Source organism: Zeus faber, assembly GCF_960531495.2.
Source record: "Zeus faber genome assembly, chromosome: 14".
Lineage (NCBI taxonomy): Eukaryota > Metazoa > Chordata > Actinopteri > Zeiformes > Zeidae > Zeus > Zeus faber.
The window spans coordinates 26312662-26432661 of record NC_137200.1 but is presented as its reverse complement, the minus strand read 5'-3'; the positions used below and the strand labels follow the sequence as shown (position 1 = coordinate 26432661).

General features: G+C 45.5%; 8 protein-coding genes across 11 annotated transcripts; 7 read left to right on the top strand and 1 right to left on the bottom strand.

Annotated features, from left to right (window-relative positions):
- Positions 1-2425: 2425 nt before the first annotated feature.
- On the top strand, positions 2426-4483 carry flrt1a (fibronectin leucine rich transmembrane protein 1a; the record flags this gene model as incomplete). Its single annotated transcript, XM_080013372.1, has 1 exon — positions 2426-4483. One exon carries the CDS (start codon positions 2426-2428, stop codon positions 4481-4483), a length of 2058 nt encoding a protein of 685 aa, XP_079869498.1.
- A 12832-nt stretch (positions 4484-17315) lies between these two features.
- zfpl1 (zinc finger protein-like 1) lies at positions 17316-22226 on the top strand. 2 transcript variants are annotated; one of them, XM_080014301.1, is made up of 8 exons: positions 17316-17375; positions 18439-18551; positions 19013-19124; positions 19259-19452; positions 19890-19965; positions 20278-20469; positions 21034-21157; positions 21266-22226. In XM_080014301.1, exons 2-8 carry the CDS (start codon positions 18450-18452, stop codon positions 21450-21452), a joined length of 987 nt encoding a protein of 328 aa, XP_079870427.1. In that variant the 5' UTR covers positions 17316-17375; positions 18439-18449; the 3' UTR covers positions 21453-22226. The 2 variants fall into 2 exon arrangements, with proteins under 2 accessions (XP_079870427.1, XP_079870426.1); XM_080014300.1 differs by having other exon boundaries at positions 17334-17509.
- Positions 22227-34500: 12274 nt separating this feature from the next.
- Positions 34501-38353, top strand: rom1a (retinal outer segment membrane protein 1a; the record flags this gene model as incomplete). Its single annotated transcript, XM_080013572.1, has 4 exons — positions 34501-34650; positions 37135-37565; positions 37773-38019; positions 38138-38353. 4 exons carry the CDS (start codon positions 34501-34503, stop codon positions 38351-38353), a joined length of 1044 nt encoding a protein of 347 aa, XP_079869698.1.
- A 2281-nt stretch (positions 38354-40634) lies between these two features.
- On the top strand, positions 40635-51194 carry frmd8 (FERM domain containing 8). Of its 2 annotated transcripts, none has more exons than XM_080014348.1 (11): positions 40635-40717; positions 42333-42430; positions 43182-43349; positions 43794-43895; positions 44566-44624; positions 45345-45511; positions 46108-46323; positions 46430-46553; positions 47088-47237; positions 49474-49729; positions 50121-51194. In XM_080014348.1, exons 2-11 carry the CDS (start codon positions 42340-42342, stop codon positions 50231-50233), a joined length of 1446 nt encoding a protein of 481 aa, XP_079870474.1. In that variant the 5' UTR covers positions 40635-40717; positions 42333-42339; the 3' UTR covers positions 50234-51194. The 2 variants fall into 2 exon arrangements, with proteins under 2 accessions (XP_079870474.1, XP_079870473.1); XM_080014347.1 differs by lacking the exon at positions 40635-40717 and adding an exon at positions 41027-41101.
- Positions 51195-54787: 3593 nt separating this feature from the next.
- On the top strand, positions 54788-60331 carry vps51 (VPS51 subunit of GARP complex). 2 transcript variants are annotated; one of them, XM_080014239.1, is made up of 11 exons: positions 54788-55042; positions 55517-55646; positions 55757-55903; positions 56097-56316; positions 56531-57431; positions 57535-57750; positions 58382-58465; positions 58597-58731; positions 58919-59040; positions 59325-59412; positions 59508-60331. In XM_080014239.1, the coding sequence occupies exons 1-11, from the start codon at positions 54860-54862 to the stop codon at positions 59766-59768; spliced, it is 2487 nt and encodes an 828-aa protein (XP_079870365.1). In that variant the 5' UTR covers positions 54788-54859; the 3' UTR covers positions 59769-60331. The 2 variants fall into 2 exon arrangements, with proteins under 2 accessions (XP_079870365.1, XP_079870366.1); XM_080014240.1 differs by lacking the exons at positions 58382-58465; positions 58597-58731.
- Positions 60332-60819: 488 nt separating this feature from the next.
- Positions 60820-70804, top strand: tm7sf2 (transmembrane 7 superfamily member 2). Its single transcript, XM_080014418.1, has 11 exons — positions 60820-60941; positions 62927-63015; positions 63599-63795; positions 64217-64271; positions 64514-64708; positions 65351-65454; positions 66764-66883; positions 67410-67578; positions 67671-67751; positions 68655-68777; positions 70119-70804. Exons 2-11 carry the CDS (start codon positions 62931-62933, stop codon positions 70277-70279), a joined length of 1290 nt encoding a protein of 429 aa, XP_079870544.1. The 5' UTR covers positions 60820-60941; positions 62927-62930; the 3' UTR covers positions 70280-70804.
- Positions 70805-76840: 6036 nt separating this feature from the next.
- cnih2 (cornichon family AMPA receptor auxiliary protein 2) lies at positions 76841-86852 on the bottom strand (the record flags this gene model as incomplete). The annotated part of the gene is made up of 6 exons (XM_080013649.1): positions 76841-76868; positions 77713-77856; positions 77957-78069; positions 80107-80154; positions 82255-82323; positions 86772-86852. The coding sequence occupies 6 exons, from the start codon at positions 86850-86852 to the stop codon at positions 76841-76843; spliced, it is 483 nt and encodes a 160-aa protein (XP_079869775.1).
- Positions 86853-98269: 11417 nt separating this feature from the next.
- Positions 98270-115829, top strand: slc8a4a (solute carrier family 8 member 4a; the record flags this gene model as incomplete). The annotated part of the gene is made up of 7 exons (XM_080014136.1): positions 98270-99472; positions 99645-100168; positions 107915-108021; positions 108381-108499; positions 109087-109186; positions 110449-110721; positions 115450-115829. The coding sequence occupies exons 1-7, from the start codon at positions 98393-98395 to the stop codon at positions 115827-115829; spliced, it is 2583 nt and encodes an 860-aa protein (XP_079870262.1). The 5' UTR covers positions 98270-98392.
- Between the last annotated feature and the right edge of the window lie 4171 nt (positions 115830-120000).

The following is a 120000-nucleotide window of genomic DNA, read 5'->3' as shown; positions in this document are numbered from 1 at the left end:
CTCCTATTCACCGCATCAATCTCTCATCGCCTCTGTCTGGCTTTTAAAAAGGCCTGACCCAAATACTCACACACTCTCTGAAACTGATTGGCAGAGCTCTGTGATTCACAAACTCGTTCATTTTGAAGCTCTAATCATCCTCGCATGTGGGCGTTTGATGTGCTAGCACGCATGAACACGCACGCAAACACGCACGCAAACACGCACGCACACATGCAGGCACGCATGCACGCACGCATAGTTACTTCCATAAACACAAGCCTTCCTCTTATTAACATTCATTGACATTTAAAAAAATATCGATGTTCTGCTTAAAAAACATTGCATTATGTCAGACTGCATAGTATGTAAACAATGTGACCTTTTGGGTAGATCTAATTATTTTCTTTATTCGAAAGATATTTCCCGTTTTCCTCACCATCCCCTTAAAATACACTGACACTTTGTTAATAGGGTGAAGTTGACACGGACACTGAACATTGTTTAGTATAGTAGTTTTAACCATAAATGTTATATATGTATATTTTTTTGCGCCTGATGCAGCATTTACCGTGATGAGAGCTGTGATCCGGGGTCTGTTCCACAAAGCAAGATTCAACTTTGCATTTAGCGGGCTATTTTGGGTTCTATGTGCTTGGCAGGGAGAGCAGACCGGGTGCTAACATCTGCAGAAACAGCAGGAGTGGATGACCTTTAGGATGAATCAAACCGAGCGCACCTGACGAGTCACCTGATGCTGCCGAGAAGAGCCACCGGTTTTTATCACTTCCACACACATTCATTCACTTTATTGCCTTTTTTTATTCATTTTTATAATGTGCTGTTGGATAAAATAAATATTGTCAACTATCGCGCATTTCCTCTGTATGAATCAAAGAGAGCGAAGCCGGCTTAGTATCTAACTATCCCCGGATAACTAACCCACAGGGGTGTCGCGATTCGATTCGACTTTAAATTTTAAGGTCGAGATTCGATTTTTTTTTTTTATTTTTTTTTTTTTCGACGCTGACGACGGCTTCGCCATTGTTAGGCTTTCGAGTCTTGATTTCCGAAGAAAACACTTATTTCTCAAAAAGGAGCTTTTATTTGAACAATAACAGTTGTAAATAATAACAAAAATATGAGACTATTTGGAAAACAGTTTAAACCGCGGCTCTCGCCCAATTTCCAACCAAACTTCCCGAAAGTCGGTTTCGGAGCCGGGAGGGCCGCCGTCCACTCCGGGGAGGGGCCCGTGCCACCGGCGCGCGGTGGGTTTGTTTACCGGTGGATCTTGACCTCCCCGATATGGCGACCACGTCGGGCAATATTACCCACAAAAATACGGGGAGAATCGCGAGCCTGCTTGCGATTTCGTGGTTTGAAATCGAGGTTTTTTCGATTTGGAATCGCAATCCTGACAAACCCTACTAATCCAACTCATCACCAGTCAGAGCTTGTGCTAACGCTGCAGTTTCTTTAAAGGATTGGTGGTGTACCTTTTGTGTGGGCAGGTGAGGACGCCACCATTTTAATCAAGTATAGAAACCAGTATGGAGTACCCCATGCCTTTTAAGGCAGGCAGCCGTATAGGTCTGAAGTAAGACATTGTTTTATTAAATGACTAGTAAAACTGAGTGTAGAACAATCTGGGCCGGGGGGTTGGACTTCAGTTGAAGACTAATTGTGCATTTTCAATGTGGATTTGAACGAATTGGAAGCAGATGTGAACCTCGGTAAAAGATGGATTAACATTGATGTTTCTACAATTTATGCACAGACCCTAGCCAGCAGTATCTGGTGTCACTTAACTATTGATGAGATTTTGGACCTGCCATTAGATGTAGGCCTTGAAAACGTGGGAGATACACAGGTATACAGCGTTGTTCACTTTTTCGATAAGTACTACAAGTAGTGAAATAGTCGAATTTGGGACCAGCAACAAACAGACGACACATTTTATATTTGATTTGTTCGGGAGTGTCTCACCGGGACCTCTGGGACAGACTTTGTAATCAGCATTAATGCAGCCCAGTCTAATTGATCACTTAAAGATTTGCCGAGAAATCAATATATTCCCTTACTGTGTTTGGCGTTGTGTGGTCTTTAATAGTTTTACTAATGGCCTTGGTTAATGCAGACTGCAGTTCTTGAGACTCTATTGGCTCCAATATTTTCACACCATTTTATCAGTTGCCAGAACATTAGCTCTTTACAACCCTCGTTGATGTAATGAGAATTCAATTCCAAATTCCGTATAGTAGAATGCCACCTCCCGCTTATTTGGTAATGAATAAAATATTATCCCGATTAAATCATATTGTCACAAATAAAACAATTTGACTCTGTCCTGTTTTTGTTTTTCAGCTCTAGGATTTGAGAATTCAAGACGGACGTGGAAGACCGAAAAAACCCCCAAAAAACCAAAACGTTCATGTTCAACATCATGGCGACCGTAGGGGGGGCAGAGCTGTGGACCTGGCTGTTCCTGCTTCCTCTCTACTTGGCACTATGGGCTGACACGCTGCATTTTGCTGCGGCCACAGTACAAGGGTACATGGGAGATAGGGAAGTAATATGCCCCTCTGTTTGCCGATGCGATGAGGACTTTATCTACTGTAATGACCGGGGCCTACACTCTATCCCACCTCTGCCCTCCTATGCGTCCGTCCTCTATCTTCAGAACAACAACATAAACAACCCGGGCTTACCCACCTCCTTGGAGCATCACCTCACCGTCCGAGTGGTCTACCTCTATGACAACGAACTGGATGAGTTCCCCGTGCACTTGCCACCCTCCCTGCGCGAACTGCATTTGCAGGACAACAACATCCGCACCGTCCCCCGCAGCGCTCTGGCCCGCATGCCGCTGCTGGAGAAACTCCACCTGGACGACAACTCCATCTCCACCGTCAGCATTGAGGACAAGGCTTTCGCTGATAATCCCCGGCTTCGCCTGCTCTTCCTGTCCCGTAACCACCTGTCGAGTATTCCCTCAGGACTACCCTCCTCCCTGGAGGAGCTGCGTCTGGATGACAACCGTATCTCCACGATCCCTACCCACGCCTTCCGAGGCTTGTCCTCACTTAGATGTCTTGTCCTGGACGGGAACCTTCTGGCCAACCAGCGCATTGCTGATGACACCTTTTCCCGTCTCTCCAACCTGACCGAGCTATCGCTCGTCCGAAACTCGCTCCAGACCCCACCCCTCAACCTGCCCAGCTCCCACCTCCAGCGTCTCTCTCTGCAGGACAACACACTGACCCACATGCCCCGTGGGTCCTTGGATGGCATGCGCAGGTTGCAGAGGCTGGACCTGTCAGGCAACAACCTAACCACCCTGCCTCGAGGACTATTCAGACACCTGGACAACCTGGGGCAGCTGCTGGTGAGAGGTAATCCCTGGCACTGTGGCTGTAATCTGCGATGGCTACATGACTGGCTGCACGCTCGTGGTAACTCCATCACTGTGAGGGGTCTCGTCTGCCATGGGCCTGAGAGAGTGCGAGACATGGCTTTAAAAGACCTGAGCAGCCAGATGGAGGAATGTGAGGTTGTTCGGACAGTAGGGAACAGAGACAGAGGCGATGGCACTGGAGTAATTGACACTTCTACAACCCTCTCCCCACCACAGGGCTCTCTCTTCACACTCCGGTCCAAGCGACCTGGCCTGGGGCTTCCAGACTCTGGCTTGGACTACACCCTGGGTAGCAGTGGTGTGGGCAAGAGCCTGGCACTCAATGTGAAGCCTCTCTCTCATAATAGCATCCGTGTTACCTGGAGCGTTGCCCAGCCCAGCTCCTCCTTCAGACTGAGCTGGCTCCGACTGGGTACCAGCAATGCCATGGGCTCTATCACTGAGACGCTGGTAAGGGGGGATCGGCGGGAGTACCTGCTCAACTCCTTGCAGCCCAGGTCGAGCTACATCATCTGCATGGTGCCTCTGACCGCTAGTTCAGGAAGCAAAGGGGCAGGTTTGTCTGGAGACACTGACTCCGATGAGGCACTGGTTTGTGCTAAAGCTGAGACATCGGACCTCGTCCCCATGGATGGGAGCCAGAAGGACCAAGAAGGTTCACAGCAAATGACTGCACTGCCCCTAGCAGGGATCATAGGTGGGGCAACTGCCATTGTCTTTTTGGCTCTTATATTTGCCATTTTCTGTTGGTACAAGCATAAAACAGGACGCTTGTCTTCCCGTGATCACTACACGCGTAACAGTTCCAGAAAAAGCAAAAACTATGATGACTATATTGAGTCAGGCACTAAGAAAGACAATACCATCTTGGAGATCCGTGGCCCTGGGTTTCAGATGACACCTATGGCAGCCTGTTCGCCAGCGCAGCCTAAACCACTCCGGGAGGATTACATTGTTCATACTATATTCCCCTCCAATGGCACTGGCTTGTACAAAAGTGCCAATCACGTGTCTAATGCTCGATATGGCACTAACCGTGGCTATAGAGAAGGAGGAATCCCAGATATAGACTACTGTTACACATGATATACTACATCCTCTCCTCGCTGTTAAAGGTTACTGTATAGATGCACAACTTTCCTTCGCATGGACTCTTCTGAAGCACCCCTTCGTGCCTTCTCTTCTTCTGGTCTCCCATTCCAAATAACCTGCTGCTCACTGCACTGGAACGGTTTGATTAATTGGCTGTGATGCGGGCAGGAAACAACCCGCTGTATGAAGTAGCGGGATCCAATGCCCAAGGTGTTGATACACGTGTGACTGGTTCTCTAACCCGCTTGGTATTGATCTGTGTACATTTTCTTAATGATCTTTCTCTGTGACGTGTAAGCAAAGAATGTATACACTGCAGAAAGTTCAAACTGCAGAAAAAGGCTCACCTACTGTACTGTTCTTCCTTTACACACTGGACATATACTAAAGCAGTAAGTTCAAAAGCGGATGAGGAATGATATGATATGACTCATTTCCTTCTCACTGGCCATATATGTAGTCCCGTCGACGTACTCCTCCAAATGCCTTCCAGCAGCCTGTGGAAGTGTTTTTTTGTAAAGCTGGGAGACGTTCTATTTTAAATGGGGGAATTAACCACTTGTCTTAAAGTAGACTTGTTATTGTCCTATATAGCAGTTAGGTTGAGGCTCTTATCAAGGCCAGCCTTGATTATACCTCCAGCGAAGGGGACTGGACTGTGCTCGATGGACTCTTTACGATTTTCAGCAGTGCTTTGATAAGTAATCCTGTACTGCACTGCTTTGCTGATTTATAATTTTTTCCTCTTGCTTTTGTGATTTTTTTTTTTACGTTATTTTTTTTTTTGCTTTGCTGTTATTTTCACATCTGCGGTTCAGTCACATTTTCGATAAAGGGTTTGGGTTATCAAAACTGTTCAACAAGAAAGAGAAGGTATCATTTTTATATTTGCCATTATTTTGAATGAATGACACCTAAAGTATTTATTGATGGCCAGCTCTTGAAAAATGAGAGCAGACAGTATGGAATTGGTAATTATAAAAGTGGCTTGCATTAGGGTGGTTCAGTCTAAACTCCAACACTCCTACAAGCCATTACTGTTTATTTTCTTTTTTCTTTACCTGTGTCATCATTTATCTTCAATTATTTTGGATTTCTGGACAAAAACAAAAAAAAAAGTTTCGCCTCAAACGTAAAGAGAATGGTGAACGGACGAGAGACTTTTTTCGCGGAGCCTCCTGAGAGAAGCCGTCCAGAACAAGTGAACCTCTGCGTGAAGGAGCGAACTGTGAAAGGGACCGATGAGACTGTCAAACCGCAACACTGTTGACCTGCACTGTGGGGGAGCGAGGGGGAGAAGGGCGGAACGAAGGTGGAGCAAATGTGACGCCCCTGAGAGGGCAGTGATCCGTCGTTTGTTTTAGCTTTGGTAAAAGGCCCCCATTTATTCCACTTATTACAGTATACTAAGCAGCACTAAAAATGTAAACGTCATAGCACTTAACAGAAACCAGGGATGAATGCGGCGGCAGATGCGGGCTGACAGATCCCCAGTGAAGCACTGAGAACTGGGGCAAGAGAGCGGAAACGATGGCTCTGGAACAATAGAGTTATCCCCTGCATAAATCTGTTTGTCATACAAATCTCTCCTCTGCATTAATGTTGTTCATCAGTTTCTTCCGAGAGATAACAAATCGTGCTTCCTTGACTGTCCTGTCAGCCAGGAATTCGCAGTGCTGTGAGATGATTTGTCGGTGGGGTCTGTGTTTTATTTGGCTCTGTAAAGCCACAGGGATACAAGGGATGCGTGGCGCTCACCTCCTCATAGTGACGGCTGCCCCCGCCCCCCCCCCCGTATTTTCTCTGGCGAAATCAAAGAAAGTAATGGTGCCATAACTTTGCTTCACAATGAAAATGTAAACTTGAAATGTGTCAAATTTGCTTTCGAAATTCATCATCGAGGGGAATCAATAAAAGTTTTATTATCTTTTTATAACCGCAACCTGTCACTTCACTGCGTGCGCGAGAGACCAGGAAGAATGTCAAACTCAGTCTAAGTTCCGTGTATTAAACATGAACATCCACAGAACATCCACAGCCCACCAAGTCCTATCCCAAGAAATGAGCCTTTGTGCAGAAATTAAACCTGCACCCACATCTAACACTTTTCGGTCTTTATGAATGGGCCATGGGGCATCGCGGTGGACACCTCATACAGTCCTGCAATGTGTCTCCAACAATTGCTGACCGGATGAAATAGTGACGGTTCCAGTCCAGCCTAGGACTACAGCCGACCTTATTAAAACCATGATAGAAATGTGTCAAGTGCCGGGCCAGGCAGACAGCGCCACGCCGGCGCTTTTGCTCACGGAACTCTGGGCAACAATGCGCACGGTGTATTATGTGGACTGCTGTAGCTGTCTGTAATAACCCTCTACAGGTTGGTGTGATCTGATCGGAGACCGAGGCAAAGGAATGAAGGAATTATCTGGGCCCAGGTTTGGTTGGAGTCCACAATGCCTGCATGTGGGAGCTTCTTTGCTTTCTGTCGCCTCAGGAATTAACCAATTTACCTGGGTACGCTTGTATTGGCCCGTGTGCCAGTGCAGGATATCAACTTTTGTAGATCTTCACCTTTACTAAAATTCTCCCGACGTCTTTTAAAAAAAAAAAAAAAATTCCCGTTTAACTGTTCATCATGAATTGCCTTGTGATGCACGTCACTCCCAAGTGTTTCACCTCAGGGAGGGAGTCTGGCTTGCCCCCTTTGAAGAGGGGACTGTTTTGTTATCCCAGTGAATTGTGCCAGCGCACAGTGCTGAAATTTTCACTGCACATATTGCATACATGCTCATATTCCACAGTATGATAAATACATAAGAAAGAAAAGACCTTGGTCCGCCGGAAGAAATTTCTGGCTCTCTGCAGGACACGCTTAACAACTTTCCCAAAGAAGCACAAGCTCGTTTTGGCTGGACACTGAAAGCCGCCGGGGCTTTACCATTAGATAAGGAAGTTGGAGGAAAAAAAACCTGCAGACGCCGTCCACTGTAGATCCACGCGTTCCGGGCGGCACCGCGGAACGGGAGTCGGCTGACGACGTTCCCGGATTTGGTTTGGACGATCGCGGCTGCCTCGTGCGGGCGGCCGCTCCCCTCGAGCCTCCGCCGCGTCCCTCCACATCCCCCTCGTGATGAGGTAGTGACGGGTGGGCAGATGAGAAGCGAGGGTGCGTCAGGTCCATGTTTTTTGCAGGGTTTGGGCTGTTTCTCACTCGAGGGACTGAACCCGGCAAGCTACAGCGGCACAGGAGTCCAAGGAAACGATGCTGGTTTAAGAAATACTCCTACCTACCAGATTACTTCTACCGTCTGTCCGTGAAGCGTCGCTCGCGTCCATGTAGAAATAATGTGGCTTGAAGGGAAACAAGGAGAGCGATGCTGAAACTGTATTTTTGCAAATTCAGTAAAGACTGAATTTATGAGCATCTGAGTATTATAAGAACAAGACTCCATATTCCTTATGTTCGAAGATAATCACCGAAGCACTTCTCTTGTACTCCGAGCCATCAAATATCACTTTGAGGGGAGTTGGTTTTGGAGGGGCATGTTTCGAAAGAATCGGGGCCCCATCAGGAAAAGGAAGCGCGAAGTCTTCAGAGCTTCTCCTGTTTGGGGTTTTTAGTTTAGAAAGGAGAGAATACCCACAAGGCCACCGTAGATGGCCGACACCTTTTCGGAGCACAGCCTTCTCATTTAAATTTAACACCTGATTTCATTTCATCTTAAAGGAAAATATCTTCACAATACGAGGTTTTAGTGTCATCATGTCATTACCCGGTGTTTTCCCCTCAGATTATGCATTAGAGCCATTCCAACATGCCTCTAAATTCATTGCGTTCCCGACGCTCTGTTTTAAGTGGGAGGGGCCTCCCCTCCCGAGGCCGCAAGGTCCGTGAGCCAATGGGGTTTGAGCACAGCCTCCGGGTTCCGTTGTAATAGTCCGTCAGCCTTCGCTGGTTTCACCTCACCGGTCCACCAAATTCAATTTCTCAACCAATTTGTGGTGAGAAATAAACAATCCAGTTGCTGAACCTTCACTCATATTAGATCTAAAAGGCCTGGTTTTAAATGTTTGCTCTGACTTTGCTGCCGGTCGCACGGCACAGGACGGCAGGTGGGTATTTTCTTTTTTTGTTTTTCGCGTAAACGTCGGAAAATTAAATCAAATAAATACATCTGGAATAAACACGCTCTGTCTACACACAGCCCATCGACCACATTGGGGGTTTTTGTTGTTTTTGTTAAGATAGAAACTCACAGGGTAAGGAATATTTTTTTGGAATACTTACATTTCCATCGTCCGCAGCTTCTTTACTGACAGTTGGTGTTAAGTCCTCTTACTTTTAAAAGATGGTGTTATTTCTCCAGCCGCGGGTGGAGCTACGGTGCTAATTTTACCGAGGCCCCGAGTGACGTATGAAGGGACCGAGCATCTGATTGGTTCAAAATCCGGTTGTTTTTTCCGGACAAGCCGCCCGAGAGAACTGCCTGGGAGACCTCCGCCTCCCAAACTTAACTTCCGGTTCAGCCCTGCGCTGACTTGAGGGGGAGGAGAATAATCGGATCGTGCAGCTCTCCCAGACTCTCCGGACGTTAACGAACAGAATTGATCAAATTCTGATAGCGAAACGATTCATTCCTGGATCCGCCCTTTTACGGGCCGCCCCTCTCCCCGTGACCGGGTGCGGGCAGGCCGCTTTTTGGGCACCCCCCTCTGCCGGACCCGGTTGTAATCACACCGTTTGACAACCAAGTCTGACGCCCCTCAGGAGAAGCGCTCAGCCGATCGGAGCCCCTCTCGCCGACTCGCGAGCTGCCCGGCCGGCGTCGACGGCTGATCCCCCGGGCGTCCGGTCACTCACCCGCACCCCCCCTCGACCCGGCGAGCTCCGCTTCGCTGCAGGGAAGTCGTCCATAGCGACGTGATGGGAGACCGAAGGGAACGCGAGGTTCTCAGAGGCGAGACGTTCATATTTTCAGTTCGTTTTCGTTTTGATTGAAAGGTCGTTTGAGTGTTGTAGTCGTAAAACTACCGAAGAAGGGGGACGATTAAAAATTCCCGCATTAAGGTTCCCGACCGACCGCGGGGGAGCTATTTTTTGTGCAGCCCGAGTCAGACCGGGCGGGCTCCGGGGCTGGAAGAGCGAGCGCTAAGTGAGTGAGTGACTCGCAATTGCGAATCACTCACTCACTCACTCAGAGCCGGCGTCAGGCCTCGCCTTCAGCTCTGGGCGGGCTGGGAGAGCGAGTGAGTGGGTCGGCGGCTGTAAGGTGTATGTGCACGAGCGCGGAAGAGGCGAGTTGTTTGTTTTTTCCCCCCCCGTCGCGGGTCCCCTCTAAGAGAACGGTCACTCCCCTTTTTTTTTCTTCTGTGTTTGACAGAAGCATTCATTGAGAAGAAACGTGGGCTTGATTGGCATGTTTGTTTCTTTATTCGCGGTCATTTGGAGTTCAGCGGCAGGCAAACTGACATTTCACTTCCATTGTAATGGCGGAACAATGACGATTGATTCCTACCTGTGGCCCCGAAAAGAGCGTCTTAATAGGCCGTGCGCGGTCATAAGCGCTCTGGCTGCTCCGTCCTTCATCGACAACAGTTGTCCTGCCCCTAAATGGGCGGAACCGTGCAAGGTGTTTTGAGCAGTTCTGAGATGTCAGCAGCCAGCGAGACGCAGCCCACACCGCCGCGGCGTTGCCGGCGCAGATTGCGACTGTGTTCAGTGGAAGACGCGGCGCCTTCGCCCTCCGCCGGTCTTTGTTCCAGACCGTCGTAAATAAACTGCTTTGGCGTCATAAAAAATAGCCACCGAACACAAAGCGGGCCTGGATTCAAAAAGATGACAACGTGCCGGGAGACGGTTTGTGTTCACAGATTTAAGTTTTGGGGTTTTTTTTATCCACAGGTAACACTCAAGGCTCAGTCAGGCTCGTATGTCTGCGGTGATCATCTGGCAAAGCAGGCGGTGCGTGTGTGTGTGTGTGTGTGTGTGTGTGTGTGTGTATGTGTCTGCCGGTGTGTGTGTGTCTGCCGGTGTGCCTATACGTGTGTGAGTGTGTGTGTGTGTGTGTCTGCCGGTGTGTGTGTGTCTGCCGGTGTGCCTATACGTGTGTGTGTGTGTGTGTGTGTGTGTGTGTGCGTGTGTGTGTGCGTGCGTGCGTGCGTGCGTGCGTGCGTGCGTGTGTGTGTGTGTGTGTGTCTGCCGGTGTGCCTATACGTGTGTGTATTTGTGTGTGTGTGTGCATGTATGTTTGTGTGTGTGTGTATGTGTGTGTGTGCGTGTATGTTTGTGTGTGTGTGTGCGCGTGCGTGCGGGTGTGTGTGTGTGTGTGTGTGTGTGTGTGTGTGTGTGTGTGTGCGTGTATGACTGTGTATGTGTGTGTGCGTGTGTGTGTGTGTGTGTGTTTGTATGTATGTGTGTGTGCATGTGTGCGTGTTTGTTTGTGTGCGTGCGCGTGTGCGCGCGTGTGCGTGTGTGGCATGTTTCTACGTGTGCCTCTATTTGGATTTATTGCTCTTGACGTGCCTAAACCTGCCGTTTTTCCACCTGGCTGCCGTTACCACCAATGTCTAATGCTTTCTGACTCCCCAGAAAAGGGAATGTTTACCTTGGCTGCATTTTGGTAAAAACAACAGCCTTCCTGTGCTCCGTCCCGGCCTGACCAGACTGTTAAGTGGAGCGCATATCTGCTGTTGGAGCTGTAATCTCTGTGTCAGGCCTTCCAGATAAAACTCTGCTCGCCTCTATAATCATCATATGATGAATACGTCACACGCACCTTTGTGACATTTGAACGCGCCGGAGGAGAATTTCGGACTCAAGATCGTGGCGGAGGACGAGGCAGGAATACGTTTTTCAAACTAGCGTTCTCTCCCGCCTGGTGCCGAGGGCGTCGCTTGTCCAGGTGGTCAAATAACGGACACGGGCGCGGCCTCCGAGGGATTTGGCGTCGTCGGACGGAGGCCGTTGTTCCAAACACATTCGCCGTCGTTTTTGCGAGAATTTGCCGCCGATAGTTCACCGCGTCCCGTCGCCAAACACGTAGGGAGCAGTGGTCGGTCGGTGTTGACGCTGCGTAAATATTTCACGTCGCGACTGGGAAAGAAAGTAGCTCAGCCCCCCCCCCCGCTGCGTCGTGCCCCAAAATATATTCACCGCGCCGACGTTTTCGCTCAGAAGGCGTCGGGGCCGCGCGCTCCACACAAACGCGCCGCCGCATGCGGGGAGGCTTCTTCTGCCTTTTCAAACCGGTTCAGGTTCCGTTTGTCAACACTGTATGTGTGTGTGTGCGTGTGTGTTTGTGTGTTTGTGTGCGTGTGCATGCCTGCGTGTGTGTGCATGTGCATGCATGCGTGTGTGTGTGTTTGTGTGTGCATGCGCATCAACCCCCCGTCCCTCTCTTAAAATGGCTGACAATTCATTTCCGCAAAATAAATCCCCGTTGTGTTTAAATAACGGACGTGAAAAATGCATGTGAAACTTTTTAAAAAGCTGTATATCAAACTCTGGCACGACCGCTATTCCTTTTTTTTTTTCCCATGGCTTTTTACCTTTTGTTGTGTCCTTGAACATACTAATTCCTGTAATGGAAAGCCCGGCAGCCCTGAGGGCCCGTGTAAAATATTGATTTTCATTGCCAGAACCTCACGAGTAATTCTGTCTTTCCCTCGCCTGACACAGTCGTACACCTCCACGCGGCCGTTAGAATCCTGATTGCTCCCATAAACTCTCTGCCTTCTACCTCAATATGTATTTAATCGCAACTATTTAATGTCCCGCCACTCCATACTTGCTAGCCGGTGCATTCGTAGCATATTCTATTAAACTTTACGCCCTGACGCATAATTCACGGCGGACTGGTTTATTTGGGCAGTAAATCCAAATGAGTCAGATATGATAAGACGGCGTGCGGGGAGGACGGATACTGACCGCTTTTGGAAAACATTGGCGGGAGCTATTTGTCCGTCGCGGGAGCGCTGAGTTACAGCCCCCCCGGAATGAACGGAGATGCCGGGCGCGTCCGTTCCGTTCTGATACGTCGACCCGTGACTCACGTCCTGGCGGCCCCGGCTCGCCGACATATTTGTGGACGTCTTCACTCGCTTCATCGGCGACGGCGGCCCCGCCCGGCGGTTTTCCGGGCGGGATTGCCAATTTTATCGGCGTCCCTTTCAGGGGATATGCTTATTGCCGACTAATCGAAAAATGCGCGGCAGACGAATCCAATTCTTCAAAATCGTGTTTTCCTGGAGCGCTACGGTCACATGATTGCAGCCCGCGGCGAAAAATCAGGAGGCATCCTTACGGCTTGGCCGCCGCCCGCTGTGAGGCTCTCACCGGCGGAGCAGCGGCAAGATTCCCTATTGTTCCACCGCGGGTGTCTCGGCGTCAACGCTGGCAGGTTCCGAGCTGATTTCCATGCGCTGACATTATTAACGGCGCGTTGACCCCGTCTGCACGGCGCTTTGAACCGCCTCCAAAGAGATGCAGGTCAAGTTACCCACGTCCCAGGCTCCGACCCCCCTCCCCCCGTCCCCCCCATCCCCCCGCGACCCCGGCTGTGACAAGCGGATAATAGGAAAAATGGATGGATGTCGGGCCCACTACCAGCAGCTATTGGCTTAAAAATTGGATGGGATTTTTGTTTTGCGGACTGTAAAACTGTGAAAGCACACAATGCCCGTTTGAAATACGGCTCTTGCGGGCCGCGCCTTCTGTCTGATTAATATGATCCACACAAACAGAATGGGTTGTGTTCGCGGGACGAATTCACCGACTCGACTGTTATGTTTTCCGAGAAATTAAGAGCCTGCGAGAGCGAGCCAGCGAGCGAGCGAGAGGGAGGGAGAGGGAGGGAGGGAGAGAGAAAGAGAGAGAAGGCGAGGGACAGATAGAGTGTGTGCAGGCTTGGTAGGCTAGGCAGCACGTACCAACAGGCAAATTATATTTATTGTTATTTATTGTGTTGTGAAAACAATAACAAATGTAGTCATCCCAAATACTGAGGCAAATTAATAATTTGGGAAACACGGAGGAGCCATTTGCGCGGCAGTGACGCTTTGTCTTCATTTTCTCCACCACTTATTAAATAGAATCCTGTGCAAAAGGTTAAAGGGCTGGCGGGGAGTCGGACGGGGCGGAGACAATGTCACTGTGTTTCTGATTTTTATTGTCCGCGACGCGAACAGGCCTACCTCGCACAACACGCATGCACGCGCACACACGCACGCACGCACGCGGGCACGCACACACAAAGGGACATTTCCCCACATTGATTAGTTGAGAAAAGGGGTGAGGTCAGCAGGCATATGTCTGAATTTCTTTCTCTCTGTCTCTTACACTCCATTTGTCTCTGTCTGATTCAATACCCGGCATCCCCCATCAGGAGCTGTGCTTTATCCATATATCTGGGCGCCCTCACTCCCCCACCAACCCCCCGCCCCGTCCCCCGTCCCGTCCCTCTCTCACTCTGGTTTCTGTCGCCCCCTTTGCCCTTGATTTGACATACATAAATCAATCAGTCAATTCAATTTCATTCGGAACAAAGCCCAAAGGATTTTCCTCCGAGCAGCTGCCCCGGCAAAGTAACAGAATCCAAAGTGTAATTACTTTGCAAATGATCTGATACGATTACGACTATGGATTGACGCGTCGAAGAAATGGGTTTTAAAAAAAGGGGCGGGGAGAAAAAGACAAAAAAATTGCGGGTTATTCTCTCTTAACTGGAGTGAGAGGGATTCTCCGGCCACGGTTTGAGCCAGGTCAAGTGATGTGGTTAAGTGCTTATTCTGGGATGGCCGTGTTCATGTGTGCAATGAGGTCACATTTGAGATCCCTCCAACAGGATACACAGGGTTAACTTTGTGAGTCATTGGAGTTCGCAGCACTTTTAAGCTCCAAGGGTGTTCAAGCAAAGTACTATCTCTATCCAAACCTTGATAAAAAAAATAAAATAAAAAAAGAAATATAAAAAAAAATAACATTTTAGTATTTGCCTTATATATTTGGAAGGCACTTCCTTGTTTGAGAGCCAGAATCAGAATCATTATTATTCGCCAGGTGCATTTACATATACTAGGAATTTGTTCTGGTGAGGTTTGGAGCATTTCTCCACAGCAATTGCTGTGGAGAAATGCACCAAAACTCACCAGAGCAAATGGTGTTAAAATAAAAAAAAGCTTAACAGCCTGAATATAAATTGAGAATATAAACAATAATAAAATAAAATCTAATAAAAAGGGAAGTCAAAATAGAAATAGAATAAAGAATAAAAATTGTCAATTATATACAAATAGCAAAAAAAATACAAATAGTAGAGAATATAAATTAGATATATTAAAATATACAGAATATAAAAAATGCAACAGTATGCACAGGATAAATTATTGTTTTGGGTATATAGGGTATAAATTATAAATTTGAATTATTCAATGTTATTTTATTCTATATTCCATGCATTCTATATCCTATGATCATTACTCTACTATGAAAAACTGCACAAAAACACACACACATTCTCCCTCTCTCTCTCCCTCTCCCTTTCTCTCCTGCTCTCTCTCTTGCTCTCTGTTTCTCTGTCTCTCTTGCTCTCTGTCTCTCTCTCTCTCTCTCTCTCAGGGCCATCATACGCAGACATCACACATTGTAGCTCGTCCACGCTTTTTACAGTACCAGCCCGAGTCGGTCGGTTAAACGTAACCATTCATTAGACAGTCCTCTGCCTTAATCCTAATGCTGTTCCTTACAGATAGGGCTGATGGCTGATCAATACTGCCACACTCCATCAATCAATGTCGTCCTTACCTCGACCAGCCTTGTTGCTTGCTGTTTAGTTCCCAACATCTTTAGCTCCAGGCCTCACCTGCCCTGCCTCCATCATTCGTCTTTAGATTCGCTCTCCGTCCGACAGCCCCGGGTACTCGGAAGATGCAATTTTCACAACTCCCGTTTGTTATTTTAAGGTGGTAATTCGTTTTTTTCCATTTTCATTATCGAGCATCTCATAAGCAGAACAAATTCAGGGGCGACTGTATTCAAATGTGAAAACGCCCCGTGAATGCCCTGTTTCACACCTCCATTGTCGATGGTCTTCCTTTGCTTCCCTTTTTCCTTATCATTTGCCTGTTCTCCCTCACTTCCTGTGCAACAAAGCCACAACCATTCTCACACACGAATAGAAATGATCGTCATATGAATTTTACTTCTCTCCCTTTCTTCATTTAATCGTTGCCTTTCCTCCCTCTGTGTTAGAATCCATTGGAATAAAAGCCTCTAATTGACCCATGAAGCCATGGAAGAATAAACTGCGTGTTTTCTGTCCACGTGAATTTATGTGAATTTATTGTGCCGACATACGACTCTTTTGGGCGCCATCATTCCAGCTCTACTCAGACGAGCATTTAAACCTTCTTTTCTTAAAAATCAGAGGACCCAGAGGTCACTTTTTCAAAATTGGTGAACCGGCCCGTTGGTTACTTAGCAACAGTCACAAGGAAAGATTCTAGTCCACATTTTTTAACAGAAGTGGTTCTGGATTATTAGAGCCATTCTTGTCTTCTCGTATGAAGAAATGTAAATGGTCCAAGACCCTTAAATTAGTGAACAAAAAGTCACCTAGTGGTGCTTAAATAGAGAACAGCCTAGCGACGTTTCCTCATATAAAAGCTATAATCGATGCCTTCTTCGTGACATTTTGTCTCTAACCCAACACCCTACAAGAATAAACACAGCGGTACCACTGACCACCATGCAATGCATCACTGGTCATAAGATTGATGTTGAATGGTGTAGCGACTGCTGCTCAAAAATATAACGTTAAAATTGTATTCTCAATTTATGTCAGAAAAGCACAGTGTTATTTGTATTCTTTTTATTTTAAATTTTCCTTTAAAAATTGTCATTATTTTGAGCTGCTGCTGGTAGAGTGAGTCTCCACCGGCGGCATCAGAGTTTCAGCACCACGGAGAGTTCCTCGCCTGGTCCAACTGTTTTAACCGAGATTCCACAAGAAGAACGTTTGAATAATTTCTGAATAAAAAACTGACAAACAGAAAAAAAGGTTGCATTTGACCCACTTTACAAGTCCCTTTAAACAGAATAAATAACAAACCCCTGTATATGAGGCCTATCGCTTCTTTTTTTAAGGGACAAAAGAACTACAAGACATACTTAGAGAGTCGTGCATTTTCTAAAGAGGGTTCAGCGTTGGATTAATACAATTTATGATGGTGAAATGATAATGGATAGGACTCAAGAATGGAGTCACAGAAAGTCATTGAAAAAGGATAGAAACAAAATCCTCCATCAACATGTTACAACTCAAAGGAAAACAGACAGTTCTACAGTGAACGTGTAACTAATAAGGGGATACACTTTGCATATGCTTTTACAAATAAAGCTTTGCAGAAATGAATTATTTACGGTACCTCACATCGCAGGTGGTGCCGGTGTGCCCATATTCCCTAAGAAAATATATCCAGAATAAACGGCGTTCATGCCTCCTCCAGTAGGCCATAAAATCTATCCTAAAATCACAAAGGCGCAATTGAACACTGAAAAAAAAATGTTGATGATGACGGTGACTTGACACTTATTTGTGATGAAAGTTTAAAAATTACATATTTTAAAATATAAATGATCGTAAATTATTAATTCATAAAAAGTAATATTATAAATGCACATCAGTGCATATTATTCGACCACATCACAAATGTAAACAAACGAGCGTCCCGTCACACGCACAGAGAGCGATTCCTCTCCGTGTCGGTCGGCGGCGACATACTCCCGCACTTCCCAGTTAACGAACCCGGAAGCGCCACAGAAGAAGAAGAAGCCGCGGTGGAAGGCGGAAGAGACGTGGCACATAAACATAATGCAGCCGCTCAGGTAGCTGCGCACGAACTGCACCGACGTTTTACCGGATAAGGCTTTGATAGCGTTTTGGCAGCGGCGGGGCTTCGATGACCGGTGTACGACGGCGACCTCAAGGGACCGGCCTTCTGTGACCGCCGCTGTGAGAGGTAGCCATGTAATTAAGCTAACGTCAGGGGGGCTCAGGTCGCTACCTATGGCTCGGTAGGCGCGGCTAACGTCCGTTGGAGCGCAGTGTCGCGGCACCGCGGGCGGTGTCGGGGAAACAAACGGCGGGTTCACGTTCGGGGTTATGACGGCGAGGCCCGTCCGCGATGACACGAAGGGGCCTCGATCGGCCGATCTGACCCGCGACGCTCAACTCTTGTGTCGCCCAAGGAAACACTTCCGGGATGGCGCCCCGCGTCACGTATTCGCCCGGTGGACGTCAGAGAGGCTCGTGTCGCCGTCATCTCCGCGGCGAGATAATGGACCGAATCAAACAGGCGTCTCATCCGGAGTTTAGGCTCCGGGTGCCATGTCAGCCCTTGCTGGAGTCAGAGTCGTGGTAATATGATGACGATGATGATGATAAATGAAATAACAAGGGTTGTTAGTAAATGAATCGTCGTCGCCAGTACTGTCACTGAGTAATAGTTGAGTTGACTGCCCCGGCCACGGGGATTTTGATGAAGCGGCGCAGCTAGTTGTGGTCTGTAAATCGAAAAGGGAAGAAGGCGCACTTTTAACAAAGGGAGGTAGAACGTAAATGCAGATGTTGGGGAAACAAAAGTCCTGCAGAGACTTTCAAATGAATACAGTTACGGCAACTTGATTCATAAATGAAGCCTTTAATCAAGAACGTACGTTGGAAGTGTTCAAATCTGGCATCTGAGTGGAGCCTCGTGTATAGATTTAAGAATATACTTTATATAAATACAATGTAATTTACCCAATAGTATTGGCCTATCAGTTTATTGTAATTACTACTGGCTAAGTTTGTGCTTCAAGAAAAATAGTGCAGAAAACCCCCTGTTGGTCTTTGTTGAGCAGAACCTAAACAAACTCCTGTTATTCCTGTGTGTTGTCCCATCAACAGTGCTGTAGGCTATGGGGTTGTGCAAGTGTCCCAAGAGGAAGGTCACCAATTTGTTCTGTTTTGAACACCGTGTGAACGTATGTGAGCACTGCCTTGTCTCCAACCATAACAAGGTTAGTTGATGTATAACTTACTAACTCGGGTTGTGATAATGTGATACCGGACATGGGCATTGCTATCTGTGTACACTTTATTCAAGCTATATTGTTATTGTCATTTTGTAATTTTACAATATCATTATCTCTATTATGTTTCTACCTCAGTTATGATATTTTATTATTTTATTTTTTATTAAGTCAATCCAGTTATTGTATATGGCAGTCCATATACCATAAATTAGTGAGAATTAAAATGAAGTGTAAATGATGTAGACTACTCTACAAAAACTGAAAACGAAGGAATTGTAGACTAGAGTATGTTGTCTTTGAAAGTTTAAGTGCCGTCTATGAAATTTTACAATTGTCATATTTTGATCGTGATATGATATGGCCAAGCCCTAATGCAAAGTAGGTTAAAATGAAAAAAAAAATACTTAATTAAAAATAACAAATGAACCTTTTTTCTCACTTTGTAGTGCATTGTGCAGTCGTATTTGCAATGGCTTCAGGACAGCGATTACAACCCAAACTGCAGTCTCTGTAATCATCCGCTGGCTGCTCAAGATACCGTCAGATTAGTTTGCTATGGTGAGACAATCAACCTTTCGACGTCTAAAACCATTGATCATTTTTGTTCTCTCTTGGGTCCAACGAAAAGAACCACCCGGAGGACTTGTCACTCACCGCCGCACCTTAAAACCTCCTCTCTCCGTCCTCGACAGATGTGTTCCACTGGGCCTGTCTCAACAACCTGGCGGCGCGTCTGCCACTCCACACCGCTCCGGCCGGGTACCAGTGTCCCACCTGCCAGGGCCCCGTGTTCCCTCCCTCCAACCTGGCGAGCCCGGTGGGCGACATGCTGAAGGAGCAGCTGTCCTCTGTCAACTGGGCGAGGGCTGGTTTAGGGCTGCCGCTGGTGAGGACCGCTCCGGCGTCACGTCCGCCGCAGCCGGCCTCTGGCTGCCATGGTCGCCTTCCGTCTCGACAATACTCTTTGTGTATTATCTGTTCGATTCTGTCATTGTTATGAAAACTATATTGGCCGTTAAACATTAGGCTCCTCATTTGTAGAAAAATAGTGGTATTTAGTACGACTGAATGGGGTCGGAGGAAAGTACAGTATTCAAATGTGAAGTATTGCCTTTAATTTATTTCATAGCTTTGATTGTTAATACTGGTAATTGCAATATTGCTTGCATCGCAGCCAAAATCAGCTATATACACCTGCTTTTATCTGAAGAGATATAAACATGTTTGCAGATCTATCTCTATACTGTTATTTGCAAGTCTTTAGGTATTAAAACAGCCAATATTATCCAAAGCTGTAATGCATTTGAACTTCTATGTTGACAGATTGAAGAGCCAAGTGTTCTCGAAGAGACCTCGCCCAGTGATGTCACTAATTATGCCGATTGGTCCACATTTGATTGTGAGTCACCTTTGTGCTATTCTCGCTATGTCTAGTTCTACGGAGGACCCTACCGGGTTTCTCAATCCCTCATTTCCTTGCGAAAAGGCTGAAGCACCGCGGGTTCAACGAAAATCCAATACAGCAAAATGACATCCCTTTGACGAGAAAAAATAAATAAATCACAAATATAATGTGAGGTAGCGTGAGGGGTCATTTAGATTGCGTAGGCTCAAACTACCTGACGGCGGTGTGGTTCTTTAAGCTGTTGGAGACTGTGGAATGATCACCGCCCAGGTGCTGAGCGTCTCTCTCTGTCTCCCGATCTTCAAGCCCGGGAACCAAGCGAGGTCTACCCGAGCCACTCGTACGGCTCCAACGCCGGCCCGATGTCCGGGTCCGTCCCGGTTCCTGAACAGGAGGACCGCGGTGGTCTCCATAACAGTGTGGATCCCATCATGCATGAGCACACCGTGGTCAACTTCACCGCTGCCCCCACCTCTGACACAGTCACAATACACACAGGTACACACTCCTGCTTTACTTTTACTGAAACTAACTATTACATGGCCCGGCGACGGTGTTCTTCTAACTACTCATACCACAACGTAGCTGAACGCTTTACTACTGTAGAAACTTTAACAAACCTTTGAAATAAAATGCTGAATCTCGAAAAACCGGGGACGCTCACAATATTGTCATGCATAAACAGGGAATTTTATCAGGTTTTTCAGCATTTTACTGCCTCTCGCATTCCGCAAGTCAGCTGTTTTGACTACGGCCACGCTAACGCCAGAGTCTAAAAACACGAAGTTGCACCGCTTCAAGGCTGAAGGCGTTACAGGCACTCTCAAACTGTAGCTCTAAATGAAATGCGATGTTGCTGTTATTCGAAACGTCCTTAGGAAATACGCCAAGACACGTGTGACGACAATTTGTTCCCGTTTTTGGAACGAATTGGAATTTTTATATCAGATTTCTGATTTAATGTTTTGTTTTGTTTTAAGTTTAAACGTAACCTTAGGCCTGTTCTATCTTTTAATGCGCTCACATTTCTTTTCCCATCCCTCTCTGCTGCTGCTCTCCCAGCGTCATCGCCAAGAAAGATCTACGACACGCGAGACAGCGGCCACAGCTCCGTCACGCAGGTCGACTTTGACGACGACAAGTACAGGCGGCGGCCGGCGCTGAGCTGGTTCGCTCAAATTCTCAAGTCAGTGTTCATCATCACCTGTTCAAGATTTTCAAAAATCAACGTTATTATCATTCAAACCATTTTTTATATAAACGAATATGCTGTATTCATCTGTTTTATCGATAGAAACCGGACAGGTGCAAAGAAGTCCTTCCTGACCTGGAAGCAGCGGGTCTTCTTGCTGCTGCTGATCGGAGTTCTCGGTTTCTTCACGCTGATCATCATCATGGCCAAACTGGGACGTGCCTCCGCCGGCTCAGACCCAAACCTGGATCCTCTCCTGAACCCCAACATCCGTGTGGGGAAAAACTAAACGGCCGTTCCGTCACGCGCTTTCTCTCCCGTGCGTGGTGCCCGATTGATGCCCGCGTGGAAGCTGCCTCGGGGGGAGACCTTTTCTAGTTGATGGTGGGACCAGCAGAGGGTGCTGTCACCCAGTTGGACGGTGGAAGAGCTTTGGCGTCGCTCCCTCGGAGGGAAGGAAACGCTGCTCGGTTGACACGACGGGGCGATACGTGCTCGCACAAGGCCCTTCGAGGCCTTTGAGAGGGTCCATCTGTTATCCCACGTAAAAGCTACTCTTTATCTGGACACTACAGAAGCGTCTATGCCTGGTATTTGTATAGAAAAGGAGTTTCTGCGACGTTTGCTCTCAAACGTTTATAGAAAACAGAAAATTTCTTTGGGGGATGTGCATTTTCAGTTACTAGGTTTGGAAGTGAATATATATTTATCTTATGAGTGAATGCAACATTACTGACGTTTGATTTTGATTTTTTTTCCCCAGTAAACATAAATCGAGCAATAAATTCAGCTTGATGAGTAATTTCAGATTAATTTTTTAGTTTTCAGTGAGCTGTTTGGTGGCCCTGTGCAGATTCACCTCACAAGGCCCCACGGCGAGAAGTAGGATGTAGAGCTGACACTTTTATCTGCTGCACATTGTTGAAACATTACTGGTATATAAAAAAAAAATCAAATGCCTTCACTGCAATGCTTTTAGCGTTACCGCATATTGTACATATTTCATCATGATTCTCTGCCTCTTCATTAAATGGGATTGCTAAAAAAGTTGGCATCATGTTTTATTTTAAGCAAAGGCACGTGACTAGTTTTGATTTCTAGAAAAATGAAATATGAATGAGAAACGTAACATTCCACCCGCTATTTGATGTCAACCAACCATGTCAATGTCAGTTGTCAGTTAAGGAGTTTTTAACACAAGCATTTGTTTCATCGTCCTAAATATACAAATGAATCTTAAAATTTGAGGGTTTTTTTAGACCTTTAAACTACTTTTCTGTTCATATCTGGATGTTGCACAATGCAGACAAGGAGGATCAATTGCTGGTTCAATTGCAGGCTCCTCCTGGTAGCGTGCTGATGTGTCCTTGAGCAAGACGCTCTCTGGGCGCCTCTACATGGCAGCCTACTGCTCCTAGATACAGTATGTCAGATACTAGGATGGTAAATGCAGAGAAATTGTGAATTTCTTTTCTGGGACTGATAAGTGTTATAAATAAATAAATTTACCTTAAAATCAATAATTTATTTAATTGTTCTTCTTATTATTATTATACTTGTGTTATAAAAAAGCGATTAAAGCTTGAAAGTACCTGTACCAGACAGCTTGAAAGTACTGTAGTTGCCACGTCAGCAGGCTGTAAGAAAACCCATTTTTATGTTTTAGATTAGTTTGTTGAAAAAAAATGTAATTGCAATTACTGGGTCAATTTAAAAAATGTCTTTCATTCATTTAGCCAATCCTTTAAAGGTTTTTCACCTTAAATAGTGCATCTTAATTTATCAACATCAAGTTGAGAACACCTAAGAAATATATAATATAGAATGTAAGTGGATTTCTCTTTAGTGTTGACATTGATGATAAATCATTTTTGAATTATGATTTTATTTAATTTTGTTCATGCAGATTATAGTAAATATTGCTTCAAAATGAAATGCATCCTAAGTTTCACCAGTAAAAATACTAAATACCACTTGGAACACTGTCTCTTTATGACCCGACAGTTGCCATACTGTATCTACTGGTAGCATGCAGAATATTTTATTTATTTTTATTTTGTATTAATTTAACCTTTATTTAAACTGGGTGGCTGATTGAGACTGAATACACTTTTGCAAAGAAAGGCAGCGCACAAATTCAAAACCTAAAGACCTTGTAACATCAAAAGATCCAGAGCATAAAAAGAATGAGATTTAAAAAAATGAATAATTTTCAGAATTGTTTAAATTTGGTGAGAAAATATGGTTAGAAAAAGCTGTTTTTTTTCATTTCATTTTAATTTATTTCATCACACCTTCAACCATAACGAAACCATTTCAAAATGTATTTAGGGTTAGGGTGTGTGAGGCTGGTTTTGACTCCCATGGGAGATCATTTTGTGGAAATATAAAATAGTGTAAATACCGCTAATGATGTCGTTTAAAATAATCCACAATCTTAGTGAGTGTGTGTGTGTGTGTGTGTGTGTGTGTGTGTTCACGGCCTCTACGCACTTCACGCGCTGCGTGCTGAGCAGTAACATCTGTAGGGTCGACATTGAGTGTGAGCGGTCTGAGTCGGTGGCATTGACTCGGGGAAAGGTGCTGGGGGCGATGACACTGGGTGCAGGCCTCACATCACATGCAGATCGTGAAAAAGCGCTCATCTGATTCGGAGCAGGTTAAGCCCGTGTCCGCGTACGTGTCAGATCCACACCCGCTCGGGCGAGACAGAAATCACGTCGGCCTTGTGACGTGAGGCTGCCGCTGTCATTTCATTGAAATTCAATGTGATTCCCGATGACGTGACGTCTGCTGTGAGTTATTGGAGTGCCCATCGCATTGACATAATAGGGACAGCCTCGTCGATCGCCAGCTGCAGTGTAGTTAACATGGCGCAACCTGTTTGCATGGAGTAAAGAGGTAGAAAGGTTACCTTTGGTTGGAATTGGGCCTTTGCTTTTTATTGGGTATTCCTGAGCTGTGTCCATTCTATCCAGATATTAGGAGGTACACGGGGTGAGCTGTGCACCTCAAACACTCATGTCTGTTAAGGTTAAGGTTCGGGGTAAAGAATGTTTAACGTTTGTCAACCCATTGTTAATTGTTATGGAAATTTAAGAAAAATGTAGGATATAGGAAAAGAGATGGATGTATAGATGTTACTGTAATACTGAGTAAATAGAGTGCATCTTATATAGTGCTTTTCCAGTCTTGCGACCACTCAAAGCGCTTCACAATACACGCCTCACATTCACAAACACATCGATGACAGTGACAACCATGCAAGGTGCACACCAGCTCATCGAGAGCACTTCAGGGTTCAGTGTCTTGCTCAAGGACACTGACCCGACATGCTGCCAGGAGGAACGGGGAATCGAACCAGGAATCCTCTGATTACTGCACAACCCGCTCTCCCTCCTGCGCCACCGTAGCCCAGGATGGTGTAACAACTGGCCTCTGATTATTGGGTGGGGAAAAATAGTTATTGATTGGTGAGCGTGAGATTCACACGCGCTTACAAGTTTGAGAGAGAGAGAGAGAGAGAGAGAGAGAGAGGGAGGGAGAGGGAGAGAGAGAGAGATATTTGAGTACAAAACATCCGTGAACACCTCTTCCTGTACCATTCCTACCCTGCCTCTGTGTGGAGGTAAGTGCACCTGCTCGCTGTGTAATTGTATTGTTAAACACATTCATTTCTAGAATCTGGATAAAATTCTTCGTTCATCAGGATAAATGCTTTTTTAACTGTTCATAGGACGTACCTTGTTGAAGTTGAACTATTGGAAGAGCTAAAAACAACATTTATTGTATATCAACAAGTAGTCATATTGCTACTGATTTTATATCTGTGTGCCTTAGAAGATGGCCTGCAGGATTATATATTTCACGGCAGAATGTTTTTGTCTCAATTAATTATTTTTGTTTCATATATCAACGAAATATGTCAGCTTGTAAAAAAGCATGCAAATAATTACTATTCTTCTAACCAGTACTAACCAGTAAACAAATATTAATACGACTTAGTGGTAGTATCATTAGTATTATTGTACAGTAGTAATACATTTTAGTTGGAATGGTATTTTTGTCTTCTTTATAGTTGTGATGTAAATGTTTTTTAAATTCCAGCCATGTTGAAATGTTGCCAGTGGATGTGTGACGTCAATGTCTGGGTCAGTTATTAAGACAGGAAAATTAATGTAACAATCATCTTTGGTTCAAGGAAGACCCTTAAACTGACGGTCTGGTTGGAAGGCGCCAGATGATGGAGAAATATTTTAGACCTGTGCAGCCTCCCAAAGAACCCAGGAGACACAAGCTTGACCTGGCAAACCACCTCAACAAGGACCACGACCGCAGGAAAATCGTTAGCCCAAAATCTCATCATAAGAAAAACCACCACCAAAAACATGGTCACCACCTTCAACAGCCACTTCAGTCAGATGATCATGATGGCCATGGGTGAGTTGGGCAAGACTCTTGTTTCCATTACACCATATGAGCAAAAATTTTATTTTCACAATTTCAATGGCTGATATGCATTATCTATGTACAATTATAAAATGGACTGGATATTTTGAGTGAAAATATGTTGACTGCCTGAAGCAGCAGACAACCGCGTGCATCATTTTGCACTTGGTGTGCGCCTCGCAGTCAGTTTATCTGATCTTGGTTTTCGTATAATGCGTGTCTTCTAATGAGCTATTCCTACTCTTTTGCAATAGCATCCATTCAACAGCAGAGGACCGTCACTGTGACAACCACCATCACCATCAGCATTCTGGTGGGAAGACCGATCACCCGCGTCCTGACCATTACCACCACAGACATAAGCATCGCCACGTTGCAGAAGAGGCGTCCCATTCATCGGTTTCAGGCACCTCCTCCTCTTCAACCAGCTCAACTTCATCCACCCTTTCTTCCTCATCAGCTTCCTCCTCCACCTCTTCCTTTTCCTCTTCCAGCACCCCCTCTTCCTCTTCTTCTTCCTCTGCACTGTCCTCTGAGACCAGCACTGAGTCTTTAAACAATACTTCCCATGGGAAACCCCGGCATTCACAGTCCTGGACAGACATCTCCAGGGACCAGAGGGCCTCTGAAGAGGAAGACGATAGGCAACGTCTGATAGACAATGAAGGCTATCCGAGCAAGTTGCCTGCCCAAGAGAAGCGGGGCAGAGGTGTTAGCTGTCATCACAGCCTTCCAAGGTGTATGCTGAAAAAGAAACAGCAGATTACCGGAGGCTCTGGAAAAGATGGGGGTGTCCGCAAAGCCAGATCAATGGAGGCCCTATCCAGCCAAAGAGATGGGGAGGAAAATGAGGATGAAGATGAATTGGAAAGAAAAAAAACTGAGGCCAGGAAGAACTTGGTGAAGGAGAAACTGAAGTTCTCTGCTTTTTTGAATGAGATCACTCGGCAGGTGCTAAGCCCACTGAGACTCACCTCTCTTGGGGTAACGGATGCTCATAGGTCCAGCAGTGCAAGCCAAGTCTCTGGAAGATCATTAAGCGCAGGCAGTAGAAAGAGGAGGGACAGACAGCAGAGCATGTTGGCTGTTTGTGCAGACTCTTGTTCTCATACCACTACTCATTCCCAAATTGGTAAGCGTTCCCAGTCTTGTAGGCATTCATCTCATTCTAATACTGGCAAAACCACTCACCATAGTCGCCATCATTCTACAGGAGACCCACCCCATTGCATGCATCACAGTCATAGAAGCTATACTGACATTACAACAAGCCCAAAAACTAGCTCTTCACAAAGGCGTCACTCATGGTCTTCATTGCATCGCTCCCATTCACCTACTCATCAGCAATGTGGAGGACATCATTATAGTTCAACTCATGAACATAGAGGTCACCATAGCCCATCCTATCACAGAGGTGACCATGGAGATCACCTTAGCACAAGGCATCAACATCACCATGGCGGCAAACACGACAAACCCACAAAACACCATGGAGATCACCACAAGAAAACCCTCCATCATCATGGAGATCACCGCATCTCGATTCATCACCGTGGAGATCACCACAGCTCAGCTCATCATCACCATGGAGACCATCACAGCCCAAATGATCCCCCTTGTTCAGATTTAACGCACCATTGCCATGGAAACAATCCCAGCTCAACTCACCATCATGGACACGACTACAGCCTTGCAAATCACAGTGACGTCAGCAATGTCCTCAGCTCAAGTCATACATCAAATCTCCCTGCACACCAAAGCCCAAACCACGGTCATGAAGACCACTATAAAAAACAACTCCATCGCCACGGAGACCACCATGATACGACTCATCATAGCCCAGCTCATCACCATCACCATGGTGACCAAAACAACCCAACACATCACCATGGAGACCACCTCAGTCCCACTCACCACCATGGAGTCCTCCACAGCCCAACTCATCACCATCACCATGGTGACCACCACAGCCCAACTAATATCCATCTTCATGGTGACCAACCCAGCCCCACTCATCACTATGGTGACCACAAAAGTGCAACTCATCACCATCACCATGGTGACCACCACAGTCACACTCATCGCCATGCTGATCATCACAGTCCAACTCATCACCATGGAGATGACCACAGTCCTGTTCACCACCATGAACATGGAGACCACTACAGCCATTCTCATCACCATCACCATGAAGATCAACAGAGCCCAAGTCACCAGCATCACCATGGTGACCAGCACAGCCCAACGCATCACCATCACCATGAAGGCCACCATGGCCCAATCAATCACCATCGCCTTGGAGACCATCCACATGGAGACCATCACAGTCTAAGTCATCACCATCGCCATGGTGACCAGCACAGCCCAACACATCACCATCACCATAAAAACCATCATAGACCCACCAATCACCATAGCCATGAAGACCATCACCATGGAGACCATCACAGTCTAAGTCATCACCATCACCATGGAGACCACCACAGTCACACTCATCACCATGCTGACCATCACAGTCCAACTCATCACCATGGAGATGACCACAGTCCAACTCACCACCATGAACATGGAGACCACTACAGCCCTTCTCATCACCATCACCATGAAGATCACCATAGCCCAAGTCACCAGCATCACCATGGGGACGACCCCAGCCCCACTCATCACTATGGTGACCACCACAGCTCAGCTCATCACCATCACCATGGCGACCACCACAGCCCAATACATCACCATGGAGACCACCACGGCCCAACTCATCACCACGCAATTCATTCCAAAAATAATGACCCTAAGTCTAAACATAGAGGTCATTCAGATGTTTATCACCAGTCTGGTCAGTCAGACTTCCACCTGCAGCAGCACCAGCAGGAGTCTCACCATCACCACCACACATCTCCTAAAGACGCTCACCACCCGTCCTCATGCGCAGACACTGAACACATCTGCGCTCCCTCAGAATTACACCATGGGCATCATTCCTCTCACCAGAAATCAGACCATGAACAGCCCAATACCCATCACCATTCCATAAATATGGAGACAGAGCATTTCCCGCACAGTGACCGCCACAGCCATTTACCTGTTAGATTGCTATTAGCCGAGAAACCTAAGTCTGACCTGAACAAATCAGATTCTTCCAGAAATACTACGAGCCTGTCCAGTCAGGATGACGAACAGACCAGCTGCAGAAGCTCAACTTCATCAATACATAAAGTACAGTACAGCTGTGGGGTTGTATAAGTTATAACTTTTCATGAGGTTGCCTAATTACACCATGTGCATTGTAACATTATTGACAAGTAGGAGGTCGACCCATGTTTTGTATTTTAATTAAGGGGTTATGCAATAGTGTTCCACTCATTTGATTCCCTATTGATTTTGGCGTCAAACATGCATCTCATTATGGGAGAACGATAGACTTGTTATCGCATGCAAACTCTCATCGTAATCAGAACTTTTTATTCAACGCTATTATCTCAAATTCATTTTTTGTTGGAGGTATACAGTAAAATCAACTTATGTTTTGTATACTTTGGTATTACAGGATAGAGCACAGGACCAGACAAAGATAACGTAAGTTTTACTTTACTCTTTGCTATGTTGACGTACAGTGTCTAAGTTGTGTATTCGTTACGTACTCGGAAAAGCATTGATAGTTTGGTTCCCTAATCAATTGTGACCAGTCACAAAAAATTTTTATGACCTTAGCACCAAAGCATGAACCAAGCATTGATATTTTCACTTATTGTAAATTGTCAAATTGTCTTTAAAGTATGTTGCAGGGGCAAAACGAGGATCTTCACCACAGTTTGCTGCAGACGGCTGTGAGGATGGAATGCTTGGGAGAGGAATTTATGAGCAACCATCAGCTCTTGGAGAAAGAGCTTCACAGGACGCGGGTGGAGCTCGGCAACATCACTGACAAGTTTGAAAGGTCGACAACGCACATTTTGTGATTGGACACTGAATCATTTCATTCTCACAATTTGAGATTACTAACCCTACCTTGCTATTACACCTTGCCCTGCACTCACACACCCAACTGTCGTCAGTTGTATATGACAAGTGACATTGATTCCAATTAAATAATTATTTTTCTATGCCATTAATACTTATGTCATCCTTCTCTAGGTTACAGGATAACTATTCCTCAACACAAGTAACCAATAACCTTCTTGAGCAAAGGCTTTATTCAGTGGTGAGCTCCATGCAAAGTACCTGAACTTACCTGTACATTTACACTAATCTCAAAGGGGTATCAAGAGTTTTAAAGAGGCATCATTTGATAAATATATTCTACATTAAAGGCAAAGTTAACTGACAAGGTCAATGGGAGTGGGGAATGGGGGTGAATGGTTTGACATCCTTCATGGGGTAGACTCCAAGTCATCGGTGCATTTGTCTTGTTTTTGCCGAAGCACAAAGAAAAGGAAAACCCTTTCTTGCCATTAATTCTCAAATGTGGTTTCTGTACTCTGCCAGGCTCAAAACATGGAAGACGAACGTGAAAGACTGAATCAGCGTATTACAACACTGACAAAGCAACTGGCCAGTTCAAAAGCTGACGCCAGTATGGAGACGCTTAATGTGAGAACAATACGTGCATTTTAAAAGGACCCCGAAAAATATTATTAGAAATAGGAATGTGAAACTATGAATACTAATGATGACGATTACTGCTATGTCTCATGTATTCTGGATTACTGTATTAAAAATGTTTTGAGCATTTAAACATCAATGAAATTTGATGAATGCATTGATTAATCTCTCCCCTCTCACCTCTACTTAGGTAACATCATTACACAACGAAAGCCTTGAGCACCATTTCCACTCAGATGATTCCATCAATCAATTTGTCCTCCCCATCACTCCCCCACCAACTCAATTCATGGATAGCCATAACTATGCAAAGGCCAAGGGCCAGAATCAATCACTGGGTTCAGTCCCAGAGGAGGAAGAATCTGACTGGTCCGAAATGGGCGATGAAATACCACGGTTTATCATGATCGGCTCAAACAGAGTACGCGCAGAAAACAGAATGACACAGAATGCTGGCTTCCTGCCTTTCAGACATGAGGGCAGACACTGGGTAGGGCAGGGGGAAGGGGACATAGACAGCGAGTCAGGCGGGGAGGAAAATGTCCGGCAGCGCCCTCCGCCTGCACTACAGACACCTCACCTCCAGTTCGCCGCCCATCGGCAGGTCTTGCCAGCGCCTCTTACCGACAACTCCCATGCCGCCTTCAAGAACCTGCCCGATGGTATGACTGGAGAAGGTGGCTACAGGGTCGCCGGCGGCCACAGGCTCGGCTCTCCCATCCTCACTCGCTCAGCCAGCCTGGAGGAGATTCCCGTGGCACATCATCACATGCACGAGGAGCTCCGAGGCACCGAGGCCATGATGGACCTCCACCATCCGGACGGAGAGTCCATCGAGGACTCTGACAATGAGATCATCCATCACTGGAGGACAAGGAACGAGAGCGACGGAGCCGCGGGGAGACTGCCCGACACCATAGAGTCCAAGGCGGACAGCAGCCTGGCCAGCCTGCAGTCTGCTCAGAGGATGCTTAATCACTTCATCTGTGAATTACAGCCCAGTGAGGGAAATAGACAAGACAGGGCCGACATGAAGGACTGGACGGGGCTTCCAGATGATGTGTTGAAAAGGGACCGAACACAGCTGTAGCACCAATATGTGGTAATAGTTTATTGTCAGTTGATATTTAGCGTAACCAATATTCACCCAAGGAACGTCAGCCAGACATACAGTACTTTCTCTTTTTCAGCTACGCCTTGCATCCCATTAGTAGGCACCTCAATAATGGTTTGTGAAGTAGGGGTGCTTGTAATTGACTTTCCCTCCCTAGTTAGGGATTCAAGCCTGTAGGACTGAAACCTTATTGTTTTTGTACATGCTTTAGAGATAATTATTACTCAAAATATTCAGTTTGGTTGTTATCGGTACATACTAGCGTGGTCTAGGGATATTTACGCATATTGGCCCAATTGCGCAGTACATTTGGACCGGTGAAAGGGAGGCGTTCTCTGATTGCCAGAGCACAACCGGCAGGGGTTGGCAGTCACTCTGTTTCACAGCTATTTAGGATGGTAAAGCACTGTGTTGAGGATTCATTATTTTCTACTACCACTACCAACGATCCAGTTGGCAAATCACGTTTGGCCATCACATAATTTATCATCAAGTCACCAGTGTGTAAAATGAAACCTGTCGTGTTTCAAAGTTTATTATTACATTTTTTGGTTAAAATGCATTGCATTTCACAAGGACTAAACGTCTCTGTGTAGATTGCACCGTAGGATCTAAATGGCCTTCATGGGCTTGAATTCAGTTAACGGCTATTTGCGGCTATATTTCTTGATGTTCTTCCCAAACATCTAGGACATTAAACTATCCCATGACTAAATAGCCAAAGGATCTGCATGAACAAACATAACCAGTTTGCTACCGACAATTTGCTTTAAGATGATTGCCCACCAGTTATGATACGAGGGTACTCTTGATACACTACTGGACATTTTGAGAAGAAGAAACATATGCGTATGAGTGCATATGTAGCTATATTGACACCAGTTATATATTATATTTGTTTTATTAGTTGGGAATTATATAACAAATACTTACTGGGAGTTGTAACAGAACAAATCTTTTGTCTGAATCTCACTTGCTTACTCAGAAGTTGGGTGTTAATCATTTATGAATAACTTATTATATATGTTATCTAAACCTTAATGTGAAACAAATGTTAAGCGTTGTATTTATAACATGTTTTATGGAAGGGTGCTTTCACTGGAGTGTGTGAATGGTCTTCAAACAGCCATTACTCAAACATATATGCTGTATATACAAGTAGGAAATGTAATAATACATACAAATGTGTAGATGTAAATGTTCACCTTAGATCACAAGAATCTTCTTCATAAACTCGCAAAAATGATAAAGTACTTCTAATAGTTTAGGAATACCAGCTATTTATATCCCATGGAAATATGAAATTGAAATTAGTATATTTATTTTTTGCAATATTAATTCATATTAGATATTGTTAGATAGTATCTTTTTTCATCTTTCCCCTTGTAACAAACCATCATAACATTAGGATGTATTCATTTGTACATATATTTATGTAAAAAAATAAAAATAAAATAATATATATATATATATATATATATATATATATAAAATTATATTATATATTTTGTGAAGGTCTTGTGCTTGAATAGTTTCACCTTCCTCTATTGATGACGATATATTTTCGGATGTATAATTCCCCATGTAAAAACAGTATTAAAATATTTGCAACAATTGAATTTGTGCTCTCAAATTAATTTTTAATTCATTTATTTGTTTTCATCTGTTTTTCTCTTTTTTTCCCCACTGGTTTCCTGAACGTTTGACATCATTGTCGTTGTCATGGTACAAACTCCTTATCTCCTTATCGGAATTGAGCTCTGCCTGCAGTGGAATAACAGGCGCTCTCAATTTTCCATGAATTATCTCAATTAAACCGTAATTTCCTCGAGTGTTTTCTCATATTTGAAACATAAACACCGTATCAACTGCATTAAAAGGCACGTACTGTAGAGATGTGAAGTATTACTAAAAGGTATTGTTCCATTTAAAAATCTGTTGTGATTGGTTGTTTTTGACTGGCTGCAGGCCATTCTGTTAACTTTTACCAACAACAAAGCTCTTTAAAAGCACAATTATATATAAATAACCAAACAAATAGATACAACAAAGTTGTTGTATATATATATATATATATCTCATATTTGATTATTCATCATGCAGTACTATAGTGTCGTTAATAGTCAAGTCCCAGTGCTTCTACAATCATATGAATAATGAAAGGTGTTCTATTCCGTTCATGGAAAATACGCTGTTAAATGATTTCAGAAATCCAGTGGTAGCTTGTAAATGGTCCCGCAGAGAGACGTTACCTTGCCCTGCTGAGCCTCTGAGAGGTTTTAAAAAGGGATAATCATCCCACAGTCTCCTCGTCTGACACTCGTCCCTCTCCCCGTCGCCTGGAAAGTGCGGGGCCAACACATTCATTTCCTCATTTTGTTTCAGTCAGCTCAAAAATGTCCTTCCAACCCTGCTGCATCTCTCTTTATTTTTTATTTTATGATCATATCGCTTATCATACATCATATCGCGAGTGTGTGTGTGTTTGTGTTCCTGTGTGTGTGTGTGTGGGGGGGGGGGGTGCACTATGTAGACCTACGGTAGTTGAAGTTGCAGTGTTCAAACAGTTAATGCCTAATATCCATCCATCCTCCTAATATCCATCCATCCTCCTGTCAGGTTCAATTTGATTCGTCACTCATGTCCCTCCTCAGGTGAGAGGGACGGGGTTTGCTGAGCAGACAATGGCCTGGATTCACAGACTAAATTAATAGGATAGCTGGGCATTAGTGATAAGATGTTCCAGTCATTTCGTTTTGCCAAATCCAGTGTGCCAAATCCACTGTGTGGCACACTGGATAGTACATAGTGGTCTGAGGAGAGCTTTGGACTTTTTTCTACTTTTTGGGGTCATAAAAAAGGTGAATTTTGACGCACCAACCACCTGACCTTGTATTTTCTTCCCCTCCATGTTTTACTTTTTTTTTTCAACTATTTCCTCTGTACTTACACCCCTTACTTTATTTTTTATTTTTTGTACTTTTTCGTCTGTTGGACTTAAAATTGACTTCATTCACAATTCCTTGTTGTCGTCTTTTTTGAATATCTCATCCATCTTCATCTTCACCGTGCCTGCATCCTCTATCCCACAGATCCAGCGGAGCATCACCCTCCACCTGCCGCTCTCCTCCCCCTCCTCCCCCGGTGAAACTCACACTCCTCGGCTGCAACCATGGTGGTGATGAAGATGAAGTTCCCCTTCCAGAAGAGGGTGAAACTCGCCCAGGGACTATGGCTCCTGTCCTGGCTGGCCACAGTGGCCGGGGCTCTCACCTTTACCCTGGGCTGCATCCTAAAGACCGAGCTCCGCAGGAGGGCAGAGGTATTTCTGTCTTTTGTTTCATCGGCCGACGCTGCAAAGCCCTAAAATTATGATAGCAAAGGAAATCCACTTCAATCAGCAACAAAATTAAATATTTGGAGGACAACTTTTTGGAGTACAACTTTCTGCCAATTATTTACAAAGAGGACACAGACAGGACATGTTAAGGTAAACTTGTGAAATAATAACGATAATAATAATAATGATGGTGATGATTAAGTTGGTAATAATGATAATGATTATTATAATAATAATAACGTTATAACAATTGTAATAATATATTAATATAGTACTAATAGTATCATTATAGTAGTAATAATATCATTTGCATTATCAGTGCTGTTGTGGCTGATATTATCATTATTATTATTATTATTATTACTACTATTATTGTCATCGTTGTTATCTTAAAATTGAGTACAAATAGGAAACGAAAGCATTGTCAAACAAGGAACCGAGGCTAAAATCATAAACAAACAACGAAATAAGTATTTACACAAACATTAAAAAACATTCTAAACCATTCTTTACACCAGCCATTTAAGCCAATCTGGGGAAGTGTTGCGAGAAGAGACTTAAAACAATGGCCGATGAATTGACTAGTTCATGTTCCTCTGCTGGACGGGCCTCACTTGCCCTGAGCTTTCAGTCTCTGCTTCACAAGGGCACAAACTAGTTTGGGACCAGATCTGTATGTAAGAAGTGTAATGTCTGAATTGGAAACCCAGTTAGACTGCCAGTGTAAGAAACCCACACTGGGAGTGGTCTTGTTCATCGACACCTGCTCAAGCAAAGCCATTTTACATCTAAGGCGGCGTAGAGAGGATTTTGCGAACAGCACAACGTTATCAATGACGTTAACGTTCCTTCATGTGACTGAGAATATCATTCAGACATACAAATCAGTCATTTGCCTCCTCTGACAGACAATCCAGTTAATACAAAAAACACTATGAAGCCTACTTACATACAGCTTGATATTGTATAATAACATTGTGATTATCATTGATTGACAGTCATCTGCGTTTTAAAGGCCCATACATTTGTAGGTTGTCGTGGATAGAGTGTATATGATTAAAAAAAAATTAAAATTACTACTTGTCGGCCAAATAGAAATCCGATTTCTCACTCTGTAAATTAAACACACGGTGACCCCCTGTGGTAGGCTTAACCTGTCTGTGACCTCTTGACCTTACACCTTTCAGTAGACCAGGCTGTCTTCGGTCTTCTTCCTTAATCCATACTACATCATTAATAAAAGATGTGCATACAGTATTTGATCAATTGTGCCCTACTTGTTTGCCGCGAGGATTTTGCATCTTCTTTTAACACAATAGTCATTCTGGGTATGTGAAATAATTACCATGTACCAAAAACAACTGAGTCACTACTGTCTTCCGTTTTATAATCTTGAAGAACAATTAGCCCCTGGTGGGGAATAAATGATCAAAAACTGTGTTTCAGAGCTGTTTTTCACCTTTCTACCACATCAGAGAAGCAAGCCATTATGTCGATTGTTTTTAAACCCTGCCTGGCAAATTAAGACTTGCTTACCACTCTGCATTTTAGACATTACATTACATTGAGACATTACACACCCATATCCAGTACTGCCTAGGTGCCCTAGAGCAGTGATACTCCAGGGGCAACTGCCCCCTGGTGGGCTGCAAGAGGGCACATACATGAATAAATACATCTAATATAATCCCACTGTAAATCTAGGAAGGTCCTTAGGTTATCTCAACAACCGTTCATCCGATCTACTTTGCGCCCGGGCGGATGTATTGCTGTGGGCCCGAGGATGCACGGTGTTGAATTTTGGCGCAATTTGGACATGCAAAACGTGCAATGTTAATAAACTTTTAATAAACTTTTAATGGGCAGCGAACACCGCACCAGAGAGGGACTGGGGCTTCAGGGCTTCGACAGTTTTATCTTCCATCGTGTAACACAAAAATGAATCATTGACATCTTGTTGTGCCATTAAAATGTCTTAGAAAGTCTGAGATTTTGAATGGGCGTGTACTAGTTGTTTTTGATTTAAGCATAAACACAATGTAATAGCTTGTGTTTACCCATTACAATCAGATCTACATAGCCATTATTTTTTCAAATGAGCCCAATCACCTTTGATTTGGTCTATGTTTAACACCGATATGTTACGATAGCCATCACATTGTTATTGGGGTGGGGGCTGCCAGGTGATTTAGCACATTTTGGGCTTTCTTGGTATGTTGGTATGTTTTGGGGTCACTACCCTTGAACAAGGCACCTAAAACCCAATTGTCCAGTTGAGCTGCATCTCCACAGTATGAATGTGAGCGGGGCAATGCCGAAAAGAAAAACCCCATTCAAGCGCAGTGATTCATTACTGGCGGGGAAAAAAAAAAAACCATAAAAAAAAGGCCCTCCAGGTTACGGATGTGGTTGTGATTCCAAACAATATAAATTGACAAAAACTGACAAATCCGGATCGATTTACAGGTTATGGACAACACGGAGATACACGCCGTCCCCAACACCCTCATGATAGTCGGCTTGGCCTCCCTCGGTATTAATTACTTTGCTGGAAGGATATGTCAGGATGCCCTGGATGCCGGGAAATTCCCGCGATGGAAGAACTTCATCAAGCCCTTTTTCGCAGTCTCCTGTTTCTTCACGGTCCTGATGCTTCTGGCCGTGATCATGAGTTATGCCATGAAGGGCAACCTGGAAGCCTCTCTGAAGATTGGCCTGAAGAACGGAATCCGCTTCTACAAGGACACAGACACCCCGGGGCGCTGCTTCCAGAAGCAGACCATTGATCGCCTGCAGATGGAGTTCCAGTGCTGTGGAAACACCGACTACAGGGACTGGTTTGAGGTCCAGTGGATCAGCAACCGCTACCTCGACTTCAGCTCCAAGGAAGTTAAAGAGTGAGTGATGAAAGGGGTGGCAGAAAAATATTTATATTCGACCAGTTCCACCAGTTATTTAGTTATATGTGAAAACGACGCAGGAGCCTTGCCTACAATAAAAGGAGTGATATTATCATGAATAAAATTAATAACAAATACAAATGCAGATTCACTTTTTGACAAACCCTTCCCTTTTACCTTTGATACTTTTTTTTTTTTTTCCAGTCGGATAAAGAGCAACGTTGACGGCCGCTATCTGGTCGACGGAGTCCCCTTCAGCTGCTGCAACCCCAGCTCCCCCAGGCCATGCATTCAGTATCAACTCACTAACAACTCAGCTCACTACAACTACGAGCATCAAACCGAGGAGCTCAACATCTACATCCGTGGCTGCAGGGAGGCCCTGGTTACCTACTACATGGGACTGATGAACACCATCGGCGCTGGCGTGCTCTCAGTTTTCATGATACAGGTACCGTCAGAGACTCTGCTGACCTGAATTAAAGTAGCCCATGTTGCCAACCCAATAATATTCTCGTGATATTCTATGATAACCTGTTCCCCAATCCCTTACCATCTCCTCTCTCCAGGGCTCTGTGCTGGTGAGCTTGCGGTTCCTGCAGACAGCCATGGAGGCGGTGGTGGGGCAGGAAAACACCGAGATTGAGACAGAGGGGTATCTGCTGGAAAAGGGGGTAAAGGAGACCATCATGGAATACATGGACCCTGTGATGAAGTTCCTGTTGCTAAACCAAGTGGCCGAGGGCGGTGCCGCCGCGGCTGGGACCGCCCCAGCAACAGCTTAAAGTACACATCACGAGCACTGAAGCGCGTGTTTTTCCCAAAATGGTGGATATTTAAATTGAATCATGTACATTTCCAAACAACTTTCTGAAAAAAAAAAAAATAATAAATCCACACAAATATAGTGTGTTTCATCTCCAAAGGGGTGGCATGGATCATGCCATTCAGTTACATGATCATATGTGACATAAATAACATTCAGACTCATAACAGTAATCTGAAAGTCACAGCTGGACCCCTATGCCACACACACACACACACACACACACACACACACACAATAAAGAATATGTCTAACGTTTCATCAAGATTAATAACCTCCATTGATTTCTGATTTATTTTATATTGCATATTGTTATATTTCCAAATTGCACCTGATTAAAACTGGTTTTACTACATTTAATACATGTATTACTGAAATTGACAATTAATGCAATCGTTTCTGAAAAGATTGTTCAAAGCTGAACAATATCCGGATAAGGAATTATGCACATTCTCTATCTTTGATACGATTTACATGAATGAAAACAACGTGGTTAAAATTACCAAATCAGTATATGACGACGGAATGTCCTTCTATTGTAAGTGCACTGCAAATTGCATGAAGATTTTTTTCCTAGGTTAAAAGTACTTAAGATATGATGACTGGACAAACAATAATTGATGACAGAAAATATAATTAAATGTGTTTTTGCAAAATACCGTGATGTACTGTAAAGCTGACCGTAGAGACATATTACAGGAATATTATAAAGGATAACTCATTAAAAGTTTACATTTCTAATTGCCTTGTTGGTTTAACTCTTTTGCTTCTTTGACCGATGTCAAGTTGTATTGTAAATAACACCTCCCCCTCCATAATATACAGATCTGACCGGTTACTGTCCCCTTGGCCTTCACTCGTCTTCACGTCAAGCAAGGGAATAGGATTATGATGCATAAACATAATGCAGTGAAAGCCCTGTAGTGTGTCCTCTACCTGACACCTTCTCAAAGCTGCTTATCCCCTTGACTAATACTCTACCTGCTGCCCTAGCACTCACAACCCTACACCAGGTAAGAAGAAGAAGAAACCTCTTGAATCTTGGAGGAGAAGAAGAAGGAGGAGAATAAGGAGGAGGAGGAGGAGGCGGATAAGGAGGAGGAGGAGAAGAAGAAGAAGAAGAAGAAGAAGGAGGAGAATAAGAATAAGAATAAGAATAATAAGAAGGAGAAGAAGAAGGAGAAGAAGAAGGAGGAGAATAATAATAAGAAGAAGAATAATAAGAAGAAGAAGAATAAGAAGAAGAATAAGAAGAAGAAGAAGAAGAAGAAGAAGGAGAAGAAGAGTTAAACCAAACGCAGGGTTGCCAGGTCTGTGGGAGAACGTCCGCCCATTACGCGCGGTTTCGTTCCATACCGTTACATACATCATCCCCAGCCCCGTTATTATTTTCATGTTTATCTATACATATTATTCATGACATTTGCATGCAAAGTGGGTACACCCTACATTGACATATGACATAATATTGACAACAAATTCAACCCGCGGCAACGCTTCCAAAGGAGCCCCCTGGCAACACGGGCCAAACGACTTGAAAAGCAGCCCATTTGGATTTCATTAACTATTGAAAGTCAACTATAGATCTTCACATTCATCAACAGGTAATGCAAATAAATTAAAAGGTGGACAAAATGTGTCATTTCTTTTCATTACGAATGAAAGTAACAACCCCGAAGCTCGTATCCCACGGGGAGCGTGAAGGTGACGTCACATCGCGGGAGACAGCCGCCATTATTTGTCGTCTTGTTTGACGTCACGTCGCGTGAATAATCGGCATTTTTGAGTTAAACGGCGACAGGGAGGTCTGCTTGGGTGAACAACAACGGCCACGGGAAACCTCGACCCCTTCCCCTCCCTCTCTCCGCGTCCGAACGTTCGGCACGTTCGAGCTATTTCTCTGCGCAGCTGAGTGGGAGTGGTCCTCCAACCGGGCCCCGTAGCAACCGTCAAAGGTCGCGTTCCCTGTTCGAGTTGGAGACGTGAAACACGCGTACTCCGCGGCGTCGTACGGGTCGTGTCAACCCAGTGGCTGCTCACGTCGGGACGTTCTTCGTGCAGGTCGGGGGTCGGGGTGGGGGGGAAAGGCGCCGTCACGTCGCGGTTCCGCGTCAGGCCGCGCACACGCCTCGCCGCGGCGGTTCGAAACGGCCGCGCCGCCCCGTGGGGGGGCTCCGGCGCTGCCTCCGCGGCCCGTGGGAATAGCGGCGAGCGCGCTTGTGCTCGGCCGGACCCGCGAGATTTTGACGGAAACTTTCGTCCATGATGTGATTAATTATCGTGGAACAACGTGTAGACTCTACTGCAATACTTCAAATACGCAGTAAGCTATATGCACTTTAAATAAACAATGTATAATAACAATGAATAACAGAATAGAATAAATAATAATAACGAATAAATAAGTGACGCATAAACCGTAGGCCAATGTACACATTGTTTTCGTTTGTGGTGTACTACTCAGGAACAAACACACTTGAAAACTAATTGTTACTGTATTTCCAAGTTGTATTTCCAAGTTGTATTTCCAAGTTGTATTTCCTTGGGACTTGAACGCAGCGTAGGCTGCCGTTGCCCGGAAGGCTAGTTTTAGCTAGCTGTCTGGCTAGGTAGCAGCTAGCAAAACACCAGTCACCAGTTGTGTTCGTTTTAGTATTTCTCAATAAAGACACCGAGTGGGTAGAGGAAATTTCACCCGAATTCGAAGGTAGGTAGATGTTTAACATATTCGGTCATTTTTGCTTGGTTCACACTACATTTCACCTAGCTAGCTCGCTAGTTAACTCTATGGAAACTATTCTGAGCAGTAGCTTTGCTTTGGTTAACGGTGTGAGTAAAGGTTATTTGCACCGCTGACAGTCAGCCACCGGTGGAATTTCACCACATCTCTCGCACAATTTATAATTTAAACAAACAAAAAAAAACAACCAAAAACAATAATGAGTAATTGAAATTAACATTGTATTTGTTTTGCCAATTTGGGTTTTCACAAGCCTAACGTTTGCAGCCGGCAAACATATATTCATCAAGCGATGACTTGCTGTTATATTGACGTATTGTTAAAATATTACGTAATATTCTGGTTTATACTACTAAAGATGATCGCAAAGCATTTTAGCTGCATCTAACTATATTTCTTTACTAGCATCAATTTATTTTCCTGGTGCTGGTTTAATATTGTCGAAATAAATCCATATATTGCTATGAAACAACTTTAATACAACATTTATTACACCGTATACTACTACTACTACTACTACTACTAAAAGTAGTATATTAGTATAGTATTGTAATAACGAGGTTCTGCTGCCATATTACCGTAACTATTTCGTTTAACCTAAATTGTGATAACGTTGAGACAGTTCTACAATCTTTTTAAACAGTTTGATGAATGCTGATCTTGTTGACAGGGCTGTCACTAAATACTGATATTGTAGTTGGTGATTATTTCTCACACAAATTATTGCGATTAACAATTCAATTGTGTTTTTGTCGATTCAGTGCCAATACCTTAGTGTAAGTTATAGTGTAATAAAACACACACCTTATGACGAGACCACATGTAATTGCATTGACATTGGAACGTGCACATTTGTGTAGAGATTTTCCTAACCCAACTGGATGGAACCTAATTCACATTGTCTTTATTTTGCCGGTTTCAATATGGGCTCAAAATTCCTCTGAAATTGGGACGGAAACATGTGATTGTAGAATAATGATTTTACGAAATGGTCCAGGTGTTGATCTAAAATCTTTGAATATTTGAATAGCTGGAACATGTAACTTGTGTGTGTTTCCTATAACAATGACATCAGCTTGTTACTGTGGCTGATACTGATTTGGTTTCAGCAGTAAGAAAGCAGTGTTATTGTGCATCCCAATTTTGAAGTACAACAAACTTTTAACTACTTTTTTTGTTTGTGACCATTGCATTTCAGGTTAGACATGGAAGGAGATGAGTGTGGCTATCGTTCAGAACCATCGGATGGTCTCTCTCAGAGAGGAAGTGTTGCTTCATCCGCAACCCTGAGCCGTGGTACGATTCTTACTGGTTATTAGAGCTCAATAATTTAGGGAAGGACATGTTTTGTAATATTCTGACCAATATTGCCCTGCCACTTTAATTTTCTTTTTTTTTATAAAGCTCAGCTTTAGATGTCTATTCTGTATAAATTAAACTAATGGAATACATTAGGCTGGGGCAGATATACAATTAAATTGTCAAACGGCTAATGACTCCATTGATTGACTATGACATTGACATTGGTGACGGGCTATTTAAAAAAATAATAATAATAAATAATCTATCTGCCAGGAAAAACCTGAACATTGAAACAGTGTAAGTGTAGTTTACCGTGTTCTGAAACTGGAGCTGAGAAGGAGGGATAGAGTGAGGGGAAGAGGGAGAGAGGGTGGAGACCCTCGCCTGCTACACGCAGAGCTGTCGAGTAACCATTTGTGATTGGATCTCACCTCCCCGCTATATATGCAAATCTTGCGATTATAATATAGCAATATGTAATACAACATCATCAAGAAATATTTATTTTATTTCCTGAACTTCTTACTTGTATGGGAAATAAAAAATGTAAACCTAACTCAGGAGAATTGGAGTGGATTCTTCTTTTAAATTATTATTTCTCCTCCAGACAGTGGTGCATGGTAGTTTTAGATCTATTTTCATTTGTTTCTTTTGGAATTAATTTGGTTAACGTGGGACGTGGGACGTGCGTGCGTGCGTGCGTGCGTGTGTGTGCGTGTTTTATTTTTTTTTTTTTTTCTCACAGCTCAAGATGTCCTGATCTACCTGGTGGGCGACAGCGCCGTGCACCTGTGTGTGGAAGGGGTTGGAGGTGTGAGTGTGCAGGAGTTGGGCCGAAGCGTTCGGGAGGCGCTCCACATCCCGGACTCTGCCCAGGATGCCTTTGCCTTCTGGCTCTGCTCCCCGCTGCTCGGTAATAATATTTCCTCGACAAATCAAACCCTGCGCAACATTTCCTGCCGTTTGATTTGATTTGCACTTGGCACGCAATGCAGAGGTTTCCAGCTAATGGATCCAGTCGTTTGGTTGCCCCAGTACAGTGGTACTGGCTGGTTACATCATTCAGAATTGCAGTGCCATTAGAAACGATAATCTCCCTTTCCCTAACGACTTCTCTTTCTTTCGTTTCCTTCTTTTTACGAGTCACGAAAAGGAAAAGGTCACTTACTTTTGGACTATTTTTAGTTTTGCTTTGTCCTTCTAGTGAAAAGTTCCACTGTGGCCAGCCACACACATTCAATGTCTCTAAAACTCACCCCTACCTACATGTATTTATAGTCAACCCTTTTGGTGTGAACCGACTGCAGTGTCACGTTGTCAAACATTGTCTCATCTTCGCGTTCGCGTAACTCCTCAGAACTGCAGTTAAAGCCAAGACACCAGCCGTACAAACTGTGTCGGCAGTGGCAAGACCTGCTGTATCGCTTCACTGAGGCCTCGGAGGAGGACATATCGCAAGGTGAGTCTTTTACAAGAGTCTGGAAACGAGCGAAAACATAACCGACTGTGATATTCACTGGCTGGTAGTTTTTCCAGATTTTCTCCAAGCAACACACAGTATAAGACAGTATAAGACACTATAGGGGTGTGAGTAAAGGTCCTGGAATATATATATATATATATATATATATATATATATATATATATATATATATATATATATATATATACATATATATATACATATTATCCCCCCCCCCCATTTAATACACTGATTCCACTGTCACCACCTTACAGCACACAGTTTCGAGTTGTTGTTAAAACTGTATTTGTTTAATAAGTGACACGTCGTTATTCAAACTGGCGCACCCGCTCACTGTGAAATAAAACCAAGTCAAGTCTATTCAGTGGGTCAGCTATCGATCATCATTTTCAGGTGAGGGTGGAGAAGAAAAATCCACCTCAAAACTTTAGTTTGAAGGGTGGCTCTGTCGATCTATGTTATTGACGCTACTGTAGCTCGTAGTGTTTTTGAGAATCGGCGTTGTTCGACGCCGGCTGCTTAGGTGCTGAGAATGCATGGCGTTCAGTTACCCACCACCTACTGAACATAGTCAAACAAAAGAATCTGTCTTCACAAACTACACCTGTACTGTTACCGTTACTGATGATCTTTTCTCTTTTCCAAGATGAACCGTGTCTCCAGTACAGGAGGAATGTGTTCTTTCCTAAGTCTAAAGAGCTACAGGTACACACTTCCCCCTCCTTAAAGTAATCTAATTAGAAGAAAGGTAACCTTCTCTGGATAATATAATAATACATATGATAATTAGTATATTGTAACAAAAACCTTGATCATATTTAGAAAGAGATTGAAGTATTTCCTGTTTAAAGTTGACCAAGATTACAATGCAATAGCTAAGTTATTAGATGATGGTATTTTTAATGTGGAAAAAAAAATCAATCAATTAAGCAGACTTGATCATTGATTGATACAAATTCTTAAAAAAAGGGTTAAAAATGTGATGGAAACTATCATATAGCCACAGCAGGCCACAAAACATTGTATGCTTAATTTAAGGACAGATGTTTTGATGTCGTCTTTGAGAGTGGGGACAATTAAGTCTGATGTTCTCTTAAAAAAGTTGCTTGTTATCACTCAGGGATTCATAACACATATAGTCTTCAAGTATAATCATTGAAGATATCTTTTTTCAAAGCCAGCTGAATAATCTTGCACTATCAATTCAAGGCCTATTCATCCCAATTACATTTTTGGTTTGTTAAGATTTAATTTTTGCAGTGAATGACCGTTTTAATAATTGGAGAATTGACTTAATTAGGGATATGATTGAAATCGAAATGCATGCATTCACACGAAAATGAATAAAAATTATTTTGTTGAAATGCTTTGCTACCATGAAAATCAACCAAGTGTTGACGACGTTGTTTTGTCACCACTGAGCAGCTGGATGATGACGGGGTGCTGAGACTTCTGTACGAAGAGGCCAAGAGCAACATCCTCTTAGGCCGCTACCCATGTGACCCCGAGCACTGGACGGGACTCGGCGCGTTGTCACTCGCTCTTGATGAGGGAACCAGTCTGGACAGACAGAAACTTACCTCTGTTATAAGGTAAATCATCCAGACTGAAGCGTTATTAAAGACAAAGCCTTAAATACCGGCTCAGAATGTCAACTATTGGTGATAAAATATAAGATGTCCACTAATATTACTATCTGAAATTCAAATTTTAAAGGTGCTCTGTTCTGACAGGGTCATCCTGAGAATAGACAGTCTGACCGATCTCTTTGACAAATGCTGTCCCAGTCGAGAAGCACCTCTCCTGCTACTTTATTCTATTTTCTTTTAGTCCAGGTAGCAATACATCTCATCCCCATGTAGGCTAAAGGTATAGGGAACTGAGGATGAGTTTGGGATTTTGAGAGGATAAATGTAGGATCTGATGTCAGAAAACCAATAAATTGTATTTAATATTTGTTGTAATACAGACAACCAAATATAGAGTTAAAGGCATAGTTAATTTTTTTTCTTTACTTAAAAAAAAAAGACTTAAAGCAGAAACCAATTATCCACCAACTACAGAAACACAAGCAACCTCGTCATATCATATATGAGCGTGAATACGAGGGAAATAAGGAAAAGCACTCCAACACAAGTAGTTTTAAGGGTTTTTCCCCCCATGTTTTTGTTTGTCCGCCTGCCTGCAGAGAGAAGAAGTTATCGTCTTTTCTGCCCGCCCATGTGGTGCTGGGCAGCGGCGGGTTGTTTTCCACACTGCGAGGGAGAGGAAGCCGCCAGGCGGGTCTGGAGCAGAACCTATTCGATGAGCACAGAAAGATCAGCCCCTCAGCTGGCAGCGCCCCCGAGCCGTCACACCTCCTACACCAGTACCTCAAAACCTGCCACTCCCTGCCTTACTACGGGTTAGAACTCCTTTAAGTTAAATCAACAACAGCGTTCAACGATCCACGCCAACTCCCGCGGCGTTTTGCAATTTGAAATGGTTCACTTGTTCATTTGCGTAAACAGGTGCGCTTTCTTCTCCGCGGAGATCGACAAGCCAGTGCAAGGAATCCTGCACAGGGGAGGACGCAAAGCCGTCAACGTGGGGATCAGCCTTGAAGGAGTTTATGTGATGGATATCAAGGAGAAGGTGAGCACCGTGTCGTAGGGCCGCGTGATATGTCGTTATAATGTCGATATTGTGACGTGAGATCAGATATCGCCTGGGATTGTGGTTATCATGATATTGTGTTTTAGGTAAATTTTTGTGTTTAAAGGTGGTATTACAGTAAAGAAGTGCAATTTTCTGAACTTCACAGACCATACCAGCTGTTCTAATCAATGCCTCTACCTACTTGTGGGTCTCGTAAAAGCACTAATGGTCATCCCCAAATATCGTCAAATTATCGATATTGAGGTATTCATCAATATCGCCCAGCCCTTCTGTGTTTTGCGTACGGTTGGCAGCTATTTAAACTTGTTGTGTGCTTAAGATTTTATGTATGATTTTACGCCCAAAAATCCTTCTTTATACTAAGAAATCTCTTTATCGCTTTTTTTTTTTTCTCGGTATCGCAGGGCTTCACAATGTAGAACAATAGAAGTAATGGAGAATGAGTGGCATGCATTCTTTTCACAAAAGGCTGGTCTGAATTTATTCTTTTTTTTTTTTTTTTTCTTGCAGCATGTGCTGCTTGGCCTGCGTTTCAGCGAATTGTCATGGGACCACAGCTACCCCGAGGAGGAGGGAGATTCTCATATTCTTTGGCTGGAATTTGATGGAGAAGAAGCTGGCACTCCGGTCAACAAGTTACTGAAAATCTTCTCAAAACAAGTAATGAAAACCCATTCAATTCAAGGATTGTCAGTGTCACATACAACATGGAGAAGGAACGTTTATATATTCTGAGACGTCACATTAATGCAATGAGATGTGTTTGAATAGGACGGCAGTGGTGTAACGTACAGTATCTGCACCGGCCGTGATCCTAGACCGGCAGCCAGTCACTGTGCTGTAGCCAGGACTCCATGGCCTTCTTTTTACTGGAAATAAATTGAATTTGAAATCACAATACGCATGCACTAATAATGTATTAACTTTTATTAAAAAATAATTCATTTTACAAATAAACTTCACAGACGGAGGCGTTATCGGATGAACAATAGAATGCTGCAGAGATAAAGTATTTTCGTCGGCCAACTCCGGAAGTTAGCGTCCAGACCTCGACCAAAAACCAATGGGATTATTCCATTGGATTTTGGATTATTGCAGAAAATAAGCTCTTTGGCAAACAAAAAATTGTGATACTTCCATGTTTTGTTCAGCAAGATGGCGTTCACAAATGAACATGGCAAGCGTACATGTAAATGCAATCGCCAGAAGTAAAAAGCGAATGTGAGACTATAAATGAACTACACCACATGCATGACGCATGACTTCAACGTCACCACCACTTATTCACAGTGACCAGACGTCCTGGTTTGTCCAGGATTGTCCCGGTTTCTAGCTGTGTGTCCTGAGTCTCGACAAATATCTGTCGGGACTATCTAACACTAAAATGTCCTGGTTTTCAACATTCACAACCAAATTGTCCTGGTTTTCACCACAATTTAAATAATTATAATATTATCCTTGAAAATGCTGCATTCTGCACACACTGAGTTTTCTGAGTTTCCATGAGGCAGGGATCAGACGACACAAATTCGGCCTATTTTTATCCGATTTTGTCGTTGCCGACACATTTCCAGCGTCGGGCCCAAATATGAACGTCGGGAAAGACGAATGGGCGCCTTTACCCCGTGTAATGTAAACTTTAATTCACCTCACGTTATGTTGCCACTGCGCAGTAGCAGACGGGCGCCTGCAAGTAACGTGAAGCATCGTGCCGTATAGTATTGATGTAAGCAGTTCTGGCGGAACGCGGTGTTTGGCGAAATTACTCATTGGATGGATTATTACAACATTTGGCCACCTGCTACTGTGCAGTGGCAACATAAAGTGAGGTGAATTAAAGTTTACTTCTTCAATTTAGCAACATAAATTTATACTGTGGGCACTGTGCCCACGGCATAAGTTACAGGGAAAGGCTTACGGTTCAGAACCGTGGTTGCGTGGTACCGTGGTATACCTTTAAAACGGTATACCGTTACATCCCTTATAGTTTTCGGAGTTTTGTAAAACGCAGCACGAGTTACCCTTTTCAGACTTTCCTTCAAACGCAGCATCGGCTCAAGTTGTCTGTCCACGTGTCGCAAGTGGTTGGATCTGAATGGTTTCCGAGAGAAGAAGCTTGGACTTGGACTTATATAGATTTGGTGATGATGTCACAAAGAGGCTCGCTCCTGAAACAAATCAAACGGCCTCAACGTTCTCCTACTTCCGGTAAAATTAAGACCGTTTTTTGTTTTTTTACTCATTTGTGCTCCAATTGTACATCGATATTGATCAAACTCGAAGGACAAGATTTCGGAAACGCCCCGACCTCTGAGACCTCTGTGCATACTGATATTGTCATGTTTCAGATACTCAGAAAATAGAAAAACGCAGAGAAGATTTCAAATAGAAAAATCCCAGCAATAACAGTAGCAGGCTGGACCAATAATAATAATAATAATAATAATAATAATAATAATAATCATTTTGAATAAGAATAATTGTCCCCCATCCTGATGACGTATTTTATGTCGTAGAACAAAATGTGAAAATCTTTTAAGCTTGTATTAAACACAGACCTTATTTCAGGCATTTAAACAAAAGAAAGCATTGACCAACCATTGACTTTCAGATGTGGAAACAGGAAGTGCAAAAATGCTAACTCATTTCCGGATTCTAGGACCCCCCCCGCTTTCCAAAAAAATAGAAATAAAAAATGTTTTGCATGTAAACTATCGTAGTTTATAAGAAACCATGTGGAGGACTCACGTTATTTTGTGCCTTTTATAGTGTGTTCACACAGGCTAACGGGGGAAGGAAATTTAAATACCCCCCGGTACGGCTGAGCAAACACCATATTTTCTACTTTGAGAGTTTTAATTTTTGAACTTTTTTTTTTATTTGTAACGCTCACCAGGCAGAGCTGATGAGCGGCTTGATCGAGTTCTGCGTGGAGCTGATGGCGGCGTCGGAAGGCGGAGCCGCCGCCGGAACGGACGGCGAGGCCAGCCCGTCGCAGCAGCCAGCAGGACAAGATGGCGGCGGCGGCGACGGCGGCGACGGCGGCGACGGCAAGGAGGGACGAGGAGGCCGGCGGGGGAAGCTACGCCGGCAGAACAGCGTCGTCTGCAGCCGGGTCCATTCGCTCAACACCATCAGCTATGTGGATAATGGTGAGCGGTGGGTGAAATGTCACGAACCACGGGTTTACACTTCAACCTCATACATGTCTGTGATTGACTGCATCCGACTGATGATTATTATGAATTATTATTTTAAGTATTCCTCAGCCAAAGCGAGGGCTTTGCTTTTCGAGTTCTCTATAATCTTTATCTTACCCCGTAAGATATCTTATAACATTTATTTTTCTTTCGCCTTCAGTTAAAAAATGATCCGTCGGATTCAGTCACACGGCTCTTATTTGAGCTAATATTATGGTAAACTAAAAATCCACGTGATGACGTTGGTCCAAGTGAATTTGTCTCCTGTCGTTCCTCATGCTAAACGGCTCGTGAAGAGTCCAGAGAGGAAGGTGTTTGAGACGGCGCTGTTGTTTCCCTACAGGGAAAGAAATCAAACGTTTGAAGCCGAAACGAGCCGCTTCATTCTTCACCCGGCAGGCGCCTGCACCCATGTACTCGGCCGTGCAGGTGGTGGAGAGCCTGGAGCAAGGCTAAACTCCGGCTCCGGCTCGTGCTCCTCAAAGACCAAACACTATAAACATTGAGACGTAAGGAATAAACCTTTTTGGGGTGTCGGGTGTTTTAACTGTTAAGATATGAAAAAATGGACCAAGATGGGTATCCGAGTGAATGAGAATATTATTTATCTGTGGAAGTTGTGCGTATTCAGAATTCAGAAAGCGCGGAGATGTGTGGGGGGCGGGGGCGACAATCTGCAGAGCGGGGGTCAGGCTGACGTAGCTGCCTGTCGGTCGCTCGAGGAGACGACGGTGAACAAAATCCGGCGTTTGTCGGTGCGCTGCGGCGATGCCGTCTACGCTGCCGAAATGACCCTTTTAGCCGTTCTCTTTTAGGCAAACCCATGCCGAAATCTAAGATGAGTTCGGCTCGGACTTTAAAGAAATATTTTCCAAAAAAATGTTTTAATCGAATAGTCTCCGGGCAGCGTCTCTCGGTAGAGAGACGTTGCCCAGCCCTCGTCAAAAAGTTGGGCTGAGTCGGCAACGGGAACCAGGAGGGGCTGGGGCTCGGCGGGCGGCCCTTGGCCAGAACTGGTTTAGAAGATTTGGAATCTGCATTTGCAGATTGAACATTTTTAGTCAGAAGAGTTTTTTTTGTCTATTCAATCCCAATTGCCGCTTCATTCTTCAAAATTAACTGCCGGTGAAAGTTTCGCAAATTCAGTCGGTCGGTTGCTACTGAAACACCTCTTTGCTGAAAAATGGACACGATTGGAATTGAATATCCTTAATATGCTTTCCTAATAAGTGGAAAGAATTCTCAGAAGACCCCATCGGGGCGTTCTAAATGAATACCGACGACGCTGATGATGTGGAGCGATAATTGATTCCAGGAAACAGTAAGCAAACTCAACTGAAAGCTGGGCAGGGAACAGGTAGATGTCAAACTGAATCAACTCCCTCAAGGAATGTACGCTTAATAACACCTAGTTCTCTTGCCTTCAAAGCAACAAGTTTAAACAGTGTTGACTATACCTTGTGTTATACTATGCATACACATCTACTATATATATATATATATATATATATATATATATATATATATATATATATATATATATACACATATATATAGATATATATATATAGATATATATTGTTTTTTTTTCTCCTAAAGAAAGGCTTGAATTTGGCTTTCCCGCAGCAGTTTACACCAACCACCTGAGAATACGGCTCTTGGCATGAGAAGCAACGCTCCGACGACTAAGAAAACGTGACGTCCGTCATTACTTCTAATTACCTCTCGGTTTCGCTTGAGCAGTTTCGTCCATTTTCAAGGTAGAAACGCACGCGGGGAATTAAGCCGTGGAATTGTCGCGGCACGGGGGAGTGGGGAAGAGGAAAAGTATGAGATAAATAACACGTTAGAAAAAACAGCCGGGAACATTTTTGATATGGTTCTTTACATTAGAGCTCATTTTGCGCAAAAAAAAAAAAAAAAAAAAAAAAGTCTTACCACGCTAACTGTCGAAACAAAATGAAATGCCCCTCACTCCTGCTGTCGGTTTTGTTTTTCAGAAATGAGAAATTCACACTGAAATAGCTTTTGGGTTTTTGATTAGTGACTAACGCACAGAATGGCTTTGAGGTACGTCAGTGATCCAGAGCTGTACTTGTTGATTTGTTAATGTGCCTCCTGTGTGTGGGTTAGACCACTGATATCTTCCTTTCGACCGTCAGCCAGGGAGCCGTCTTCACGCCGCCGGTTGTTCTGCATGTGAGACTCTGTGATGCAAAAAGGGCGTCACGTCAAACTGCAGAGTTTTGTGGCATAACACTCGCCCGTGTGTCACGTGTCTGAGCGCAAACCGATGCCGAAGCAGCGATCTGATTCACGTTGCTGTTACACTATGCATGTTACACTTTAGAATAGGCATTCCGACAAACTGCACATCACCCGATATTATACTGCACTATGAATACATACTGTATCACACTGTATACGATTGTTTTAAATGAACTCTGTTTATTGTTTTTCCTTTTTATGCTTTTCAAAAGATTTTTTTTTTTTTTAACTTTCCTATTGCTTTACTTACCCTGATTTATCACAGAAATGAAGGTGTGTGTGTGTGTGTGTGTGTGTGTGTGTGTGTGTGTGTGTGTGTGTGTGTGTGTGTGTGTGTGTGTGTGTGTGTGTGTGTGTGTGTGTGTGTGTGTGTGTGTTCCTTTTCTAAAGTGCTCACTTTAAAGACTCATTAAGTGCCTTTTTTTGTACTAACAAGGCTTTAGAGGGACTGTACTTGTAAGGCGACATAATTGGTGCTTAGAGCTAAAAGAAATGAGATGGGGTGCAACAACGTGTCTCCCACTGAATCTTTTCATCCTTAGATTGATAAATCATGTACTTTTGTGCTCCCTTGACAGCAACCCTATTAAGGCCAACACTTAATGCATTTCCTCCCAATTTGTAGACAGCTAATCGGTGTGTTAGATTGCTCATGTATAACATGTCAAGTGTAAACAATTGAACTTCAGACAACCAGGCTTTGGTGGAATATTTTAAGAATTGTATATTTCATCAATTGTATACATTGATGAAATTGCTCTTATTCCCGACACATCACGTGTTGTGTGATTTTCTGACTTTCATCCTCTCGACTAAAAGAAGTCTAGCTAAGTGTGATTAGAATGGAGAAGCTCAAATATCATTTAAATGCACAAAATGAGGTGTTTAATATCAACATTAATCTGTGGACATGGAAGATGGTTGGACACTCTTAGGTCCAAGTTTACTTTGTGAAAACCTGAGAAACGGGTACATTACTTTTTTAATATGATTCTTTCTTCTTTAGGTAGGCATGCCTGCGCCGTAACACATGCATGTACATGCTGCATTGAGGTCAACTACATTCTACCAATGCGCTGCTGTTAGCTCTGGTGGTAATGTTAAAAATGATCTGAGCTCTGTGTGGAATATAGAGAAAAATGATAAAAGAACCTCCAGAGGGATGCCAGTAGCCTTCGTAAAAGGCCTGAATGTAACCGCCAAGTGGACCTTCAATGTTTTCAGGCTAGAATGATATTATGTTTTGGAGTCTTCTCTGCTGTGATTAATAAATACCAGAGTTTATCACCTTCGTCAAGTTAAACACCTATTCTTCCAGATGCAAGCCAGTTGTGCGTCACTATTGTACAGTTTGTTTACATGCAGTACTTTAGTCACATCGGTCATAGATGACAAAAATCCAAGCAATTTGTGTTACTTGCGACCTCATTTGGGATATATCCAAACCAGGCTGATATTTGGTTGTTTTTATTTGCAATTTAATATTCCGATTTTTGCAGCTTAGAGATTTGTGTCATTTTTTCATTTTTGAAATAAATGGGTCATTTATGAAATTTTGATTTGCTCTCGATTTACTTGTGGGGATTCCATTCACAGTCAAGTATTGTCATTTATATATGAGTTATATAGGGTCGTTATGATCATGGGGGTCATACCATTCCTCAGTGGTTTAAATCTAAACGCCTCTGCTGGGCTAATGGGTAAACTGGCTTGAAGATTAACATTGAGACATCTCACCTCAATACAGTTACTCTTAAATTAGAAATTGGTTATTAAAGAATCTCTCCAACCTAGTTAAGTAAAGTCATAGGACCCGTAGTAATCAAAAGCTAGACGCTCATGTTCCGTTGTCCTGGTCTCGCTGAATTAATTGCTTGCAAGAGGTTACCTGTAATCACCACCAATTATGTACAAAAATGATGTATGATGTACAAATTGTGTTCAAAGGACAAAAAAAGGTTACAGTCCTACGTATATATGTTACTGTTAAATTAGAAAAATTACAGTTGAAAGGGACGGTGGAAATAGCTCAAGAAATATTTTATTGTTATTACTGATACCCATTGCAAACGGTGCGCATAGACGCAATATGAAACCACGGGATTTTAAGGGCTCATAGTTGGGTTTTCATGTTGCTGACTTCTGTTTTTGGACATTGCACACATGCCATCATCTATAGCCTCAAAGGTATCAGGAGCATTAAAAAGAAAAAGATCAGAGTGACGCATTTCTCTATTCAAACAGCCGGACAGCATTCCATCCCAGCAGCCGTCAAACGCGACCTTTCGTTGGGGGAGCGAGTCCGGCTTTGGTTCGCCACCCTTGGTGTCTCGCGAGAGTTTGCCACGAGAGCGGCGTGTGCCCGAGCCCGACCCCGGAAGGGAGGTCGTGGGAGCGCGACGCGCGCCGATGTGTGCGTTTAATGGACGTGCACGTCCAAAACACAAGCCATGTATCGTTTACTTCAAAATGTGATGGGCTTTACTTTTTTTAAATTGTAATGCATGCTTTACATCAGTTTGTGTATTTCGCGGGTGGGGACAGTCGTATCACGTATAATAATAACAATCATAATCATAATCATAATAATATTCATAATAATAATAATAAGATTACAGAAGGTAGAACTACAATGCTCAAAAACTCGCCATCGCTCCGTGCCGCTGGTGAACACGCCCCTTCTGATTTGTCAACAACAGGCGAACCCGGAAGTAGCACGATGCCCATTCAATAAGATTTTAATTCCGTGTTGCGCGCAGGCTGCATCGCCGCAACGCCGCAACGCCGGCGTCAACGCAAATAACGTGGAGCGGAATGGACAACGAGGCCGACGCCGCGGGCGAGGTCGGTGCGGACTCGCGGAAGCGCAGGGTCCACGGCATGCTGAAGCTCTACTACGGGCTGAACGAGGAGGGAAAAGCGCCGGATCAGCCCGAGTCCCTGGATCCGTGCGACATCAACGGGCCGCACTTCGACCCCGAAGTCTATCTGAACAAGGTAAAGGTGGCGCCGTGTCCGACCAGGCGTGCGGGTCGGCCGCCTTCGACCCGTTCAACCTTGGGACGAACCACCTGCCGACCGCCACTGTCCTGGTGGTAATAATATGCATGTGTCCGATTTCCAGCTGGGGCGGAAGATGCACCCAAAGCCTTCACTTCAGTACGAAAAATAAAAATAAAATAGATACCCGGACACAACATAACCGTCGTTGTAAAAGTGGAGGTACACATTGACAGTGTTTAAAAGTAGGCGTCATATCCGCTTCATACTACGGGATAAAGTTTGTTTTGCTGCAGATGAGAGCCCATGAAGATTTGGAAATACTCATACTTTGTCTCTTTCCACCTCTGGATTTAAATATATTTCTAGCTGGCAAACGAAGCAAAGTTGTGGTTGTCTTTGATTGTATTTTGATTGATCGTCTTCCCTTGTTGATGCGATGCGTGCGTGCCCCGTCGATTTTGACTGCAGCTGAGAAGAGAATGTTCCTTGGGAGAGCTGATGGATCAGGAGACCTGCATGGTCAAGCAGATCCGCTCGCTCGACAGCGACATGCAGACGCTGGTGTACGAGAACTACAACAAGTTCATCTCCGCCACAGGTGAGAGGTTTTTTCGTCCAACGTGCTCGAGGGGAAAGTAGGCCTCGCGGACACCTACGCATCCCTGGCCGTGACAATCAAAATCGCCGTTCTGCCTCTTGTCTCTTTAGACACTATAAGAAAGATGAAGAACGACTTCAAAAAAATGGAAGACGAAATGGATTGCCTGTCCACCAACATGGCGGCGATCACAGAGTTCAGCGCCTCCATCAGCGGCACTCTTCAAGACCAACACACGCAGATTACGAAACTCTCTGGTGAGGCTTATATCGCCGGGGGGGGAGACATTTAATGTGTGATGTTCGAATGTCTGCGCTTTTTGTTTCCTATGAAGAATCTTTAATTGTCACACAGCACACGACAACGCATGCACGCGCACACACACGCTTTTGATGGTGGCCGGTGAAATTCACCGTTTTCACCGTCCCCCTTCTGGCGTTCGCCCCCCAGGGGTCCACACTCTCCTCCGAAAGCTGCAGTTCCTGTTTGAGCTGCCGGCGAGACTCAACAAGTGTCTGGAGCTGCAGGCCTACGCCCAGGCAGTGAGCTCCCATCGCCGCGCCCGCTGCGTGCTGCAGCAGTACAGCCACCTGCCCTCCTTCAAGGGCATTCAGGACGACTGCCACGCCATCATGGACGAGCTGGCGCAGGAGCTCCGGCAGAAGTTCAGGTGGGGATTTTCCCAGTTTATATTCGGATAAGAAATGTCGGAGGGGCGGTCGGCGAGAGCACGACGGGGTGTTAGAGTCGTCGGGATTATTGTCATCATATAATACGTAATACTCTTTCAGTACATATCAGCCTTTTAAGAATCATTGTCGTGGGCTGTTTTTACCGTCGCGCCGTTATTCAACCCTTCCCGCCGTTTTGAATTTGCCACTCAGGGACGGCGGCTCGAGCGCCAAAGATCTCTCGGAGTGTGTGGAGCTGCTGCTGCAGCTGGATGAGCCAGCGGAGGAGCTCTGCGACAAGTTCCTGAACCATGCGCGAGCCCGACTGGAGGAAGACCTGCTGGGCCTGGAGGCGGAGATAAGGCCCTACCCGTCGGCGGTGGGCGAGGCCTCCGTCGGCTCCGTCCGCTCGCTGTCTTCCGCCGCCGACGGCTCCCCTAGAACCGGCACTCTGCCATCTCCCACCCCGAAGACGGATATCCTGGAGTTCATCGACAGGGGCTGCAATGAGTTTGTGAGCAGCCTGTGCTTGGTGATCACCTCTTATCAGGAACTGTTCATCAATCACGCGCAGACGGGGGAGCTGGCTTCCAAAAATATCCCCCAGATGGCAAACGGCAAGCTACAAGTCTTTGTGGACGATCTGGCGACGCGGTACTTCTCCCTGGTGGAGAGGAGGATACAGGAGGAGAAAGGGGTCGGGGATAACTCTCTCCTGGTCCGGGCCCTGGACCGCTTCCATCGCCGGCTCCAGGCCGTGGCCAAGTTGCTGCCGGGTTCTTCCGTGCCGAACCAGGGGACCGAAATAGTGGTCCGCGCTGCCACGGAGAGGGTGAAGCATTACCTATCGGCCCTCCAGAGCTTCTACCTGGACAGCCTGACGGATGTGAGGCAAGCGCTGGCCGCCCCCCGGCTCGCGGTGGCCAGCGCTCCGGTGGGCTTGGGCGGGACCCTCTTGCCGGGGCTGGCCTCCGGGAGGGACGCCCCGACCAGTTTGCCAGAGCTCCTCGCCTCCCTGTCCGCCTCCATCCTCAACCAGATCAAGTCGGTGCTGGCCTCGGTGCACCTCTTCACGGCGAAAGACATTACGTTCTCCAACAAGCCCTACTTCAAGGTGAGCGGGGAGGTATTTGCCGAGGGGTTCTCAGTGTGAAAACGTGCATCAGAGTTGTGACGGGCGTGGGGGGGGCCTGGATTTCTCCCTCCGCTCCTCTCAGGGGGAGTTCTGCAGCCAAGGCGTCCGCGAGAGTCTCGTGGTGAGCTTCATCAAGTTCATCTGCCAGTCCTCTCGCCAGTTCTGCGAGAGCGCGGGAGACAAGGGGGGCTCGACTCCGCCGGCTCTCCTGCTGCTGCTCTCGCGGCTCTGCCTGGACTACGAGACCTCCACCATCTCCTACATCCTCACCCTCACCGACGAACAGTTCCTGGTGCAGGTGAGCGTGTGAAATGCCCTATTCACAATATTAAGATATAATTGACAGTATTATTAACAGAATAAATGTTGGAAACGGGCGTTCTAACATACCTTTTGAAGCGAGGCATCACAACCCAAACTCATATTGAAGCAGTTTTCTCTCCGCCAACCTTTTTTGGAGTCGTGCGTCACCCGTGAACTTTGCAGATTTACAAGATCTGGTACGTTTGTGGGGGGGGTAGAGCGGATCGTCTCGTGATTAGAAGATTGCCGGTTCGATCGCCGCCTCCTCGTGTCAGCATGCCGAAGTGTCCTCGACACTTGACCCCGAGTAGCCCCCCGCTGCTCCGCTACGTGGCAGCCCACCGCTCCCGGATACGTCAGGCACTAAGATGGGTAAACGCAGAGGACTCATTCCCCCCAGAGGGATTAATGAAGGTGTACAAAAAATGAAACGCTAAGCATAATACGTCCCAAGTTATTGTACACATGCGCCGCTTGTGGCGCAGCCCCACAAAAAAATCCCGTTAGATTCCCGCAACAGAATTTCACCCATAGAGCAGAGGGGACGACCGCAAGGACTCGACGCGACTCCCGTGTTTGCGAGTGCGGCCGCGGAGAATGATCCCGTGTGTGCGATCCTTTGCCAGCATCATAGTCCAGTGACGGCGGTCACAGCCCTGTGCGCGGAGGCCAGAGAAGCGGCGCAGAAACTCCTCAACCATTATGTCAAGGTGGGTCCTCGCCGACCGCGCTCCCCACGCCCAATTTATTCATCCCCGGCGCCCTTTTAAGCAGCCGGAGGGGGCCCCATTCCATATTCTTCGTCACGCTATATTTCGTCCGTGTCTTTTCTCTTCTTCAGGTCCAGGGGCTGATCATCTCCCAGATGCTGAGGAAGAGTGTGGAGACCCGGGACTGGGTCAACACCATCGAGCCCAGGAACGTTCGCGCTGTGATGAAGAGAGTGGTGGAGGACACCACCTCCATCGACGTGCAGGTGCCGCGCTGCTTTTTCCCTCGCGGTTGGGGCGCGGCGTCGCGATTCATTTCGTCACGCAGGGATGTCTTTCATTCAATGAGGCCGTAACGAAACTGTCTCCTTAAGCCTGAACTTAAGGCCGCTATAACCTCGGTTGTTTTGTAATCATCGCCCTTTTCCTCAACGGTTGTGTATTTACCCGCAGGTGGGTCTTTTATATGAGGAGGGTGTGAGGAAGGCACACAGCAGTGACTCCAGCAAAAGGACCTTCTCCGTGTACAGCAACTCCAGGCAACAAGCCCGATACGCCGCCAGCTACACTCCAAGGTGGTTTTATGCAGTTTTCTTACCAAAGAAAACCCGACTATACTGCTCCTGGTCTCATAAAAGAGAATATGTTTTGTGCAGGCAACAGTATTGGTCCTTAAGTTTTGTGCCTTGAGAAAGACTTGTTTATGTTGAAACGAAATGATCATTATTTTAATGGATCTTACTTGAACAGATCATTAGAATAATTGGCATTCATAACCATATGGATTTTTAGTTTAGTGATTTTATTTTTTTGCTTGCTATGGGGTTAATTTGACACTGTCACTTACATCTGGTTGCAGTGCACCGATGGATACCAATCTACTGAGCAACATACACAAGCTCTTTTCCGAGAGGATTGACATCTTCAGCTCGGTCGAGTTCAACAAGGTGAGTCCACGCACAGGGAATGTTGTGTAATTAGTGATTTGTTTGTGAATTCAGCCTTATCTAAATCTACCCCCACCCTCCCACCCTCCTGCCAGGTGTCGGTAATGACAGGAATTATAAAAATCAGCTTGAAAACGTTCCTGGAGTGCGTTCGCCTCCGCACTTTCGGCCGCTACGGCCTGCAGCAGATCCAGGTGGACTGCCACTATCTGCAGATGTACCTGTGGCGCTTCGTCTCCGACGAGAACCTGGTGCACTTCCTCCTGGACGAGATCGTGGGAAGCACGGCCCACCGCTGCCTGGACCCCGCGCCCATGGAGCAGAGCGTGATCGAGGTCATCTGTGAGCGGGGCTGAGCCATGGGCGCGCTCCTCCGACCGAGTCGCCATATTTCCGATGAAGTATCAAAGAATAGGTGTCTAATCCCAAAGACCGCCACGATCTCAATGTTTTTCCACCTGCGAGAGCTAAATCATATTTCCCGATCCAGTCGCTGTAGGTCGGAAGATTTGAGGGTTTTATTTGATCCATTTTTATTTAGCGTCATTGTTTGTATAAAGGGATGAAGTAGTAAGTCCCATCATTTTGTCAAATTGTTGATAGTCATCCTTTATCTGTAAACTTGGTAATAAAACAATTGTTATTTGCTCGAACGATGATTTTCAATGGAAAATGTTAAAACGCTACACTAAATGGAGTTGAACAGAAATTGTAAAATACAGTGTATTCAGCGCTTTCAAAATCTCGTTGTGGGGCGTATAGGAGGAGTGTATTTGATGGGACTGTAGCTGCTTAATGGCCGGTAGACTGACATTAAATACTCTTTTTTTTTTTTTTCCTGGCATGAACTGTTACCGTTCAGAGTGCTGCATATTAGAGCCGGCATTTTACCACTCGACTCATAACCTTCCAAATGTGTAATGTGAACAATAAAGCATTTGAATTGCGATGCACCTGGCGTTTGTTTCTCCCCCACCACCCTGCCTCGATTGCTGCGCGGTCCCCCATAAAAGTCAGGCGCTGGAATCAGCTGAAAGAGAAGCACATCACTTCGCCGCACGCTGTTCGCTCAATGGCGCCTCCAACGATCCCACGCACCGCCCGAGCCCCAGAGCCCACGCACGCCACGCATTCCACGTCGCGTTCGTCGCGGGGCTCGTCGCCCGCACCGAGCCACGGTCAGGCCGCCGCCACTCGCCACCTCATGCGCGGATCGGATTGGCTGAGGCCTCTACGCCCCACCCTCTTGTGATGACCAGGGAGACGTTTGATTGGCTCTCGGGGCAATTCATGCAGGTTGCGTGCGCTCGGAGGGGCCGGGGGCGGGGCCGGGGGCGGGGGCGGGGGCGCGTCCGCTCCGGGCTCGCAGGCTCCGGCGCCGCGCCGCCCCAGCACACCTCCGAGCGGCGCCAAGGTAAGGGAGCCACCGAACTGCCTCACGACGCGGGGCATTACGCCGCCTCAATTCAACCGTGGTGCCGACGTCGCGGCGGTCGCCACGCCGTTGCTGCGGTCGTCTGATATTCCCGGTGGGTTTAAAAAATGGCTCCTGACGTTATCGGACGGATCGAAGTTTCCGTGTTTACGGCCGCTCGCGTCAGAACAACAGCAATAATAATAATAATAATAATAATAATAATAATAATATCCTCGCCACTACAGAGTACTCCTGTATGAAAATGTACCTGGCCGACTAAACAAGATTCTGACACTTGATAATAACAACAATATATACACAATATCAAAATGGCAATTATAACTGTTGTAAGAATATGATCCAGATTTTAAGCAGTTAAGTAGGCCTATATCAGTTCAATGACATGTTTACTTTTGACATTGTTTTAAAAGTGCAAAAGACAGTGGATGTGAAGTCTTTCTATCGCCTCCATTAAAAAGTTTGACTTGACTTTAACGGTGCAGCTGGTGTGCATTACATTACAGTTAACGTTTTGCGTTTTAAAATGTGATTCTCATCTCGCTGAGAAATATTGATATGGAATATATTTTAGATAATATACTGTACATATTGTTTTGCAGGCAGTTTGTGATAATGGGCCAGTTGCCTTTACTTTTCAATATATACAGTATACAGCATATATACATAAACACACACACACACAGATCAGCCACAACATTAAAACCACTGACAGGTTGCTCATTTAGTTCCAATAGCACCTGTTCAAGTGGTGGGATGTATGAGGCAGCAGGTGAACAGTCAGTTGTTGAAGTTGATGTGTTGGAAGCAGCGTAAGGAGCTGAGCCACTTTGACCAGGAGCACATAGTGATGCTGGACGACTGGGTCAGAGCATCTCCACAACCACAGGTCTTGTGGGCTGTTCCTGCCATGCAGTGGTTACTACCGACCAAAAGTGCTCCAAGGAAGGACGACCGGTGAACCGGTGACAGGGTCATGGACGCCCAAGGCTCAGTGATGCTGTTAATGCTGCTATGATAGAAAGGTGTCAGAACACACAGTGCATCACAGCTTGCTGCGTATGGGGCTGTGTAGCCAAAGACCGGTCCATGCTGACCCCTGTCCACCTCCGTAAGGGCCTACAATGGGCACGTGAGCGTCAGAACTGGACCATGGGGCAATGGAAGAAGGTGGCCTGGTCTGATGAATCACGTTTTCTTTTACATTATGTAGATGGCCGGGTTTGTGTGCGTTGTTTACCTGGGGAAGAGATGGCACCAGGATGCACTATGGGAAGAAGGCAAGCCGGCTGAGGCAGTGTGATGCTCTGGACAATGTTCTGCTGGGAAACCTTGGATCCTGGCATTCATGTAGATGTTACTTTGACATGTACCACCTACCTGAACATTGTTGCAGACCAAGTCCACCCCTTCATGGCAACAGTATTCCCTGATGGCAGTGGCCTCTTTCAGCAGGATAATGTGCTCTGCCACACTTTTGTTCAGGAATGGTTTGAGGAACATGACAAAGAGTTCAAGGCGTTGACTTGGCCTAAGAATTCCCCAGATCTCAATCCGATGGAGCATCTGTGGGATGTGATGGAACAACAAGCCTGATCCATGGGGGCCCCACCCCGCAACTTCCAGGACTTAGAGGATCTGCTGCTAACGCCCTGGTGCCAGATACCACAGGACACCTTCAGAGGACTTGTGGCGTCCATGCCTCCACGGGTCACAGCTGATTTGGTGGCACGAGGGGGACCTTCACAATATTTGGCAGACGGTTTTAATGTTGTGGCATCTGTGTATATATATTTTTTTCCCTTTTTTGTTTTTTATATTTGTTTGATACATTTTAGGATGCAATGTATTACTGGAGGGGATGCAATGTATTACTGGAGGGGATTCATTGCCATAAGTATACTTTCCGCTTGATGTACACAGAGAGCCATTTAGCATTTCTAGGCCTAAACAAACCTCATGGTAACCTATTTTGAAAACTAGATCAACCTGTTCATGTGGAGACACCTGTCATATCTATTCTCAAATTTCCACTTTCACTTAACCTTTTGTTAATGTGTTGGTTGTTAATTGTAACAGGTTGATGAAACCAACAATGGGGTCGAAGAATCAGTCAGTCAAACAAAGATCTTCAAGTACCACAGAGAGGGAATTTGGAGGAACTCTGGGTAAGTCACTAACCGACCTTGTATATAAAACACACTGAGGGAATCTTGGCACTGAAATTCTGGCCAAATGTCAAATATATATTATTATCGCTTTATATTAAATAGAGCTGTTTTGAACAAAAGGTCCAGCATAGGGGTGCAAATTACACACCAACGATTGTTCACTTCTTATCGATAAGACAAAATCTTAATAGATTAAATTCTTATGAGCAATTCATTAAATTAAATTAATTAATAGTCGATGAATTGGTAACGTCCCTAGTCAAGCCGTCTACAATAATGAACATCATAAATTAATCCAAGATGTACATTATATTGTTATGTTTGCTCCATGTCTAAACTTCTAAGTTAAAATGCCTTGCAGTTTCTGTGTCTTCAAGATTCAAGATTCAAGATTCTTTTCCCTTTCCTGTTAAAAACGGAAAAGGGAAAATGTTTCAGTGTTGCGTTATTATATAATACTGTTATAAGAATCCATATAGTTTTCTATTCCTACAAATGACACTACATTGGATATTTGGAAGAGCTGTACTTTGAAATTCACTTACTTTCTCATATACTTACATATACTTTTGTCTTCCAGGTGCAACATGCATCCCCATCTTCCTTCCCCTGACGGTGCTTTACCTGATCAGTGTGGTTCGATCCCCTGCGGCCAGTGTGCTCCAGTGGCCCCCGCCTCTGCCCCCAACTGGGCACCTATGGGCACCTGTGGCCCCTGCACTCCTGCTGGGCTGGATCACTCTGCACGTCTTCCTCTACCTGCTGCCGTGTGGAAAGGTGGATACAAAGTCCATCTATCTGTCTATCTGTCTGTCTGTCTGTCTATCTATCTATCTATCTATCTATCAATCTATCTATCTATCTATATCTTTCTATCTATCTGGGGGTAATAGTAGTATCATTATTACTACTTTGATTAGGGTGCATATATTTAATTTAATTTTGATTTTATCTCTTTTGTTCAGTTAACTTCTTTAACACCAGAATTTACCCCCAGGGATCAACAAAGTCTACCCTAGCCCTATCTCACTGTGTCGTGTATGATCTCATTTTATGATCTGACATGTAAAAAATAGGCCACTTGATTGAAGTTAAAAAAAAAAGTTTATTATCTGTTATCTATTTCCATTTTATAACCGTACCCCTTTAAAAAGATTATAATGCATTGTATATTTAATTATGAACGTTTCACTTGCAGGTTTCCGAGGGTTTATTGCTGAAAAACGGAACACGACTGAAGTATCCCATAAATGGTACGGCGTAGATAAATCTTAATCTCACAGTCCATAATAAAATCCTGTGCGACCACGCCTCCCGGCTCGCTTTGCTCACAGTACGGATCCAGCTGTACAGGGTAACTTACCTAATATAACAAAATTCAATACAAGGTGTTCAGGGTCCCTTCCTCTTTTTCCGGCACGTCTTACATAACCGTTTCCTTGTCTCTTTACACCTCTGCCACGATATTCATTCTTTTGTTATCTTTCTATTTCAGGTTTCCATGCGCTGTGCATCAGCGTTGCGCTGCTGATGCTCCTGCTGTGGACGGACGCCCCCCTGGGGTCTCTGTTTGAGCTCCTCCTGCCCCTGGCGGTGTGTGCGATGGGGTTGTCCTTTGTCCTCTCCGTCTACCTTTACGTCCGTTCCTTTTGGGCCCCGCATCACGCGCTCGCTCCGGGGGGAAACACAGGTGAGCCGGGGCGGATCATTTCCCGACTCCACCGCCGAAGGAGACCATATCGCTGCGAAGCCCGCTCTTCCATATTTGTTATCTTTCGAATGTTAATTAAGTTTAGGATGTGATGGGTTTTGGTCGACCTTGGTGTAATCGAAGTTTATCTTAGTATTCATCGCTGCGTAATGGTTATGTTCAGACAGGAAGTTAAAATCTGAGGGGTTTTTTTTATATATCCTAGGAAACTTGGATATTTTCACTGAAGTCTGAATAAAATTTTTTTTTTTAATTAAAATCTGATCTGGCCACATTTATATGTTGTGTGATATGTGGTACTCTCGGTGCAATTGGATTTTAATTCTGTCATTGTTTTTGCAAAATAGAGGAAGACTCATACGGACTAGAACCAGGGGGTTATTAGGCCATGGAGCAATCTAGAGATATTCCAAATAATGCACCACGTCACTGGACACAATTCTCGCAAAAAAATACACAAATAGTAGTATATCATACCAACTCACAACCCACTAGCATAAAGTATCATTATTATAATTATATTGTAACTCTGATCCTGTCACTTAAATGACATGTGTAATCAGAGGTAACAGAACCATTTCTATTTACTCTAAAAATGCCATTCACATGTTTTCTCCATAGGAAATCCACTGTACGACTTCTTCATCGGACGGGAGCTCAACCCTCGGATCGGAGGTTTTGACCTTAAATATTTCTGTGAGCTGAGGCCGGGTCTCATCGGCTGGGTGAGTTGAAGGGAGGATGTTACTAAATCTAAAGCTTATTTCGAGTAAAATCAGCTGTTTTAATTAGCTGAGGAGAAAACGAGCTGACCTTAACCTTGCAAGGCTTTCTTTTGTTTTTGGTAAGATAAAGCTTGAATAAAATTAAAAAAAAAGAAAGCCCTGCAAGGTTAAGGTCAGTTCATTTTCTCCTCAGCCAATTAATGTAGAACATTTTTTCGAAAAAAGGCAGATACAAAATGTTTCCTGGAGTGGTTTACATGAAGTGTCATTAATTAATTATTATGAATGATGACATTAATTCGTGATCAAGAAGTAAATTCTCTTTAAATGACAGGTGACACGGTCAGTTTAAATTAAGTTGACAATCAGTTGACTCCAAGCCGGCCGTTCTGTTTACCATAATGCCGAAATGAAAACAGAAAAGTCAATATAGGATTTTAATGATTATTGATTATAGGTTGATTCAATAACTCGTCATGTATTCCAGTTTTGGCACAATAGAAAAGATTTACATTTTGGAATTTTGGCCTATGTCAATTGTCCGCGTGTATGTGGGTGTGTGCATGCGTGCATTTGTGAGTGTAATAACCCTGTGATAAAGTACAAGATAATTGCTCTTTATTGATATCATATATCACTTGGCAATTGTACTGCCTTGAAAATGTAAAAACTATATTAAGGCAATTGTTAATAGGGAAAACCAATGGGGAATTGAAATGAATGAGATCAGCAGGGGGACCAGTTCCCTCTCCTCCCTGGTAATTATGGCTTATGGAGTCTTTATTACTAAAGGACACTAACTTTGATACAACACGCCTGTACTTTCATTAACGAGCGCATTAAAGTCAGCACGTATAAAACATCAACCGTAAATGCCTGAAAATTAGTATTACAGTAGATTTGTACAATATCATAGCAATTCATCCCATTAAAAGGCAGGTTAAAAGAATATTAATAATTTGTATATTCTGTATATTTTTTTGTATTTGACTGTTTCTGTTTTGTATTTTTTGGCTATTTGTGTATATTTGGCAATTAAAATGTAATTGAATTTTTACTGTACCTTTCATTCTATTTTATTTCATTTTTATTTTCGTTTTCAGATTTTAGACTTTTTGAAACACTAACACTAACGCAGCAATCCTCACCATGATAAATGTACCTGGTGGAATAAAATCGTTCTGATTCTGATTCTGAAGATGTTATAGAATTTAATGTATATTGTCGATCACACTTCATATAACATGAGTTGACGTTTCTTGTTAAGTATTTGAATTTCATTGATATTCGACAATATCCCTCCTATAAGGTGGTGGTAAACCTCGGGATGCTGATGAAAGAAGTGGAGCTGCGGGATTCCCCCTCGCTGGCCATGATACTGGTCAACAGCTTTCAACTGCTGTACGTAGCAGATGCTCTGTGGAACGAGGTGGGTGGAACAGTAACCACGGTAACCATGGTGGAACCATGGTACAACCAACTGGAGTATAGACAAGCATGTGTGACATCATCATCACCTTGAGCAACCAGCATGTAAAAAGTTGCATTCAGCATTTTATCCTGACTACTACATATTGACTAATATTGTTAAATGATGCGTAGCTTGCGGAGATAGTTCTGTCAGACAACTTGACGGTGCCACATGCTTCCGTGCCCTTATTTGGCCGGCCTATTTAAGCAGCCGGTCCTTCCTGCCCTACCTGCTGTGCTCTCTGCTCGATTGCCACGTTGCTGCCCTCCCTCCACCTTCCCGGCATCCACCTGTTGGGCTCCACTCTTCTCTCCAGTAGGGTGATTCGAGCTCACCACCCTTATATTTCTAGCTCACTAAGTATGCCTGTGTTTGCTGTAAACCTCGGGGTGAGCAGTAGAGCCCAGACGCCAGCCTCAAACGGTGCAAAATAAATAAAGATAAAGTTTAAAGTTAATCGGTTTGCTCTGTTGTGTTTTCACAGGAGGCTGTTCTTACCACCATGGACATCGTGCACGACGGCTTCGGCTTCATGTTGGTCTTTGGGGACCTGGCGTGGGTGCCCTTCACCTACAGCCTCCAGGCGGCCTTTCTGGTCGTGCACCCGCAGTCGCTCAGCCCCGTCGGAGCCGCAACTATAGTTTTATTAAATGGTAATCGGGTGTTGGTCATTCTTATAAGTGTAAAAACTGTCATGTTTCATGTTGTAATATTATGGTATTGACATTTTCACCCTTGTCTCCAGGTATTGGGTATTATATTTTCAGAAAATCCAACTCGCAGAAGAACCAGTTTCGTCGGAACCCGATGCACCCAAGTGTTTCAAGTTAGTAAATGCTCTTAAAGGGATATTCCTCCATGAAACAACATTCAATTAATTTCACTGGTTCAAATTTTCAATTTGTAGCAATGACATGAAAAGGGTTGCTAGCCTCCCTCAATAAGGAAGATGGGGTTGATTCCCCTCGTTACCAGTTGCTCCTTAACTTTTTATCGCTGATGGTCTTCATGGCGCGGACTAAATGGCACGCCTTGTATTTCAGTCTGATCGCAGAATCACAGATTATAAAAGACCTTTAAACTTCAAAGCTTTCTTGACACTGCAGCCGGTGTCAAGCAAGCAATGACACGCTTGATCTTCAGAAACAGAATAAGAGTCCAAATCGGTTTATTCCGCCAGGTACATTTACGTACATGTACTAGGAATTTGTTCTCGTGAGGTTTAGTGCGTTTCACCACAGACGATAAGCATCAAAAGAAGCTTAACAGTCCGAAAAAATGTAGAATAGGAATTATAATAAAATAGAATAGAATAAAAAGTAAAATAAAAAAAGTAGTCATTAGTTGTAGTAGTAGTCAGTAGTAATAGTCAGATATATATAAAAATATACCGAATATACAAAATGCTGCACTGTGCACAGGAAAATGATTGTTATGGGTATATAGCATAATGCAGTATAAAGAAAAAGTAATAATGTACAACATATTTACGCAAAAAAAAACATTTACAACTTTCATGAGCATATTAATAAAACATAAAGTGTAAAGTTCAAGTTCAAAAAGATAAAGTGAAGATTAAAGTAAGCAGCTACGCAGCTCGAAACTTAACCCACAGAAATTCTGAGTGCAATGTAAACATAAATATGAATGGAAGTGCAAAGGTAACAATGGATTTTTCAAGACCGAACTCAGAAAGTAATGACTATCCTCACCACCATTACTTGTCTAGAGCTGGAAACTATCGCCACGGCAACTGGCAAGCGGCTGTTGGTGTCTGGTTGGTGGGGTCTTGTGCGCCATCCCAATTACCTTGGTGATCTCCTAATGGCATTTGCTTGGTCTCTGCCGTGCGGTAAGTCATCGTAAAAAGTCCCTTATTTAAACATTTAAATATTTGAGGTTGAGTTGCAGTAGAAGAGGAAGAGGCACTGTATATACGTCATTAGTCATATCATACTTTCATATCATCATTTAAACATAAACTATTATTCTATTAAAGCCACAGCATTAAAACCACTGACACTAAATAGTGTTATATATTATTATTATATATATAGTGTTATATAGTATTATTATATATAGTGTTATATATTATTATTATATATATACTGTTATATATTATTATATATATATACTGTTGTATACAATTATAATATATATTGTGTTATATATTATTATTATATATATACTGTCATATATTATTATTATATTTATACTGTCATATATTATTATTATTATATATATACTGTTATATATTATTATTAAAAAAAGCAAATGAAAGGAAATTCAGGATATATGGTTTTGGTTCATAAATAAATACGTTTTAAATAAATTCTTTGTGGAACATCCTCCCTCTTGTGCACATTACGCTCGTCCTCCCCGTGTCCTCTGCCGTGTGTGAAAGGATCCTCGGCGCAGAAGAGGATAACATCTGCGTGTGGACGCGGTGGAGGACCTGGTCAGGATAGGTCTTGAGGGAGGCTTGGAGGAGTCTGATGCCAAAGAGGCTGTGCAGATGTGGTTGGGTCACCGTAAAAGAGCTAGAAGGCCCAACCGCTTGCTCGGCCTCCAGAGGTGCCCCGCCCTCGTAGCCCCCAGGGGGAGTGTGCTCCGAAGGGAGAGAAAGGAGTGGAGGGAGTTCCCCGTTGACTTGTTTTGTTGCGGTTGTTAATGTCAGTAATGAACTGACCACATGCCACATGATTTTTTTAATTTCCATTTAAAATGAAACAGCACATTGTTATTTCTGTAAATTGTCTATTTATTACCAAAGCATTTATCAGTAATACTCGTAACTAGTACTAATCAGAGGGGGAAAAATATGAATGTGTTGCGTCTCGGTTTAGGGTGGTGCTCCTGAAATTTGTGCTGCTGCTCCTAAAACTTTCAGCAGGGAGCACCAGCGCCACTAGTCAAATAAGTCAGTCTGGAGCCCCGAGTTTTAATGTTGTGGCTGATCGATGTACATTTAATTATACATTTTAACTTATATATTTCAGGCATTCTTTTTCTCGTTCCCCTCCTCGCAATTCTTCTGCACTCCACTAGGGGAGTGTTATCGTTGCCATTCGATAAATGTATGTTAGAAAACTGCCTAAATACCCCCAGAATATCACAATATATACTGTATAAGACAAGGAGACCTTAAAGGCTCAATTTACTTGTTTGTCTTTTTTTTTTTTTTTTTCTAAAGGATTCTCCCATCTATTACCTTATTTCTACGTGATCTATTTCACCATCCTGCTGATTCACCGGGAGGCCCGCGATGAGAGGCAGTGCCGGGCCAAGTACGGACTGGCGTGGGACGCCTACTGCCGCAGAGTGCCCTACAGGATCTTCCCTTACATCTACTGAAAGGAAGCCCGGCGGGACCACGACGTCACCAGGGGCGCCTACCGACCACTGTGCGCCCAAAGCAATACCGCAACATTTACTGCACTGTCAGTCACAGAGAATGTATGTCAATTCACAGGGTCCATAATTTTGGATTTAAGAAGATTCTCAAAGTTTTTTTATGTTTGTTTTTTTTTCGAGAATCTTCTTAAATCCCCCCCCCCCCCCCCCCCCCCAGTAAAGGCCTTCAGTCCCACACGGTGCTGCGGATTTCAACCAGGCGCTTTTGTTGTGCCGCGGTTCTTTGACATTGTCCCGGAAAGATTTGAAGTTTTTACCTACATTCCATATACGCCAAAATGTGACACATTAAGGATCCTGGAATGGCGTGAATACGTTTGACATCATGTTTTTTATTGTATTTTTTTAAACCTTGTGCGTGTCATTGTTGACATCCTGTCAAGTTGTCTGTCCGACTCCTATGCAATGGATATGAGCAGGGCTGCAGTTTGTTTTTGTAAGTGATGTCTCAGTAAAAACAATCCTTTTGCAGTTCATTTCAAACAGAATGGAAAGCGACGTGTGTTATTCTTCGCGTCGCGCGGTTGCTGGATATCCTCTGCGATTTACCTGCAGTAATCCCAACGTCCAGACTGTGGACTCACTCCCTAGAATCATTAACCGTGCCCATCATGACTCACTCCAGTGATTCGGGACAATTGGATTCCACCACATTGATGAGCTGAGCTCCGCTATTAGAATGAAGAGTGAGTGAAATCAAATAGTACCCATGTAGACAGAGAAAGGAATACAGATACACGGAGCACATAAAACTCTACCACACATCAATCGTTTTTGAAAGATAAAACTTCTGAATGATTCAAGTCAAGCCAGGGAATAACATGTTTCCTTTATTATCACTTTTGTGCACGGTTTTCATATACTGTAAGTGAAAAGTTCATTTGCCGGGTACTTTAGTGGAGTTAGATGTGCAATTTCCCACCTCGAACTCCACAGCGAGCTCTTCTCTGTGACGAACCCGTGATCAGGTTCTCATCGGTTGTGTAACTGTGACAGGATGGATCCAGGCGGGGAGGCGGAGTGTGAATGAGAAGACGCCAGATGTGTTATAAAATGTGCATGTATTCACATCAAAAGCTCTGCACGGAACCCACTGAGATTCCTTTTGACGAGTTTGTTGCTTTGGTTTAATGGTTTGACCTCAAACTCATTGTCCATATACAGTACCATGGACACCATTTTATCTCCTTGATGAACTTTAAGGGAATTTAGGTAGTCGGTCCCCTGAACGGCAATTTAGTCAATATTTTTGCTCTTTTAAAAATAAAAATATTTTTTAGAACCATTCTCTATATGAACACATAAAAAAAAAGAAAACCATTGAAAAATCTTCTAGCAAGGACTATGAATTCTAGTAGGCTCCCTGTGTAAGTCAATTTGCAAAAAATAAATGCTATCATGTCACGGTATTACGAAAGGATGCAGCGGGTTAATTGCAGTGTCAGTATCAGTTTGTTTGATCAGGGCTTCTACGGCTCACGCAGGAATACATTGCACCCGGGGTATGCATTAAATAAAACCAATATATGCATACAGTTATATGTGGGTTTTATGTTATGCGTTCTCCTCACCCTAACCCATACAGTATAAGCCTGGGGCATGTAGGTTCATCATTTCATAAGCGTCATTTAATGCCTTAATAACGCTTTTGACAAAATGCTTTGTCAACTTGACTTTACCCACGGTGTCCTCAAGTTTGAAATCGGACATTCCTGGAGACTCGAGAGGCCTTGGGAGTAATATACAGTAAATCACTATGTAAACTTTGATGCATTTTATATATATATATATATATATATATATATATATATATATAAAATTCATGCACGAACGGCTATAGAATAACTGAGTTGACGGAGTTTGTATCAAGGGCTTGTGAGACGCCCTTGAAAGAAGCAAACACGCTCTTGGGGCCTGCACCACATTCCACATGCGCTGCAGCATGGTACTTGGCGGCACATAATTACACTTGACGGCTCGCTATTGATTGGACTCGATGCAGCGCCGAGCAGGGATGTATCGTCAGACCTTTGAATTTGGATGTTGCTAATTAGCGTTGGACCTTTCTATACAAAGTGTTTGTCTCTGCGTGTTTCTGCAGCCTCCACCAGTCTACATTCCTGAGTATGTTGCATAACGATGAAAGGCCAAAATGTCTCCACTTGTCTATCTGTGTGGGTGTTTACATGGTGGTTTGTGTGCGCGCCATCTTTAAAGATGTGTGTGTGTGTGTGTGTGCGTGTGTGCGTGTGTGCGTGCGGGCACACACACACGCACACACGCACTCGGCAATTGTGCATGCCAATCGTCATGTCTCAAACCTATCAGTTGTAGCCAGTTTCCATGGCAACACCTCTCTGAAAGCACAGACGTAGGAGAGAGGGGACAGAGTTGAGACAATTATGATGGTGGAGGCTGCTGGGAAAGAGTGATTAGGGTGAAACGGCGTGAACCACCGTCGGGACGAGACGGAACGACGGACAGCCGCGGAGCCCGCTTCCCGCCGGGCCGGGAAAGGTTCCCCTGCCTGGCGACGGCACACGACACCGTGCACGAGCAGCCTAATCCCGCACAGCACCCGTCACACCCGTGTTCTGTAAAACCCAGGCTGAACCCAAATGCACATACTGTTTGGGGTTTTTTTGGGGGTTTTTTTCCTCATGTCGTGAGTGAGAGTATTACAGTGAGTCAATGGGAAAGTCTAACTTTTGTTACCATGGTGACTGCGGGGAACGATACTTGCTTTTCCGGCCGGAAAAAAAAACCGCAGCTTTTTTTCATTACCTATTATTCTATATATATTCTATATTTATTCTCATATAATCTGATTTCTAATCAATTAGTTTCCAACAGGCCGGGCTCTAGACTGCTTTGATTTGGGGGGCTGTAAGAGATATTGTTTGGCGGCTTATGCACATGTTGAGTGACTGAGGAAGTCTCCCCATTATGCAGAGGGTGTTTTTTTGTTTTTGTTTGTGTCATTCAATTAGGAAACGTAAGAAAATAAATACATCCACAATTAAAACACACTGTTTTTCTTTTCTTTTCTTTTTTTCCGGGAAAAAAGGAGGATGAGGAGCCGAGATTGCCTCTCAACTCTTGACCGGGCGGGAAAGACGCACGTTTCTGCCTTCTCCGCTTAATGTTTGTATCGACGTTTAGATCCGTTCAGATACTGCCGTGGGAGTCTCTACCCACATGTACGGGTTTAGGGGAGGGAGGCCGAGTCGTTCAGGCAGTGGAGAGCAATCAGCAAGTCAGCCAATCAACCAATCAGCCAATCAGCCAATCACCAATCCAACCAATCAGCGTTGAAGAGGCTGATGGGTCGGACCCGCTACAGCTGCGCCGCCACGGGGCCCAGCCAGCCCCGCCCCCTCGTCTGCCGTGACCCTCGTCATTTGTTTTATGTTAGAAATCTCAAGTTCAAGTTTTGGTTATGATTTTGACATTTTTAAATGTCAAAAACAAGTTGAACAAGTTGTCACTGTACATTGTAAGTTATATCCAGCAACATGGACCTTTCTCTTCCCTCCTGTCACCTATTTCCCGCCGCGACAAAAGCTGCTGCACCGTTTGGAGCGCAGGCATCCTGAAAATGAGCAGAATCACCGAGGGCGGCGCTGCTATTTGGGGTTTCTGAGAGGTTGCGTTCCACGAAGCGCGTTTCGCAAATGCCTTTTCTGTCAAAAGAAAAAAAGCCGACGTGAGCACGTCTCCTCCTCTTCCCACTCAACCTCTCAGCACAGACTGCGAACATTCCGCTCTTGATTTCCCCTCGTTTTCACCTTCAAGACATTCACAGCTTTTTGTCGAACAGGCTGCAGTCACAGCGAGGTAAAAAAAAAAAAACAGCAACACGTAGATCGATGCTACACTGACGGGGAACACAAAGTGCCGAGGCAAGGATTTCAACATTAGTATTTTATTAGAATAATGCGTGAGAATTGCTGTTTATGAACTGTACATGATATCATAATCTATTAAATATAAAGTAATCCACCAAATTTACTAGCGCATACGGTGATGGTATATGTATAAAAGTCAGATACAAGAAACGTACGGATACACAGTAGTATAGTGTTCTAAAACGCTTGAGCAACAATAGAATGACATTCAAACTCGCTGTATTCGTCCTTCTCCGACCCCGTGCCTGTGCTCGATCGAGTGATTGTCCAAAAAACCCCCCCAAAAAAACAGACTCGCGTCGTCGGGCAGTTCTGAGGCCTCTGCGTCGCCAACCAGGCCGCGAATCATTTTTGGCGGTCGGTGCGGTCGATCGCCGGTCGGCAAAGAGCCCGACGGACGACCAACGTGGCGACCCTTCCGTCTCCCCTCCCGCTTATATTTCGGAGCCTCCCGCGTACGATCACCAGACCTCATTTTGGAACGGATACGATACACCATGTGCGATTCAAAGACTGCCGTACTCCAAACACAGACAAAGCACGGCGACGCCATCTAGACAGCGATACATCGACGGCTGCGGCGCGGTTTGCGACACTGGTTCGACCCGGCTCGAAAGAGGGGGAGCGTTCCGTATTGAACCGGCAGGGATAGCCGAAAAAAGCCTCCCTCGGGGAGGGGCCGTCAGAGCCTCCCGCCCCGGGGGCCGCCGCGCCCCCGCTCTCGCGCCGCGGGCTCGATTGTGAGAGCTCAAAACTCCCCCTGTCCAGTGTCCGAGAAGTTGCGAAGAAGAGCTCCCAGCCGCCACAGGGATGAACGGATGTCCTTCTTGTTGTACGGTGTGAAGCGGGCGGAGATGGTCAACGGGTCGCCACGGGATACCGGGTGACGGCTGTCCACGGAGCGCGAGGATGATCATTGTTTTGGCAACGGTTAGATATTACTCAAGTCGGCTGAAGATACCCAGAAGCGTCCCCTCCGGGGGCCTCGCGCCGCGTCGCGCGCGGCCGCCCGGCGTCGGTGGCCTCCGCGCGGGGGTTTGAAACGGCACGTTTTGAGCCACCGCTTGTCTAAAAATGGATCAGACTCATGTACGCACGTCACTGATAACTAAAGCGATGGTCAACACGGGAACCACACTTGTATTTTGTTCCTTTTGTAAAATCACACATTTGAACACAGATATTACTAAACTTAACGCGTTTTTTGTTTTTTTGTTTTTTTTGTTCGTTTTTTTTTTTCTCTCAACACCGTTGAGTTTATTTAAACAACTATCACTGAAACACCAAGTTCACCACCATTCCGTCTGTGCCTCACTTGCAATTATTACACGCCGTACTGCGTATTGAAAATGATTGTATCGCAAATTGTTGTATGCATGGCGGTATTAGTATTGTTGATTGCCTTCCTATTTGACTTTTGGGCATTTCTTTCGTCTTTGTTTTCAGAAACGCGGCGGCGCAGGCGGTTTGCTGCACTCGTCGGAGCCCCGACGGAGTCCCTCCCTGGGCTGCACGCGGTTGTGATTTCCGCCTCCGCTGCACTGGTGCACGGGCGACTTTGCCCCCGCGCTTGCTTCCGGGGGAAACAAATATCATGATCTAAAAGTCCTGTTGATGTGGTGTTTTTGATGTAGTACCGATACCTTGTTTTGGCGCTTGGGCTCCGAAGCAGAAGCGATCGCTTCCTCTCCGCCGCATAATGCAGTGAATGCCCCAAAGTTCCCCGTAAACCTACACACTACTTATTGATAGGAGAACTCTGACCCTCCCCACTTTTTAGGAGCTATTTTCTGAAAACCGGACCAATTGACACGTTCAACACTTATATGGCTACACTCCCAAATACTATACTTTATGCCTCGGCCTATGTTTTACGTGCTGCTGAACCGAATCCATGATTTAACCGCGCACTATCTTTAAAAACTGTATTGCAATCGTGATCTTTTCTGACCAGGCCGTCACATGATTATACTTTTATTGTTTTAAATTATTTTTTTGCCTACCGGTTGTATTTTTTATGTTTTTATTTTTTCCCTAAATTTGAGCCAGTTAAAAAAAAGTGGGGGAAAAAAACAAAACAAAAAAAAAAAAACTCAGACGTGACACGACCGCGGCGCCGGATCGACGTTGTCGAGGCGCCGACACACCGAATTCGGCTTCCCCGCGCCGTGCTCCCCGGTAAGCGATTCCATCGTTGGGATAGTGTTCCACCCCCGCCCCCCCCGACGTGAAGGAAGGACGGGGGGGGGGGGGATTCACAGTGACTTGAAAGACTGGATCAGTAATAGCAGCAGGGGATACCTCCAGCCCTTAGGAAATATTGTCAAATCCTGCAATGGATCAAAGGCAGCCAGCACAAGCGGTTTTATCTCTTTTGTGTTATTTCGCTCGCTTCCTCGCTTCCGCTCGCGTCCGTCGTCTGGCAGTAACTGTGCTGAGACAACAAAAAGCCCGACCCATTCATAAAATCCGCCGGATCGGTCGTCCCCGGTCCATCCTATGAGTTTACGTTGGGATAAACGCGTCCGTCTTTCAGCTTTTTTTTTTTTCTTTTTTTTTTTAACTCCGGCCTCTCGCTCCTCCGTCCTCCCCGCTAGAAGCTCACCAAGGCGTAGACCATGCTTTGGAAGGGAAGAGAAACGGGAAGACACGAAAAAAGATGAGGTGAGGTTCAGCCGTCGGCTCGCGGACATTCCTTTGGCGTCGGAATCGATTATCGCGTAACTGACGCCCAATTTGAAACCAAGACGTTTGTTCATTTCGGGAATTTTTGTGGCTTGAAGGCGCAGCGTGTGGAATTCAGCTGTGTTTTAATTTGTGTATAATCGCGGGAGATAAGATTCGCCGTGTTTTTTCGTTGCCTTAGGATGAGCCCCCTTTTTTCATTGACGTAGGGAGCGGGTACGCTTCACGGAGGCCACCGTGTTGCACCGCCATGTTTCTTCTACGGGGGCCCAGAACGGACAAACCAAACACTGGCTCTACTGGGGAGGGCTCTTCGCATTTTTCTCACGAGTGCCGCAGCCGCCGTCTCCATCTCCACCGCGGTGGCGGCCGTTCAGTTGGTTGCGATCTGCAGCCTCACCGCTAGATGCCACTAAAGTCTACACACTGCGCCTTTAAAAGTCCAAAAAAGGGTCAGGGGGTGCAACGGCGTTTGAGACGGTGAAAAGGACGACGAGGCTTCATTTACGGTTGTGCCGCCTGACATTTTTAACAAATTGACAAATGATGTCAAATGTCTGACAAACAAAAAGTCTTGCATCTTAATAGGTATAACGCGCATAAACAAAATGCATTTATTTTTACTAAATAAATAACTATAAATGCATGTATCTCAATATTCTTTTTGCTTCCCTTTAAAAACCGTATTTGTTATTTTACTCGGTTATCCTATGCGTATATGAATTTCCATAAACGCTCAATCAAAAGATCGATCCGTCACCAAGACAATCTCCAACTCACCTATACAGGTAGTAGAAGAAGGACAGCAGATAAAATCCCAGTTTGCACCAAGACTCCTTCTGGCAATAATTGAGGATATCGGCGTTCATCACGCTGACGGGATCATACATGACCTCAGAGCCGTCCGCCGGCCGGTGGAAGAACCTGCAGAGAGAAGAGGGGTTTTGGTGGGGTGGGGGTCAGCGCTTGGAGCGTGGATCACCCCAAAAACTTGCCGCGGTGTGTCCTGTGGAGCTGCCTTTACCGCCAGAGGTGGTAGAACAGCAACGGGATGTTGAGGCCCAGGGTGACCCACTCCCCGGCACACATGAACATCAGACAGAACAGGCCGTGGATGGAGTACTCCGGGACCACCAGCTGAGGGGGAACGAGGTTTCAGGCGACACAAAGTTCCTCAAGACAATTTCAGACAAGACACAGCGTAGGTATTATACTGCCTCGCCTATAAGGTCAGAGCCCTGAACCCAGAGTCGAGGTCATGCTGCAGTTTGTCGACGATTCATTTCAAGCGTAAACCACAAACCAAAACCATAAAAAAATGACATAATATTCATTCATAACATTACATCCAATTCACGATTTTATAAAATCTATATACTAACTTGGTAAAAGAATGTTCACTTTTTGAAGCAGTAGCAGAAGTTATTCCTTATTTATTTATTTAGCGAATACAAAGTCCCTAAGCCAAGCAGTTGCCTCCTGGTCTGCTGTATGGAGGGTGACTAATCCTCCTTTCAGTTTCTGAAGAGGGCAAACTTCTATGATGTGTTCCATTATGAATATCACCATCTTCCTTTTAATTAAATTGATATTTGTCCTTATATTCCACATTCCAGCAGTGCTATCCATTCAGTTATGATGGAAGTGACCAGGGGCAAATAGAAATAATCCATTTTCTAAAAGTTGAAATACAAGATTGTAGTGTGGGGGTGGTGTGGTTTGAGCAGCCACACCTGTCCTGGGTCAAGGTCATTGGACCCAGGATCAGTGTGGCTGTACACCTGTTGCTCGTGGCTTGGTCTCACGAGCAACAGGTAAAAAAAAAACCCATCCCCCCACACACTCACAGGAGAGGTGCCCTCGTCATGACATGTGTCCACCTGCTCCGAGGCTTGTTCTGTCAAGCCCCCTCTCCACAATAAACTTGTGTTTTCTCAACCCCATCATCTGTGTCTCTGAGTCGGAGGGTCCTGAATATGCCACTCGGGTGACGTGTGGCAGGGCGAAACTGCCACACTGGCGCCTGAACAGGGACTCTCCGGTTCTGGGAAGGGACAGAGAAGGGCCATCCGAAGACGCGCTGGAGCCACCAGCGGGTCAACGAGCGGCCCCAGCACCAACCCTCTCCCGACTGGCAGCAGCAGCGGCACACAGGGGGTCTGAAGAAGGAGCGGTGGGAGAAGCAGCCGCAGTAACCACCACGGGTAACCGCCTGCCTCTAGCTCCTCCACCCAGCAGCCACCGCCGGGACCATCCAGCAGCCCAGCAGCCAGGTCATCCCTCCAAGCAGCCCCCGCAACAGCCCAGCCTGGCTACACCTCCACCAGCCAACACAGCAGCTCAAGGCCCCACGCTCCACAAGGGACGAGGGGAGTCTGCATCGTCGCCCTGGGGGAGGGTTGCCAGTGGACCGTGCAGTTCCGGGAAACCGATCCCCTGAAAGGGGACCAGTTATTTTTTGTTTGACATTTTGTTGGTTTGAGGTATGGGAACCCTGTTTTAGAGTCCAGTGTTCATTTATTTAAGGTATAGAAACCCTGTGTCAGAGTCCAGGCATTTTTTTCCTGTGCTTGGTGGGGGTGGAGTAGGCTTCGGCCGGGGATTCTCCCTGGCCTCAGTTTGGTGTCGAGTATGTGCTGTGGTTTTGAGCAGCCACACCTGTCTTTGGTCTAGGTAATTGGGGCCCAAGATCGGTGTGGCTGTACACCTTTTGCTCGTTGGTTGGTCTAACAAGCAAACGGTAAAACCCCCCCATCCACACACGCAGGAGAGGAGCCCTCGTCATGAGATGATGCTCCAGGGCTTGTTCTATCAAGCCCCCTCTCCACAATAAACTTGTGTTTTCTCAACCCCATCTTCTGTGCCAAAGGGCCCTGAATACGCCACTGGGTGGCGTGTGGCAGGCAGGACTGCAACAAAGTTATACACTATAGGGACGGTTTTGCGGACACAGGCCAGGCCTAATCTCAGACTAAAAATCACACTTTTAATCTGGAGTACCTGAAATGGCCTCTCTCAGTCATTATTTAAAACAGTCTCACACAAGTTAAAAAAATCTGATGCATTACAGGGTATAAATGAATCACTCTGTCATGAGAATATCAGTGTCTAATGTAGCAGCCCCCATGCCCCCCCCCCATAGGCTCATTAAAACTCACTCTAAGTATTACTCACCCTCCGGAGAAGGTTGCAGATTCTCTCAATATTCAGTATCCTTTCCCTCTGTAAGGTGGGCAGATAAGAAAAATATTCATCTGCAGACAGAATCCTTGCTAATCAAACTCATCAAATGCTTGTAGGTAGGAAATAAACCATTTTTCCCCTCACTATTTAGATGTATTTAGGAAATGCAATAAGGATAAGTCCCTATTGATGCTTAGCCTGTACGGCTATAAAGGCTTTCAACAACTTTTGATAACACTGGTTTGAGAAAAGAAATAAAAAAAACTACTAAGAGCTCATAGATAAAGACTGAGAAATGGCGCATAAAAGACTCCAAAGACACTTATGTTCGTCATGGAAATCGGGGTCAAGCCCTGACAATAGAAAAATCCCAATTCTCTAATGTACTGTATCTGCCGAAATCACTGTTTACCCACCGGCTTGGTGGACTCAGCCGACGTCCGAATGAGAAGACGTTGCTGATTTCCTATTTAATATTTGATATGGAGTTATGGAGATATGGAGCCTATATATAGTTATGAGAGGGGATCCCACACTCCCACCGGTGAGGCCGCCTCCTTGCAGTCTGAGCCAGCGGCGTCACTTTTCGGCTACTTCTGGGGCTGCTCTTAGCACTCGACACGGGCCTGTCCCAAAAATTCAAAGTCCCCACAGAGATCTGACCGTCGATGTTGCCCTAAATCCGCGGCGTCCGTTTGTTCGCTGTAACCTTGGCCGCCGCTCTTCCTCTTTATTATTTCGGCTTATGCCGCCATAAAGCAACTGTATGTACATGATATCGCTCTGGAAGGGCGTCAGGCGACGCTTCGGCAACATGGAGACATCCGCTTGCTATTTGCCGAGCAAAATGTGCCGGTTTTTGGCACGGCCGCTCCTCAGAGGATGACAACGCAAGCTCCTTACGGTGGAAGTGTTTGCGCGGGCCAACCGGGAAAACTTAAGCCTCGAACGTCTGGCTTGATCAGGCAGAAATGCCTCTCAGGGAGATTTTCCTGGGCGCCTTATGTTCTTGTGGTATTATCTGTTCCAAAAGAAGCTGGCACGGGTTCAGGACAAGCATTGGACAAGGCTGATATTGTATCCTTATATCCTCCATGTCGGATCATTCCGGAGACGCTGTTGTTGGAAACGGAAACCAACATGAACAAACTGCTTGGGGTGAAAATAAGTATCATTTGGTTTACTGACCATTTTTGAGGATTTTTTTTTGCCAACATTCCGTTGCTGTTTACTGTTTACATTTTTCTAGTTTAGTTCGAATGAATTTGTCTTTATTTTATTGACTTTATATATTTATTGTCTCTATTTTTATTAATCTTTTTGTCAGATGTGTTTGGCTTGTATTTAATGGTCATTGTTAGGTTTGTTGCACATTAAAACCATTTCTGATCTTTAGGTCTATCTTTCTGGTTCACTGTTTATTTCATTTGTTATTGGATACAGTATGACCATTCTTTTCTGTAAATGTTTTGGGTCATTTTATTTTTATTTTTTATTTGTTATTCTTTTTCTCTTATTTTTAGGCCATATCTGTAGTTTGTCATTCGGTTCAGTGTTTGGTGTGTTTGTCACATCTTAATGTGCACAGTTAACTGTTAGGATTATTGAATGTTTTCTGAGTTTTCTATCCATATATTGCAAATTTTTTTCGATTTTTATTTTATTGCTTTATTTGAAATTGCAAATCCATCTATCTATCTATCTATCTATCTATCTATCTATCTATCTATCTATCTATCTATCTATCTATCTATCTATCTATCTATCTATCTATCTATCTATCTATCTATCTATCTATCTATCTATCTATCTATCTATCTATCTATCTATCTATCTATCTATCTATCTGTCTGTCTGTCTGTCTGTCTGAATGTCTATCTATCTATCTGTCTATCTTCTAGTTAAGTTATTGGTCCTCTTGATATATATTTTTTTATAATTTTATTTCCAAAATATCAATTTATTGATTACATTTAGCAACTCCATATTTTAAGATTTGTACCTGTACATCCCATTTTTTTTTCCTTACCACCAGACCACTAACCCACAGTCTGCCACTCGGCCCTTGCTCCTCCATATTTAAATCTTGTGTGAGGAAATAGATCGCTCCTGACAGGGCTCAGACGACGGGGGTCTTACCGCTCGGGTGGGGTTGCTCTGGTCAATGGGGTTCTTGAAGTCCGTGCGAAGCTCGTCGAAGGCGATGATCTTAAAAAAATATGTACAGCACAAGGGGAAAAAAGAATACTGTTGGTTCGGCTTGTTGTTGAATCTCAGTGACTGCAATAACGGATAACGAATAACTCTTTTCATCTGTTTTCACACCTTTTTGTGAGCCTCAGTAATTATAAGGCGTGCGCTTAATTACAGTCAAAGCTGATTCCCTGCGTCTATAATAAGATTGTATCCTAAATCAATGCAAAACTGAATAGCAACTAGACCTTCTTAATAAAATCACCCTAAACTCTATGTTGCCTAAATATAAACGGTGAATAATTGTGATGTTCTGTAAAGTTTCCCCTTCCACTTTTACACACCGCCTCAATATGAGTGGATTTAATGTACAGGAGAACTGATTATCTGAAATGTCGGTATTAAGCATTTGTCTGGCAGTACATAAAAAAAACAAAAAAAACAAAAAAAAACAGTTCTCTCCAAAGTTGTGCAGAGGTTAAATGATCCTGTCATCTCTAACATCCAAGGATGACAAATCAATAGATTTATACCAGAGAGGACAACCGCGCCGCAGGCAAAACAAACAAACGCCCCATTTATTGCACTGTCAATATTTAATCTTTAAGTACTAGTCTTAGTGCTGAAAACATTTGTTCTTCCCATTTTAGAATCATTCTAAGATGTGCTAAATATATGACAAGTGCAGTGAAAAAAAACAACTACAATTATATGATTTAAATAAGCTGCGGTGCCGGAAATAGTGTTGAAGTTGAGTGAATGCAAATCATGCGTTTTGTTTTCCTCCCTAAAATACACGATGAAAAGCTCAACCAAAATGAAGGGGTGTGTGTTTAGCGGTCTGCTTTTTCGGAAAGCGGGGCCCACGGGTGAGACGGATTCCAGACCAAATGTCCGAACTGAGCCGGCGGTGTTAGATAACAATAAAGCACCATTTCTTTTGTGCAATGTTCCTCAGCGGGAGGGGCTGGTCTTATTTTTAATCATACAAATCTATACGACTCCCTATCTTCCTTTCCACACCCGTCTCTGTTGTAAACAGATGCAGTTTCCATGGCGACGTGCTGAGCCCCTCAGCGGGCGCCATGGTTACTATAGCAGTGAATAAACGACCTGATTGGTCGAGGGCTGAGCAGAAACGGGGAGCTCAACCCCGGCGGTGGAGGCGGAATTGGGGGAGGGGGTCGAACGAAATCCCAGTTTGAGAAACACCTTCAGCCACACGGTTGATTCCCGGGGCACGTGGGCTCGGCGCCGACTCTCAGACGCACTGACTCATTTGGAGTCTCTCTCACTTTGTCAATTCATTCAAGTCAGTACATTAGCAGTTTCGAGCCTCATATTTTCTGATATGTATTCGGTGTTGATATCTCTCTGGGTGTGACAGTGAGCTGTCCTGGGTGTTTGCGTCCGTATCTGTGACATCCGAAGCCGCCTGCAGAATACCGAGCGCCGAGGTCTCCAGTGACGTCTGAGCAAATTTCACCAGGAATGCACACTCAGACTGGGCCGCAGGGAGATGGCCATTTTGGCGCTTCTTGTCATTTTCTTTGACATGATGCACCTAAAATGGATTTCCTTGCACGTGCCTCGCCATCAATAATAATTACACAGAACAAACAACAAAAAAAAAAATATGATTATTTCTTTTCTTTTTTTTTAACTACAGTACTACAGCACAAAGTGATTGTTCTCTTGTTATTTAAAACCTATTCAGGGTGAGTGAAAAAGGCTCGAAGCTGCCATTTTGCTGGCTTGTGGTTCTCTGTGAGAAGCAATCGTTGCCAGCCATTAACTACCTCGTGACTGTTTATAAGTGATTTAAAGTGAATTAACATCTGCCCGTGTATCGAAAATCAAACGTACGTCTGCACTGAACGGCTCGTGTTAACTAACATCCTCATTCGAGCTCAGCCCTCCGCACCTGCACCTGATGCAGGTGCTCTTGTGAAATGAGTTCTCTGGGTGATATTCATCATTAAACACCGTTGTATGTGAGGTATTCCCACCAGGTGAATGAGTCTCTCAGAAACACAACTGGATACCAAATTGATGATGGTGACCGTTGTGGTCGGCGCTGTTTTGGGAAAGTGTGTCAAGTTAATTTGACCAGAACCTATGACACACTCGCTGGGGAAAGCCTGAGCGAACACACGTTTCCTTTTACGTTCAACACAAAGTTTATGAAATATGAGCAGCACACGAGGGGCCTGTTTCCAGCCCAACGGCAGATGGAGGATGGAGAGAGGGAGGATGGAGAGATGGAGGATGGAGAGATGGAGGATGGAGAGAGGGAGAACAGAGAGAGGGAGGATGGAGAGATGGAGGATGGAGAGAGGGAGGATGGAGAGATGGAGGATGGAGAGAGGGAGGATGGAGAGAGGGGGGATGGAGAGAGGGAGGATGGAGAGAGGGAGAACAGAGAGAGGGAGGATGGAGAGAGGGAGGATGGAGAGAGGGAGGATGGAGAGGGGGAGAATGGAGAGAGGGAGGACGGAGAGAGGGGGGATGGAGAGGGGCGAAATGGAGATGGGGAGGATGAAGAGGGGGGACGGAGAGAGGGAGGATGGAGAGAGGGAGGATGGAGAGACTAAGGATGGAGGGGGGGAGGAGGGAGAGAGGGAGAATGGAGAGAGGGAGGATGGAGAGAGGGAGGATGAAGAGGGGGGATAGAGAGAGGGAGAATGGAGAGGGGGGGTGGAGAGAGGGAGAACGGAGAGAGGGAGGATGGAGAGATGGGGTGGAGAGAGGGAGAATGGAGAGGGGGGGTGGAGAGAGGGAGAATGGAGAGGGGGGGTGGAGAGAGGGAGAACGGAGAGAGGGAGGATGGAGAGATGGGGTGGAGATAGGGAGGATGGAGAGAGGGAGGATGGAGAGAGGGGGGATGGAGAGAGGGAGGATGGAGAGGGAAGGATGGAAAGAGGGAGGATGGAGAAAGGGAGAATAGAGAGAGGGAGGATGGAGAGAGGGAGGGTGGAGAGAGGGGGGGTGGAGAGAGGGAGAATGGAGAGAGGGAGGATGGAGAGGGGAGGATGGAGATAGGGAGGACGGAGAGAGGGAGGATGGAGAGAGGGAGGATGGAGAGAGGGAGGATGAAGAGGGGGAGGATGGAGAGTTGGGGTGGAGAGAGGGAGAATGGAGAGGGGAGGATGGAGATAGGGAGGATGGAGGGAGGGAGGATGGAGAGAGGGGGGATGGAGAGAGGGAGGATGGAGAGGGGAGGATGGAAAGAGGGAGGATGGAGAAAGGGAGAATAGAGAGAGGGAGGATGGAGAGAGGGAGGGTGGAGAGAGGGAGGATGGAGAGAGGGAGGATGGAGAGGGGGAGAATGGAGAGAGGGAGGACGGAGAGAGGGGGGATGGAGAGGGGCGAAATGGAGATGGGGAGGATGAAGAGGGGGGACGGAGAGAGGGAGGATGGAGAGACTAAGGATGGAGGGGGGGAGGAGGGAGAGAGGGAGAATGGTGAGAGGGAGGATGGAGAGAGGGAGGATGAAGAGGGGGGATAGAGAGAGGGAGAATGGAGAGGGGGGGTGGAGAGAGGGAGAACGGAGAGAGGGAGGATGGAGAGATGGGGTGGAGAGAGGGAGAATGGAGCGAGGGGGGATGGAGAGAGGGAGGATGGAGAGGGGAGGATGGAAAGAGGGAGGATGGAGAAAGGGAGAATAGAGAGAGGGAGGATGGAGAGAGGGAGGGTGGAGAGAGGGGGGGTGGAGAGAGGGAGGATGGAGATAGGGAGGATGGAGAGGGGAGGATGGAGAGAGGGAGGATGGAGAGAGGGAGGATGGAGAGAGGGAGGATGGAGAGGGGGAGGATGGAGAGATGGGGTGGAGAGAGGGAGAATGGAGAGGGGAGGATGGAGAGAGGGAGGATGGAGAGAGGGAGGACGGAGAAAGGGAGGATGGAGAGAGGGAAGATGGAGAGAGGGAGGATGGAGAGGGGAGGATGGAGAAAGGGAGAATAGAGAGAGGGAGGATGGAGAGAGGGAGGATGAAGAGGGGGGAGGACGGGGAGAGGGTGGATGGAGAGAGGGAGGATGGAGAGAGGGAGGATGGAGAGGGGAGGATGGAGATAGGGAGGATGGAGAGAGGGAGGATGGAGAGAGGGGGGATGGAGAGAGGGAGGATGGAGAGAGGGAGGATGGAGAGAGGGAGGATGAAGAGGGGGGAGGACGGGGAGAGGGGGGATGGAGAGGGGAGGATGGAGAGAGGGGGGATGGAGAGAGGGAGGATGGAGAGAGGGAGGATGAAGAGGGGGGAGGACGGGGAGAGGGGGGATGGAGAGGGGAGGATGGAGAAAGGGAGGATGGAGAGAGGGAGGATGGAGAGAGGGGGGATGGAGAGAGGGAGGATGGAGAGAGGGAGGATGGAGAGAGGGGGGATGGAGAGAGGGAGGATGGAGAGAGGGAGGATGGAGAGAGGGGGGATGGAGCCCCCGGTGCCAGGGCTGACACGGAGCGCTCACCTGCCAGATGACGAAGAAGATGAGCGCGGCGCAGAGCACCAAGGTGAGCATGTAGCAGAAGGCCGCGAAGGTGAAGGCCATGGCCGCCCCCAGCCTGGCGACGGGGCGGGTCGAGGGCGAGAGAGGGGAACACCCCCCGCTCTCCCTCTCTCTTGGCCGGGGGTGGTGGGGGCTGGGCTCTGTCTCCCTCCTCCCACGGCGAGGGCGGCCTCTCCGCCCACGTCCTCCCGCGGGACAGACGGGTCCACGCTCGCCTGTCTCCTGTCTGGGGGGGAAAAGTCCCGAGGACCGGCACCGCCTCAGGACGCCGCCGCGGTGTCTCCTCTCATCCGGACGTCACCCGGCCGTTCACTGCCGACGCCCCCCGTCCCCTCCCCGTCCACCCCCCCTCCCACCCCACCCACCCCACCCCCCCCCACCCCGGTGCACTGGAAATTCAACGTCTCCTCTGGCGGTTCCGGTCGGACCCTTCCCGGAGGCTCTGTCCCCGGCGGCCCCGCTCGTCGGATGCGGACAGGCTCGGGGCTTTTTTGTTTGTTTGTTTGTTTGTTTGTTTGTTGGTTTGTTCGTTCTACGGGTCTGGTCCCCGTCCCCCTCCCTGCATTTCGCCTTCAGATCCCGCGCCCGTTATCGACGCCACCACGGAGCGTCCCACTGACATAGTGACAGGGGGCACCGGGTTCCCCGCCTCTGCAGCCGAGCTGTGACGGGTAACAGATGGCTTCCCCCGAAACGACGTTGTATCTGTGGTGCGGCTTTTAAAAAAATAAATAAAAATTAAAAATCAAAACGTTAAAAAAAAAAAAGGGGGGGGGGGGGTCGGCTGGGATCCGGTATGTAGTTAATGACGTGCCCTTACGTACAGCTGACAGAAGAATGTCATAATTTACGTCAGACCTTTTCGGGAGTTAATACGTAACAACTGTAAAAGTGCGTGAAGTAGAACTTGCACTCGACAAGTCGGAAGTAGAAGGATGATGCGCTATAGCGGCGGCTGGTCGTACCGACGACGCTCGGTTCGGCCCTCCCATTAAGAACGCAGGTTTAACCGAAAGACGCGCCGCTGGAGCGGATTGATCGCCGACGGAGAAGTGTCCGATTATTGATAATCGAATGAGCATACATTGTAATCACGACACGGGCGAATAACATCACATTCCAATTTCAACGAATCGAGCCAATCGGTTAGTGCGGGTGGTGTGTTAACGCACTGTTAAATACTAACAAACAGTGATAAGTACAAGGGGGGGGGTGATTGAAATGAGGTTCGATTAATATCTTTGATCGATTTGATCGATTTGATGGATCGACTGATTCATTGCTTCATTGATACCGAGTACCTGCGTCCGGTTCTCACTGAATCTCCTCGGTTCTCCTGGTCCAGCTCGACACCACGTCGGGGATCCGCGCCGCGTCCCCTCGCGTAGCTCGCGTTCCCCCCCCGCGCGCGCTCGCTTCTCCACGGGGAGCGTCCTATCGCCACCACCACCACCACCACCACCACCACCACCCGGAGCCTGGGTTCCAATTCTCACGTTCGGATCACAAATCTGGCCCCTAACGAAAAAAAGAAAAAAATAAAAGTCTCAAGTTCATGAATCCAGCTTCCCCTCTTATTCCCCTCCCACCTCAGAGAAAGGAGGGAAAGGAATGTGCAGATCTTGAGGTCCGTGGAGGCTTCCTCGCTCCTTCTTGTTGTCAGTGTGTCATTCTGCACCTGCAGGATATCAATCACGCACGACGTTACAACAGTCTCCAAACGGCGTGCCTGCCTCGCTCCCTCTCAGTCTGCCTCTCTCTCTCTCTCTCTCTCTCTTTACCCCCCAACTCCCTCCCCCACACGCGAACGCACGCACGCACGCACGCACACAAACACACACACACACACACACACACACAGACACACACACACACACACACAGACAGTCGGTCTGTCTCTGTCAATTTATACATTTCTATAATCCCATGTTCCGCAAAGATGATTTTTATCCATTTATGTTTCCATTTTATCATAATTTGTTTGTTTCTTTCTTTCGTTCTTTCTTTCTTTCCTTCTTTCCTTCTTTCTTTCTTGTGTTTCACATCTCTGTTTATTCTCGTTCTCATTTCCCTTTTTTCCCACCATTGTGTAGCGTCCACGGTTCTCTTGTTTATCGTCAATATTTAGAATACACTGTCATAAAACACAACACAACACAACACAACAGAATATAATAATATTAATAATATTAATATAATAACAATAATATTAATGTTAAGCCTGTTACATCCACTGACATAATACAGCACATATAGCTCTTAGTGGTTATTGTGGAAATGTATTAAACCTCACACAGAAATTGCACTTGAGTACAGTGTGCGCTCAAGGCAGCCAGGCATGCACAGGCAGTCAAAAAGGGCGATAAACCAAATTCATATTGATATTGTTATATGAGATTGGTTATCATAATATTGTGATATGGCCAGACATTGTCCTAAAGGCTGATTTACAGTAAAGCAATGCAATTTCCTGACCTTCGTAGACTGTTCCAGCTCTTCTAATCAATGCCTCGACCAGATTGGTCATAAAATCCCCATTATGACTGATTGTTTCGCAAATATTTCTTGTGTGTAAATACAGTATCTTATGGAAGAACCAATAGTCATCCCAAAAATATCAATACTGAGGTAATTGTAAAACAACATCATGATATTTGATTTAGTCAATATCGTCCCATTCCATGGACAATATTTCCTCAATGTAGGGACTGTTAACATTTAATATATTTCTTTAATCAACTTCTGATTTCATGTCATGGAAGAGAGACCCTGAAGGGTGTAAGCTCCCCTCTCCTCTACCGTTTGCTCACCCCACAACCTTTCCATGATGAGTTCTCCATCCTGCAGGCAGTTCAATAAAGTTCATAATACAATACACACAGCAAGAGCGTGAATAAGGATGCACCCTCTTGTAGCTCAAACACCATCTACTATGCTGTCAAAGTATTTCATAAAGTATTACATATTTAAAAATATGACCCGGCAACCAACATGTGCAGTATTTGTAATTTGCAATGCCATAAATGGCCCAGGATTTGATGTCACCAAGTTGCTGCACCTACTGTACATCGTTGGGATGGGTCAAATGCAGAGGACACACTTCCCGGGAAACTTCAGGGCATTATCTATAAAAGGTGACGTCGTAATACGGTGCAATCAATGAACAAGACCCGGCTGACATTAACTTTAAGAATTTTGTTGAAAGCAGCACAAATGAGCAATGCAAAATCTGTCCAAAATCTAGGACAATAAGGACAGCGTCTGACTTTGCTCTGTGGTCTTTATCGATAGATTTATATATATATATATATATATATATATATATATATATATATATATATATATACAGCAACTGATCACTGTTTTGATACATCACAATATTGATGGCATTATTTACCATAATAATAATAATAATATTATTGTTATTGTTATTATTATTAGTTTTATTATGTTTACAACACTAAATTAACTTAAAATACATGTATTGATAGTTAATATGGTGACCCCCAAAGTTAGTGCTAATACGTCCTTATTATATATAAGCGACTTGTTTACTTAGTTTTAAGCCCAATTCCAATAATAAAAAAAGGTGAATATGACAACGTCATAGTGTTCGACCGATGCACATAAGTTGAAAAATGTGACGGCACGCCGCAGCTTTCCGCGCGCGGGATGCGACTCCCCATAGGAATGAATGCACTTCCGGTTTGTTCTGGTCGTTTGTCGGATTCGGTGTGAAGCGGCTTCGGCTCCGTCCTTGATACTTGTTTGACACACATTACATATATATATATATATAAAAAAAAACAAAAAAAACATTTTGGTCCACAATTCTACAACGCACCCATACAAACACAACAGGGGCCATGACAGTACAGAGCTTCAAGAAAGTAAATAAAAATAAAAATGTCGAAAAACGGAGCCCAGGCACACAACGGATGTGCTGGTAGCAGCCACGCGGCCCAGCCATGAACACAAGATAAGACCTGAATTAAAAAAAAAAAACAACAACAAAAAAAACCAACAAGAATTCAAATTGAAATTCAGACGCTCAAAGCGGGCTACAGGGGAGTGACGTCATCGAGGCGTTTCTGGCGCCTGACGCTTTCCCAAATCCTAGACGACGGCTTCCCACTGGTGGTGAACGCGAGTAATCGCACAACGTGGTGCATAGCGTTACGCAACCGTGCGCGCTGGGGGTGGAGGGTGGCCGGGTTCTTTTCGGTGCGGGAGCTGAGGCGATGGAGCGACGGGCGGTGGCGCAGGGCAGGTGTTGTTATGTGGACTGCAGAACAACACGAAAGGTGCGTCACCCGCCACCAGGTGATACAAATAAAATGGTCAGGTTATTTGATCAGTGACGTATTTGAATAATGGTTATTTGTGTGTGTGTGTGTGTGTGTGTGTGTGTGTGTGTGTGTGTGCGCGCGTGCGTGCGTGCGTGCGTGCGCTTTAAGCGGTCCAGCCCGCAGGTTATAAGCCACGTCATAGCCTTTATAGTCCCGTGACAATTTGTCGTGGAAACGAAGAGAACCCACCTTGACTCACTAGGAGAGATGTTGTCTGAGGATGCTGTCTCTTGCCTGTAACCGAGGCAGGGCAGCAACTTTCACCGACTTTTCCGAAGTTTTAAGAGGACGTGGAGGCCTCTTCTCTTACCGTGCTCTACAAATTTTGACAATAAAAGCGACACATCCGGACACATCCCCCCCCCCGTTACAACTGCGCTGTAATATTTTCACGAGCACGGATTCAATGTCCACTTGTGTTTTTAGGGACCCTTCAGTTGAAAGTTGGGGAAAGCTGTGCACTGACGTAAAACAATGGTCATTATCAAAAGAATGAAATAACAATTATAATATAACCCGTATATATAAAATATATAAATAAAACACAAAAGGTAGAATTTGGTGGGAGAGTACATTCAGAAAGTACAATTACTTTCTGAGCAGAAATGACTGGAATTCGATTTTGACACAGAAATGATTAGAAATGGAAGTTATTTTGGGATTATAAAACTATATGGATACTAAGGATGGTTCAGTCAGCATTGGCGGTCTGCTCTCGGGTACAGTTCACCACGCGTGCGCCTCCCTGGTCATATTCTGGTCACATCTTAAAGAATTTGTTTGTTTGTTTTTTTTGGGGTGCATGTTTTTTACCTGTGCGTCGGGATTGCTGAGAAACAAGAACCAAGGAGATGCAGAATAGGCTTTGACCGAAGTACGGTTGCGGCAAACTCAGGAACGTAGATAAGTACAAACGCTATTGCGACTGTAATAGAGGTTGCAAGTGTAAGAAATGAACTAGCTGCACTACAACAGTGGAGGCGAGAGAAGCTGTGGTCGCCCCACGCCGCGCGTCCGCCCGGTCCCCTTGCCAGTCCAGGCGTCCTCGCGCCCTGTGGGCTTGGAGGAGCCGGTGCACAGTCTTGGCAGGAGCGGAAATGGTCGATGCAAGATGGCGGAAGAGCCTTGGTCCGTGTCCCATTTCTGTAAAGTATCGCTACCATTACCGCTTCGTCGCTTCCCCCTCGGGGACGTGAGCGATGCGAAAGGAGCGGCGTTGAAATGGGAACGCCGAGCTCCTTTGGCTGCGTTAAATCACAACCAAACACAAAGTTCGTTTCATGCCAAGACATACACGCACCCTGCAGCCATTCTAAATTTGTTGTCCATCTCCGGCGTATTTTGAATATATTACCCAACTGCAATCTACCTTGTACAAACAGTATCACACTTAGATTTGTAAGTAGGCGCCCCGATGCTCAAATGTCTGCGCGCTGATTGTAATTGTGAGGAAATATAAATGAATGGGAATGAGTCATTTTTTTTTTTTTTCTATTAACATCACCAAAAAATGTCCGTGCAACGCTTCCTAGCAGGGTAAGTTGGCGGGACAGACAAGCCGAATCAGGCACGAAATACCAAACACAACTCTAACTTCAAACCAACGACCCAAAGGACACGGACAGCGCCCGAATAATTGAACATTCCTTTTTAGGTGCAATTACTCTGAACGTTTGCAGACCTTACGACCACAGTTGCGTCGGCGTCGATACAAGCAGCTTCTTGCATGTCCAACATCGCCCGGTCCAAAACATCTGGAGAGGGAGCCGTCCCGTAGCGTTTGGGGATTCCAGTGTGCGCCGGGGGGCCTGGCCGCCCTGCCCGTCTGGAGGGGTGCCCCGAACCGGAGCAGCGCGAGGCCAAAAGAGAGCCTTTCGGATGGAGCCCCCCTCCGGGCTCTGAGTCCTGGTCCAGGTCTGGTTCTTCTCTGGGTGCTCAACATGGCAGGAAAGGGAATCGGGCCTCACGTTCTTGGACCTCGGTTGACATTGAAATAGGTGAAGCAGGGGTTCTTCGGCTTGTTGAGAGGTTTGGTGCCTCGGGTGCATTCCGGGTTCTTGTGATCGACGGTCGCACGCACGGTTCCTGCGCTCTGCTCTGACGTGGCGTTTTTCCAGCCAGGCCTTATTAAAATATCGGTTTCTATCGTTCATAACTGTTTTTAGCACAAGCTTGCAGAGTGCTTTAGCATGGACTGGGTAATGGGGCAAAACGTTTAAGCCTTGTTAAAACACACTATTAGATGCCCGTTCAAAATGTGAGACTTTCTGAGACATTTTAATGGCACAGCCTGACAAAATGTCAATGACTCAGTCCTGTGTTCCACAACGGAAGCTGAAACTGCCGGTTACCTGCCAAGTGTAAGATAGATCGCATTAACGGTTGTGGAGATAATCGAATGACATACATACAGACAGGCAACGATTCCTGCTTTTTATAGTTAGACAGTGCATGCCGGTTCAAAATTGAAGACGTAAAGACATGTGAATGGCTCAGTTTAACAAGTGGGGAGTGGTTATGGCACCACCTGCAGGTGGGAACAGCCAGCACTGGAGACCGGAAGGGGACGCAGCTGAGGAAGATTGAGCTCTCACTCTCTCTCTCTGTCTCTCTGTCTCTCTCCCTCTCTCCACACACGCACACAAACGTCGCGACTTTTTGTAAATAAACGCCCAGCAAAGCTGGTTTTCATTGTACCTGCCTCCGTGTCCGTCGCTCCACCCCGCAAATACATGAGGACCTGTTATAGCGGTGTAGTCGGCAGGACTGATGGATGGACTGATAGCAGGAGGACCGGCTGAGTCACGGCTGGGCCAAGCCCTTTCGCCGCCTGGTGGAGATCCGGGAGAGCCGGGCTGGCCCTCAACCACAAGCGGCTGCTGGCAATACAACAGCAGACCCGGATCCTGGCGGAGCTGATCGTCCAACGCAAGGAGGATCAGGGGCTGCTGCCAGTCCCCGACCAATCAATGTGCCCCGGCCGACGGAGGCCGATGACCCCGGGGCATATGTCACCACCTCTGAGGGCACAGCAGAGGCGTGCGGCTGGCCTGGTTGAGTAGCACTGGGCAATACGCCTGCTTCCCCTCCTGAGAGGGGGCGGCGCCAGCTCAGCAGGCTCACCTGTGACACCGCTGGCCGCCCCTTCGCCCTCACGCAGCGGCTGCTGGATGCCAAGCGGCGTTGGCTCCAACCCGAGTCCCCCCTTTGCTAAATCTCCTTTTTGATGACATGGAACTCACATTACAGTCGCGCTACTTTTTGTAAATGCTTTGGGTACATTGAAAACGCAATTCTGGCTACAGCAGGTTGCCAGTAGGAAGCGACGCAACCTCCTGTTTTCAGTCTCTTACCTTAGTGTGGATGTGGCCAAAAGAGCAATGAAACCCTGAAAAAAATCAGATGAAACGCACTGCATGTGGAGATGTTTTCTTGGTATAACACATAATGACTGTGAGCTCTTTGTAAGGCTTACGTGTCCGCATTATTGGACTCCATTTAAGCATAGTGTGAAGCTGCAGCAGAGCAGCGTCTCTGCAGAAAATATATTAACGTTTGGTTTAATGTTCTACAATGATCCAACAACAGCATTACATTTTTTTAAAGAATGTTTGCTTGCATGCATGGCTCAAGTGAAATAATTGCCACATGACGTTTCAGTTTTGCTCAAAGGGAGTCTTGCTCTTATTCTAAACATAATTGTTCCGGTTTAGTTTGAGCAGTAAGGGCACATAAAGGCTGTTTGCTTACTTCAGTGGGAAAAAGTGATAAACTGGCTTCATAATTGGAGCGTAGCCAGCAGTTGGAGTCTACTTGAAAGTTTCAGCCAAGTGCTGAGTTACTTTTTTTCCCCTGTTGGTCGCCGGTAGTTAGCAGTATTCCACCAAGGATGGCAAATCTTACCGATACGACCTTTAATTAAACACTGTCTGAGCATAACGTTGCTGTTTGCGCAGTTTACGTGAAAGAAGCTGTATCCCGGAGCATACTTTGAACTTCACTCTACGACCAGTCTGGGTTTTGTCCTGGGAATAAGGTGCGATTTTTATTTATTTATTAAAAATAAATAAAAGAAAATAGGATCAGACAGGGGGATTGAAACGTTGCATGGAAAAATGGTTTTGCATCATAACAATATACACAACAGAGGGGGATGGGTGATGTTTATTGTTACACGAATGTTGTTGTTACACTAATCTCTGTCGCAATGTAGCTTGAATGTTATTCTCCCTTGTAAGTCGCTTTGGATAAAAGCGTCTGCTAAATGACTAAATGTAAATGTAAATGTAAATGAGCATTTATAAACAGACATGCAGCAGCAACTTATCACCTTAAATTCACTGATGCCTTGAGTAAATGTACCTTCAATGTATGTTTGTATATATATATATATATTCTTAAATTCTTCAAGGTTCTTATTCTCGTGGGGTTATTGGATGTTTCCCCCTTCTTGTGGCTTACCCCCCCCCTTTGACAACCCCCCTAAAACCCCACAGAGCTGGTGCATTCCTCTTCTCTGTGAGTTGTTCTCCTCTATTATCCCACTTTTTATACTGACAATGATAATTCCAGCAACAGCCACCGCACTGCTGCAACATCAGAACCACCAACCAACGCGTAAAAAAGGGCCCCCATGTGTTTTCGGTGGGCTGTGACGTCACGTTTTAGGAACTGAATTGTGACAGAAATTTTAAATAAATATATAAATACATTTTAAAAAAGGGAGACCAACTCAGGGACGTGGAATCATCATCAGTCCTTCTCGGGGTCCTGGTGCGCAGACGGTGGCGCGGCGCCTCCTCCCCCTGGCTCTGCAGTGTTCACCGATCCGCTCCCCCCCCCCACCCCCGTCTCCTCCGCCTTCCCTCTTGCACCGCACTCCCGCTTCCCCTCCCCTCTCCACCCGCCCCTTGACATCCACCTCGCCCGGGTCCCTGGGTCTCAATCTGCCTCCGTCCGTCCGTCCGTCCGTCCGTCCGCGCCTCCACCCGGCCCTGTTTGGATGTCTCTTGCGGTTATCGAGTTCTCAGAGCGGGGTTTTTTTGTTGTTTTTTTGGGGGGTTTTCTTTCACCCCCCTCCACCTCCCAGTAAAGAACAACACTCCTGCAGTGGAAGCATCAGCTCGGGAGGGTTTTAAAGGTGGTTTTTTTTGGTGTGTCTGTGTGAGAAGCGAGGGCTGGGGTGGTGGTGGGAGAGGACGCAGTCAACAACATCATTTATTAGAAGACGCGTCAACGGTCGCACGCCGGGTGTGGACAGGGGACGTCGTCCCGGCCGTGTCCCCGCACAGTTCGTCCACGGGAACGCCGACGCGTCTCCCCCGGGAACAACTAACGTGGCCGCGTTAAGTTTCGCAGAGGTAGGAGATCCGGCGGGGGGCGGGGGGCGGGGGGAGAGAGAGAGAGAGAGGGGGAGAGAGAGAGAGAGATTCGGGAGAAAGCGCCATGGACGGCTCCGCGTCGTCTCCGAGAGCCCAGCGCAACAAGGCACCGGCGTCGCGGTAGACACCCAGGGAGGACCGGAGGTAAAAAAAAAACAAACCCAAAACGCTTTCCAACCGAGATGGGTGATGGTGTGAGTGTTTTCAGAGCGGTGGGGTTGTTGTTTTTTTTTTTAATCTTTAAAATGTATTTTTTTTAATTATACACAGCTTACCAGGCTGCGAGGGTTTTTTTTTTTGCGGTGTGTGCTTCGTCTCCAATTGACTTTTAGTCTCAGCCTCTTATTCGCCGACGCCAAAGACGCAAGTGTTTCAGTCCTGCGAAATGAAGGCGTGCGGACTCCAAAGGAACGCGTTTCTCTCGTGCTTGCCACCCTCAGGAACACTGTGGAGGATGAAGTTCATTTCCTGAGGCGAGGAGTTGCACCCCGAGAGCTGCGCCCAGGTGAGCGGCGCAGGATTTTGTGTTTAAAACGGATTATGTGCAACGGACGCTGTTCCTCGTCGATGTTGTGTAATTTATAGCACTCGCTATTCATAGTTCAGTGGCACCTTTTCTGAAGAGTACGTTCACTCACAACTGCCCGCTGAGATCAATTACATAAATGTAATATATGCAGTACACGAATTCAAAATGCTGTCTGTGGTATTGTTGTGTCGTAGACTATATTGGACGCATGTTTTTTTATTTTTATACATATATTTTTTTTAATCATTTTTAATCATTCTGTCCTTCCTATGCCTCGTGAGCTTTCTATTTTAATACCGCTTTATTATTACTCGATCATTATTTTTTTTAAACTGTTTCGTTCTCAACCTAAAGTGATTAAGAGTCCTCTCCACAAAGTTAAAAGTATAATAAAATACAATTTATACAGAGTTTGAGGACAAGCTGCAACCGTTTTTCAACCTTCATCTTTTATAATTAATTACCAAATGCATGGCTAATTGATAGTATTCCTCTAGCCTGAGGCATCAACAAGCAGTAACATTATTAAGTATCCTTTCAGATATAATATGCAAGTATACCATGTGCATATATATACAATACAATTCAGCCTTCAGTGTTTCCAAATCTGGAGGGATGGACATATAAACATTTGTGTGTGTGTGTATGTGTGTGTGTGTGTGTGTGTGTGTGTGTGTGTGTGTGTGTGTGTGTGTGTGTGTGTGTGTGTGTGTGTGTGTGTGTGTGTGTGTGTGTGTGTGCGTGCGTGTGTGCCTTCCGGCATCATGCTGTTAACAATATTGGGGCTAATGACGGCTTTCATCTTTTATTGCAGAAACATCATTTTTTTGGCTGGTTTACTGAAATGTTGGACGCCATCTAAGTGGCATACAAAAAAAAGTACCCCTTGGGATGCTGCTAGCCCTACTGGCAAAGCATGGATGACGGTGACGATATCAAAAAATATATGTTTGCGAAATGAACGTATTCCTATGATGCACAAACTGGGCAATGTTTCTTTTCCCCCCAGAGGTGTCTGGAAATTTGGGGCTGAGCTGGTTTTCTCTCGAGCGCCACAAGAACTCACGCCTTGCGCTCCCTCAAGCTGCCATCATGCTACCCAGCCGCCCTCCGCTCTTCTCCGCCCGCCTGTTAGCCCCCCTCCTGCTCGTGCTGCTCCCTGGGCTCACTCTTGTCTCCCAGGCCGGCGCCAGCCCGCCAGCCAACTGCTCCGGTGAGGAGAGCTGCTCTGAAGGGGTGGTGCTGCCCACATGGAACCCGCAGAACCCCTCGGCGGGCGACAAGGTGGCGCGCGCCATCGTCTACTTCGCGGCTCTCATATACATGTTCCTTGGGATGTCCATCATCGCGGATCGCTTCATGTCGTCCATCGAGGTCATCACCTCCCAGGAGAAGGAGATCACGATCAAGAAGCCCAACGGCGAGACCACCACCGCCACCGTGCGCGTCTGGAACGAGACGGTGTCCAACCTCACCCTGATGGCGCTGGGGTCGTCGGCTCCGGAAATCCTGCTTTCTGTGATCGAAGTCGTCGGCCATCAGTTTGAGGCGGGTGCCCTGGGGCCCAGCACCATTGTGGGCAGCGCAGCGTTCAACATGTTCATCATCATCGCCATCTGTGTGTACGTCGTGCCCGAAAACGAGACCCGCAAGATAAAGCACCTACGGGTGTTCTTTGTCACCGCCGCCTGGAGCGTGTTTGCCTACATTTGGTTGTATCTGATCCTGGCTGTGATCTCCCCTGGGGAGGTGGAGGTGTGGGAGGCAGTGCTTACCTTCCTCTTCTTCCCCATCTGCGTGATGCAAGCCTGGATCGCAGACCGACGGCTGCTCTTCTACAAGTATGTCCATAAGCGTTACCGCGCCGACAAGCACCGCGGCATCATCATCGAGACTGAGGGCGACGGCGTCTTCACCAAAATGGACCTGGAGATGGACGGTCAGGGGGTCAACTCCCACGCCCACCCCAAAGATGTGTTGGACGGAATGCTGGAGGGGGTGGAGGAGGGTGGTGGGCTCGACCCGGGGAAAGTCCAAGAGGAGGAGGCTCGCAGGGAGATGGCTCGCACGCTGAAGGAGTTGAAACAGAGGCACCCGGAGAAGGACATGGAGCAGCTGATCGAGATGGCCAACTACCAGGTTCTGGTCCAGCAGCAGAAGAGCAGAGCTTTCTATCGTATCCAAGCCACACGCATGATGATTGGAGCAGGGAACATCCTGAAGAAGCACGCCGCCGACCAGGCCAGGAAGGTGGTGAGCTGCCACGAGGCCAGCGGGCAGGAGGAGGATCCCCACACCATCTACCTGCAGTTCGAACCCTCTCACTACCAGTGCTTCGAGAACTGCGGGTCGCTCAAGCTGTCCGTGGGTCGTCACGGCGGGGAGAGCGGATGCACTGTGAAGGTAAGAGGCGGACATTTTGGTAATGCTGTCCAAATGATATTTAAATTCAACTTCTCCACATTGGCGAATGTTTACGGTGAATCTGGATAATTAGTTGTTGATGTGACACATACAAATTAAATAAGCTTAGTTTATTTAGATGCAGTCTGCCCCCTTTCACGATTACTAACAGGTCGACTATCGCACGGAGGATGGAACCGCAAACGCTGGCTCCGACTATGAGTTTGCAGAAGGCACACTGGTGTTCAAGCCCGGCGAGACGGTGAAAGAGTTCACCGTGGGTGTCATCGACGACGACATCTTCGAGGAAGACGAGCACTTCTACGTGCACCTCAGTAACCCTCGCATCGTGCACCGCGCCGAAGTTTCCATCCTCGAGCCCACCTCCATCACCTCCAGCAACAGCATGATGGGCGGCAGTATCCTGCCCGACGTTCAGCCCAAGGCGGCGCTCGGCAGTGCCCACACCGCCACGGTAACCATCTACGACGACGACCACGCCGGCATTTTCACGTTTGAGAGCAGTTCCATGCGGGTCAACGAGAGTGTAGGAAGCATGCAGGTGAAGGTGCACCGGACGTCCGGCGCGCGGGGGAAGGTGGCTCTGCCCTACCACATGGTGGAAGGCACCGCCAAGGCTGGGGAGGACTACGAGGAGGCGGCTGGCAAGCTGGAGTTCCAGAACGACGAGACCATGTAAGTGACCGTCCTGTCTGGTTTCGACTTCTCTTAAGCTTGGGTACCGCCATGTTGTCGGGCGTCAGTGTGTTGGCTTGTGCATTTGGACCACAAAGACAGGAAGTTCGTATCCACTAAGATAGGCGCGGCGATCGTTTAAGTTTCTTTTTCCTGCAATAATACATTATGTTTAAAGAAATGAATTTGCCGCCTCAGGATGGGTCAAAAAGCAATTCTGACAGACAACTCTCCAATTTACTTTAAAATGATCTTATCTTATCGTTCCCGGCGAGGTGTACAGCAAACATACTTAGTGAGCTAGAAATACAAGAGCGACGGGCAGTGGATGCAGGGAGGTGGAGGGGGCGCAGTAACACAGGTGGGGCAGGAGGGACTGGCTCCTTTAGTAGGCCGGCCCATAAGGGGCGTGGAGGTGGGTGGCGCCGTTAGGTTGCCTGACAGAACTAGCTCTGCCAGCTACGCATCATTAATGTAAATAACATACGTTCAGAGGAACAGCACTTCAGAAACGACGCCGCCAAATTCCCATTTTTCTAAAAAGAATGAGTTAGAAAGTTATCGCCTGGTTTCGTTGACCTGGTTGACCAAGTTTGCAATTTTACAACCTGGGCCTTATTAAATGGCAGTCCCTATAATTTCTAAATGTTCATGGCACAACCTCGCTGAATGCTTTAGTATTTAGAAACTTACCACTCTGCTGCAGATTCTCATCGTGCTTGAAGGCAATCCAGTGAGGCAAGCCATTAAGCCTGAAAGGAAAAAGTGAAATCTCCCTTTCAAATGCAGGAAACTCACATTTTATTCTCAGTAGTGGAGCGTTCAGCGGGTTTGTGCTAAAAATGATGGAAACCAACAATTGAACAGGGCCTGGATTAAAAAAAATACAGAACCTAGCGTTAAACATTAAGAACAAGTAGTTAAATGTTTGCTATCAGCATTACAGTGGATGATCAAAACACACAGCCCACTGCAAAATAGCCCCAAGGTATCGTGCGCACCAAAGGATAACGGTGAGTTCAATTTCTCACTCCAACACGTCTGCGCACTCCTCCGCACATTGCTGCATGACATTTCCAACAAGTATTTTGCTCTGCGTTCACTGTAGCCGAAGCCTCTTCTTTCCTGCTTCCTTACTCCATTTCAACTTCTGTTGTTTTTATTGTATTCTAGTAAAAAAAAACAAAAGGCTCTGAAATTCAACGGCTACATTTATTGCTCATTTGATTTGTCGTCAGGGTAAATGGAAGGGGAATGTAAACATATAGAAGCGTTGCCAAGTGAAGCCAGCTCACGCCTACACCTCTTTATCACCTTCCAATGGAGGTTTGGTATTTAAAATATATATAATTATTTTGGATTCATCTGGGATCGGTAGACTTGCCGTGTTTGTTTTTAGAACGATAATAGATTTTTAAAATGATCAAAATGAGCACAGCGGTTGTTCTCACATTTTAGAGTTTTTCCTCAAATGGGTTGTTTGGTGATAGGTTTAGCGCTCCATTGAGCGGACACATTTGGATGAGTTTAATATTTCAGGAGGACGAGAGGGAATACGAGCAGATTTAAAATGGTGTGGCGTGAAATGAAACTGGCTGCAGTACAGAAATCTTAAGGGTGGCAGAATAAGGGTCAGAAAATAAAAATGCCGCAGATTTGGGGTTTCGTTCCGTGCATGGTAACAGGGGAACCATGGCGGCTTTGTTTCAGGGAAAAAATGAAAGATAGAAGCCGGCCCCGTGGAGAATACAGGATAGTGAGCGTTTAAATTAGGAGTCAGCAGAAACGCCGGCATGCAGATAGGAAGATACAAGTTTATAGTCATGGGGCTGGAGAAGGGATAGACAGACAGACAGATAGATAGATAGATAGGCAGGCAGGCAGACAGACAGACAGATAGTAGATAGACAGGCAGACAGACAGATGATAGATAGATAAGATACTTTATTCATATGTCCCATAAGAAACAATATACAGTAGATAGTACAACTCACAGTTAACTGCACACAGTGATATATGGCAGGATGCTAATGGATACTAATGGAAAATAAACCAGAAAAATTTAACCTGGAGAATTCAATCAGTAAAAACAGAGTGAACCTCTGTGTTAACAAATGAATGCAAATGACTGCAGTTCGTCTTGGGATTGATCGACACTCAGTCTCTTCAGCGGATTTGATCGAGGCCGACAGTCGTGGAGTCGACGCGGAACAGAAAGCGATCAAGGAGAGAGAGCCTGAAAAGAGAATTCCAACGAAGAGCGAGGGGTAAAACCACGGCCGAACCGAAGCTGCGCACGTACGTGCAGTACGTGTGCGACGAGCCAATCTGAGTGAGGAGGACGCGAGGGCCTGGGTGTGGGTGTATTATCTAGGTCGGTTGAGTGGGAAGAAACACAGGTGAATTCATTGTGTCAAAAGAAAAGGCAGATAATCCTTTGTTGCCTCTTTTTTTTTTTTTTTCTTTTCGTTTTTTTGGAGGCCGCACGGGAATCTAGAACTATATCTTTCTGTATTTGTCAGTTGTCTCGATCAGTGCTTCAGCGTCCGCGTTTTATAAATTTCTTCTACCTTTGTGTTAAGTGTTCATGCGTTCCCGCTTGTTACGCTATTTCTGAGCATGACTTTAAGGTCGCGTTGAAATGACTAATCAACATGTTGCTGCATATAGCCACAGTGGAACGTTTTGAATTGTGTTGCTTAGTGACGCCTTTTTGAAAAAACTAAAGCACATCGGCGACCTGACGTGCAGGTGTGATTAGAAGTTGTTATGAAGTTATTTCTTATCCATCCTGACACGTGCCGGATATTACTGCAAAAAAAAAAAAAAAAAAGACATATGAAGATATTTGTCGATGGATTCTTCAGTCTGTGACACGTTCGGTTGAAGCAAACAGGAGCAGTAGCCTCTTCCAAGCGCAGGGTTCTGAATAAGTGATTATTCATGATTTATTCGCTTGTTTGGTTTAGAGGTGGGCTAAAAACGGCCCCTCGCGCTCAGCTGCTTCCTCCCGCCTGGTTTTTGAACGGGCATTTCCTAATATGTCTGTTTGTGCGGCGCTTGGAGGTGCTGATTGTCAATTACCCCGGCCAGCTGTCCTCTGGTGGGGAGTGGGAGCTGTCCGGGGTCCTGAACTCCTCTCCCAGGGGTAGCTTGGCCACAATCTGCCTCTTTTTGGCTCTGCGCGTTTTATTTCTCTTCACGGATCCCGTCGGTGCGTTCATAATTCGAGGGAGCAGGTTTTCAACTGGTGCTCCCGTGATGGTATTCCCAACTCAAGAAGCTTGACACCAGTCAGCAGAAACCCGGGGGCTTGTGTCTGTGTGTGTGTGTCGCTGGTGCATTTGTTGCATGTGTTCATGCAATGCATTTTGTGTGTGTGTGTGTGTGTGTGTGTGTGTGTGTGTGTGTGTGTGTGTGTGTGTGTGTGTGTGTGTGTGTGTGTGTGTGTGTGTGTGTGTGTGTGTGTGTGTGTGTGTGTGTGTGTGTGTGTGTGTGTGTGTGTGTGTGTGTGTGTGTTACTCTTTCCTCGGCGCCCCTGTGCATCTTTGCGTCTGTGTTCTTCAACCCGTTCAATACACAAGCTTGCAAAGGGAAGAGGGGAGAAACGAAAGGCAGAGTTTAAGATCTTGTAGACGAGAAATCGCCTTCTAAATTCTGCACTACAATAAATTGATTTACAGACACAAAACAGCCCTGGATTGAGATCCATTTCACGTTCTGCATTTATGGATTAGGGGAAGATTTGCATAAACCCTTTGATGGTTGTGTTTTCTGGTTGACTCTCTTTTTTTTCCCATCCACTTGGTGTGTGTGGCACTGTGCAACATATAGTGAAGACTGAGGTAGATAAAGGGAGCAGTTATATAAGCTGGCATGAGAGATGTGGGAAATCGATAGGCTAAGTTTACCACACGCTGTTTTTACGCAGACTTTGGGTGCACGAGGATGCAGTATGATGAAACACCAGCAGGATTTGGATCGGTTAGAACCAACATAGGCTTGGAGCGCCGGCTCAAACTTCAACACCATCTCTGAGCCGTCACCTCATTAAGACAAGGAGTTTGGATTCATCTGGTTTGGTCATTTGCAGAGGAAAACGGTAACATTTGAGTCTTCTCCCTCCTAATGACTGCAAAGCGCTTTGCTTCTTTACTCACATTTTATCTCCAAGCCCTCCGTGATTTCTATTTTCATTGGACTGCACGTCTTCCCTATATTATTTATTTTTTTCTCCCCTCCTGTAAATCCCATTTCATGCACACTAAATGTGCATGAACATCTTACCAAATTTTGGTGAGATGTTGCCACACATCAGTCGTGTTAACGGTTAACACACGCATCACATCATAATGATTGGCAAAATGTATCTCAACCGGACATCAGAAATACATTTGGTATGCATAGCAAGTCAAAAATCCCAAACCACGAAGAAGCACCTCATTATTTCTCATTTGATTTTTTTGGGGAGGCTTTTTTCAATAGATGATGATTTGCTGTGGACTTACACGCACTCCGTACACTGTCTTTTTAAAAACAAGGATATGTGAACACACATAATGGCAACGCCGAGCAACAATACAGTATTAATAACAAGGACGTATTAAGGAGCAGGGCCAACTTGTGCCTACAGAGCAGCTGTAATCCTTCCTGGAATGTTGCTACACAAGTCCTGGATGTGTGGATGGATCAACATCCATCGACGCACCATTCTTCGAGTAGAAAAGACTCCAGTTCTTTGAGAAAGGATGAAGTGGGAGGAAAATCTGTTTTAGCACTCGCTCCAGATCTTCCCATACAGTTTCCAGAACAGAGGAGGCTCTGGTCGGCAGTTGGCTGCATCCAGGCCTTCATGAGACAGCTCTTGAAGCCACTGTTGTTCAGCGGTTGTGATTGGAGCATCATGAGGGATCAGTAAACGGCTTCATCATCCTTGGGCGTGAGACGACGACGACGCTGGGCAATTATTGGACCCCATCAGTGAATCCTGTCAAATGAGCGTCCGTGCCATTACAGATCCCCCGCCGTGTTTAACAGTTACTAACAGACATGAACGCTTCCTTTGGCGTACACTCTCCCAGATGTGGAAAGTAGGGTGAAAGATGACTCATTACTTTTTTCTTTGCTCAGCGGTCCAGGTTTTCGTGCTCCTTAACCTACCGAGCGCCATTTGAGTCAAGATTAAATCAAATAAAATAATAAATATAAAAATATATAATATAAAAATAAATACATAAAAAAAAAAAAAAATAATAATAATAATAATAAATAAAATTTAAAAAGAACAAATATATATATATATATATATATATATATATATATATATATATCTCAATAACCACACCCCATTCATTTGCATTTAAGGAATGGAAATGTCGCATTATGAAATAAAAATCCCCTTAAATAAATAAATGTGGAAATATGAAATAAAAGTACCCTGAAATTAATAAAAACATCCTTTTAAAATTAAAAACGATTTATTTAACAAAATGTATATATTTATATTTACATTAATTTATTGATACATTTATTGACTCATGTATTTTTTTCAGGATTTATTTCATAGGCTTATTTATTTATTTATTTATTTATTTATTTATTTATTTATTTAATATTGACTCAAATGGCATTCCATATAAACCAGGCTCGGGATCTTTGTGTGTCGGCCTTGGATAGGCATTTTCCCAACGGCAGCCCCGCTATAAGTTCTAGTTTTGTGAAGCTTACCACACACCGTTTGTGTTGAGACCGGGTCACAGAACTGCTGATTCAGTTCTGTGGTCACTTGAAGACCGCAGACCACAGAATTCAAAGGACCACCGTGGTCATTTGAAGCCGACCATCTGAAGAATTCATCCACTTTCAAGTCTCTTGAAATGCGACCGCTGGAGCCCCTCCATTTTCCCTCCTTTTACCGTTCGAGGGAGACTCGGCCAGGAAGTAGCGTCGCCTGGCTTCACATTTTTGTGTCTGACTGGGCATCAGCCAAGCGCCCCAGTGTCCTCCGACTCCCAAAGTCCAGATCCCGTCGGCTTGAGGTGTAAAAGGCGAGCGTCGCTGACATGGACCCGGGCGTCTCTGTTCCTTACACGAGCCATTACGCGAAAGAGAAAAGAAAGAGTTTGGCAGGAGCTGAACGGATGGATGGTGGAACAATGTGAAGAGGAGGAGGAGGATCTGGGAGCCTTTCAACGAGGAGGAGCAGGGATGACATTTTGGTCGGATGCATCCCCGCGTGTTTCTGTGTGACGTATACGCGCGAGGTATAAGTGAATTATACGACGACACCGCTGGGGGGGGGGGGGAATAGAGTGGTGTGATGGAGATGGCCGAGCCGTTGTGGAATACAACAATGGGTGCAGGCGTTTCAGGAATACGACGTCGGTCGAGAGCAACAGCATATTTTAAATAAAATGCCAACATGCGGCTTTGTGCAGTGAATCACCGACTTTTTAAGTGCGTGTTTTTTTTTCTTTTCTTTTTTACGCGTTTTTTTTTCCGCCCACCTCCAGAGCTCCTAGTGCGTTCGATCCTGAGAGTACATGAGTGGACGGAAATAGACAACCGCCCACATGATATTGGGAAGGTGGAGGGAGAGAGAGAGAAAGAGCCACACTCCACCACACATTTTCAGCGGAGAGAGATCTGGTGAAAATGCACCTACGTGCCAGGTCACAAATGTCTATGTCCGTAAAATATGAATGTGTTGGTGAATATCTAGTTTTCATTAATTTCTTTAACTGGCAGGTGGCTCTATAGCAATAGTCGATGAGCATCCAACGCGTGTGCTCTGTTTGGCATTGTTTAAAACTGTCTTGTTATCACGGGAGTGTTCGGCGCATATTTCAAGATAATATCTTGTCTCAGGAAACGCGGAGGCTTTAGAGAAACGTCCAGCGCCATCCGACTGGCAGATGTTGCACTCGCTACAGAGGAATATTGGAATATTAGAATATATTGCTTCATACGATAATGATGTTTTGCAGCCAATCATGATGTCGCCATTGGCGTCTGGTGGCGATATTGGAGGGAGGGCTAAAACCCGAAAGTCTAAGAGCAGTTTGCTAATTAGACCAGAGGCAGAGGGAAGTGTAATATAAAATGCAATAAAATGTAATGTAATAATATAAAATACAGAGATGCGGCCGTTTATAGTGTCATGGGAAATGGGAACAGAAGGGACAATTATTCTTGAAACTTACGGTTTGTCCCTCTGGGTCAGCTGTGAGTTGCTCGGAAGATGTGTTCCCATTCCCCCAGTCTGTTTTACTTCCATTTTTTAACTGCAAATCGTTTTTTAATAAATTATTTAAAAGTCCACCTGGTTCATAGTAATGCCCGCCATCGGCCTCCTGCGGCCTTTTCCTGCAGATCAGTGCTGTTGTCGGGCCACTGCGATTGGTCAAAGGGCTGTAATGAGTTCAGCCCCTGCGGAGGCGTGTCGCTAGGTAATTTATGCGCCACACCTCACCCCGATTGGCTGACACACAGACGACTGAGCTGCACCTTGGGGCTGATGGGAACTCAATTGGAAGTCGACCCATCCCCCGCGGCCTGACGCCACCCAGAGCCTGTGTTCTTCTGCCGGCCACTGGGCGGCGCCGTTTCAGCGGACTCGCCATCATTCCGCCGTCATTCACCGTGACGATGTTTGGTCAAACGAGGTATTTTGCGTCAGAATCTTAGGCCTCGGCGGGAAGGCCTTTCGGGTCTTGACACTCTGGCTGCCCTTTTTTATGCCTGCAGGAAGCTTCTGGATGTGAAGATCATAGACGATGAGGAGTATGAGAAGAACAAGACCTTCACCATCATACTGGAGGAGCCTATTCTGCTCGACGTGGGACAGAAGCACGGTGAGTCAACCAGAGACGGTCGTACAGCACGTCACTCACAGTCGCATCAAAACCACGCCATTATCTAATGACTTTATTTTATGAGGATGTCTTCTGTGAATAATTTGATAGCATATTCACATGATTTGCATAATGAATATTCATATCAATTTTTACATCATTGGCTTGTACATAATGATTAGTGCCTTTGGGGAACAATTCAATCATGCATTAACTATAGTTACGACTTTACAAAAGCTCCCCCCAAAAAAAGGGGGAGGTTTGGGGGATTTTTTGATATTAAGTCATTGTTTATTCGTCGATAATAATGGGGGTTTTGAAGCATTTTTAGATTAAAATGTGATTTTTCCCATTGCCAGGTGACTCCAATGACAACAAGCCGGCGGTGGACCTGGAGGATGTGGCAAAGATGGGCTGCCCCAGTCTAGGCGAGCACACCAGGCTGGAGGTGGTCATTGAAGAGTCTTACGAATTTAAGGTGCATCAACCCAACAGCTTTTGCTTCCTTTTTTTTTTCCTGCCTCAATGCATTTAGATTGATTTCAAAATATCTCCCCATTTGATGGGAGCCGATGGGGCAAATCTTACTTAAAGCGGGAATCCGCGAAATTGTCTGCGTTGGGATGGATCACACTACCAGCCCCAGAATTCCATTAGAAACTGTCGAAAGTGGGTTTTTTTTTTTTTCAATGACCGGAAACACATGCGATGGCCGTTTCGGGAAAAAAAAAGTGCCAGCTAATAAAAGTATCAAATGTGCGATTTTTTTTTAAACAAAATACTCTCACGGATTACCGCTTTAAGCAAGACAGAAAGCCGCTAAATTTATTGTTTCATTGGATTTTAGAGACTCTGCTAAATACACCAACCACACCAGGGACAGCGTTGAATAAAGCAGGATGACAATTTAAAAAAAAAAATAAAATGTTTTCGTTTTTTTTAGAAGCTGCCTTAAACGCCGGCCTCTGCCGTGTTTTTTTGTCATTTGGATGTAGTCAGTCGGAGTTGCACAGCAGATGAACATGGTGTGATTCTGTGTTTTTCCCGCTGTTGCCCTGGCTGCAGAACACCGTGGATAAGCTCATCAAGAAGACTAACCTGGCTCTGGTGGTCGGGAGCAGTAGCTGGAGGGAGCAGTTTGTCAGCGCCGTCACCGTCAGCGCAGGTGAGTCCCCGAATTCCCGCCAGCGTCCTTTCCCACTTCCCATCAGACCACACGCACGGCGGATTCGGCCGCAAACCGGGTCCGGCCCCGCCAGCTGTTGTCGCCCGGCTTTGTCAAAAACCCAAAAACGAACGATTCTAGTCACAGAGGTACGAGGCATTCAAAGTAAAGCGGAACATTTTCGTTGCTTCTCAATTGCCGGGGAAATTATTTAGGCACTTTCAAGTCCCTGGAGACTTGAGAGTTCTAAGTTCTGCAAGTGTATGCAAGATGAGAATCCTAGTTTTGCCGGCGCTGAGGCTAGGCGCCCTTTTAGCGTAGCCATCTATCAAAAATGCACGGCGCGGTAAATTCTTCATCGGGCCCGCGAGACGTCATTGTTGACGCCTGCCTGAACCGATGAGAGCGATCTGCAGGACGCAGGCACCTGGAAGTAGTCCACCGTCAAATGGAGCGTTTCCCTTTGAATGATGGAGGAAAGACCCCAAGCTCAAGTAAGAGAAGCCAAGAACACGCTCTCTCATATTCACGTTTCTTCTTTATATTTGCACAGAATCCCATGCGAACGATAAATACATGCACGCAAATAACCTACATACAAATATATAAATAATGGTCAGGTGCACCGACTAGATTATTTACAGAGGGAACCATCGGTTGTTGCACAACCACAATCGCTTAAAGAGAACACACACAAAAAAAAAAAACATTTGAATTTGGTTTATATAATGTAGTCATAACTTCCTTTTTTTGGTGACAAACCTGAGTGTTCAACGCCGCCTGCGAGCCATCTCAACGCCGTGTAAACCTGGATTATACGCTGCGAGCGCATATTCAGAACACCACTCGGCTTATTATCGTGGACTGTTTCGAGGACGCGATTCCTGGATTATGCTTTCTCCGGACATTCTAATACTTTACACAGGATTATTTCTTGTCCATTGCTTATGTAATACACCCACGGGCTTATATACATTTGGACTGTAACTCTGCATTATACTATATTATATAATAATATATTATTACCATATCATCATATTATTAGACTGTTATTTCATGCTATACTCTACTTCAAACTACTCTAATATATTTACTTGGTCATTATACTACCACTCAGTATTATAAGTCATTATAAATAGTTAATAGCATATACTTGACTTTACTGTATAGTTGTGCTTTAGGGCTGAGGCACATGGATTTCCCCGTAGGGATGAATAAAGTTTTATCCCCCCTTTTATATCACCTCATCTTCTTTTGTCCAGGCGACGACGAGGAGGAGGAGAGCGGGGAGGAGCGCCTGCCGTCTTGCTTCGACTACATCATGCACTTCCTCACCGTGTTCTGGAAGGTCCTCTTCGCCTTCGTTCCGCCCACAGAGTACTGGAACGGCTGGGCCTGCTTCTTCGTGTCCATCTCCCTCATCGGCGCCCTGACGGCGGTGACCGGCGACCTGGCCTCCCACTTCGGCTGCACGGTCGGCCTGAAGGACTCCGTCACGGCCGTGGTGTTCGTGGCCCTCGGCACCTCGGTCCCAGGTGGGCGTCCCGTCTCTCCCCGCGGCCGTTGACGGCGACCGCCCGTGTGCCCGATGAGGGAGGCGTTCTGCACTCAGAGGATGGGTTCGCTTTTTTATTTTTCCCACAACCCTTATTAAAATGTGGGCTCGCAGCATTTAGAACTGTTCACAGCGCCTTACAACTGACAAGTAAACAGAGCTCGGATGCAATCCAATGGGGCAAACGTTCAAGCCTTAAAAACACGTCAAATCTCCTTTTTCTTTCTTCCTAATAACAGTTATATCGCTCTTTGTGTTAAAAACTGCTTTTTTTGCGATTGGGGCGCTGCTACAGCAGGTTGCCAGCAGGAAGCGACGCGACTACCTTGTTCCTAGTCTTTTATGTGAGCGCGGATGGAGCCAAAAGAGCCGATTTTTCGAAAAGTGCAAAAGAATCAATAAAACCCTGGAATCCCTGGTAAAGATGCATGGTCGGCAAAAAAAGTACGACACGTGAGGACTGACTATATTTAGACTTATATTTAGACCGTTTTTCGAAGAGGAGATTGAAGGTTTTTTGTTTTCGTTTGAAATGTTTGCCCCGTTGGACTGCAGGAGCTGCAGTAGAGCGCTAAGATTCAACGGTGACGCATCCAACGAGGTTGTGCTGTGAACATTTATAAATGATGGGAACTGACATTTTAATAAGGCCTTGGTAAAAAAAATAAATAAAATGGTAGCCTATCCTTTAAATATTAACAAGTAGTTAACCGTTTAGTAATCGTGTATCTCATGGTGTTTGACTTCAAACATCATATTTTAACAGTCTTACTATAAGATTTATAATGGAAATGCTTATATTACAGAGACATCAAACAGACACATTGAATTAAAAACCCCATCGTAACACCATAGTGAAACTTGAAGTCTTTCCAGATACGGTTATTGTTAATTATTATTATTATAATTGTTATTGTTTATGTGTAGACCGATGACACCATCGTGATAACAGGGCTTTTGAAAATACTCCAGTCTTCTTCACTTCACCTCAGCCCTCGACCACTTCTGTGAACGAGCTCTGGTTCTAATGAAGAACCACTTTCCCCCGGCCGGCTGCGCGGGCTTCACTGCAGTGTGAACGTACGCCTCCGTAATTGCTACGGATGAAAAGAGATGGCAGCGCCTTCCAAATCTGATAAAAATCTCAACGCTTCCTGCGGGGTTCTCTCCCCCCTCCAAAAGGCAGGAAGTGCGATGTGTCCGTGGGCGGCTTCTCATTTCCTTCTTTATTCAAAATTATTATTATTATTATTTTTTTAAACAACCCTGGTGAGATTAGGGAGCCAGCAGGATGTAAAGGTTTTGGCTTCTTGTAATTGTTTGATGTATTGGCATTTGAGTCATTTCGTAGTTGTGATTGGAGCTCTCATTCCACTTCATTCAGAGTCGTCGTGATGCGTAATATGACGACACTGGAGGTCGGGGAGAGGCTGGTTCTCTCGTGGCGCGGACCCCCCCCACCCATTTAAAATGTTACCGTGTGTTGGGTAGGACTTATTGAGGACGTGAAATCACTGATACCACTTTCAAATTCGCCACGGCTTTGTTCTGGTGAGGTGCGGTTTGGTGCGTTTCACTACAGACGATAAGAGTTATACAGAAAAAATACAGAATATACAAAATGCGATACTATGCACAGGATATCACGTCTGTGCATATCACTATGCACAGCCGATCTTTGCGTTCTTGCCAGGAAAGGCGGACCCAGCCACCAACAATGCAAACAGCATACAGAGGAGCTCATGCATTGATATGTGACAAATATTAAATATGGGATTTTTTTTTTTTTTTTCCCCCAAAACGCTTTTACGGATTAGCTCTTTAATATCTGACGTGTTTGACATGTTTTGATGGTCTCTGGTATCAGATGTTTGTATTGGGGATAATGTGCAAAACCCTCTGTAAACCAAATATCCGGCTGGTATCCGATATCTGCGAACATTAGTTTACACAGCTGCATACAAGCCCACCTGCACTTCTTTGGGTCATACATTCTGTAAATACAGTAAAACTACATTAAGATGGAAACACACTCTGGCCATCAATTGGATAAAATGTTTCTGTGTCATATTTATATTTGGACGGCAACAGTGATAGTCACTGCATTCTGGTCCAGGTTAGATTTTGCACAGGTTTAATGTGAAGAAGGTCTCGGGATCTATACATAGAAAAACATGTCTGAAGGAAGAGTTATTTTTAAAAACATCCCGCTGCATACGCGCTGTTAAGTACTTTATCCTCAAATATTTTTAACAACTTTTGAACTATTTATTTGAAGGCCCTAAGGAAAAGATAATGCACAATCCACAAATGTAAGGTCATTTAAAATAAATAAATAAAGAAATAAATTACGCCTTCGTAATGCTCCAAGAAAGTCAATGGTTTGACAAACTACAATGAAGAGGCATTGACTAGATGTGTGAAAAATATACTTAGAATTAGTATGCGCCATTACAAGCCACTAAAAATACAGGGAACCACTTATCCAGATATATAAATTAATGAGATTGTGATTGAGATTGAGATTGTGATTGAGATTGTGATTTTAATTGAGATTGAGATTGAGATTGTGATTGTGATTGTGATTGAGATAGTGATTGACATTGTGATTGAGGTTTAGATTGAGATTGAAATTGAGATTGCGATTGAGATCGAGATTGAGATTGTAATTGAGATTGCGATTGAGATTGTGAATGAGATTGTGATTATGATTGAGATTATGATTGAGATTGAGATTGTGTTTGAGATTGAGATTGTGATTGAGATTGAGATTGTGATTGGGTTTTAGATTGAGATTGTGATTGAGATTGAGATTGTGATTGGGTTTTAGATTGAGATTGTGATTGAGAATGTAAATGAGATCGTGATTGTGATTGAGAATGTGATTGAGATTGTGATTGAGATTGTGATTGAGAATGTAAATGAGATCGTGATTGTGATTGAGAATGTGATTGAGATTGTGATTGAGATTGTGAATGAGATTGTGATTATGATTGAGATTGTGATTGAGATTGTGAGTGTGATTGTGAGTGTGATTGTGAGTGTGATTGAGATTGAGATTGTGATTGAGGTTTAGATTGAGATTGAGATTGTAATTGAGATCGAGATTGTGATTGTGATTGAGAATGTGATTGAGATTGTAATTGAGATTGTGATTGTGAATGAGATTGTGATTGTGAATGAGATTCTGATTATGATTGAGATTGAGATTGTGAGTGAGAATGTGATTGAGATTGAGATTGTGATTTTAATTGAGATTGTGATTGAGATTGTGAGTGTGAATGAGATTGTGATTGAGATTGTGATTGAGATTGAGATTGTGATTGAGATCCAGATTGTGATTGAGAATGTGATTGAGATTGTAATTGAGATTGAGATTGTGATTGAGGTTGTGATTGCGATTGTGATTATGATTGAGATTGTGATTGAGATTGTGAGTGAGATAGTGATTGAAATTGAGATTGTAATTGAGATTGTGATTGAGGTTGTGATTGCTATTGTAAATGAGATTGTGATTATGATTGTGATTGAGATTATGATGGAGATTGAGATTGTGATTGTGATTGAGATTGTGAGTGAGAATGTGATTGAGATTGTGAGAATGTGATTGAGATTGTGATTGTGATTGAGATGTGATTGAGATTGTGATTGAGATTGTGATTGTGATTTTAATTGAGATTGTGATTGAGATTAAGTGTGATTGTGATTGAGATAGTGATTGAGATTGAGATTGTGATCGAGATTGAGATCGAGATTGAGAATGTGATTGAGATTGTGATTGAGATTGTAATTGAGATTGAGATTGTAATTGAGATTGTGATTGTAAATGAGATTGTGATTGTGAATGAGATTGTGATTATGATTGAGATTGAGATTGTGAGTGAGAATGTGATTGAGATTGTGATTGAGATTGAGATTGAGATTGTGATTGAGATCCAGATTGTGATTGAGAATGTGATTGAGATTGTGATTGAGGTTGTGATTGCGATTGTGATTATGATTGAGATTGTGAGTGAGATTGTGATTGAAATTGAGATTGTAATTGAGATTGTGATTGAGATTGTGATTGAGATTGAGATTGTGATTGAGATCCAGATTGTGATTGAGAATGTGATTGAGATTGTGATTGAGGTTGTGATTGCGATTGTGATTATGATTGAGATTGTGAGTGAGATTGTGATTGAAATTGAGATTGTAATTGAGATTGTGATTGAGATTATGATTGAGATTGAGATTGTGAGTGAGAATGTGATTGTGATTGTGATTTTAATTGAGATTGAGATTGAGTGTGATTGTGATTGAGATAGTGATTGAGATCGAGATTGAGATCGAGATTGAGATTGAGAATGTGATTGAGATTGTGATTGAGATTGTGATTATGATTGAGATTGTGATTATGATTGAGATTGAGATTGTTATTGAGATTGAGATTGTGATTGTGATTATGATTGAGATTGTGAGTGAGAATGTGATTGAGATTGTTATTGAGATTGTGATTGTGATTATGATTGAGATTGTGAGTGAGAATGTGAGTGTGAATGTGATTGAGATTGTGATTGAGATTGTTATTGAGTTTTAGATTGTGATTGTGAATGTGATTGAGATTGAGATTGTGATTGTGAATGTGATTGAGATTGAGATTGTGATTGTGAATGAGATTGTGATTGAGATTGAGATTGTGATTGTGACCCTCTCGGTATTTCTCCAGACACGTTTGCGAGTAAAGTGGCCGCCATCCAGGACCAGTACGCCGACGCCTCCATCGGCAACGTGACGGGCAGCAACGCCGTCAACGTGTTCCTGGGCATCGGCGTGGCGTGGACCATCGCTGCCGTCTACTGGAGGACCAATGGCAAGGCGTTCAAGGTGAACCCGGGCTCGCTGGCCTTCTCCGTCACCCTCTTCACCCTCATGGCTCTGGTGTGCGTGCTGGTGCTGCTGTACCGCCGCCGCCGAGGCGTGTCGGCCGCCGAGCTGGGCGGCCCACGGACCGCAAAGCTGCTCACCTGCTCCCTGTTCGTCTCGCTGTGGCTCATCTACATCCTGCTGTCCTCGCTGGAGGCCTACTGCCACGTGCCGGGCTTCTGAGAGGGAGGGAGAGAGAGAGAGAGGGAGAGAGAGAGGGGGGGGGGAAGGGGGAGAGAGAGAAGAGAGAGGCGCTCTCCCTTGCAATCTATTCGATTAAGCGCCCTCTCTGGCTGCTTTGGTCCATTTTAACAAACATTTATATCATATTTCTATCCTTATTTATTATCAGTGCTGTGCCGTATCCAATTCATTTCGGATCTTTGAGCCTTTCAACTCGGCCACCACCCACCGGGTTTCGGGGGGCCAAGCTCCTCTAGCCGCCGTCGCCAAACGTCGACTCGTTTCGAGGTGGCGCGAGTCGTCCTGCCGACCCGCACCCGATCACGCTGTCGACGCAGCCCGTGGGGGGGGGGCGCAGACACTCAGAATCACCTCCCTCGCCTCCCTTTCCTTCACTCTTGGTCTCGAAATGACCGACGTTACTGACAGCCAACATACCCCCCCCCCGGCCTACTGTATTTGGTTTCTTCTCTGTGTGACTTTTTGAAATTCTTTCCAAAAAAAAAAAAAAAAAAAAGAAACAAATGAGGTTACGTTGGACATGACGAGAATACGGTCTTTACGAGGACTTGATTGATTTGATTGAAGAGCGAGATATTGCATGTTACGCCATTACACATAGATAACATTACGCTGTTTGTATGTGTTAACGACACTATTATTGATGGTTATTACTCAAGTTATCTATTGGTTACTTATTGTATACTGTGTCAAAGATGAATATGTGACTGAGGGTAGGTGTGTTTATTTTTTGCACGTGTTGGATAAAAAAAAAAAAGGGGGAAAAAAAAAAAGTTGTGGTGCTATATTTTCCTGTATTGTGTGTGACCTTTCGATATGGCTGTTAATGCGTGACGGTCCATGTGATGAACAGCTAAGCACAGTCTCTCCACTGCCTGGCGCTCGGTTCCACCAGGCCAGTTCCCCGCCCCGGCCACAACAGCCTCGTAGGATGCGGCCGGTCCAGGGTGCTCTGCGGGTTTTCACACGCGTTTTATATATTTATGTGTGTGTGTGTGTGTGTGTGTGTGTGTGTGTGTGTGTGTGTGTGTGTGTGTGTGTGTGTGTGTGTGTGTGTGTGTGTGTGTGTGTGTGTGTGTGTATATATATATATATATATATATATATATATATATATATATATATATATATATATATATATATATGGGACGCTGCAACTCCTATCCTTCCAAAGCAGAGATCGTGCGACGAGTCGGGCTAACGACATGAATTGTTGAAGCGCATTCAACTTTTCTGTGGGTTTTTTTTTTTTCTGTGTGTGTGTGTGTGTGTGTGTGTGTGCGTGTGTGTGTGTGCGTGTGTGTGTGTGTGTGTGTGCGCGCGCGTGTGCGTGCGTCTGTCTGCACTTGCACTGGTACTAATTTGTCTCTGGCACTGAAGGGATGAAGGCACAACTCCACGTCCTCAAACTATTGGCTCAGTAAGCGCGGGGGTAGAAACGGTTAAAAGTTGTGTCAGTGAGATTTTTACTACTCCGTGAAAAGGCTTGAATGGGGATTTTGGGAGTTAGTTGGCAGCTGATGCACGCTTGCTGCAAAGCAAAGGTGTGTGCGCTCACTGTAGGAGGGGGCCCACTTAATCGCCGTCGCAGGAGTCCCTGTGGGTGGCCAGCAGATGGCAGCATTTTGCAAATCCTCCTGGTGAAACCCTCAACTTAAAAGCCCAAACCCTTGAGCAAGGACGCAGTACGGACACAATCCTTCTGTTCGTTCACACGGGGCGTTTAAACATTCCCCCGCGGCGGTGAGGACCAGCGTTACTCTGATAAGCACAGATATGTCAAAAAAAAATATATATATATATATATTATTAAAAAAACCTTTCATTTGAAAACAACAAACTGAACTGTGAACGTCTCCTCGGCTGACTCCACAAGTAATGCTGAGTTTGTTTGTTTTTTCGTTTTTTTTTTGTTGTTTTTTTTTTTTAATTGAATCCAGAAACTTTAGAGCCATATTTATTGTAAAATGATCCAGGGGAGTAGTCTTTATATGAACATTGCTGCTTTGATCTTATTGATATGCACGTTTTGTGTGAAAAGTGAAAAATAAAAGTTGTTGACTTGTTATGATACTTTTTTTGTCTCGATTCGACACCACATTGCCTTCAATCAAAATCCAAATGACTCCCAGTGCAATATTAGTTGTCCCAGTACTACAGTAGTGTAGTCCTGGTGAGTGTCATGGACGCCGCGGGGTGCTACTTCGTTCAGTTCGCGTGCCAGAGGTACACTAACAGTGACCATACTATAATACCCCCTCAGTGGAGACACAGCCGCGGACCTGTCGAGCGGGGGAACAGGCGCTTTCCGAAAGAGCCGACCGAAGGGGGTGTCGGCGCGTCCGAGGGGTGCGCGGCAGCGGCTGCCCCCGGGACACTGCCGCGAACCTCGGGGCCCCACCGACGGCAGAGGGGACGGCGGCGCCGCGACGAGACGTCTCGGACCAGTCGAGCGGAACCCTGACCCCCCCCCCCCCCCCCCGCCTGGCGGCAGTGCGACCCGGGAGACGCCGGCGCCGTTTAACCCCCTTTCCGCCATCGCACGCCCGGTGAATCGGGCGCGTTCGGGGAGCCGCCCCCACGGGCCGGAGCTCCGTGGTGGAGGGGGGGGGGCGAGCGTGTGTTCTCCCCCGCTGACCGAACACGTCACCGCATGAAGCTTCGGTAATAATATAAGTAAGTATATATATAAGTATATATATAAGTATATATATAAGTATATATAAGTAACTTTTCCCACACGCCCGTGGCTTCCAAGCCAAGGGGCAGTAGTGTAAGTCGTCGTGGAACGCGTGTAAGTGTAGGGTATTCATTCTGCGGGGCGGTTATGTACAGAGTAAGGGAGAATGCAAGTGATGAAGGGAATATAGAGAGTAGAGTATATAGTATATAGTTTATATGTATATATATATATAGAGAGAGAGAGAGAGAGAGAGAGGAGAGAGAGAGAGAGAGAGAGAGAGAGAGAGAGAGAGAGAGAGAGAGAGAGAGAGGAGAGAGAGAGAGAGAGAGAGAGAGAGAGAGAGAGAGAGAGAGAGAGAGAGAGAGAGAGAGAGAGAGAGAGAGAGAGAGAGAGAGAGATAACGCCATCATCCACATTCTGCGGAGGGCTTATTCCCACCCGCAGAGACCCGGTAGCACCGTGACCGTCACATTATTCGATTTCTCCGGTGCATTCAACGCCATTCGGCCGCTCCGTGCTGCCGGCGGACGAGCGCACCAGCGACGGACCGCGCGACGGACGGTCTCTCCGTCAGGGTGCCGGGGCCCCGCTACGCGTCGGACTTCGGACACGCTCGATTCCGGGGGGGGGGGGGGTTCGACTCATCTCCAGAGCTTCCGCGGGGAGCGCCCCCCGCTGTGTGCCGACGCAGAGGAGCACGGAGACGTCCGGGCGGAGGAAGTCGTCGGATGCGGCGACGCCAAACCGCCAAGCGAGCCCAGACGCCGACACCCGTCGTCGCGCGGGGGGGGGGGGGGGGGGGGGGGCGAAGACGTTCCCGAGGGTGCCCGTCAACAACCGGGAGCCGCACGGCGCGGGTGCCGAGCGGGTGGCACCGGCGGAGGGGATTCCGACGGGACGGATCGTCTGCGGGAGGGGACCCGGACGGTCTTGACGCGCGGACAAACGTCACGTGCATCTCGGAGAGTCCCTTCCGACGCCCCGTGGACGAGTCAGCCGAGGCCCACCTCGGGCGTCGTGTGGGGGCGACAAACGCCCGGCTGCTCAAACTGTGATCCGCCGCTCGTACCCTTTGAATTAATTAACTAAGAATTAAGAATATGTATTTGTCACATGACCGCACTACAACACATGCATATATACACACACACACACACACACACACACACACACACATGCTTTTTGGATGGTGGCCAGTGAAATGTGGCCTCTGCATTTTTCCCATCCCGGCTTGTGCTTCCTCCGGGGGGCCAGCCAGGAGCAGTGGGCAGCTTTCGTCGACGCGCCCGGGGGCCTGGTACCAGTTGTCCATGTGGTCAGACGATGACGTGTGGAGCAGTGGGTTGTGACATAGTGGGCACGGCGTGGATTGCGCACCAGGGGGTCAACCCGCGTGGACTTTGCACCGTGGACTACGCCACGGTTTAGCGTTCTCCACAGGTTTCTGCAGCGAAAAAAGCACACAGT

What these genes read in the sequence shown, in the direction of transcription:
- frmd8 (XM_080014348.1), top strand. Translation starts at nt 42,340, where the DNA reads ATGGAAGGAGATGAGTGTGGCTATCGTTCAGAACCATCGGATGGTCTC. An exon ending in AAACTTACCTCTGTTATAAG is followed by an intron (nt 45,512 to 46,107) that starts GTAAATCATCCA and finishes GCCTGCCTGCAG; the next exon opens with AGAGAAGAAGTTATCGTCTT. An exon ending in TGATGGATATCAAGGAGAAG is followed by an intron (nt 46,554 to 47,087) that starts GTGAGCACCGTG and finishes TTTTTCTTGCAG; the next exon opens with CATGTGCTGCTTGGCCTGCG.
- vps51 (XM_080014239.1), top strand. Translation starts at nt 54,860, where the DNA reads ATGGACAACGAGGCCGACGCCGCGGGCGAGGTCGGTGCGGACTCGCGG. An exon ending in CCGAAGTCTATCTGAACAAG is followed by an intron (nt 55,043 to 55,516) that starts GTAAAGGTGGCG and finishes TTTTGACTGCAG; the next exon opens with CTGAGAAGAGAATGTTCCTT. An exon ending in CCAACAAGCCCTACTTCAAG is followed by an intron (nt 57,432 to 57,534) that starts GTGAGCGGGGAG and finishes CGCTCCTCTCAG; the next exon opens with GGGGAGTTCTGCAGCCAAGG.
- tm7sf2 (XM_080014418.1), top strand. Translation starts at nt 62,931, where the DNA reads ATGAAACCAACAATGGGGTCGAAGAATCAGTCAGTCAAACAAAGATCT. An exon ending in GGAATTTGGAGGAACTCTGG is followed by an intron (nt 63,016 to 63,598) that starts GTAAGTCACTAA and finishes TTTGTCTTCCAG; the next exon opens with GTGCAACATGCATCCCCATC. An exon ending in CGCTCCGGGGGGAAACACAG is followed by an intron (nt 64,709 to 65,350) that starts GTGAGCCGGGGC and finishes TTTTCTCCATAG; the next exon opens with GAAATCCACTGTACGACTTC.
- zfpl1 (XM_080014301.1), top strand. Translation starts at nt 18,450, where the DNA reads ATGGGGTTGTGCAAGTGTCCCAAGAGGAAGGTCACCAATTTGTTCTGT. An exon ending in CGTCAGATTAGTTTGCTATG is followed by an intron (nt 19,125 to 19,258) that starts GTGAGACAATCA and finishes CGTCCTCGACAG; the next exon opens with ATGTGTTCCACTGGGCCTGT. An exon ending in TGGTTCGCTCAAATTCTCAA is followed by an intron (nt 21,158 to 21,265) that starts GTCAGTGTTCAT and finishes TTTTATCGATAG; the next exon opens with AAACCGGACAGGTGCAAAGA.